Below are 120,953 nucleotides of genomic sequence, written 5' to 3'. Positions count from 1 at the left end.
GTTTGCTTCAGTTCCATCATTGGTGGAGTTCAGAACGCTCTTTGATCATAGGTGAACTATAAATCCTAGCAACTACAACTTCCAAATGACAACATCAATAAATCAGGCATGGGCAAACATCTGGGTATTTTGGACTTCAACTCCCACAAATTCCTAACAGCTGTTAGGTAAAGGTAAAGGTAGTCCCCTGACATTAAGTCCAGTCGTGTCTGACTCTGGGGTGTGGTGCTCATCTCCATTTCTAAGCCGAAGAGCCAGCGTTGTCCGTAGACACCTCCAAGGTCATGTGGCCAGCATGACTGCATGGAGCGCCGTTACCTTCCCACCAGAGCGGTACTTATTGATCTACTCACATTTGCATGTTTTCGAACTGCTAGGTTGGCAGAAGCTGTTAGGACACGATAAATAAATAATTTTGGAGGGGAACAGAAAACATTGGAGACTTGTATTGTCAAAGGCTTTCATGGCCGGAATCACTGGTTTGTTGTGAGTTTTCCGAGCTGTCTGGCCATGTTCCAGAAGCATTTTCTCCTGACGTTTCGCCGATAATCTATGGCAGGCGTCCTTAGAAGTTTTGAGGCCTGTTGGAAACTATAAACCCCTTTTGCCTAGTTTCCAAGAGGCCTCACAACCTCTGAGGATGCCTGCCATAGATGCAGGCGAAACATCAGGAGAGAATGCTTCTGGAACATGGCCAGACAGCACGGAAAACTCACAACAAACCACTGGAGACGTGGCTGACCCTGCTGCCCTCGAGTGACACTTGCGGCCATGGGGAGGGTCTTGGTTGCATGAGAGAGAGAAAGAGAGAGAGGCCTCTGCCGCTGAACTTCCATGGGGCTTGGCGGGGCGGAGGCGAGTCACGGGGCGCTTAATCCCAGATCAAGGCCCAGATTAGCCGGCTCATCGGATGGATGGACGGAAGGAGGGACAGACTAGGCAGGACACTCTCTCCCCGGGACAGGGGGCAGATATGGGAGGGGGGCTCCAATCGGAAAGGGGGGAACTCCTTCCCCAGACCCTTCCTCTTGGCTCTGACTCAAGGCCAGTGTTGCTGGAGTGCATCTGATGATGATGATGATGATGATGATGATGATGATGGTGTAAGCATTGGAAAAGCTGACACGGTATAAGGATGTAAAGATCAAACTGCAAAGACTCTGGCACAAGCCAGACAAGAGGGTCCCAGTGGTGTTCGGCACACTGGGTGCAGTGCCTCAAGACCTTGGCCTGCACTTAAACACAATTGGCACTGTCAAGATTGCTATCTGTCAGCTGCAAAAAGCCACCTTGCTTTTTAATACTGGTTCATTTGTGTTCCTCCTTTCTATTGAAATTGTCCACAAAAAAACCCTCTAAAATCCGGACAGTAAATAAAGAGCAATACTCTGAAAACAGGGGAATTCCAGACTTGAAATAATCAGGGCCAGCTAACACCTTCCAACAAAGGATTTCCCCAGACAGGAAGCAGTTAGACTCTGAAGGTGCAAAAAGCCATCTTGCTTTTTAATGCTGGTTCATTTGTGTTCATTTTCCTCCTTTCTATTGAAATTGTTTAATCTATGCTGACAATCATGCCATCACCGCTCAAGCAGGGAACTTTGAGATGGTTGAACAGAAACTCTCATAAACTCTAGATCAGGGGTCCTCAAACTAAGGTCTGGGGGCCGGATATGGCCCTCCAAGGTCATTTACCAGGGTCAATCTAAGTCTATAACGACTTGAAAGCACAGAACAACAACAACAACAACAACAATCCTATCTCATCAGCCAAAAGCAGGTCCACATTTCCCATACAAGTACTAATAAGTTTATATTTTTTAAAAATGTTCTTCATTTTAATTATTGTATTGTTTTTAAGTGGTTTTTGCACTACAAATAAGATATGTGCAGTGTGCATAGGAATTCAATCATGTTTTTTTCAAATGATAATCTGGGCCTCCAACAGTTTGAAGAACTGAGACCTGGCCCTCTGTTTAAAAAGCTTGAGGACCCTTGCACTAGATGCTTTTACTGCCTATTACAGGGGAAACCAGCTGATCCCGAATCCATCTAAAACACAGACATGTGCTTTTCATCTTAAGAACAGACAAGCATCCCGAGCTCTGAGGATTACCTGGGAAGGAATCCCACTGGAGCATTGCAGCACAACCAAATACCTGGGAATCACCCTGGACCGTGCTCTGACCTACAAAAAGCACTGCCTGAATATCAAGCAAAAATTGGGCGCTAGAAATAATATCATACGAAAACTGATTAGTACAACCTGGGGATCACAACCAGACACAGTGAAGACACCTGCCCTTGGGCTTTGCTACTCTGCTGCTGAGTATGCATGCCCAGTTTGAAGACATCTCACCATGCTAAAACAGTGGATGTGGCTCTTAATGAGACATGCTGCATTATCACGAAATGTCTGCGCCCTACACCACTGGAGAAATTATACTGTTTAGCCGGCATTGCACCACCTGAAGTAGCAGCCAATAGCGAAAGAACCGCCAGGATTTTGATTTGGGGGGGGGGGGGGGGCTGGGGATCTACCCTAGCAAACCTTTTGTATCATTATCCCAATACGCCCATGCATATGGGATATATTGAGCACTAGCTGTTCCCTGCCACGCGTATTGTGGCCCAATCTGGTGATCTGGAAAATGAAGTATTGAGAAAGTGTTGGTTTCTAATATATGTAATGTCTTATGCTTGTGGGTAAATGATATTTCTTGCTGTTTCTTTGTCAGTGTTGATGTGGAGAGTGTTTGGTTTGCCTACTCTGGAACATGCAACATCTAATTGTCCTTCTTTAGGGGTCCCTTTCAAGTCTATGATACTATATCTGTGTGCGTGTGAATCATATATATCTATATCTATGGATGGATGGCTCTTTGTCAGGAGGGCTTTGATTATGTTTTGTTGCCCTGCTGAAAGGAGTTGGACTGGGTCGCCTTAAGTATCTTCTGTTGGTCATGGGGTTCTGTGTGGGAAGTGTGCCCCAATTCTGTCATTGGTGGGGTTCAGCATGCTCTTTAAATCCCAGTAACTACAACTCCCAAATGTCAAGGTCTGTTTCCCCCAAACTCAATTTCTCTGCATATTTGGGCATATGAAATATATGTGCCAAGTGTGGTCCAGATCCATCACTGTTTGAGTCCACAACGCTCTCTGGATGTAAGTGAACTACAACTCGCAAACTCAAGGTCAATGCCCATGTTGGTCATGGGAGTCCTGTGTGCCATGTTTCATTCAATTCCAGCATTGGTGGAATTCGGAATGCTCTGATTGTAGGTGAACTATAAGTCCCAGCAACTACAACTCCCAAATGACAAAATCAATTTTTTTGAGTAAAGGACATACATTGGGTTGTTAGGTGTCTTGTGTCCAAATTTGGTGCCAATTCATCCGGTGGTTTTTGAGTTCTGTTAATCCCACAAACGAACATTACATTTTTATTTATATAGATTATATTTATATTCACTAATTATTACTGTTGATTAGGTCACTCCTTGGGTTAGTAGGTATCTAGTGTCCAAATTTGGTGCCAATTCATCCAGTAGTTTTTGAGTTATCTTAATCCCACAAACGAACATTACATTTTTTATTTATATAGATGGTGATCACATCATGATATGGATAAACATAACAGTTTGAAAAATGTACCAGTATAGCCTTCTCGTGGACCACCCGGAGAATTGGAGGGGGGGGGGGGCTTGAGGGGCTTCAGCCCCCCACCCTCCAAATTCTCATGCCAGGACCAAGGCAGTGACATCTCCGGCCCATCCCCTGTTTGGATATCAGCCAGCACGCCAACGACTTAAATCAGGAAATAGTTTTCTAAGATCTACACTCGCTCAGCAAGCGAGAGTCCAAAAGTGGCAGGCTCAAACCCAGAACCTCAATCAATGGCTGATACCAAATGAGAGACCCCCCCCCCCCCCCCCCCCCGGGCACACAGAAAACTGGGCGACTTGGAAGGCGCTGAACAGACTGCGCTCTGGCACCACGAGATGCAGAGCCAACCTTAAGAAATAGGGCCACAAAGGGGAATCCACGACATGCGAGTGTGGAGAAGAGCAAACCACTGACCACCTGCTGCAACGCAACCTGAGCCCTGCCACATGCACAATGGAGGACCTTCTTGCGGCAACACCAGAGACACTCCAAGTGGCCAGATACTGGTCAAAGGACATTAATAGAATGCCAAGTTTGCAAACTTTGTGTTTCTTTTTTTGTTTTAATGCAATACAACTGTTTGGTTTGCTCCTGACACAATAAATTAATGATTATCCTGACTTCTCCTCCTTCCCTGAGGTTTTTCCAGGCAGAGGAAGGCGTAAGAGGAGCCTCCCTCTGCAGCCAGAAGAGCCTCTTGCTCTTGATTCCAGGCCCAACTGGCACTGCCTTATCAGCCCTGTCTCTGGGCTCTTCTGCGAGGCTGGGAAAGGGCAGACCTCCTGCCTCGCGCCGGGTCCCTGCCCAGACTCCAACCCGACAGACCTAAAAGGCGGCACCTGGATGCACTTGCGGCCATGGCTCCCTGTGATGGAGCCCTCCGGGGAATTATAGTTTCTCAAAGTGCATACCCCTCTCTTGGTGCATTCACACTATGGAACAAATGCCTTTGGACCCCACTTGAAATGCAATGTCTCTGTGAGATGGAGTCCTCCTGGGAGCTATAGTTTCCCAAGGTCCATATCTATGGAAAGAATGCAGCCGGACCTTATTTTACATGCCATGTCTCCATGAGATGGAGTCCTCCTGGGAGTTATAGTTTCCCAAGGTCCATACTCAGTGCATCTATGGAAAGAAAGCAGCTGGACCTTATTTCAAATGCCATGTCTCCATGAGATGTAGTCCACCTGGGAGTTATAGTTTCCCAAGATCCATGACCCTTCTCTGGTTGCATCTGCACCAGGCGTGGTCCAACTTTGGCCCTCCCTCCAGGGGTTTTGGACTTCAACTCCCACAATTGCTTGTTAGGAATCTACACTGTTAGGAATCTAAACCGTTAGGAATCTACACAGAGGAAGGCTTGTTAGGAATCTACACTATGGAATGAATGCAGCTGGATTTTACTTTAAACGCCATGGCTCCATACAATGCAGTCTTGGGAGTTGAAGTTTCCCAAGGTCCATATCCTTCTCTGGATGCATCTACGCTATGGAATAAATGCAGATAGACCTAGTTCTAAATGCAATATAATAATAATAATAATAATAATAATAATATATCCATATGATGAAGCCTTCTTGGGAGCTATAGTTTCCCAAGGTCCATATTCTTCTCTGGTGCATCTACGCTATGGAATAAATGCAGCTAGACCTTGCTCTAAATGCAATATAATAATAATAATAATAATAATAATAATAATAACAATAATAATAATAAATATGTTCATGTGATGAAGCCTTCTTGGGAGCTATAGTTTCCCAAGGTCTATATCCTTCTCTGGGTGCATCTATGTTATGGAATAAATGCAGCTAGACCTTGTTCTAAATGAAATATAATAATAATAATAATATGTCCATGTGATGAAGCCTTCTTGGGAGCTATAGTTTCCCAAGGTCCATATCCTTCTCTGGGTGCATCTACGCTATGGAATAAATGCAGCTGGACCTTGCTCTAAATACAGTATGTCCATGCGATGAAGTGTTCATGGAAGCTATAGTTTCCCAAGGTCTATATCCTCCTCTGGGTGCATTTACGCTATGGAATAAATGCAGCTGGACCTTGCTCTAAATGCAATATGTGCATGTGATGAAGCCTTCTTGGGTGGTATAGTTTCCCAAGGTCCATATTCTTCTCTGGGTGCATCTACACTATGGAATGAATGCAGCAGGGACCTACTTTAAATGTCATGTCTCCATACAGTGGAGTCCTCCTGGGAGCTATAGTTCCCCAAAGGTCCATCCTCAGTGCAGCTAAGGAACGAATGCAGCTAGACCTTATTATTAATGCTGTGGCTCTGTGTGATGGAGTTCTCCTGGGAGTTATAGTTTCTCAAGGTCCATCCCCTTCTCTTGGTGCGTTTACAGTATGGAATGAATGCAGCTGGACCCCACTTTAAATGCCATGTCTCTGTGAGATGGAAGCCTCTTGGAAGTTATAGTTCTCTAAGGTCTATACCCCTCTCTGGGTGCATTCACACTATGGAATGAATGCAGCTGGACCCCACTTTAAATGCCATGGCTCCATGAGATGGTGTCCTGGAAGTTATAGTTTCCTAAGAACCCCACTTTAAATGCCATGTCTCTGTGAGATGGAGTCCTCCTGGAAGTTATAGTTTCCAAAGGACCCCACTATAAATGTCATGTCTGTGTGAGATGGGAGTCCTCCTGGGAGTTATAGTTTCTCAAGGTTCATCCCCTTCTCTCGATGCGTTTACAGTATGGAATGAATGCAGCTGGACCCCACTTTAAATGCCATGGCTCCATGAGATGGTGTCCTGGAAGTTATAGTTTCCTAAGGACCCCACTTTAAATGCCATGTCTCTGTGAGATGGAGTCCTCCTGGGAGTTATAGTTTCCAAAGGACCCCACTATAAATGCCATGTCTCTGCGAGATGGAGTCCTCCTGGAAGTTATAGTTTCTCAAGGTCCATCCCCTTCTCTTGGTGCGTTTACAGTATGGAATGAATGCTCTTGGACCCCACTTTAAATGCCATGATTTTGTGAGATGGGAGTTGTAGTTCTCCCAAGGCCTACATCCTTCTCTGGGTGCAACTACACTATGGAATGAATACAGCAGGGACCTACTTTAAATGTCATGTCTCTATACAATTGAGTCCTCCTGGGAGCTATAGTTCCCCAAGGTCCATCCTCAGTGCATCTATGGAAAGAATGCAGCTGGACCTTATTTTAAATGCCATAGCTCTGTGCCACTGAGTCCTCCTGGGAGCTATAGTTCCCCAAAGTCCATCCCCTATTCTGGGTGTATTTACACTATTGCGTGAATGCAGCTGGACCTTATTTTAAATGCCATGGCTCTGTGTGATGGAGTCCTCCTGGGAGTTATAGTTCCCCAAAGTCCATTCCCTTCTCCGGGTGCATTTACACTATGGAATGAATGCAGCTGGACCCCACTTTAAATGCCATGTCTCTGTGAGATGGAATCCTCCTGGAAGTTATAGTTCCCTAAGGTCTATACCCCTCTCTGGGTGCATTTACACTATGGAATGAATGCAGCTGGACCCCACTTTAAATGCCATGGCTCCATGAGATGGTGTCCTGGAAGTTATAGTTTCCTAAGGACCCCACTTTAAATGCCATGTCTCTGTGAGATGGAGTCCTCCTGGGAGTTATAGTTTCTCAAGGTCCATCCCCTTCTCTTGGTGGGTTTACAGTATGGAATGAATGCTCTTGGACCCCACTTTAAATGCCATGGCTCCATGAAATGGTGTCCTCCTGGAAGTTATAGTTTCCAAAGGACCCCACTTTAAATGCCATGTCTCTGCGAGATGGAGTCCTCCTGGAAGTTATAGTTTCCTAAGGACCCCACTTTAAATGCCATGTCTCTGTGAGATGGAGTCCTCCTGGAAGTTATAGTTTCCAAAGGACCCCACTTAAAATGCCATGTCTCTGCGAGATGGAGTCCTCCTGGGAGTTATAGTTTCTCAAGGTTCATCCCCTTCTCTTGGTGCGTTTACAGTATGGAATGAATACTCTTGGACCCCACTTTAAATGCCATGGCTTCGTAAGATGGGAGTTGTAGTTCTCCCAAGGTCCACATCCTTCTCTGGGTGCATCTATGGAATGGATGCAGCAGGGACCTACTTTAAATGCCATGTCTCCATACAATGGAGCTATAGTTCCCCAAAGGTCCATCCTCAGTGCAGCTGTGGAACGAATGCAGCTGGCCCTTACTTCAAATGGGTCCTCCTGGGAGCTATAGTTTCCCCAAGGCCCATGCACCTTCTCTCTGGGCACCTGGGGAAGGAATGCGGGGCTCTAGCTGGCCCTTCTTCCTTCCCATGGGAGGCCCTTCTTTCCCCTTTCCCCTTCCTGGCCTACCTTCAAGGGTTCCAAGGAGGGGCCCCACCCGCCCCGGCAGGTGCTTCAGTCCAGCCGGCGAAGAAGGGAAAGGACGCCGACACAGGCGCCGACGCCCTCCTCCTCCTCCTCCTCCTCCTCTGCATCCCGGCCCCTCCCTCCCTGTGTCTCCTAGGCAACCGCGGAGGGGGGCGCTGTTCCAGGCAGGCTCTTCCCTTTGGCGCAGCCCCCTCCCTCCCACCCTGACTGGCCCCTCCCTTTCAAAAAGGAGGAGGATGAAGAGGAGGAAGCACAAAAGATAAAATTATATAAATATTTTACATAATTATCAATATCATAATTATATATCATGAAAAAAATTCTAATCAATATATAGAATACATAATATCAAATTATATAAATATATATTACATAATAAATATCTAATAAACTAGACACAACATATATAATTATATCAATATATTTATGAATCTTCTATATATAAATAAAAATATAATGTTCGTTTGTGGGATTCACAGAACTCAAAAACCACTGGAAGAATTGACACCAAATTTGGACACAAGACACCTAAAAAAAACATGATTTTGACATTTGGGAGTTGTAGTTGCTGGGATTTATAGTTCACCTACAATCAAAGAACATTCTGAACCCCACCAACGATGGAACTGAACCAAACTTGGCACACAATTCTCCCATGACCAACAAAAAATACTGGAAGTGTTTGGTGGGCAGTGTCCTTTGGTTTTGGAGTTGTAGTTCACCAACATCCAGAGAACCCTGTGGACTCAAACAAGGATGGATCTGGACCAAACTCTACACAAATACTCAAACTCTACACAAATACTTGCATCTCCGTTGGAGAGATGGTGGCGGGGTATAAATAAAGATTATTTTTTATTATTATTGACACAAAAGCACAGTATGTCACAGCAAACAAGATCTATATGCTGGATTTCGTATCACAAAATCACAAGTCGAACACTTCCCAAGCGTCTAGGACTGTGTGATGTATTATCGAATGATGCGCGCAGATCCAAGTCAGGTGGCCTTTTGCAGTTGACAGATCGTGATTTTGTCGATGTTTATTGTTTCCAAATGTCGGCTGAGATCTTTTGGCATGGCACCCAGTGTGCCAATGACCACTGGGATCACCTGGACTGGTTGATGCCAGAGCCTTTGCAGTTCGATTTTCAGGTCTTAATAATGGCTGAGTTTTTCCTGTTGTTTTTCCTCAATGCTACTGTCACCTGGTATGGCGACATCAATAATCCATGCTTTTTTCTTTTCCACAATCGTGATGTCTGGCGTGTTGTCTTCCAAAACTTTGTTAGTCTGGATTCTGGATTTTTTAATTATTATTATTATTATTATTATTATTATTATTATTATTTTCTGGTGGACTTTGGGGACGCTTCTGACACACTCTTGCGATTCCCCCAGGGCTCCCTACCCTTAAGTTGAGAAATGCTGCCTTAAGGCCATCCAGTCCAATTCCCTTCACCAGGGCAAGAAAACATAAAGCCCTCCTGACAAAGAGCCATCCAGCCATCTATATAAATAAAAATGTAATGTTAGTTTGTGCTACCATCAGAACTCAAAAACCACTGGGGGAATTGACACCAAATATGGACACAAGACACCCAACAGTCCAATGTATGTCCTCCACTCAAAAAAATTGATTTTGTCATTTGGGAATTGTCGTTGCTGGGATTTATAGTTTACCTACAATCAAAGAGCATTCTGAACTCCAGCAATGATGGAATTGGGCCAAACTTAGCACACAGGACTCCCATGACCAACAGAAAAAACTGGAAAGGTTTGGTGGACATTGACCTTGAGTTTGGGAATTATAGTTCACCCACATTCAGAGAGCACTGTGGACTCAAACAATGATTGATCTGGACCAAACTTGGCACGAATATTCCATATGCCCAAATATGAACACAGATGGAGTTTAAGGGTAATAGACCTTGACATTTGGGATTTGTACTTGCTGGGATTTATAGTTCATCTACGATCAAAGAGCATTCTGAACTCCACCACTGATGGAACTGAACCAAACATGGCATACAGGACTTCCATGACCAACAGAACACACTGGAAGGGTTTGGTGGGCATTGACTTTGAGTTTGGGAGTTGTAGTTCACCCACATCCAGAGAGCACTGTGGACTCAAACAATGATGGATCTAGACCAAACTTGACACAAAAATTCCATATACCTAAATATGAACACAGATGGAGTTTGGAGAAAATAGACCTTGACATTTGGGATTTGTAGTTACTGGGATTTATAGTTCACCTACAATCAAAGAGCATTCTGAAGTCCACCAATTATGGAATTGAACCAAACATGGCATACAGGACTTCCATGACGAACAGAACACACTGGAAGGGTTTGGTGGGCATTGACCTTGAGTTTGGGAGTTGTAGTTCACCTAATCCAGAGAGCACTTTGGACTCAAACAATGATGGATCTGGACCAAACTTGGCACAAATATTTCATATGCCCAAATATGAACATGGAGTTTGGGGAAAATAGACGTTTACATTTGGGAGTTGTAGTTACTGGGATTTATAGTTCACCTACAATCAAAGAGCATTCTGAACCCCACCAACGACAGAATGGGGCCAAACTTCCCACACAGAACCCCCATGACCAATCCAACTCCCTTCACCAGGGCAAGAAAGCGTAATCAAAGCCCTCCTGACAAAGAGCCATTCAGCCATAGATATAGATAGATAGATAGACAGATAGATATGATTCACACACACACATAGTATCATAGATTTGAAAGAGACCCTTCAAGAAGGACAATTATATGTTGCATGTTCCAGAGTAGGCAAACCAGACACTCTCCACATCAACACTGACAAAGAAACAGCAAGAAATACTGTTTACTCACAAGCAGAAAGGAATTACATATATTAGAAACCAACACTTTCTCATTACTTTATTTTCCAGATCACCAGACTGGGCCACAGCAACGCGTGGCAGGGGACGGCTAGTACACACACATATTTGAAAGGGCCTAGTGGGCGGGGCCTTGCCAAGGAGACGTGCCTACGGGGAGGGAAGGAGGGGAAGGGCGGGGCCTCCTGCCCCACCGCCTTCTCCTGATTGGCAGTCTGAGTTTAGTGGGCGGGGCCTTGTTGATATCGCTGCAATGACGCATGCGCGCTCAGGGAAATATGGCGGCTCTCGCAGGAGGGAGCTTGGTGGAGGCGCTGGTGAGCGAAGCCGGGTTCGGGGAGTGGGACTCCGCTTTCTCCCGCTGCCTCTTCCCTTCTCATTTCCCCTCTTTCTTCTTCTCATCTTCCAGGGCCCCAGGGAAGCTTCGGCCGCCGCCCACGCGCTCTCCCTGCCGCCTGAGGCCTACGGCAACGACGTGAGTCTGGCTCTGCTTCCGGGGGGAAGTTGGGGACCGGAAGTGCTGTGGGGTTTTGCTTTTTTTGGCTCTTCCTGTTCTGAAGCTGTGTTGTTAAGCCAGCCTTTATATATTGAGCATCCTTCGCCTTTAATGATTGCATTTCCATCTCAAGTCCATACAGAGTTTAGGCCATAAAGAGCAACACTCCAAAACAGGGAGATTCCAGACAAAAAACAATCAGGGCCAGCTAATCACCTCCCAACAAAGAATTCCCCCAGTCAGAAAACAGCCAGGCTTTGAAGCTGCAAGGCCATTCAATGCTAATCTAAGGTGGTCCACGCCTAAGTCACTTCCATATTGGATTACTGTAATGCACTCTACGTGGGGCTGCCCTTGAAAACGGCCCAGAAATTTCAATTGGTCCAACGGGCTGCGGCCAGGTTGTAAATTGGTGCTCCTTACAAGGGAGAGGCTTACTTCTTGGGAGGAGAGCAATGTCCAGTCTCGATAAAATAGTAAAGAGTAGAGACATCACACTGGCAACAAAGATCCATTGCCTAGTCAAAGCCATGGCATTCCCTGTAGTAACCTACGGATGTGAGAGCTGGACCTTAGGGAAGGCTGAGTGAAGGAAGAGAGATGCTTTTGAGCTGTGGTGTTGGAGGAAAGTGCTGAGAGTGCCTTGGACTGCGAGAAGATCCAACCAGTCCATCCTCCAGGAAATAAAGCCCGGCTGCTCATTGGAGGGAAGGATACTAGAGACAAAGTTGAAGTACTTTGGCCATATCATGAGGAGACAGCAAAGCCTAGAGAAAACAATGATGCTGGGGAAAGTGGAAGGCAAAAGGAAGAGGGGCCAACCAAGGGCAAGACGGATGGATGGCATCCTTGAAGTGACTGGACTGACCTTGAAGGAGCTGGGGGTGGTGACGGCTGACAGGGAGCTCTGGCGTGGGCTGGTCCATGAGGTCACGAAGAGTCGGAGACGACTGAACGAATGAACAACAACAAACAAGGGAGAGGTCAACCCTCCTGTTTAAGTAGCTCCACTGGCTGCCGTTCATTTTCCGGTCCCAATTCAAGGTGCAGGTGCTTACCTACAAAGCCCTAAACGGTTTGGGACCCGCCTACCTGCGTGACCGCATTTCTGTGTATGAACCCACACAATCTCTTCGTTCATCTAGAGAGGCCCTGCTCACAATCCCACCTGCATCGCAAGCGCGATTGGTGGGGACGAGGGATAGGGCTTTCTCTGTGGTGGCCCCTCGACTCTGGAACCCTCTCCCCAAGGACATCAGGCAGGCCCCGTTGCTAGCAATCTTTAGGAAGAGCTTGAAAACGTGGTTTTTCTCAGAATAGGAAACTCCTAGCATTATGTCCCAACACACTTTATCAGAGATCTAGGATATCTGCATGCCCATCCCCCTCCAAAACACTCCACCTGGTCATGCCCAGCACTTTTAATTTTAATGATTACATTTGGCCCTGCCATTGTTTTTAATTGTGTTATTGTGTTGTCAATATCATTGCTTTGTTTTCTGAGTTATTTTGCTGTCGTTATTGTTTTTACTATTGTATTTGGGCTCGGCCTCTTGTAAGCCGCACCAAGTCCCTCGGGAGATGGTAGTGGGGTACAAATAAAGGTTTATTATTATTATTATTATAATCTAGGACCTTAAGATCATCTGGGGAGGCCCTGCTCTCGTTACCACCTTCGTCACAAATACGTTTGGCGGAGATGAGAGACAGAGCTTTCTCGGTGGTGGCCCCTCGGCTGTGGAAAAGGCAGTATACAAATGCAGCAAATAAATAAATAATCAAGGTGGCCAATTGCAGTATTCACACCTACCTCAAGCAGACAAGAGTTCTTTCTCCCACCCTGGACATTCTACAGATATATAAACCCCACTCGCATGGTTGCCAACAGACCTCACAACCTCTGAGGGTGCCACTGCCTACCATAGATGCAGGCAAAATGTCAGGAGAGAATGCTTCTGGAACATGGCCAGACAGCCCGGAAAAAGTACAGCAACCCAATAATTCCGGCCATGAAAGCATTCAAGAATACATTTGGGTTGTTGTAGGTTTTTTTCGGGCTGTATGGCCATGGTCTAGAGGCATTCTCTCCTGACGTTTCGCCTGCATGTATGGCAAGCATCCTCAGAGGTAGTGAGGTCTGTTGGAACTAGGAAAAAGGGTTTATATATCTGTGGAATGACCAGGGTGAGACAAAGGACTCTTTTCTGCTGGAGCTAGGTGTGAATACTGGAGGGCCATGGATTCACTGAGAGTCTACTGTATTTTTTTCCATCATAGTTCTGTGTGCATTTTAATAGGCTTTTTTAAATCCATGTATTGTAATTACGTTGTATCCTACCTCAAGCCATAATAATAATAATAATAATAATAATAATAATAATAATAATAATATTCTAGCATCAACCAATCCTATAGGGGCGATGGATTAATTAAGTCTACTATATTGGTTTTTTCCTTTGTTTTCTGTTCTTGTCTTAAAGGTCTTATGCTCTTATGCATTTCAACTATGTTGTATCCTGCCTTGAATAGGGGCAGTTAAGAAATAAACAGTATTATTATTAGGTTGCTGTGAGTTTTCCAGGCTGAATGGCTGTTCCAGAAGCATTCTCTCCTGATGTTTCACCCACATTTATGGCAGGCATTCTCTGAGGAGAGGATGCTTCTGGAACATAGCTGTACAGCCCGGAAACCCACAGCAACCCAGTGATTCCGGCCATGAAAGCCTTCAACAACATTGTATTATTATCATTTCCAGCCCCGTGTGGAGGCAGCATGGGCTGCGAAGGCCTTCCAGCATGCTCAAGTCTACTACAATGTGAGTCTTTGCCCTCTGACTTTTCCCAGATGGGAGGAGTTTTGGGAGGGCAGGCACCCTTTTTGGCCCCTACATTTGGCTCCTAGTGACTCCCCGTTGGTCTTCCTCCCTCCCAGCCCAAGAGAAAGGGAGCCTGTAGGTAGGTGGGAAGCCCTTTGCCTGGCCTGCCTTTGGGGTAGTAGCAGCACCTCACCTTCCCATGGCCCACCTCAGGGGCTCCTTGGACCCTCAGCTTTCCTTCCAGCATTAGTCTCTTCTTCCAAAGTTAGGTGCCTTTCCTTGATCTCTCTACTCTTTCATTTAAGGCAGTGGTTCCCAACCTGTGGTCCATGGACCACCAGTGGCCTCCAAGAATGAAAATATGATCCGCAGGCTCACATTTACTACACTGTTGCCTCGAAACCACACAGCAATGAGAACTGGCCTCATAAATCCCTCTTATAGTGCTGAGGCAACCGGGATGTCAGGAGGGGAGAGGCTGACTACCCACAATAGATTATTCCTACCACATCAGCTCTAGATTATTAAATATAGTTTCCTGTGGGTGGGCAGATGACATCTACTTGGTGGCATATGTTCTGTATCAGAAACTAGAGCTGATGTGGTCTTTCTGAATCAGTGCCCCAAAATAACCAAATTGAATCTAAAGTTTACCAAAAACTGATTTGTAACCCTTTTGGTACTAATGCTGGAGAGTAGTCTCTGGTCCAAGTGGTCCCTGGTTAATTGGTCTCTGGTCAAAAAAAGGTTGGGAGACACTGATTTAAGATGTATTATTACTTGGAACAACAAAAGGAAACTTGCTTTTTTTAACCGGCATATTTTCTCATTTCCTACCGTATCATATAGAACAGCAGCCAGGTTGCTAACAGGAGTGGCGCTCAGGGAGCATACAACCCCCTTGTTGCACCAGCTCCACTGGCTGCCGGTTTGCTACCGGGCCCAATTCAAAGTGCTGGCTTTGGCCTATAAGGCCCTAAATGGTTCTGGCCCAACTTACCTGTCTGAACGTGTCTCCCCTTACGAACCATCGAGGATTGGGGAGGTCCTGCTCTCGGTCCCGCTTTCATCTCAAGTATGTTTGGCGAGGACGAGAGACAAGGCCTTCTCAGTGGTGGCCCCTCAGCTATGGAACACCCTCCCTAGGGAGATTAGATCTGCTCCCTCCCTCTTAACGTTTCGGAGGCAAGTTAAAACATGGCTGTTCGAGCAAGCGTTTACAAATGCAGAGTCGCTAATATAGGAAATCAAACGATTTGACAATGGAACTGGACAATGCTTGATAGTTACGAGACGCTAATGATGCTGTTTTATTGCTTTTGTGGTGTTTTATATTGTTTAATGCTTTAATCTGTATTATGTTTTTATATGTACTGGTTTGTTGGAAACCGCCTTGAGTCGCCAATTGGCTGAGAAAGGCGGTATACAAATACAGTAAATAAATAAATAAATAAACAAAACACTGGTTCCTGTTATAGATACCAAGTGTTCCTCCAATCCTGATGCATGTCTTTCCGTGTGTGTCTCTTCACCTGTTTCCACTCCTCTGTATATTTTCTCCTGCAGCTCATTTCTTCAGTGGATCCAAGGTTCCTGAATCTGACCAAAACCGATGACCTGATCTACAGTGAGTTCCGGAAGGCCTTTCCGGACCTTAAAATCGACCTGCTAGATGAAGAGGACCTAAAGTCTGAACCTGCCAAAGAGGTCGGTGCTTGGCAGATGCTATATGGTGTGGACATGGCGGGAAATGCCCTGCTCCTTCTCAAAGCAGAAAGTAATGGCTTCCTCTTCCCTGTAGAAATGGCGCCCATTCTGCATGCAGTTTGATGGGGTGGTGGAGGACTTCAACTACGGCACCCTCCTCAGGCTGGACTGCAGCAAGGAATACACTGAGGAGAACACGATATTTGGTAAGAGGCCCGAATATGTTGCAGGTTGCCTGCCTTGGCTTTGCTGCTCAAGGGCAAGACCTGTTCAATTCCAAAGAAATAGCCATTTGGGGCTTTATCGGTCTTACAAGCCCTGCAATGCATTTGGACAATCATAGAATCATAGAGTTGGAAGAGACCTCATGGGCCATCCAGTCCAACCCCCTGCCAAGAAGCAGGAAAATTGCATTCAAAGCACCCCTGACAGATGGCCATCCAGCCTCTGTTTAAAAGCTTCCAAAGAAGGAGCCACACTCTGGGGCAGAGAATTCCACTGCTGAACGGCTCTCAGTCAGGAAGTTCTTCCTAATGTTCAGATGGAATCTTCTTTCTTGTAGTTTGAAGCCAATGTTCTGTGTCCTAGTCTCCAGGGAAGCAGAAAACAAGCTTGTATCCTCCTCCCTGTGGCTTCCTCTTACATATTTATACATGGCTCTCATCATGTCTCCTCTCAGCCTTCTCTTCTTCAGGCTAAACATGCCCAGCTCCTTAAGCCACTCCTCATAGGGCTTGTTCTCCAGACCATTGATCATTTTAGTCACCCTCCTCTGGACACATTCCAGCTTGTCAATATCTCTCCTCAATTGTGGTGTCCAGGACTGGACACAATATTCCAGGTGTGGTCTAACCAAGGCGGAATAGAGGGGTAGCATTACTTCCCTAGATCTAGACACTATTGATGCAGGCCAAACTCCCATTAGCTTTTTTTGCCACCACATCACGTTGGTTCATGTTTAACTTGTTGTCCACGAGGACTCCAAGATCTTTTTCACACGTACTGCTCTCGAGCCAGGCATTATCCCCCATTCTGTATCTTTGCATTTCATTTTTCCTGCCAAAGTGGAGTATCTTGCATTTGTCCCTGTTGAACTTCATTTTGTTAGTTTTGGCCCATCTCTCTAATCTGTCAAGATCGTTTTGAATCCTGCTCCTGTCCTCTGGAGTATTGGCTATCCCTCCCAATTTGGTGTCATCTGCAAACTTGATGATTATGCCTTCTAACCCTTCATCTAAGTCATTAATAAAGATGTTGAACAGGACCGGGCCCATTAACAAGAATGATAATAGGGAACCCTCTTGGAGAAGCCCATTAGCCAAGAACCTTCTCTCTTCCTTTGGGATTCTTTTCTCAGTGTGTTTTGTTGCGATGTTGACCAGAGCGCCTTGTTCTCTTCGCAGCCACAAGGATCCAGTTCTTTGCCATTGAAATCGCCCGCAACCGAGAGGGATACAACTGCGCTGTTTATACCCGCAGCAGGAAAGCAGACGCCGGCTCAAAAGAAGCCAACTCCACATGAGACAAAACAGTGTGTTCAAGAGGAAAAGGGACCCTAATTGTGCTCCAGCCTCTACTCCAGCTGAGTCACAGACTGTCCTTGAGGCTTGGCCAAGTACAGAACGCAGAGGCCAAAAGGACCTTCGTTATGGATAGAACGGGGGTGTTCGAGGGCTCACCGCTAGCAGGGGGCTCTAATAACTTCTGCTGCCTGAATACTCTGCCAGAGAACATTAAATGGTAATAAGCAAGACCCTTAATGTCTGTGCCCCTTTTCACTGATACAACTGAAAAGCCCCCCCGTTTGCAGCTTTTCCCACTGAAAATGGCCATGCTCCAAGGGGATGCCGTTAGGTGCCCTCCCTTCCCCAAAAGCCATAGTGGTATTGGACACCCCCCCCCCCAGCTGCTATGTGAAGACAGAATCTGGCACACATCTTTGTTTCCCTGGGGTGCCTTATGTCCCAAGATGAAATTCGACATTCCTCAGTATTGCCTGTAACTGTTTCTCAACCTGGGGGTCAAAAGGTGTCACATAGGTGGATGGGCTGCAACACTGGCGTCCAGACTATTTTGGGTGACCCTTCTCTGGACACCTTCCGTCTTGACCACATCTATACTTTGAATTGTTTTGTGTCCAGAAATGTATACGGCATTAATCCAGGTGAGGTCTGACCAAAGCAGTAGAGTGGGACTAGGGACCTTGTCACACTGGGATATCATCTGTTTATATCAGTATCCGTTTATATCCGTATCCCATTTTTTTTAGGACTGGATGGGATGGGATGCATACTCTCCTCATCATGCCTTATTATGATTCTTATGATTTGAAAATACTGTGCTTTGACTCATCACACCACAGAAGGCTGCTCTTCCCAATCCATTCAAAACACACACTATTACTTTTTAAAACAGCATTTCTCAACCTAGGGAACAGGACCCCTGGGGGGAGGGTCGCGAGGGGGATGTCAGAGGGGTCGCCAAAGACCTTCAGAAAACACAGTATTTTCTGTTTCTCATGGGGGTTCTGTGCGGGAAGTTGGGCCCAATTCTCTCCTTGATGGGGTTCAGAATGCTCTTTGATTGTAAGTGAACTATAAATCCTACTAACTACAACTCTCAAATGTCAAGGTCTATTTTCCCCAAATTCCACCAGTACTCACATTTGGGCACATTGAGTACTTGTGCTAAGTGTGGTCCAGATCCATCGTTGTTTGAGTCCACAGGGTTCTCTGGATGTAGGTGAACTACAACTCCGAAACCGAAGGTCAATGCCCACCTTCCGGTATTTTCTGCTGGACATGGTTGTTCTGTGTGCCAAGTCTGGTTCAATCCCACTGTTGTTGGAGTTAATTTACCGTTTATTTGTTTACTGTATTTGTATACCGCCCCTCTCAGCCCTCAGGCGACTCAGGGCAGTTCAGAATGCTCTTTGATTGTAGGTGAACTATAAATCCCAGGCCTCCGCCGCGAGCAGAGCTGCATTTTTCCATCTGCGTCAGGCTAGGCATCTGGCTCCCTATCTGTCCAGGGACGACCTGGCCACGGTGATGCAGGCTACGGTCATCTCAAGGTTGGACTACTGTAACGCCCTCTACATAGGCCTGTTTTTATCCGTGATCCGGAAACTAGTGCAAAATGCTGCTTCTCGCAGGGGTCCCAGCGAGGTGTCATATCGCTCCAATCTTGCAGCAACTGTACTGGTTGCCGATCGAGCACCGGATTACCTTCAAAGTGCTGATTCTTACCTTTAAGGCCTTATCTGGCCTGGGGCCGGAGTACCTGAGGGACCGGCTCACCCCCTGTTAACCCCGAGATCACTCTGTTCAGACGATCAGAATCTCCTTGAAGTTCCCAATTTTAGGACCTTTCACCTGACGTCTACTAGGCGTAGAGCATTCATGGTGGTGGCTCCTTACCTGTGGAATGCCTTGCCAGCGGACACACGAGCTCTCCGAGACTTACTATCTTTTCGTAGAGCTCGTAAAACTTATTTATTTAGGCTGGGATTTGAATCTTGCTGATTGAATTTTTTCTTTGATTTTAAATGTAATGTATCACATATGTATATTGTAAACCGCTGCAAGCCTTCGGGGAGTGGCGGTACATAAAATTAATAAATAAATATAAAATAAATAATAAATAAAAACCTGCCCCACGCAGGGTCCCAAGCTCCAGGTTGAGAAATGCTGCCTTAAGTCCTATTCTTGGCTTAGCCCAGGGATCCTCAAACTTTTTAAACAGAAGGCCAGGTTATTTATTTATCGTGTCAGGAGCAAACCAGACAGTTGTATTGCATTTTTTAACATACAAACAAATAAAACACAAAGTTTGCAAGCTTGGTAGTTGATTAAATGTCCTTTGACCAGTATCTGGCCACTTGGACTGTCTGGTGTTGCTGCAAGGAGGTCCTCCATTGTGCATGTGGCAGGGCTCAGGTTGCATCGCAGCAGATGGTCAGTGCTCTTCTCCACACTCGCATGTCGTGGATTCCACTTTGTAGCCCCATTTCCTAAGGTTGGCTCTGCATCTCGTGGTGCCAGAATGCAGTCTGTTCAGCGCCTTCCAAGTCGCCCAGTTTTCTGTGTGCCCAGGAGGGAGTCTCTCATTTGGTATCAGCCGTTGGTTGAGGTTCTAGGTTTGAGCCTGCCACTTTTGGACTCTTGCTTGCTGGGGTGTTCCAGTGAGTGTCTCTGTAGATCTTAGAAAACTATTTCTTGATTTAAGTCGTTGATGTGCTGTCCGATAGCCAAACGGGATGAGCTGGAGATGTCACTGCCTTGGTCCTTTCACTATTGGCTGCTAGTTCCTGGCGGATGTCAGGTGGTATAATACCGGCTAGACAGTGTAGTTTCTCCAGTGGTGTTGGGCACAGACACCCCGTGATAAGGCAGCATGTCTCATTAAGAGCCACATCCACTGTTTTAGTGTGGTGAGATGTGTTCCACACTGGGCATGCGTACTAAGCAGCAGAGTAGCATAGCACAAGGGTAGATGTCTTCACTGTGTCTGGTTGTGATCCCCAGGTTGTGCCAGTCAGCTTTCATATGATATTGTTTCTAGCGCCCACTTTTTGCTTGATATTCAGGCAGTGCTTCTTGTAGGTCAGAGCACGGTCCAGAGTGACTCCCAGGTATTTGGGTGCGCTGCAATGCTCCAGTGGGATTCCTTCTTTCCCAGGTAATCCTCAGAGCTCGAGATGCTTGTCTGTTCTTAAGGTGAAAGGCACATGTCTGTGTTTTAAATGGATTAGGGATCAGCTGGTTTTCCCTGTAGTAGGCGGTAAGGCCAGGTTACAGACCCTCAAACTGTTGGAGGGCCAGATTATAATTTGAAAAAAAAATGAATGAATTCCTATGCACACTGCACATATCTTATTTGTAGTGCAAAAAAACCACTTAAAAACAATGCAATAATTAAAATGAAGAACAATTTGAACAAATATAAACTTATTAGTATTTCAATAGAAAGTGTGGGCCTACTTTTGGCTGATAAGATATGATTGTTGTTGTATGCTTTCAAGTCATTACAGACCCTGAGTGAGGGCCGGGTAAATGACCTTGGAGGGCTGTATCTGCCCCCCGGGCCTTAGTTTGAGGACCCCTGGCTTAGCCTTAAGGCATGGCTCCTGAGTTGCCTTGCTATGTGGAAGTGGAAAGAATCCCACTGTGGAATGAGTGCCCTCCATTTCCCTGCCTGTCCTAATGAAATGTGTTGCGGGGAAAGGAGGGAAGCAGAGCAATGGAGGTGGGACCTTTTAGCGTGTCCGAGGAGCCCAACCCCATCATTATCTTCTCCCTCCTTGTTGACATCCGCTCTTGTTTCAACAAGCAAACCTCCCCAACATCACAGCTTCTATCGACACAAGAGGAAGACTCTGGGCCTGGTTCCACACAGCTCAGTAGAAACCACTGAAGTTTATTTGCAGCCACAATGCTTACACTGTATGCAGCAAACGCCCTTACAAGTCGTCATCCAGCAATCTGCTCACGCAAAAAAAAGAAAAAAAAAGGACCCAACACACAATCAATCGCCAACGGAAAAGGGGGGAAGGAAGAAAATAAACAACTGGGGAGGTGCTCTCTGGGAAGTGGAGCCAAGACAATGGGGGGAAAGGGGGTGCACAGAACTAGCAGCAAGGAGGACGGGGAAGGTGCAAGGCAAACGTCTCCCTCCCCCTCATCACTGACTCCCAAGGAAGCTTCAATGCCCAAAGTGGGGCTCCCACTGGGTCAAGCCCCTGCCCTGGCAGACAGCCACCCCAAACCCAGTCCGCACTGCAGACGGCCACCTGGGAACGCTTGTCTTTGCAGATAGGCAGGCAACGCAAAATACCCCATTGGTTTTTTTGGGAGGGAGATGCTAATGTGGCCCCTCGAGCAGCAGGTTCTCTACTAATTCAGAAATAAGGAGGATCCATACAGACAGGAAATGAGGGGTGCAATGTGTGAAAAGGAGAGCAGGACAGACACCATCACCAGCACAGGTTTTCTATGGCCGGCCCTTGGAAGCCAGCCTGAGAAAGCGTGCACGGCGAGCCAGACAGGAGACATACACAGGCAGGGAACAGCATGGATGGAGCATGGCTTTGAGTTCCTAACAAGCGGGAAGGCTGGGGCGGGGGGAGGAGTCAGGAGGGGATGTATAAGAAAAATATACATTTGGAACTTTACATGGGTCTTGTGCCCCTCCCTCCCCCATCCCTCCCCCCTTTGCGCTCCTTACTAAATATAGCTCTGCACCCCGTCCCTCCCTACCGTCCCCCCTCCCCTCGGCTTCCTCACTCACACACAACCCTCACATTGTCAGCATTGGTGCACTAAACTCTGTAAAAATTTCAGTCACACTTCTGTTGTTTTTTTTTTAAACTTGAGTCAATATAAACCTTGTTCAAAATGTTATGAAAAAATGTACATGTTTATACAAGGCAGGCTGCGGCAGGACGCAGGGTCCCTCTCTATGACATTCGCCCGGGGAGGGGCCGGCCTCCTCCGCTGGCTGCCGCGCTCCCCCCAAGGGATGAAAAAGCCCCCGCCCCACCACAGAGGAGGCCCCACTCACCCCTTCCTCCTCCTCCTCCTCCTGCAGCCCAGCCCCAGGGACCAGCAGGGATCACAAATGCCCTTTTGTCTTTCCATCGGAAAAGTCAACCTCCCCGGCCCGCGGCGGCCAGAGAAAGGCTTCGCGCAAAATGTCAGCTCATCATGTCGTTGCTGTTTACCCCGTAAGTGGAGTTCTTCATGGAGTCGTTCACCTCCCGCCGAAAGGCAGACAGGTTCTGCGTAAACCTGTCAGGGATGCAAAGTAAGGAGAGTTACGGAAACTTTACCTGAGAAACTGCAAGTCGCTTCTGGTGTGAGAAGATTGGGTTTAAGGAGTTCCATTGGCTGCCGTTTATCTACCGAACCCAATTTAAGGTGCAGGTGCTTACCTACAAAGCCCTGAACGGTTTGGGACCTGCCTACCTGCATGACCGCATCTCCGTTTATGAACCCACGCGCTCCCTTCGTTCATCTGGAGAGGCCCTGCTCGCAATCCCAGCTGCGTCGCAGGCGTGTTTGGTGGGGACGAGGAACAGGGCCTTCTCTGTGGTTGCCCCCCGACTCTGGAACACCCTCCCCAAAGACATTAGACTAGCACCCACGTTGGCAGTCTTTAGGAAGAACTTGAAGACCTGGCTATTCAGATGTGCCTTTCCAGAATAGGATAATCCCCAGCACCATGTCCCAGAAGCACTTTATTAGAGTTAAGACTCTCTGCACATTGCACTTGCCCAGAATTCCAACATACCACCGTCACATCCAGCACTTTTTAACCTGTTTTTAATGTGTAATAGTGTAATGTTTTTGTCATTGCCTATGTTTTAATTTTTGCTTTGTATTGTATTGTTATTGTTTGCTGTTGTTGTTTTGAGGCCTTGGCCTTTGTAAGCCCCATCGAGTCCTTCGGGAGATGCTAAAGGTAAAGGTAAAGGTAGTCCCCTGACATTAAGTCCAGTCATGTCTGACTCTGGGGTGTGGTGCTCATCTCCATTTCTAAGCCGAAGAGCCAGCGTTGTCCATAGACACCTGCAAGGTCATGTGGCCGGCATGACTGCATGGAGCGCCGTTACCTTCCCGCCGGAGCGGTACCTATTGATCTACTCACATTTGCATGTTTTCGAACTGCTTGTTGTTGTTCATTCGTTCAGTCGTCTCCGACTCTTCGTGACCTCATGGACCAGCCTACGCCAGAGCTCCCTGTCGGCCGTTACCACCCCCAGCTCCTTCAAGGTCAGTCCAGTCACTTCAAGGATGCCATCCATCCATCTTGCCCTTGGTCGGCCCCTCTTCCTTTTGCCTTCCACTTTCCCCAGCATAATTGTCTTCTCTAGGCTTTGCTGTCTCCTCATGATGTGGCCAAAGTACTTCAACTTTGTCTCTAGTATCTTTCCCTCCAGTGAGCAGTTAGCAGGATACAAATAAAGTTTAATAATAATAATAATAATAATAATAATAATAATAATAATAATAATAATTGGCCATGTGCAAGGACGTTGCCCAGGGGACATTAATAGTAATAATAATAATAACACTTTATTTGTACCCCGCTACCATCTCCCCAAGGGACTCGGTGCGGCTTACATGAGGCCGAGCCCGAATAAAACAATACAAGCAAAACAACAGTACAAGCAATTAAAATAAAACATAGACAATAAAATATACAACATTATCAATAAGACAACATGCAATTAAAAACAGTGGGAAGGCCAAATGTAAAGTTAAAATGGAGATAATGCTGGGACACGGACGAAAGGTGATAGTGGCGTTTGTGGAAGGGCATACGAGCAGATCTAAAAAGTGTAAAGTGCTTTGGAGGACAAAGTGCTATGGGATCATTATTCCAGGAAGGCATACTGGAACAACCACGTCTTCAAGCTCCTCCTGAAGACTGCCAGAGTTGGGGCCTGTCTGATGCTTTTAGGGAGTGAGTTCCAGAGTCGAGGGGCCACCACCGATAAGGCCCTCTCTCTCGTCCCCACCAACCGCGCCTGCGATGCTGGTGGGATCGAGAGCAGGATCTCCCCGGATTGCCCAGATATTTTGAGACGCACATGCGATGGCACAGGCTGCGATCTGCCCTTTGGCCCCAACAGAGCAAGATGGAGAGGCCACATTGTACAGAGCAACCCTATAAATCAGTGGTTCTCAATCTGTGAGTCCCCAGCTGTTTTGGCCTTCAACTCCCAGAAATCCTAACAGCTGGTAAACTGCCTGGGATTTCTAGGAGTTGTAGGCTAAAACAACTGGGGACCCACACAGGTTTAGAACCAATGCCATAAACAGAAAGACCACAGATAGGCAGGCACACCCTTAGGGACAAAGACAAGGATGTGCTGTCGAAGGCTTTCATGGCCAGAATCATTGGGTTGTTGTGTGTTTTCTGGGCTGTCTGGCCATGTTCCAGAAGATACTTGTTAAAAAAAATACAATGATCATCTACTCCAAGACAATGGAGACTCTTCTAGTCACCATCAGCACTAGTAAAAGACCTGTTCTTGTTCATGCAAAAACATATATTCTGCCAATAAACTCCTAAAATTGTGTTGGACATCGCTATGGTTCTGGAATGAGTTGGGGAGAAGGCAAGAGAAGCCAGGACTAGGCTTGAAAAAGAGTAAGAGCGATTGTCATTGCCTTGCTCCCTTCCTCAGCAGTGCTAGGGAAGGAGTCTCCCCCTGCTCTGAGTAGACCCCCGCCCTCCTCTGTCCCAAACAGGCTGCCATTTGCTGCGCCTGGGAGGAACTCACCTGTCCCGATTCTTGGTCAACAAATTGCGCTCAATGCCCTCCATGAGGTTCTCAAAGCAGAGATGCATTGCTTGCTGCTTCTCTGGCGGCTGGCTGTTCACAATGCTGTTCCGGAGGTCTGAGAAATACTAAAAAGGGGGCAGGAGGTCAGCCCACAGCCCCATCCCTTCTGGAAAGAGCCAGAGCCCCATTCTTAGAAGACCTGGACCCAGCCCAAGGGGTGTCATACCTTTTCGTTGAGCAGGATCAGGCCGAGCAACGGCCGGGACATGGACCACTGATTCCGGCAGTCTTCAAAGATGATGATATTCAGCACAGTTGAGAGCATCTGTGGGGAGGGAATGAGACCAGGCTGCACAAGACCCATCTCACCTGCAAGCAGGCACTGAAAGGTGTGCAAGTGGTGTGTACGTACGCGCGCATGCAAGACTGGAGAAGGAAGGGGTCCATTGCCGTTTTACCCAGACCCCCCCCCCCCCAATACTCCACCTCCTTGCAGCCTAAACGGCCTCCTCAGCTCCACCCCCAACCCTTTACCTGCTGGATCATCTCTGGGTGCTGCTGCATGATGTGCAAGAAGCGGTCACTCTCCTGGGTCAGTGGGGCAGCCCTCTTCTTGGTGCTGCGGGAGAGCTGCTTGAAGAGATAGGTGACAATGTGGTCCAGGCAGGAGCAGCAACCTGTGCAGACCATGGTGTCTAAAAGGACAGGAAAGAGGGGCTAACACAGGGCAAGGAACTCACACAGAGGGTGGGTGCTCACCGCCCCCAGCCACGTACGCCCTCCCTGAATCAAAGCACAGACCAGGCTTCTTATATGAATCATAGAATCCTAGAGTTGGAAGAGACCTTGTGGGCCATCCAGTCCAACTCCATTCTGCCAAGAAGCAGGAAAATCACTTTCAAAGCCACCCTGACAGATGGCCACCCAATCCCTTCTTAAAAGCCTCCAAAGAAGGAGCCTCCACCACACGCCGGGGCAGAGAGAGAGAGTTCCACTGCAGAACAGCTCTCTCAGGCAGTCAGGAAGTTCTTCCTCATGTCCAGGTGGAATCTCTTTTTTTCTTGTCATTTGAAGCCATTGTTTCATTGAGTCCTATTATTATTATTATTATTATTATTATTATTATTATTATTAAACTTTATTTGTACCCCGCTAGCATCTCCCGAAGGACTCGATGCGGCTTACAAAGGCCAAGGCCTCAACACAACAGCAATAACAACACAAAACAATACAAAACAAAGCAAATTAAAAACATAAGCAATAGCAGAACATTACACTATTAGACAATAAAAACCATGGCCGGGCCAATGAGTCTCCAGGGCAGCAGAAAAAAAGCCTGCTCCCTCCTCCCCCTCACATATGTATACATGGCCCCCATCCTGTCTCCTCTCCGTCTTCTCTTCTGCAGGCTAAACATGCCCAGCTCTTTCAGCTGCTCCTTGATCCTTTGAGTTGCCCTCTTTCTCTGGACACAGTATTCCAGCTTAGAGTCAACATCATCCTTCAACTGCGGTGCCCAGAATTGGACACAGTGAGATTCCAGGTAAAATGGTCTGACCAAGGCAGAATAGAAGAGAGGAGCAGCATGACTTCCCTGGATTTATACCAGGAATGGGTAAACCCAGGACTGGGGGCCGGATGCGGATCCTTGGACTCCGTTTTTACAGGCCCTCCTCTCTCTCACCATCCTATTCTTCCGTCTCTCCTGCCCTTTCATCCTTCCTTCCTCTTTCTTCTTCCCTCCTTTCATTTCATCCTTCCCTCCCCCCTTCATCCTTCCTTCCCTTTTGTCTTTATTTCCTTCTCTTTCCTACCTCCCCCCTTCTCCTTACATCCTTCCCTTCCACTCTTTCATACTCCCCTCCCTTTTTGTCTTTACTTACTTCTCTCTTTCCTTTATCCTTCCCTTTCTTCCATCCTTCTCTTTATCCCTTCCTTCTCTTTTTTTCCTTCCCTCTTTCCTTCCTTCCTTCCTTCCACTGTTTCATCATTCTTTCCCTCCTTCCCTCTTCTCTCTCTCCCCTTCCATCCTTCCCCTTCTCCCTTTCATCCTTCCTTCCTTCTCTCTTTCCTTCCTTCCTTCCATCACCAGGCAGCCAGTCCTCCTAGCAGGGAATGCTAGCATGTGACCCCCAAGTTAGAAAGGCCTCATCTAGACACTAAACCAGGGGTCCGCGAACTTTTTAAACAGAGAGCCAGGTCACAATCCCTCATACGGTTGGAGGGCCAGATTATATTTTGAAAAAAATATGAATTCCTATGCACACTGCACATATCTTATTTGTAGTGCAAAAAAACCTTAAAAACAATACAATAATTAAACTAAAGAACAATTTTAACAAATATAAACTTATTTTAATGGGAAGTGTTGGCCTGCTTTTGGCTGATGAGATAGGATTGTTGTTGTTGTGTGCTTTTAAGTCATTTCAGACTTAAGTTGACCCTGAGCGAGGGCCGGGTAAATGACCTCGGAGGGCCATATCCAGCCCCTGAGCCTTAGTTTGAGGACCCCTGCACTAAACTATTGATGCAGGCCAAAATCCCATTGCCTTTTTTTGCCGCTGCGTGACATTCCTGGCTCGTGTTCCCCTTTCTCCCTACGAGGACTCCAAGATCTTTTCCACAAATCCTGCTGTTGAGACAGGCATCTTCCCCTATTCTGTCTCTTTGCATTTCTGCCTAAGTGGAGTGCTTTGCATTTGAAAGCAAAGGGGACATTGCAAAACTGCAAGGAGTGTGTTGAAGCAACTATGGCTTGGATTAAACCATACTTTGATGAACAGCATGCAGGAAAAGCACAAAACACACCACGTCTCTGCAACTCTGGGAGCGCAACCTCCCAGAGCAGGCTTGATGTCTTTCCTTGCGCCAACCCACTGCTGGCCTCACTCACCGCCAAGCAAGGCACCCCAAGGGCCAGGGAGAAAGGAGAAACTTACCAAGTGCCGTGAGACCTTCCGAAATGGAAGAGAGAATATACATGATGACATGGGGCTCCAGGCTAGCAATAAAGTTCATGTGGTCTTGGGTGAGGACTTCCAGCAACGAATAATAGGACTGGCTGAGTTTAGGGTAGTCCTGCAACCAAGGAAAAAGGAGGACGTGGGGGTTTCTGTGTGAGATCGCAAGGCAGCTGGACGCTCAGCACAAACGCAAGCGGCTCTGCTCCGAATACTGGTGGAACCCCGTCTGCCTCGGAGAGGGGCACCTGTGGGGTTGCTGCGGGCAAGGCTTACCAGGAGGTCACTGTGGGGGATGGAGAGTAGCAGCTTGATGAAGGTCTGCAAGGCGTTGTCCAGTGCATCGTCTCCATAAAGGCGGAATACCCCAAAGTTGACGTAGCTGCCGCTCAGCGCAGCCTTCAACATGGAGAAGCAGATGGAGATCCCTTTCAGCTTCAAGGCGTATACTTGATCCTTTGGGACCTCCCCCAGGGTCAGGATGCGGTTCCCTGCAAAAGCGGTTGGTCTTTCAATTTCTCAATGGCTCCACAGAGCAGTGTTTCTTAACCCTGTGGGGGTCGTGAGGGAGTTTCAGAGGGGTCGCCAAAGACCATCAGAAAACATATATTTCTGATGGGCTTAGGGACCGCTTTGGCAGAGAAGGCTGAAGATCTCTCCACATGTCCTTCCTTTTTGGAAACAGAAGGTGAATCCTCCCACCAAAAGCCCTCCTCCACTGTGATTGGCCAGCCTTTCAGCCAAGGGGAGGACTGTTTCTGAGATTCCGAGTGGGGGAGTGGAGAGCAGGAGTGCTCGGCGCATGGCAGCGTGGTGCGCATGTGCAGGTGAGGGAGAATGAGAATGAGGCTGGAGAGAGGCTCGCACCAAGTCCCTTCAAGGCATGAGGGTTCTGTGTGAAGTGTGGCCCAGTTCTATCAATGATGGGGTTCAGAATGCTCTTGGATTGTAGGTGAACTACAAATCCCAGAAACGACAACTCTTAAATGTCAAGGTCGATTTCCCCCAAACTCCACCAGTATTCACATTTGGGAATATTGAGTATTTGTGCCAAATGTGGTCCAGATCCATCAATGTTTGAGTCTACACTACTCTCTGGATGTAGGTGAACTACAACTCCAAAACTGAAGGTCAATGCCCACCAAACCATTCCAGTATGTTCTGTAGGTCACAGGGGTTCTGTGCGCCAAGTTTGATTCAATTCCATTGTCGGTGGAGTTCAGAATGCTCTTTGATTGTAGGTTAACTCTAAATCCCAACAACGAAAACTCCCAAATGACAAAATCAATCCCCCCAAACCCCACAGTATTCAAATTTGGGCATATTGGGTATTTGTGCCAAATTTGGTCCAGTGAATGAAAATACATCCCATGATTCATAACAGTAGCAGGGGTGCCTGTTGCTTACTAACGCCTCAGTCTGAGAGAGCTCTCAGTGTGAGAGAAGCCTTTCTGTATCAGAACCTCTCAGTGGGAGAATAGGTCTCAGTGGTAGTAGGCCTCACTGTGGGAGAAAGGCCTCATTATGAGAAGGCCTCGTGTGTGAAGCTCCAGTGTGAAGGTTGAACTTTATTTGTGTTAATGAAACCTTGTTTTTGTAAATAGTTTAACCATATTATTTTACTACAAAGAAAAACCTCTTAAGGAAGGGATAACATTGATCTGTGTGTTCTTGTCCTTTTTATCCCTTTTGGCTACTGGTGCTGGGTCATGCTGCTGCTGCTAAGTTTCTCTGTTGTGCATTTATGGGGAGGTTCTTGTGTTAATAAGCCCACTCACCCAACATACACTACAACCCCAAATGAAAGTGAGGTGGCCCTATACTGTGACACTCCCGGCTTTTTTCTCCCTGACCCTTCTCAACAGTGGTAGATACCCACCGTAAGTCGTGATCATTTTGCTGGTTTCCCGAAAGAGCAGGATGCCGTTGGGGGAGGAGACGTCAAACTGCAGCCTCTGGGACCTGAAAACAACAAGGGGTTGGTGAGGCCGAAACTCTGGGGTTTGGGGACTCAGCGGGAGCCCGACATGGCAGCCAGGCTGGGAATCCTATGGCTACATGGAGATGGCACTCCTCCTGCAGGACTTCTTCCAGGAAGCCAGGCTGGCCGTGCTCTTTTTGAGGCACCATGCCTTTCAATACAAGTATTCTTACTTTAGCACTGCCTTGTATGCCACACAGCAGGTCATCAAGAAAATGTGTTTTCAAAGGCTTTCATGGCCAGAATCACTGGGTTGCTGTGAATTTTCTGGGCTGCCTGGCCATGTTCCAGAAGCATTCTCTCCTGACATTTTGCCCACATCTGTAGCAGGCATCCTCAGAGGTTGTCAGGCATATTGGAAACTAGGCAAGTGGAAACTAGGCAACAGACAAGAACTCTTGTCTGTTGGAGGCAAATGTGAATACTGCAACTGACAATCTTGATTAGCATTGAATAGCTTTGCAGCTTCAAAGCCTGGCTACTTCCTGCCTGGTGGAATCCTTTGTTGGGAGGTGTTAGCTCAGTGGTGCTCAACCTGTGGGTCCCCAGATGTTTTGGCCTTCAACTTCCATAAATCCTAACAGCTGGTAAACTGGCTGGGATTTCTGGGAGTTGTAGGCCAAAACACCTGGGGACCCACAGGTTAGCCGGCCCTGATTATTTCATGCCTGGAATTTCAGAGTGTTGTGCTTTATTTACTGTCTTGATTTTAGAGGTTTTTTTAATACTGGTAAAAAACATAAAAATGAACAAAATCTAGTCAGCAGTGTTAAAAAAAACTTCAAAAATCAGGACAGTAAATAAAGAGAACTCTCAAAACAGGGGAATTCCAGACATGAAACTATCAGGGCCAGCTAATACCACCCAACAAAGAATTGCCCCAGGCAGGAAGCAGCCAGGCTTTGAGGCTGCAAGGTTATTCAATGGTAATCAAGGTGATAAATTACAACATTCGCATTTGCCTCCAACAGACAAGAGCTCCATCTCCCACCCTGGACCTTCCACAGATATATAAACATCACTTGTCTAATTTCCAATATACCTCAAAACTTCTGTGGATGCCTGCCATAGATGTTAGGAGAGAATGCTTCTCGAACATGATCAGATAGCCTGGAAAACTCACAGCAACCTATCAATAAAATGTTTTAGGAAAACATCTAGTGACGGTGACAAACAAGAGCAAAAATTGCACTAATAAATTACATCACCACCATAATTCTGTTGAAGATAATAATAGAGACAGCAACAATAACACCGTTTTGCTTGGCCTGGCCATTTGCTTCCTCCTCCTCCTCTTCTTTCTTTTCTGTTAGCCACTTGAATCAATTGAATTGTATTATATAACTAGCTGTACCCGCCACACGTTGCTGTGGCCAACCTTCCCTCCCTCTTTCTCTCCTTCCTTCCCTCTTTCCCTTTCCCTATCTCTCATGTTTCTTCCATCTCTGCCTGTTTCTTTCCTCCCCTCTTTGCTCTTTGGTTACATCCTTCCTTCCCTATCTTTTGTTGACGAAGAAAAGAGGGAGGGAAGGAAATGAAGGGGAAGGAAATGAAGAAAGGGAAAGGAGGAGGAAAGGGAGGGAGGGAGGAAGGAAACGAAGGAAAAGAAGAAGGAAGGAGGGACAGGAAGGAAGGAAAATGGAAGGGAGGGAAAGAAGGGAAGGAAGGGAAAAAAAGGAGGGACAGGGAGGGAGGGAGGGAGGAAGGAAAAGGAAGGAAGGAGGAAGGAAGGAAGGAGGGGTGAAGAAAGGAGGGAGGGAAGGAAATGAAGCAAGGGAAAGAAGGAGGAAAGGGAGGGAGGAAAAGAAGCAAAGGAAGAAGGAAGGAGGGACAGGAAGAAAGGGAAGGAGGGAAAGAAGGAAAGGAAGGAGAAGGAAGGAAGAAAAGGAAAGGAAGGAAAGGGAGGAAAGAAGGGAAGGAGAGAAGGAAGGTCCTTCATTTAAGCACCGTGGACCTTCCTCGACTCCTCCCCCCCCCCCTCTCCTTCTTCCTTGCGTGGATGCTCCGTTGTTGCTGCTTTCCCAACAGTGAAAGGAGGAGGAGGAGACTGCTCTCCTGACATAGGAGGGAAAGAGAAGGGGCTGCATGCGGCACGCCTCTCCCTCCACTCCACTCGCTTGTGTGTGTGTGTGTGGCCGTGCACGTGCGCCTGGCTTTAACGGACAGTTGTTTCCCCGCGAGGGGGAAGAGGGTGCGTGGCCATGGGTCTCTGTAGACATGCAGTTTCCCCTTTGTGGACATGCAGTTTAGAAGTCCTTTCTGTTTTTTGTTTTTGTTGTTTTTTTGAGTGGAGAACATACATTGGATTGTTAGGGACATAGTGTCCAAATTTGGTGTCAATTCCCCCAGTGGTTTTTGAGTTCTGATGGTATCACAAACGAACATTACATTTTATTTATATAGCTATCGCAGGGTTTGGTATAGCTACACTCCTTAATGATATAAGATTGTAATAAATCTGCTATAAATTTTACAAGTATAGTCTACAATGGCTCACATTTTTCTGTGTGTACTGGTAATGAGTGAAAGGGAAGAAAGTGGCTTTTACTATAGTGAGCCTATCTAATCTGGGGAGGGGGGAAGAAAGAAACACAGACCATTTCCTTTTGGCTATTATTTCTGAAAACTTCTTTATAATTTCTATATGATAGAAATTATATCATATATAATAATGGGCCGGGCTTTAGCACAGCTGGTAAATCACCAGCAGAGGTAAGATCTACCAAGCAAAAGGTTGACAGTTCGAAGCCCCGCGTTGGCATGAGCACTCGACTGTCAGCCCAGCTCACTGTTTACCTAAGCAGTTTGAAAACAGCTTAGAGCTGTAGGTAGACCGCTAAAAAAGCGGAGGAGGTATTTTACGACACCATAAAAAGAAAAAGATCAGAAAATGCCCAGAGACCAAAAGGAAGGAGGAAGTCTTGATGGCTCTTCATCATAGAGGATGGACAGCACCCCCCTGTGGATGGATTTGAGCACAACCTCCAAGGCGCCAAAAAGCTGGACGTTGACACAACACACCTCCTTTCTTTCTGTCTGTCTGTCCAAATGGCACTGAATGCTTGCCGTGCATGTGTACTGTGATCTGCCCTGAGTTCCCTTTGGAGGACAGGGCGGAATATCCATTATTATTATTATTATTATTATTATTATTATTATAATTATATAACAATCGTGGTACAGCGGATTAAACCGCTGAGCTGCTGAACTTCCTGACTGAAAGGTTAGCAGTTTGAATCTGGGGACTGAAAGGTTAGCGGTTTGAATCTGAATTAGGCCCCGCTCCTGCTAACCTAGCAGGAGATCAATAGGTACCTCTTTTGCGGGAAGGTAACAGTACTCCATGTAGTCATGCCAATGGCCACATGACCTTGGAGGCATCTATGGACAACACCTACTCTTCGGCTTAGAAATGGAGATGAGCACCAACCCCAGAGTTGGACACCACTAGACTTAATGTCAGGAGAAACCTTTCCCTTTACATTATGTGATAGCTATGATAGACTCATTATGAGAAAACCTAAATATCAGAAACCATAGAAACTAAAAGGTGATATCTGTAGCTTATATAGATCTTTGTGTTACATTAAGAATTAAAATTTTCCCCTTTTCATGGTTTATTTTAAGTCTAGTAAACACTAGAGTTCTGTATTCTCATGACACCTTTTCTATCAATCCTGATATAAACTACTGGTTTAATGCGAATGTCTCTGAAGGAAACGTCTTTTAGTAGCTGCTGTCAGTATAATATTGGGTGTGGCAACACTTTGCATTTGGAGCTACGTGTCTGCTTTAGATAAAGGAGCGGATGCTTCCCCCTGCCCACAAACCAGCCCTCCACAATCCCTCCTTCCTACCGGTTGTGTACCAGTTCGGCCATCAGCTTGAGCACTGGGGTGGTGCAGGCCGGGTCGTGGTACCAGAGCTCCACCGCTCGTTGCAGGATGGGCATGTAGGAAGGGTAGCTGCGGGGCAGAGGCTAAGGAGCCACACATTGATGCCAAGGTCCTGCTAAACACCCCCCTCTGTCCATCAGGGCTGCGTCCTTCTGCCAGCTCTGCTCAAGGCAGGAATGGCAAAGAATGGTCACCCAAAACTACTTCCTGGCGCCTACTATCTGCAGCTCAAGTTGCAGACCATTAGCATGAATAATAGAATCCTAGGGATGGAAGAGACCCCAGAGGTCATCCAATGCAACCCCATTCTGCTAGGCAGGAAAAAGCACAATCAAAGCACTCCTGGCAGATGTCACCCAGATGAGGACATGGGTTCTACTGGCTCTATTCAAGAAGCTTTCTAGTGGGGCTCCCAATCTCCTTGGGACAGCAAATCCATTTTGGGTTCTATTCTGAACTTTGAAGGAACTGTATTAAAATTAACTACCGTATATTCCGGGTACTAGACGACTTTTTAAGCATGTAAAACCTTTTAAAATTTTGGGGGCCAGGCCCCTGGGCTACTTCTCGCGCTGCTTTCCTTTGTTGGCGGCCAGGCCCCTGGGCTACTTCCCGCGCTGCTCACACCGCCCTCCTTCTTCCTGGCCAGGCCTCGTGCAAAGCGCCTCTTCTCCTGTGAGACAACATTGTTTCGCGGGAGAAGAGGCGCTTTGCGCGAGGCCTGGCCAGGAAGAAAGAGATCAGCCTGAGCAGCGCTGGAGGCCCTTCTGATCAGGCCGTTCTCCTTCAATGTTGTCTCGCCGGAGAAGAGGCGCTTTGCAAGAGGCCTGGCCAGGAAGAAGGGGAGTGGCTTGAGCAGCATCGGAGGTCCTTCCGATCAGGCCGATCTCCTTCTTCCTGGCTAGGCCTCGTGAGAAGTGCCTCTTCTCCCGCGAGACAACATTGTCTCGTGGGAGAAGAGGCGCTTTGCACGAGGCCTGGTCAGGAAGAAGGAGATCAGCCTGAGCAGCGCCGGAGGCCCTTCTGGAGGCGGTGTAGGAAGCAGCCCAGAGGCCCGAGGACAGAAACCACCTGGCTGGTTTGGGGAGTCGTCTTAAACGGCGAGTATATCCTCAACTCTCTATTTTGCATGCAAAAGTTGGGGGGTCGTCTTATAGCCCCAGCTGTTTAATACCACGGAATATACAGTCGGTATTTTTGTTTAAACAGTTCCACTGGCTGCCGATAAGTTTCCAGTCCCAATACAAGGCTCAGGTTATCACTTATAAAGCTCTAAACGGTTCAAGACCTGCCTATCTGCGCTACCCATGATGTCAGAAATAGTAACTCAAATATTGTTAAATGCAATATAATGAAATTTCAGCTTCCAAAATAACAATTTCTATGTTGTAGAAGGTTCTTCATCAATATATGATGTCAGGAACAATAACACAACAAAGTCTCCTGGGTTATTTCCCTTGTTTTGTAATAGCTTCTTCAGGTGTTATTCTTATCTATAATGCTTGAATTCACTAAATAAGAAATAAAGCAACATACAGACAATATACTAAAATTCCCATCATGTACTTATTAAGAATCTCCTGGTATATAATAATTGTTATTTTGGAAGCTTAAGTTTCATTGTGTTGACAAAATATTGATAAACAATCTTTCATTTATAAACAGTTACTAATTAATCATGTTAATGTTCCCACGTTATATTTAATGAAGAATTTCCTGTAATATAGAAATTGTGATTTGCAATCTGCAGTTTTTATATTTGTTTTGTTAATAAACCCACTCGCCCAACACTGTCAAAGGTGTAAATGAGTCCTATCCTCAAAGCAGGCTCACTAGCTGCTCTGGAGTTTAGAGTCAGTTTTCTGTCCCACTGTTGTGAGAGCCAATGGCTATTCTGATTCTAAACAACACTGTGTTTAAGCAGGGGCTTCTTCCTCATCCTGCCCTGGAGGACTGAATCAGGGAAGGGACTATGGTGGCAGGGTGAATTGCTTCTTCGCACAGCCCATGTTTTCTGGGAAGACACTCAAGAGAAAGGAGACCCACTGCTTTGAGTAAGGTGGCACATCCACACAGGGTTAAGGATACATCCATTCGAAGAGCATCATGAAGCTGGTCTTGGCGTTGAAGGCAAAGGCGATGCCCCTTAGGTCCCTCACGAGGCCCACCAAGGTTCTCTGTGGAAAAGAGAGACGCAGGAGAATCAGAGGACGGGGGCAAACCACGCCACTTCCCCCTGAGATGAAGCAACCCAGTCTTTGGGGTATGTATGTGTGTGTGTTGGAATTTAAACCCACACTCCACACTGCCTAAGGGTTTCCCTTCTCCCATGTCTCCTGAATGACAGTTGGAACATATTTATTTTTTTCTCTTCTCTCTGTTCCTATTCTCATTCTGACTGGTTGTTTAGAACGTATACTTTTCTACTGCAAGCCTTTTTTAAATCTGACTTCTGCCTACCTAAACTTTAGTATGGAGTGTATGTGCTGTGTGCTTTGAGATCTCTCTCTGCTTGTGTGTCAGGAGAGATGGAGTGACTGAGTTTTCCTCTTTTAAACCTTAGAAGAGATGGGTGTTAGAGTAGCTCAGACCCAGTTCTTGATTAAGAAATGCAGTTATTTCTTATTATTGCAAATAAACATTTTGTGATTTTTTTAGAGATTGGGCTCTGCATATTTGCCTCCTAAGTTCTGAATTCTTTGCAGCCACATCACACAATACTTCATGCTCTGCTCACTAATGAGCTGATGTTCAACTTTTGTATTCTGTTTGTTTTTGGATGCTCTGCTTTATTTTAGGCGAGTTTTCCTGAAAAAAAAGCGTTATGGGTCCAGTCTAAGTGCCAAGTCTCAATGTCCAGACTGTGAGTGCTGAAAGAAAGAGCTTGAAAGAAAAATTTGAAGGCTGAAGGGAAGACAGTATTACTACTACTACTACTACTACTACTATTACTACTACTATTATTATTAGAAACACAACAAGATGAGTCCACAGCGGACACTCTGCTGGCTGTTGTATTGGATCACACGTCAGACACTTCCCAATTGTCTAGGACTGTGTGATGTATTGGCATATAATGTGTGCAGATGCCAGTAAGGTGCAGCTGGCAGGTGGTAATCTTGTCAACGCCAATTGTGTTTAAGTGCAGGCCAACATCTTTAGGCACTGCACCCAGTGTGCCAATCACCACCGGGACCACCTTGACTGGTTTGTGTCAGAGTCTTTGCAGTTTGATCTTTAAATTCTCATATCATGTCATCTTTTCCAGTTGTTTCTCTTCAATCCTGCTGTCGCCTGGGATTGCAACATGAATTATCCATACTTTGTTTTTTAACACGATTGTGAGGTTAGGAATATTGTGTTTATTATTATTATTATTATTATTATTATTTGACACAAAAGCACAGTATGTAACAGCAAATGAGATCTATATGCTGGATTTCGTATCACAAAATCACAAGTCGAACACTTCCCAAGCGTCTAGGACTGTGTGATGTATTTTCGAATGATGCGCGCAGATCCAAGTCGGGTGGCCTTTTGCAGTTGACAGATCGTGATTTTGTCCATGTTTATTGTTTCTAAATGCCGACTGAGATCTTTTGGCACGGCACCCAGTGCGGCAATGACCACTGGGACCACCTGCACTGGTTTATGCCAGAGCCTTTGCAGTTCGATTTTGAGGTCTTGATAGCGGCTGAGTTTTTCCTGTTGTTTTTCCTCAATGCAACTGTCACCTGGAATGGCGACATCAATAATCCAGACTTTTTTCTTTTCCACAATCGTGATGTCTGGTGTAGTGTTCCAAAACTTTGTCAGTCTGGATTCAAAAGTACCACAGTATTTATTATTATTATTATTATTATTATTATTATTATTATTAAACACAACAAGATGAGTCCACAGCAGACAAGATCACTCTGCTGGCTGTTGTATTGGATCACACGTCGGACACTTCCCAAGTGTCTAGGACTGTGTGATGTATCAGCGAATAATGCGTGCAGATCCCAGTAAGGTGGCCTTTTGCAGCTGGTAATCTTGTCAGCGCCGATTGTGTTTAAGTGCAGGCCAAGGTCTTTAGGCACTGCACCCAGTGTGCCAATCACCACACATTATGATAATAATTATAATTATAATAATTATAATAGAATCATAGAATTATAGAGTTGGAAGAAACCTCGTGGGCCATCCAGTCTAACCCCATTCTGCCAAGAAGCAGGAATATTGCATTCAAATCACCCCTGACAGATGGCCATCCAGCCTCTGCTTAAAAGCTTCCAAAGAAGGAGCCTCCACCACACTCCAGGGCAGAGAGTTCCACTGCTGAACGGCTCTCACAGTCAGAAAGTTCTTCCTCATGTTCAGAGTCAGTGTTATGAGTCAGTCTTAACATCTCTCATTCAGATGCTGAAGGACCCACTCTCCCAATTGACCCACTACCCTAGCCAAGAGGGAGGGAAGGTGCTTCTAAGAGGGAAGGATGGATGCTCAAGTCCACAGAGTCTATGCTATTAATGCCTGGTCTTTAGGTTGAGGGAAATGAACCCCACAAAGACTACAAACTGCAAAAGTGTGTGTGGGGGGGTCCTCTAAAACTATGCCCTCAAGGAGATGGACTGAAGACATATGAATGCGTGTGAGGGAAAGAGGTATCACTCCTTACTTTGGCCTCCTGCTCATTGAAAGTGTTGGTGCTGAACATCTGGGCCACGGTCTCAAAGGCGGCTGTCAGGGGCAGCATGAACTGCTCGTACTGGTCCTCATCCTCCCCTGGAAGAGAGGTGGAAAGACGTTATCTTCTCCAGTGCTTTTCAAACACACACAAGGCCTCTGGCTCATAGCCACAGACTCACCTGACAGGGCCTTTGATTACAATGATGACAAGGACACAAGGCCACATGGACAGATCTTACACTAACAGACTTCCCTCTTTTACAGGAAGTGTAATAATGATTTCCCCACCCAGCTTGACCATAAAGGGCCCAGCTCATGGGGCAATCAAAATAGGGTGTAGTACCAAGGTCAACCATGAGGAGGCGCCCAAGAGATGTGTAGAAGGTTGTCCGGCATCTCATGTCGCTCAGGTTGGACTGATTGTTGATGCCCAAGAAAGAAAAGTGCTCACTCTGCAAAGGAGCAAAAGAAATATAACTATGGTCCATTATTACTATTAGTAGTAGTATCCTGCTTTTTTCTCTCTAAACAAGAGACTCAACGTGACTTACAATAAAACCAATACAATATAATGGAAAACCTAAAAATATACACATGTTAATATTGAGTTAAACATGAACAGTATTAAAAACAAAGTGTTTAAACCTTTAAAACCAATTAAAAACCCATTCATAGCCTATCCATGCCTTCTTTGTCAGAATATACAAATTATCTAGGTATTATCTAGCACTGGGATTGTAGCACAGCTGGCTGAGTGTCAGCTGCATTAAGATCACTTTTGACCAAAAGGTCATGAGTTCGAAGCCAGCTCGGGTCGGAGTGAGTTTCCGACCAATTGTGTAGCTTGTTGCCAACCTTTGCAACCCGAAAGACAGTTGCATCTGTCAAGTAGGAAAATTAGGTACCACCTATGTGTGGAGAGGCTAATTTAACTAATTTACGAGGCCATAAAAAAGACTCCAGCAAAGCATGGGGAATGCAGAAGTACTTCATCAGTGTCGCAGATGGACGGTGAAAGCGACAGCTCCCCTGGCGGCCAGAAAAGTTAAATAGCCTCTGACTGTCTGTCTACATCTGTTGTGTGTCTTTGGCACTGAATGTTTGCCATATATGTGTACATTGTAATCCGCCCTGAGTCCCTGCGGGGTGAGAAGGGCGGAATATAAATACTGTAAATAAATAAATACATTTTTAATTACAAATATGAGTCAAGCACTGAAAGGGTTAAGTGGACACAATAACTCAGCAAAAGCTGCAGTTCAATATAAGCAGGTGTGCCTGTACGTTAGGAGGCCTCAGTGTTAGTTCACCTCAGAGGGAGAAAGGTGTCAATCTGAGAGAGCCCTAAGAAGGAAAAAGGCCTCAGTGTGAGAAGGCCTGGTATGAGAAGCTTTGGTAAGAGGAAGCCCCAGGTTGAAGGTCATGTGTGAAGCTTCAATGTGAAAGCAGCTGTGTGTAAAAAAAAAACTACTGTGTGAAGCTCCTGTGTAACTTTGGTGTGAGAGGAGGCACTGTGAGAGCCAAGCTGTTTATCTGCATGAGAAAGAAGCCCAGCGTGGAAATAAAGACGGAAGTATAAAATAATATTTGTGTTATGGAAATCTTGTTCTTGTAAATAGTGCAACTATATTATTTTACTGCAAAGAAAAGCCTCCTATGGAAGAGACAGAATCATAGAATCAAAGAGTTGGAAGAGACCTCATGAGCCATCTAGTCCAACCCCCTGCCTAGAAGCAGGAATATTGCATTCAAAGCACCCCTGACAGATGGCCATCCAGCCTCTGTTTAAAAGCTTCCAAAGAAGGAGCCTCCACCACACTCCGGGGCAGAGAGTTCCACTGCTGAACGGCTCTCACAGTCAGAAAGTTCTTCCAAATGTTCAGATAACATTGGTCTGTGTGTTGTTGTTCTTTTTGTCACTTTTGGGTCATGCTGCTGCTAATAAGTTGCTCTGCTGTGCATTTATGAGGAGGGTCTTTTGTTAATAAGCCCACTCGCCCAACATTCCTCACTCTTGCCACAGCCCCAAGCACGGAAACTTCTCATTCCTTCAGCAGGCAACCTGCCTAGGATCTGGTCCTTGGTGCAGAACCCTGAGTGCCTCAGCGGCCAAGTCCCTTTGTCTCTTCAGTTTCTTTAATATGCAGCAGAATACTAACTCAACCCACCAGAAGGTCTGTTTGCCTCTTATTTTTTGACACAGTCTTGTAATTACTAAAACAGAGGTATCCCTACAGTGACGTCTGTCCTCAGCTCCTTCACAGCCAGCCAGGCCACATAGAAGTCGCCCCACATGCGCTAATGCAAATGCGCCATGACCAATCCCTGGGAGAATCACAGGAGGAGGTTTGCAACTTACGGTGTGATTGTTCAGCATGAACTGCACAGCGCTCAGTTTCACCAGTTTCCTCACGCTGCTGTAGGTAGAAGCCATGTTAAGGAAAGCACAAGGCAACCCCAACAGTCCCCAGTCTAGTAAGAAAACCAAAGCGGTACAAAGTGGCAATGGGACAAACAATGGGCTCTTTACAAAGAAATCCCCATGCCATTTGGAAGAGCTGAGGGCCCACATCCAGGACACTGGCCTGTCCAGTGTGGATCCCCTCCTCCATATCTCTTGACAGAAGATGGGATTCAGCGCAACTCTCCATCCACACACTAGTTGCAGCATCTGCTGTTATGCCATCACTGACAGCGCAATCAATGAGTGGGTTATCCTAAGCAATTTTTGGTGCTTTTTGAGCAAGATTGTAGCAAGGAGTCTTTGCTGGCAATACTTTCCAGTTACCTGGCCCAGGGTTGGTATGGTTAGCCCTTTCCCCTGGTCAAAGTCTGTATTTACTGCTAAACAGCTTGCTTTATCTTTAAAAAAAAATAAAGGTGTTTTACCCTACTTCCACCATCCACTCCTTCCCCTGGACATACAATAAACTACAGAAATTATATTTCTATAGTATCAGTCTTAATCCCAATTTTTCCACTCCACATTTTAATACATTCTCTAAATAATTCCTAACTGGAGGCCACATAATTATTGTAACATTTTGTATTTTGTCTATATTGTTCAGGTTTCAATTTGTTATTTTCACATTTAACATATTTACTAAACAATTATACCAATTTGTCAGATTCCACTTTGTTTTATCTTTCCATCCCCTCACTGAAACCATTTGCGCACCCACTATTAATTTGACATAACAATTTATAACAGTAGCAAAATGACAGTTATGAAGTAGCAACAAAAGTAATGTTATGGTTGGAGGTCCCCACAATGAGGAACTGTATTCAGGGGTCGCGGCATTAGGAAGGTTGAGAAACAGTGCTCTACCCCCTGCGGAGGTCGCCAGGGAATGTCAGAGGGGTCACGAAAGACCATCAGAAAACACAGTATTTTCTGTTGGCCATGGGGGTTCTATGTGGGAAGTTGGCCCAAATCGATTGTTGGTGGGGTTCAGAATGCTCTTTGATTGTAGGTGAACTATAAATCCCAGCAACTACAACTCTCAAATGTCAAGATCTATTTTCCTTAAACTCCACCAATGTTCCCATTTGGGCATATTGCGTATTTGTGCCAAGTTTGGTCCAGATCCATCATTGTTTGAGTCCATAGTGCTGTCTGGATGTAGGTGAACTACAACTCCAAACTCAAGGTCAGTGCCCACTAACCCCTTCCTGTGTTTTCTGTTGGCTTCTTTATGTGCCAAGTTTGGTTCAAAAGCAATCAATCCCACCCCCCACCCCCCACCCAACTGCACCACTATTCAAATTTGGGCATATCGGGTATTTGTGCCAAATTTGGTCCTGTGAATGAAAATGCATCCTGCTTATCAGGTAATTACATTATGATAACTAACAGGAGCAAAATTACAGTTATGAAGTAGCAAAATAATGTTATGGTTGGGGGGTCACCACAACATGAGGAACTGTATTAAGGGGTCGCGGCATTAGGAAGGTTGAGAAACAGTGCTCTACAGGATTTCCATCTTCTATGTACAAATCCTCAACTAATTTTATCCTCCTACTTTTGATTCATCTCAATGTTCTGCCTACATTTTCATCATTGTGATTAACAGCTTGCTTTATCACCCTCTTTGCACTTTTGCCCACTGAAGCTTTCCACTATCTCATTTGTCTGAGGTATATAGAGCCAATTACAACAATACAAAGTTATCAAGGCTTCATAGGGCAATGGATGCTGAAGGACACTTGATGGACCCATGAGAGAATAAGGAGGGCTTGGTGCTGCCCTGTTGTGACTGCCCAAACCCAGGAAAGCTCTGCCGAAAAGGATATCCAATGGAGAGGTCATTGAGAAGCTGTAGTGTCTTGGAGGTGATTGGCTCACACCGCCCCCAGTATTTCAAGTTGGTGATGCTACAAAAAGAGAAAGAGAAGGACAATGCAAGGAAGTAAGGAAATGGAACACACATAAAATACGAGCAAATGTCTCTTCTCCTCACCCATCTTTGCTTTTCCCCAGGTTAGAAAATATCAGCATGAAGCTGCTGATGATACAATTCTGTCCATGAGACAAATCTCCACTATTTGGCTCCCCAAACAATTCCAGTCCAAAGCCTCCTGCAGCAGGACCAGGGGATCCTGTGACTTTGGACCAAGACATCTGCTGAGGAATGGAGACACAGAGTTGGGCACGTCTCCAAAGCCCAATGGACTTGCAAGATGAGGCCCAGGACCTATATCCTCCAACTGGGGAGCCCTGACCTGCTGCCTCTTTGGAAGCCCCTTTCAAGCGCCCCACAGAAAGCAAGAGCACTTACATTTTCCCAATGAAGACACTCAGGACCATGGTCTCATCGTTCAGCCCAAGAACCTCTGAGAGCCGGCGGTAGAGCTGGAAGGGAAACAAAAGCCAAGCTCAGCCCTAGACATTGTTGAATATGACCTTATTTTTCCTACCAATTAACCAGTCACTTCCTCTAATAGGCCCCAGCCATAGACCCATGCGTATTATTGTTGTTGCCTGTTATAGCATTGCACTTAATTCCTGCCCCCCCTAGAATGTTTGAGCTTGCACTAATCTCAGCCCGGCCTTTTAATTGCCTTGAACATGCAGGATTACTTTTAATATATACTAGCTTGGGGACCCGGCGCTGCCCGGGTTATTTGGAATAGGCATTGTTTGTCTGTTCTGTAGTTTTAGTCTAGATCCAATGTCTATAGGTCTATGTACCAAGTTTGGTCTTGATCAGTCATTGGATGAAGGTCACAGCAGTGAGTGATGGTACTGCAAGTCCCATCATCCATGGTCCATCCTCCTCCAAACTGCAGTAGGATGTAGAATGGGTCATGGGGGCTGTGTGTGCCAAGTTTGGTCTGTATTGGTAATTGGAATAGTGTTGCTGTGGTCTCAGGAAGTGAGTGAAGGTACTGTAAGTCCCATCATCCATGGTCTGTCCTCCTCCAAACAGCACCAGGATGTAGAGTGGGTCATGGGGGCTCTGTGTGCCAAGTTTGGTCTTGATCAGTCATTGGATGAGGGTCACAGCGGTCTTAGAAAATGAGTGATGGTACTGCAAGTCCCATCATCCATGGTCCATCCTCCTCCAAACTGCAGTAGGATGTAGAGTAGGTCTTGTGGGCTCTGTGTGCCAAGTTTGGTCTGTATTGGTAATTTTCTGACACAGCCTCAGGCCTTTTCCTCTCCTCTCTGCCACCTCAGAATGTTGGAGTTTCGAGGCTGGCCAAACAGAACATATGCAAATTCTACCACAGTGGCAGCCAATCAGAATGCTGCCACATACACCTCCCTCCTGTCCTCCTTCCACATACAAACACTGACTTTTATTATATACACTAGCTTGGGGACCCGGCGCTGCCCGGGTTATTAGAGAAAGTGGGTAATGGCGGTTCTGTATGCCAAGTTTGGTCTTGGTTGGTCATTAGAAGAGGGTTGTAGCAATCTTCGGAAGGGAGTGGAGGTACTTGAAGTCCCATCATTCATAGTCTGTTCTCCCCCAACCCTCACCAGAATGTTGAGTTGGCCATGGGGGTTCTGTGTGCCAAGTTTGGTCTTTATCAGTCATTGGATGAGGGTCTCAGTAGTTTCACTAAGTGAGTGAAGGAACTGCAAGTCCCATCATCCATGGTGCATCATCCTCCAAACCGCACCAGGATGTAGAGTGCATCATGCAGACCCGGTGTGCCAAGTTTGCTCCTTATTGGAAATTGGATGATGGTTGCAGTGGTCTCAGGAACTGAGCGAAGATACTGCAAGTCCCATAATCCATGCTCGATCCACAGTCAAACCACACCATGGCGTAAAGTGGGTCATGAGAGGTCTATGTGCCAAGTTTGGTGTTGTTCAGTCATTGTTGAGGGTCGCAGCAGTCTCGGAAAGCGAGTAGGGGTACTTCAAGTCCCATCATCCATGGTATGCCCTACTCCAAACTGCAGTAGGATGTAGAGTGGGTCATGGGGGCTCTGTGTGCCAAGTTTGGTTTTGTTCGGACATTAGATGAGGGTTGCAGCAGTCTTGGGAAGAGAGTGGAGGTACTTGAAGTCCTATCATCCATTGTCTGTCCTCCTCGAAAGTACACCAGGATGTAGAGAGGGTCATGGGGACTCTCTGTGCCAAGTTTGATCTTCATCAGTCATTGGCAAGGGTCTCAGTGGTCTCAGGAAGTGAGTGAAGTGACTGCAAGTCCCATCATCCATTGTCAAATTCTTCCAAACTGCACCAGGATGTAGAGTGGGTTATGCGGGCTCTCTGTGTAAATTGTGGTCCTGATCCATCATTGTTGGCAGTTATAATGGTTTTAGGAAGGGAGTGCAGGTATTGCAAGTCCCATCGTCCATGGTGCATCCTCCTCCAAGCCGCACCAGGATGTAGAGTGGGTCATGGAGACTCAGTGTGCCAAGTTTGGTCTTTATCGGTAATTGGATGAGGGTTGCAGTGGTCTCAAGAATTGAGCAAAGGTACTGCAAGTCCCATAATCCATGGTCCATCCCCGGCCAAACCACACCAGGACGTAAAGTGGGTCATGAGAGGTCTATGTGCCAAGTTTGGTCCTGATCAGTCATTGGATGAGGTTAACAGCGGTCTCAGAATGTGAGTGGTAGTACTGCAAGTCCCATCATCCATGGTTCATCCTCCTCCAAACTGCAGTAGGATGTCGAGTGGGTCATGGGGGCTTTGTGTGCCAAATCTGGTCTGTATTGGTAATTGTCTGACCCAGCCCCCTCTGGCCTTTTCCTTTCCTCTCTTTGCCATCTCGGAATCTTGGAATTGAGGCTGGCCAATCAGAGACCATATGCAAATTTCCTTCTCATGTCCTTGTTTCTGCCATGAACTCTTTTCTCCACCAGGGGCTCCTATTGAAGCTGGCCAATCAGAGACCATATGCAAATAGCACCACTGCGGCAGCCAATCAGAATGTTGGAACTTTCAGGCTGGCCAATCAAAACGCTGGCACATACTCCTCCCGTCGCACCGCCACACTTTTGCCCTCCACATACAAACTTTCACCTTTATTATATGTATAGATAGATAGATATGTTATGGCAACAATTTTTATGCTTATATTGTTTTGTTAATCTTATGGTTATATCGTTTAATCTGTATGTATTGATGATGTTACTTGGAAACCGCTCTGAGCCCCCCCCCCCCCCCCCCGGAGATAGAGCAGTATATAAATAAAGGTTTATTATTATTATTATTATTATTATTATTATTATTATTCCACAGAGCTTGCAGTTCTTCCTGCAAGATGGCCGATGAAAGGAAGAAAGGGAAGCCTTGTGTTGTCTTTCCTGCTCCGAAAAACAGGGCCTCAATGCTCAGTCAAACTCTTGGAGGGGACCTCTTGGCTCTACTGTTGTTGATGCCGTTTGCTTGTGGAAGCCAAAAGGGCCAGGCCTCCCCTTCTGGTTTATAGGGGTCATTCAAAGCAGAAACACCTTCCTAGAGGAAGTTGCTTCATTTCTTTTCAGGGGATGTAAGGTTTTGCTGCTCACATCTATAGCAGGCATCATCACAGGTTGTGAGGTAAATTGGGAACTGAAGGAGCCCCCGGTGGTGCAATGTGCCCGCAGAACGGAAGACCAACAGAGTGGAGGTTCAAATCCAAGGAGGGCATGGATGAGCTCCCTCTGTCAGCTCCAGCTCCCCGTGCAGGGACATGAGAGAAGCCTCTCACAAGGACAGTAAAACATCAAAAACCTCTGGGAGTCCCCTGGGCAACATCCTTACACATGGCCAATTCTCTCACACCAGAAGCTGGAGATGGAAACTTTTATGGCAGGGGAGCAACTGGGGTCAATTGCAAGAGGCACACTTAAAATTACTAGTATTTTCAAAAAACGAGCCCCAGTGCTTACCTTAGAGGACTTCTGCACCTGATCGCCGATGTAGATTTTCCGGAACTGCTCAAAGAAGCTCAGCATGGCTAGCTCCAGCTTCTCATTGCCCGCCTGGGCCAGGCGTGAGTCTGTCAGGTTCATGAGCTGAAGGACCCTGGGGAGGAAGCAAGGCATTGGGGGAGTGAAGGGGGTTGGGTTCAGAACCAGGCTGCACAAAAACTAAGAGGAACCTGCAGAGTTATATTGGTTACTTACTGTATATACTCGAGTATAAGCCGAGTTTTTCAGCCCCTTTTTTAGGCTGAAACAGCTCCCCTCGACTTATACTTGAGTTAAGGTTATTTATTATTTTACTCTATTATTAGTATTATTTTATTACATGTATTAGTTTACTCCATTTATTATTATTTTACTGACACAAAAACACAGTATGTCACAGCAAATGAGATATATATGCTGGATTTCATATCACAAAATCGCACGTCGAACACTATTATTATCATTACATTTACATTATTTTTCTCTATTATTATTTTTATTACATCTATTAGTTTACTCTATTTATTATTGTTATTATTACATTTATTATTTTACTCTTTATTATTTTTAGTACATGTATTATTTTACTCTATTATTATTATATTTATTATTTTACTCTATTATTATTGGAGGGATACATAAGCATATTTACATTGAATAAGGTGAGAATAATGGTTTAATCAGAGTTGGACAGTCTTATCTTAAATTACAGTTTTTCGTGAAGAATCAAAAGTATTGAACCTATGGATGCCTTCTCACAACCTTTTGTTCAGCAGACTAAACATGTAGGTGTTTGTCTTGCTTTTGAACTGCATGTGTAGTTCCTGGCTTCTCCAGGGCTCCCTTCTGTGCCAGACATAGCTCCCAAGACAGTTTCTGCATTACCTATTTTTAAATCATGCGATCGGACAGAAACCTGCTTCTGTCCATCTTCGGAAAAAAATCTGCCGTGAATTTTCTACCTACTTTTAAGCGTCAATTTAACCACCACAAAGTTGATTAATCAGTTTTGCTTTAAATATGAAGGCGGGATTGTTTCAGGATAATGGAGCCTATGCCCAGAACTGCCTGGAGTCTGTCACAAAAGCACTAAGATTCTCTCCCTCTGCCTCCCAAGAAAAGCGTTCCTCAAGGTATTTCCAGAGCAGATATTTCAGATCCCTTCCGCAAAATGATTTTGAGAAGAAAAGGGCAGGTCTTACCGGCAAACCAGTTCACCATCCATGGCATCCTGCTCGTCTGTACTGGCAAACGACACCCGTCCCCCGATCACCGCCCCGATGATGTAGACCAGCCACGTCAGGCGCCCTGGAAGCGAGACAGACACAGGACTCAGCCTGCAGAAACGTCTTTATGAAAAGCTAAGGGTAAAAGACCTGAAGGATTCATTGCATTTGTGCAAGAAAGGAGTTCAAAGATGGAATGACTCTGCAGACATCTTGCTGCAAACCTGACACTAAAAGACCTTTTTTTTCAGCTCCCCTTCTAGACCTTCTCAAGGTTCATGATGCTAAAAAGCTTCCAGCTAGATGCATGCAAATGGGAACTGGAGAAAATAAGAGTATTTGTCAGAACTGGGTTGCTGTGAGTTTTCCGGGCTGTATGGCCATGTTTCAGAAGCATTATCTTCTGATGTTTCGCCCACATGTATGGCAGGAATACTCAGAGGTTGAGGGTTCTGTTAGAAACTAGGCAAGTGGGGTGTATATACCTGCGCAATAATGTCTAGGGTGGGAGAAAGAAAGAACTCTTGTCTGCTTGAGGCAGAATGTTGCAACTAGCCACCTTGATTAGCATTTAATGGTCTTGCAGCTTCAAAGCCTGGCTGGTTGCTTCCTGCCTTCCTCTGTTTGGAGGTATTAGCTGGCCCTGGTTGATTCCTGTCTGGAATTCCTCTGTTTTTAGTGTTGCTCTTTATATGCTGTCCTGATTTTAGAACAAAATCTGTCTTTTTTAATATTCTAATTTTAGAGTATTAAATTAAATTTTTTAATATTCTAATTTTAGAGTATTAAAAAACTCTAAAATTATGACAGTATATAAAGAGCAGCACTAAAAAAAAAGAGGAATTCCAGACAGGAATCAACCAAGGCCAGCTAACACCTCCAAACAAAGGATTCCCCCAGGCAGGAAGCAACCAGCCAGGCTTTGAAGTAGCACTCAAAAAACAGGAGAATTCCAGACAAGAATCAAACAGGTTCTGCCAACACCTCGAAACAAAGGATAACCCTAGGCAGCAACTAGTCAGGTTTTGAAGCTGAAAGGCCATTAAATGCTTATCAAGGTGGCCAATTGAAACATTTACACCTATCTCAAACAGAAATGAGTTCTTTCTCCCACCCTGGATATTATTCCATAGATATATAAACACCCCTAGCCTGGTTTTCAACAGACCCCTCAACCTCTGGGGATGCCTGTCATAGATGTGGGCGAAACATCAAGAGACAATGCTTTTGGAACATGGCCATACAGTCCAGAAAACACACAGCAACCCAGTGATTCCAGCCTTAAAAGTTTTCAACAACACATTCGTCAGAACTGTTGCAAACTGATTTATCATATATGGCCATCAATACTGACAGCCACTGATATTTCTGAATCAACAAACCCTCTGGAGATTCACACCAGATGTCTATGAAGATGAATAAATAAAGCTGTGTGAAGGAAGAGTATAGCGTCAGAGCAGACTGGGTTACAGGAGAAAGGAAGAGGAACCCGCTCACATTCTGCCTGGTAAGTGGGGCCAAAACTGCCTCCTTTGCTATAAGAGGGGAGCTGCTCCTGGTTTCCTCCTCCTCTTCAGGACTGACTCACCTTCCTGCACAGCGACATCCACAGGGATGGCAGTGGCGCTCTGCAGCAGCTCCTGGTAGGACTGGGCCGACTGGTCAAACAGCTGCACAAGGAGGGCACAAGTCTTCTCGTACTCACATCGCCCGATGGTGGAGAGCTGGTCAAGCTGTTGCTGCACCAAACCCGTGTCGTCCAGAGGGTCCTCCAAGCCGTCTCTGCACAAAGAGGAAGTAGCAAAGCAGGAACTTCATAAAAAACTTCTCTAGGAGTTCATAGCACAGAACCACCCACAGGGAGCCCGCAAAGCAGGCTTCGGATTTCTGTGGATTTACACCAGTGGTTCCCAACCCATGGGCCACTGCCCACGGGTGGACCGTGAGACCTAAAGTAAGGTCCGCGTGTGAGGGTGCACACCACCGTTGGAGGAGAGCAAGAGAGAGAGAGAGAAAGGGAGAGAAGGAAGGAGGCCAGCGCTATAGCCCTCACCCACTTGCAGCTTCGCCAGTGCCATTGGAGGAGAGCGAGGGACAGAATAATAATAATAATAATAATAATAATAATAATAATAATAATCTCCCATTGCCACACATCAGTTGTAAAAGCAGCCCTTTGTAAGAACCTGTTTAGTCCTGCAAAGTAACGATTATTATCATTACTACTACTACTACTACTACTACTACTATTATTTACTCCCATTGTTGAAGTGACTGACTTGACTTTGAAGGAACTGGGGGTGGCCACAGCCGATAGGGAGCTCTGGTGTGGGCTGATCAATGAGGTCATGAAGAGTCAGAAGCAACTAAACGAATAAACAACTCCAATTGTCACACATCAGTTGTAATGGGAAAGCAGCCCTTTGTAAGACCCTGTTTAGTCCCGCAAAGTAGTAGTAGTAGTAGTAATAATAATAATAATAATAATAATAAATAACCCCAGGAACAGGCCTAAAAATGAAGAGACCAATATTACTCATGGATTTTGTTAAAGCTCATGTAAAAAAAAGAAGGGGAGCGAGCCGAAAATGAAAAAACTATAAAAAGTAGAGCGCGAGACCCAAGAAACTGTCTCTAATGGCTGTAATAATAATAATAATAATAATAATAAGCTAATCAAGGTGGCCAATCGCAACACTCACATTTACCTCCAACAGACAAAAATTCTTTCTCTCTCCCTGGACATCATTCCACAGGTATATTAACCCCACTTGCCTAATTTTCCCACAGACTTCACAACCTCTGAGGATGCCTGCTATAGATGCAGGCGAAACATCAGGAAAGAAGGCTTCTGGAACATGGTCAGACAACCCGGAAAACACACAACAAACCAGTGATTCTGGCCATGAAAGCCTTCGACAACAGATTTTGCAACTGTTATGCAAGGAACACAGTAAAACCAATTTTCCCACCCCAAAATGGAGGTGCAACAATTAGGCGATAAAATACATTAGGACAGATCAATAAAAGGTCCTTCGCCAGAGCTGCTGAGATCCAGGAGTCTTTCAAAATGGCCAGGAACTCCTGATGGAGTCCCTTTCTACGCCACCTTGTTCCTGGTCCAAAGAGAGGGATAAGGGTCTGGATTCCCCCTCCATGGCTGCTCCAGAGCCTTTGTTACCTTAGTATGATGTGCACAGACTCCAGCCTGGAGGTGATGTATGCTTTGGTGACTTCGGGCGTGTAGGTCTCCAGCATGTGGGGCTCCGTGGCTTTGACGTAGGGAACTGAGGCTGCCAGCCGCTGCCACAGGCTGAGCAGGTAGTGGACGCTGTTGGGGGCAAATTCCCAGTGCTGCAGGGAGAGAGAGAGAGAGGGAAGGAAGCCGATTTAAAACATCACCTTCATAACCACAGCGGCCAGCAATGAGTAGGAAACAAAGCCAGGATACTGTGGATATATCTGGTTGCCAGTACACCCTTGAAAACTTAACCCAAACCTGGCAGTTAAGGACCTGGACCTTCTTACTTCTCTCCCAGCCTCTGAATTAAAAGAAAAAAGCTCCCTCATTTTTCCAGTTAAGTGTCCTTGTTCTTAAATGAGACTCATGTCAGGAAAAGCAATATGGGCCAAGGTCTACTTTTGTGACACATTAAGTGTTGGAATTCAACCCCACAGTGCCCAAGTCTCAAGTCCTCAACGAGGAGCAGTTACTGTATATACTCGAGTATAAGCCTAGTTTTTAGACTGGATGGCCCATGAGGTCTCTTCAAACTCTAGGATTCTATGATTCTATGAACCTGGGATAACCGCAACTCCTGAGAACTTTAAGCTGTGTTTGAAAGCAGTGATGAGTTGGCTGCGAGCGAGCAGACTAAAAGTAAATCCTGCAAAAACTGAGATACTCTGGCCTGGCCAGCCACCAGAATTAATCCAGTCTCTGACTGATTTCGATGGGGAAGCTCTGGTTCCGTCTGCCACTGTTAAAAGCCTCGGGGTTGTGTTGGACTCAATGCTGACGATGGAGGCCCAGATCACTGCCATAAGTAAGCAGGCCTTTTTTCATCTTCGCCAGGCAAGGAAATTGACATCCTACCTTTTGGTAGAAGCATTGGCAACGGTAATTCATGCAACAGTCACCACTAGGTTGGACTATTGCAACGCCTTATATGCCGGCCTTCTGAAGTCAACAACCCAGAAGATCCGGATGGTCCAAAATGCGGCGGCCAGGCTGCAAGCAGGATCATCTATAACAGTGGTTCTCAGCCTGGGGGTCGGGACCCCTAGGGGGGTCACGAGGGGGTGTCAGAGGGGTCACCAAAGACCATCAGAAAACACAGTATTTTCTGTTGATCATGGGGGTTCTGCATGGGAAGTTTGGGCCAATTCTATCATTGGTGGGGTTCAGAAGGCTCTTTGATTGTAGGTGAACTATAAATCCTAGCAACTATAACTCCCAACTGTCAATGTTGATTTTCCCCAAATGCCACCAGTGTTTACATTTGGTCATACTGAGTATTCTTGCCAAGTTTGGCCCAGTTCCATCATTGTTTGAGTTTCCAGTGCTCTCTAGATGTAGGTGAACTACAACTCCAAAACTCAAGGTCAATGCCCATCAAACCCTTCCAATATTTTTTGTTGATAATGGGAGTTCTGTGTGACAAGTTTGGTTCAATTGTATCATTGGTGAAGTTCAGAATGCTCTTTGATTGTAGGTGAACTATAAATAAAATCAACTACAACTCCCAAATGACATTATTATTATTATTATTATTATTATTATTATTATTACTATTATTATTATTATTATTAATCTTTATTTATACCCCGCATATTCAATCCCTCACCCAATCCCAGTAGTATTCAAATTTTAGTGTTTTGGGTATTTGTGCCAAATGAATGAAAATACATCCTGCATATTGGATATTTACATTCCAGTTCATAACAGTAGCAAAATTACAGTTATGAAGCAGCAACGAAAATAATGTTATGTTTGGGGGGTCTCCACAACATGAGAAATTGTATTAAGGGGTCGCGGCATTAGGAAGGTTGAGAAGCACTGATCTATAAGATCCCATATTACACCGATTCTGCAACAACTGCATTGGCTACCAATAGAACATCGGATCTCTTACAAGATACTGATCCTGACATTCAGAGCTCAAAATGGCCAAGGACCTTTATATCTTAGGGACCGTCTCACTCCTTTTTTCCATCTGTGGCTACTTCGATCCATCCAGAAAAATATCCTATACATATTGGGCCCTAGGGAGGTACACCTGGAAGCTACAAGGCGTAGAGCTTTTTTGACCTACGCTCCAATTCTGTGGAACTCACTGTCTCCATACATTAGAGCAATGTTGGAGTTGCGACCTTTTGTAAAAGCGCTCAAGACTTGGCTGTTTGGTCGTGCATTTAAGTAATCAGATCTAATTTGCCAAATATTCACTGTTGAATGTTTTTATGTTGAATGTTTTTATATTGTGAAATGCTACTTTAAATTGTAAGTCGCTCAGAGCACCTTGGTGGAGAGCGACTAATTAAGAAATAAAGTGAAGTGAAATGAAGTATCCTGTTTGTTTTTGGATGCTCTGCTATATTTTAGGGCAGTTTTCTCTAACATTAAAAACTATTTAAGAGTGTAGGTCACCCCATCTTAAATTATAGGATTTTTAAGTTTTGCAGGTGCCACAAGACTGTTTTGCTGCATCATCTGCCTTGAGATTTTGTGGCTCTGACAGAAGTGAGGTTGTGTCTTGCTCCTGTCTATATGCAACCTCATGTTCTCCCCTTGTAGCAAACTAAAATATTCTATAGGAGGGAATGCTCCAAAATAATTCCATGTAATGCAAGTGTTGGTTAATTTAATTCAAAACCTCATTTTACTTCTCCCACTTGGTTTCAGCGTGACTCCCGTTTCACTCCGCTGCAGCCATACTGATTCCTACCTGCAAACTGGTCACTGTGAAGTTGGCGATGAGTCGGATGACTTCTGGGTAGTTTTCCACTTTCACCAGCTCCCCCAGCTGGTAGTTGCTCTTCAGCCGTGCAAGCAGCCGACAGAACTCATGGTAGTTGTTGGGGTCTGACAAGCTCTGAGAACAAAAAGAAATGTGGAGTCAAGGTAAATGTCCAGCTCCCGAAAGCAGCAGCCAAACACTTACATTCAGTGTTTTCCTCCTTAGGGAACAGCAGACCCTGCTCTGCCAGGACCCAGAGTTTTCCAGAATTCCACAGAAGACAGAAACAAAAAGGGCCTCAAAACATAAAGAAAAACAGCAGGCAACTGCTCTTCCTATTGGCAATGCATGTTAGAAATATTAAAAATTAACTAGGTATTTTGATTACAAAAGTGTGAGTCAAGAACTGAAAGAGTGAGTAGGCTGAAGCCTGTTAAGAGTCAGTGGGCCAAAGCTAGTGTCGTTCTGAGGAGAGTGAGTAGGCCAAAGCCCGTTAAGAGTAATTGAGCCAAAGCTAGTGTCGTTCTGAGGAGAGTGAGTAGGCCAAAGCCTGTTAAGAGTCAGTGAGCCAAAGCTAGTGTCGTCATGAGGAGTGAGTAGGTCGAAGACTGTTAGAATCAGTGGGCCAAAGCTACTGTCGTCCTGAGGAGAGTGAGTAGGCCAAAGCCTGTTAGAGTCAGTGTGCCAAAGCTAGCGTCGTCCTGAGGAGAGAGAGTAGGCCAAAGCCTGTTAGAATCAGTGGGCCAAAACTAGTGTCACCCTGAGGAGAGTAAGTAGGCCGAAACCTGTTGGAGTCAGTGAGCCAAAGCTAGTGTCACCATGACGGGAGTGAGTAGGCCGAAGCCTGTTAAGAGTCAGTGGGCCAAAGCCAATGTCATCCTGAGTAGTGTGAGCTAAAACTCTGTGTGAGAGAAGCCTTGTGTAAGAAAGCTCCTGTCGTACACAAGCAGAAACACCTCTGACTTGAAACACCACACTAGCTTGGTAAAATCAGGAAGCACTTTATTATAGAAAGCAGTAAAAACAGTGAAACAGTAAAAATCCAAAATCCAAGATAATGAACTTTAAAAGTAAACCAGATCCATTAGTACACAGAAATCCAGGAAGCCAAGAACTTGAAACAATGAATCAAAACAGCAGGGACTCTCAATCAAAACTTAAAACTTGGCAACAACATGATACATGAAACAGAACACTTGAAAACGAATGGCATGAATTAACAACATTGACTCGACTGAGACACTGGTCTCTCATGAATCATTATAAACCCTTTCCAAAGGCCGAGACTGGCAGGAAATAATTTTCCCATTTTCCCACTAGATAATCTTTCATTTGTTGTAAACAAGCAGAGTGCTTGAGATTCTGAAAGTTCTGCCTCTGTTTGCTAAAACTTTGCTTTCTGTTCCAAGGTTTCACTATCCTCTCCTTCTGTACCTGGCACAGCAATCTCAGCATCATTTCCAGGCTGCTGCTCTGAGAAAAGCGGCAAAAGGTCTTTCCCAGGAATGTGGCCTTACTTCTGAACTTAACTCCAGCCTGGGCAAAACCTGCATCCCCAAACCCATCATCAGGAACATCATCCCCATTCCCATTATGAAAATCAACATGAACATCAGTTCCAACATGAACATCATCATGAGTATCATTCCAATCATGAACATCAGACACAATCATAGGCTGAACAGGCTGACATACAACGGCTTCAGTGTGAAGGCTGCTGCGAATAAAGCTGCTATGTATTTGTTTATTTGTGTTATAATAACAATACATAATAAAACTTTATTTATACCCCGCTCCATCTCCCCCAGGGGGACTCGGTGCAGCTTACATGAGACCACGCCCATCAATACAGTGCACACAATATAACACAAAAACACAGTAAAACCAAAATAAAAATACATAAAATGCAAACCAATATAATAAGCGACACAAGAATATAAAATCAAATATTAAAAACACAGAAGATTTCACAAGTTTATGGAAAATTTGTTCTTGTAAATAGTGCAACTATATTATTTTATTACAAAGATCACATTGGCCTGTGTTTTTCTGTTCTGTTTATCACTTTGGGCTACTGGTGCTGGGTCACGCTGCTGCTGCTAAGTTACTTTGCTATATGTTTATGAGGACAGCCTTTTGCCCACTCGCCCAACAATGTATACAACCAGGGCATTTAGCAATGGCTTACCTGGGGGTTTTCCAGTATTCGTTTGACGCCATCAACGAGATGAGACAAAAATTTTGCTCTTTCTGCATTGTTAAATAGGGACCTACGGACAGAAGCGATTTGCACTAGACACGATAAGACCTAAAGAAAGCAAGAGGAATAAAACAAAGAAGCATGAGTTGGTGGTGAATCGTGACCGGGCCCGGGGGGGGGGGGGGGGGGGGGCATACAAAGAGTTGTACTGGCAGTAACGGACAGACCAGAAAGCAAGCAAACTGGTCTTCTCATTTAGGAAGGGGGTGTTCAGGGGAGAAGCTTATCTCCTTGAGCTCCAATATGGCCATAAAACCAATCCCCAGAACCTTTTCTTTTTTTTTAAATTTTTTATTGATTTATCACAATTATTACATACTGTTGCATTTTATACATCAACCTCTTTAACATGTTGTTTTGTTGTTTTGCTTTGACATTTCCTCCCCTTTTTTCTTTTTTTCTTTTTCCCCCTTTTTTCACCTCAGTGCTCCCCTCCACCCGTCTCAAGCCACATTTCTTACATTTCATCTGTCCAAAATTTCATTTCTTCTTGTGACGGTAATTTTCCTTCCTTATTTTTTAATCCATTTACCACAAATTTTCCCCATATAGCATCAAAATCACTTTGTTTCCATATACCTTTTTTAACCTTTAATATACATGTCAGTTTATCATTTAATGCTATTTTCCATGCTTCCTTATACCACTCCTCTATTCGTATATTCATTTCTTTTTTCCAATTCCTTGCTATGAGCAGTCTTGCTATAGTTAGTAAGTTTGTTATTGCTTCTTTATCCTCCTTTTTCAGTTGCTTATTGGTATATAATGATAATAAGGCTATACTAGGACTTTTGTCTATTTTCATATTCATTATACTTTCTATTTCTCTAAATACTTTCTCCCAAAAATTATTTACATATTTACATTGCCACCACATATGTATATATGTTCCTGGTTCTTTACACCCTCTCCAACAATTTGTTGAATTGTTTTTATTCATATATGCTATTCTTACCGGTGTTAAGTACCACTTCCATATTAACTTGTAATAATTTTCTTTAACACGTATCGATAGGTTTTTTAAATGTCTTTGTCCCCATAACTGTTGCCACTCTATTTCACTTATTTTTATCTCTAAATCCTCTTCCCAAATCTCCTTAAGGGTACTCTTTTTTATTTTCCCATCCTTCATTTCAATTAGTATCTTATAGATTTTGCTAATTATACCTCTCAAGTTTTCATGTTCTTCTACTGCCCTTCCCTTCTGTATTATTTGTTCGAATTGATTGAGTTGGCTTCCGTTTCTATTATTTTTTTTCCAGTTTATTAACCATTGTTCTAGTTGTATACAATGAAACCATGATAATTTTATTTCTTTAAACTCTTCCAACATCCTTTCCCTCTTCATTTCCACCTTCATCCAATCCCCTATTCTATCTAAATTTATTTCCCCCCCAGAACCTTTTCAAGGGGAATTTTAACTGTAGTAATGCCCTTGTCATAGCCAGACTAGAATGTGGCACTCACCAGAGGTGAAAACGTGGGAGGGATGGAATGGTACAGGTCAAAAAACAGCTGTAAGGTTGAGGAATCTAGAAATGCTGAAAGAGAAACAAACATAATGTCAGCATGGTTGCCTTAAAAAAAAGTACCTTGGCAGGATGGCTGGCCCCACCAGACTGAACTCAGGCCCTGAAGTCCATCAGTCTCTGAGTCAAGGGAAAATCATAGAATCATAGTTGGAAGAGGTCTGGTGGGCCATCCAGTCCAACCTCATTCTGCCAAGAAGCAGGAAAATCACATTCAAAGCACCCTGATAGATGGTCATCCAGCCTCTGATTAAAAGCCTCCAAAGAAGGAGCATCCACCACACTCCGGGACAGAAAGTTCCGCTGCTGAACAGCTCTCTCTCCCACACAGTCAGGAAGTTCTTCCTAACGTTCAGGTGGAATTTCCTTTCCTGTAGTATGAAGCCATTGTTCCACTGCATCCTAGTCTCCAGGGCAGCAGAAAACAACCTTGCTCCCTCCTACCTATGACTACCCCTCACATCTTGATCTGTAGCCCTCATCACCTCTCCTCTCAGCATTCTCTTCTGCAGGCTAAACATGCCCAGCTCTTGAAGTCACTCTGTTCTCACAGGGCTTGTTCTTCAGACCCTTGATCCTTTGAGTCACCCTCTTCCTCTGGAGACATTCCAGCTTAGAGTCAACATCTCCCTTAAATTGCAGTGCCCAGAATGGGGCACAGTATGATTCCAGGTAAAGTGGTCTGACCAAAGAAAAATAGAATAGAGGGGGAGCATGACTTCCCTGGATCTGGGTACTAGACTCCTCTTGATGCAGGCCAAAATCCCATTGGCTAACAAGAGCTAAGGATGTCACTGACCAAGGGCACCCACACTGAGAGAATCATAAAACTGGAATAGACTCTGAGGGCCACCCAGCCCAACCCAATTCAGGTGACATCAAAGTGGAGAGCAGTATTGTTTCTTGTTACCTGATCTCCAGCTGGTGGGGATCTGCACGGTGCAGAGGTCGTCCGAGGACTCATCTGTCGACGTACCAATGAAGTCAAAGTTCAGGCAGTTGTGTGTAAGCTTAAGGAGCTGCATGAGGAGGCCGTGCTGGCTTTCGTCATTCAAGTTCAGGTTTTTACCCGACGCCTAGACAAAGAAAACAACGTCACAAAGCTTAACTGATGGACAGACTCTTAATGGATAAAAAAGATAAAGGTTTCCCCTGACATTAATTCTAGTCGTGTCTGACTCTGGGGTGGTGGTGCTCATCTCCATTTCTAAGCTGAAGAGCTGGCATTGTCCGTAGACTCTTCAAAGGTCATGTGGCCGGTATGACTGCATGGAGCACCATTACCTTCCCACTGGAGCGGTACCTACCCATAGTGATAATTTTTGGCCCTGCCCATAGTGATAATTTTTAGTGTCTTAATGTTTTGATTTCATATTGTTGTGTTGTTTATTTACATTGGTTTTGTATTTTAGGTTATTTTATTTTTTGATTTTCTGTTGTGTTTTTGTGTTATATTGTGTTTACTGTATTGATGGGCGTGGCCTCATGTAAGCCGCTCCAAGTCCCCTTGGACTGACCAAAAGGTTTAATGGTTCAAATCCACGGAGCGGGGTGAGCTCTCACTGTTAGCCCCAGCTTCTGTCAACCTAGCAGTTTGAAAAAATTCAAATGTGAGTAAATCAGTAGGTATAAATAAAGTTTTATTATTATCATTATTATTACCTACTGATTTACTCACATTTGAATTTTTTCAAACTGCTAGGTTGACAGAAGCTGGGGCTAACAGTGAGAGCTCACCCCGCTCCGTGGATTTGAACCATTAAACCTTTTGGTCAGCAAGCTCAGCAATTCAGCGGTATAACCTGCTGCACCATCAGGGAGCCCTTTTTTTCTTAATGGATATAATAATATATTATTATGTATTAAGGCAAGATACAAATAAAGTTTTATTATTATTTTACTGACACAAAAACACAGTATGACACAGCCATTATTATTAGTTATTATTATTATTATTATTATTATTATCACCTTCATGGATAATAACAATAAAAACTTTATTTGTATTTCGCCACCATCTCCCCAGAGGGACTCAGGTCGGCTCACAAAAAGCACACAACAGTGCAGCAACACACAAAATACAAATCAATAACAAAGTAAATTTACATGACAATATTTGCATTAAACAACATACAAATCCTACTGATTTAAAATCCAATGAATGAAGCAAAGGCTGAAGATATAAACAGGCTGTTTATTGTATCAGAGTATTTTATTTCCAGAGTAGGAAAGGACAATGACAATGCTAAATGGCTTACGGACTTGGACTTGGTGAACACTGACCACAAGATGTATTTTTAATTGCTGCTAGTTTATTGTCTGATTATTTTAATCAGTTATAACTGTGATATTATGTGTTAAATTTGTGTGTTGTAATTTGCACTGTATGTTGTAATTGTTAGGCATCGAATTGTGCCTTTTGTAAGCTGCCCTGAGTCCCCCCTAGGGGGTTGAGAAGGGCGGGGTAGAAGCACCTCAAATAAATAAATAAATAAATATCAGTCCACAAAGTGCTAACAGGAATCACTTTTATTTATTTATTTTATATCCCATCCTTCTCACTCCCCTGAGGGGGAGGACTCAGGGTGCCTCACAACTGGCAATAATTAGATGCCAAAAGCAACAATTATAATAACAATTACAATTAAAACAATTAGTTAAAATATCAATGATAAAATATCCATTTAAAATTACACAAATCCAATGTCACAATCCGAGGTCTGTCCATTGTCAGTCACATAAATCATTTAAATTATCATCACTGTGTCTGCTGCTCGAATGCTTGGCCCCACAACCATGTTTTCTAAAGGACAGGAGGGGTGTGGTGGTGACCTAATTTCATTAAGGAGGAAGTTTCACAGATGGGGGTCACCACTGAGAAGGCCCTGTCTCTCGTCCCTGCCAATCGCGCTTGCAAGGGTGGTGGAACCCAGAGCGGGGGGTCCCCCAACGATCTTAACCTCTGAGATGGATCATAGAGGGAGACACATTCGGACAAGTAAGCTGGGCAGGAACTGTTCAGGACTTTATAGGCCAAAGCCAGCACTTTGAATTATGCTCGGTAGCAGACTGGCAGCCAGTGGAGCTGGCACAACAGGGGGGGTTGGTATGCTCCCTGTACACCGCTCCAGTGAGCAATCTGGCTGCCACCCATTGGACTAATTGAAGCTTCCAAACAGTCTTCAAAGGCAACCCCATGTAGAGTGTGTTGCAGTAATCTATTCGGGATGTGACAAGAACATGGACCACCGTGGCCAAGGCAATCACTAAGTCCTTGGGTTTAGTGATTAAGGTAATAATCATGGATGAACCAAAGGCAAAATGACTGGAGCACAAGAGATGGCACACAATCACGGCTCCTAAAAAGGAGGATTTTATCTGATGCTAGGAGCCACTTTCCCAAGTCCTTCCCAGGCCCTTCTTACCTGTTTTAACAAATTGCAGGAGAGCGTGAAGATATCAAATAATGAAGAATCCCGGAATGAAGAGGCTATTTTCCTGTGCTTGGTCAAAGGGTGCGTAGTGTCTGCCTGGAGAGGGAATTTGGGAGAGGAGAGCAGGAAAAGAGAAGAAGGAGAGAGGTCACCGTGACAACTCCATCACAGATTGGGAGAGCCACTACAATGGAGGCGATGGCAGGCCAGCAGGGCACCCCATAAGCTGCTTCCAAACAGGCACAAGGCTCCTAGGCCTGTAACTCCAGTTTGAGCGTCTCTACACGGATGTTAACTTTTTACCAAACTGTCAATAACTGCCTAAAGCACTAATAACGGATGTTTAAAAAGTTACAGTCTGTCCATACTGTTGAGCAGCCATTTGGGCAAAGCTCAAGCACTCCCTACTTGGCAGGTGCAGCTCTACTTCCAGCTGATGGACTTTGCGGAGACCCACCAGCTGGAATGAAGGGCACAGAAATCCCAGTCCTCAACCTAGAACCTGGCTATCAATAGGGACCTGTTGTTAGACGAGCCCATCTGGACCATTCCTACTTCTGAATGGAATGACCAGTGGCAATTTATTTGTTTACAGCATTTTTATTCCACCCTTCTCACCCCGAAGGGGACTCAAGGCGGATCACAGACATTCAATGCCGTTACACAGGACAGACAACAGACAGAGGTATTTTCCCCCCAACTTCGGCGTCCTGGAGGTTGTGCACAATTCTGGCCACAGGGGGTGCTGTGACTCCATCCTCTATGACAAAGAGTCCTTGATCACAGACCTACTCCTTTCTTTGAACGCCGGCATTTTCTGGTACTTCCTTTTTATGGTGCCATAAAATATCTCCCTGCTTAAGCGGTGCCTAATTTCTCTACTCACAGCGGTTTTCCAACTGCTTAGGTGGACACTAAGCTAGGCTAAAGGTCGGGTGCTCACCCCAACCCAGGCTTCTAACTGCCAACTTTTCGACTGGTGTGATCTTATTGCTGCTGGTGATTAACCAGCTGTGCTAAAGCCCGGCCCTAGGGATGGCTATGTAACTTTAAGAACAGCAACACAAAATAACCACTTAGTATTTGTGGTAAAGAAACAAGTATCAAGTAGTCATGAGCACGAAATTTGTCCCATTCGTTTTATTTGTGTTTTCATTTCTTTCTGTCCATTCGGATGGCACAAAATGGAAAGGCCCCTCCTGAAATTAAAATGCAATTGATACAAAAGGCAGGCGGACCTGCTTAACGGATGGATTGTGTGGGGCCTGGCAGGGCCTGGAACCAAGCGCCGAGTAAGGAGTGCTCCTTACCCGATGCTTGGCTGCAGGCCCTGACAGGTCTAGATGCATAGGCCGGGATGCCTGCACCCATAAGCTCAAAGCACCTAGGCCTACGGGTGCAGGCTTTGGGCGTACGCACCCGGGCTTGGCAGGGCCTACAGCTGATTGCTGAGTAAGGAGCTGCAGGCTCTGCGAGGTGCTTTGGGCCTATGGGTGTCCATAAATGGATATTTTGGCCCTGGGCCTACGGGTGCAGGCTTTGGGCGTACGCACCAGGGCTTGGCAGGGCCTACAGCAGAGTGCTGAGTAAGGAGTGGCAGGCCCTGCGAGGTGCTTTGGGCCTATGAGTGAAGTCCATAAATGGATATTTTGGCCCTGGGCATACGGGTGCAGGCTTTGGGCGTACGCACCCTGGCTTGGCAGGGCCTACAGCTGAGCGCTGAGTAAGGAGCTGCAGGCCCTGCGAGGTGCTTTGGGCCTATGGGTGAAGTCCATAAATTGGTATTTTGGCCCTGGGCCTACGGGTGCAGGCTTTGGGCGTACGCACCCGGGCTTGGCAGGGCCTACAGCTGAGCGCTGAGTAAGGAGCTGCAGGCCCTGCGAGGCACTTTGGGCCTATGGGTTAAGTCCATAAATGGGTATTTTAGCCCCAAAAACAAACTATCTGACCTCCCAATTTTGGGAAGCTCAGATGAAAACGGATCCGGGGGGCTACCAAAAGTTGGGAAACAAAACGGATCAAGGTAAGTCCCGAATGCAGGTAACTAGTATCAAGCAAAAACAATTAATGGTGTTAGAACATAAAGCAAAAGGAAAGGTAGCTTTTAAGGCCACTCTGGTTTGCAGTTATATACAAACATGGTTGTGTCTACATCAAATGCTGGCCCTGACAAAAATGAAAGTTGTGGTGAGCATGATTGCTCTTTGAAGCAGGAAGGAAAATAAAATGCTAAACAGGACAGTGTTTTCAGACTGTCTTAAATAAACAGCACTTTTTTAAAGCCCCTCTTTTCAGCCCAAACTCACAGTCCCACTGAATGCTTGCAGGGGGCACTGCAGGGCAAACAATGGAGGCAAAGACTCAGAGCATGACTCCACCCCTCCCCCACCCCAATTCTGTATCACTCCTGTGGGCAGCCAGGCCACTTTGGGCTTCCCAAAGGAAACCGGACACATCAATGAGGTGATGAAGGATGCAAAATGGAGAGGTAGGAGTGGAACATGTCAGCCTTCACTACGCTAGTGCCATATTTGACAGGAAGGGAGATCATACAAGCAGAAAGCAGTAAAATGAGATCTTATATGAATATACAGTCTTTTGAGTTGGAGCAACACTCTTTGTAAACTCTAAGCAAGAAGAAAGGGTGCTGCTGTTATGAAGGATTTTCTCAAAGGATCAGATACTGGAAGAACGTAATGGCTCTCTGACATTCAGAAAAGGGAATCCCACCTCCCACCTCATCAAAAGTGTGTGTGTGGGGAGGGGGAGGTCTAGATTGTGAAATTTTCCTTAGGGAGAGGTGACCAAGACTCAATTCCCAAGGTCCCGTTGCTTACCACCAAAAGCACACGACTGTACAGACACAAACCAGCGCACAGAGACACACAATGAGCGTCACACAGCAAAATGAATGAGAAAAGTTGACACTTACTTCGCTGAGGAATGCTGTAGCACTTACTTGGTTAATTTCATTCGTCAGTTGAGAGAGAATGGTCACTCCTATGATGCAGTGCTCTACACTGTCCTGAGGAAGGAACGGGGAGTGTCAGAGAGAGAAAGAGAAAACGGGTGCAGAGTGCAGGCAGCAGGGACAAAGCAACAACAAAGTCTCATTGCACAACAGGAACGAGGAAGAGCCACAGCCACTACCACAGATTGACCACTTCTGGGGGTCATCTTTTAAGTAAAGGCTATTTCTATGCTTCCTGGTTTCATTTCTTCGCAAGAGCACATCGTTAACTGTGGAATTCACTGCCCTGAGACATGATGTCAGCGAGGAAGTCAGATAATTATCTTTAAGGGGTCACAAGACGGTTGGTGGTTTTCACACGAGGTCAAACAAATTCAAAGGGAAGTCTAAGATGAGATTAAGAGTGGCCTTCAAATATGTAGAAAATGGAGTAGGAGGCAGGGTTGCCCTGCTGTTCTAAAGGGCAGGATGAAAGCCAATGGGTGGATTTTGCAGAGATACACAGATCGGGGCCAAAATGTAGGAACAGCAGGACTGGGAAGGGATGCTGTGTGTGTTCACTTATCTGCAACAAAATATGATTAGCAAGGAAGCTGCCTTGGTTTGGAATTCAACTCCACACTGCCCAAGTTTCAAGTCCTCAATGAGGAACAGTTTAGTTAGCTTAGTATAGATTAAGGCAGGGGTCCACAAACTTTTTAAACAGAGGGCCAGGTCACAGTCCCTCTAACTGTTGGAGGGCCAGATTATAATTTGAAAAAGCCATGAATGAATTCCTATGCACACTGCACATATCTTATTTGTAGTGCAAAAACGCTTAAAACAATACAATAATTGAACAATTTTAACAAATATAAACTTATTAGTATTTCAACGGAAAGTGTGGGCCTGCTTTTGGCTGATGAGATAGGATTGTTGCTTTATTGTGAGCTTTCAAGTCTTAGGTTCAGACTTAGGTTGACCCTGAGCGAGGCCTGGGTAAATGACCTTGGAGGGCCAGATATGGCCTCTGGGCCTTAGTTTGAGGACCCCTGGATTAAGGGTTTCATTTCCCCCATGTCTCCTGAATAACAGTTGGGAATATATATATTTCTTCTCTTTTTCTGCTCTCATTCTGATTGGTTATTTATAATGGATCCATTTCTACTGCAAGCCTTATTGAATCTGCTTTCTGCCTTCTTACACTTTAGTATGGAGAGTATGTCCTGTGTGCTTTGCGCTCTCTCTCTGCTTGTGTGTCAGGAGAGATTTACTGCTTGATTTGCCCTCTCTTTGAAACCTTAGAAGAGATGGGTGTCAGAGTAGCTCAAGACCCAGTTCTTTACCACGAAGAAATGTAGTTAGTTCCTTATTATTGTAAATAAAACTTTTGTGATTTTTAAAGATTGGACTCTGCATGTTTGCCTCCTAAGCTCTTAATTCTTTACAGCCATATCACACGGCACTTCATGCTCTGCTCGCTAATGAGCTGATGTTCAACTTTTGTATCCTGTTTGTTTTTGGAAGCTCCACTGTTTATTTTAGGGTAGTTTTCCCTAACACCTTGTCATTTAGGTTGGGACAAAATGAAAGAAACACATTGAACAGAGTTATGCCCCACAAGTACTGTTGGAACTACATTGCTTTTAATTTCTAGTTACTTTGAAAACTTTTTAAAGGGGCATTTGGACAGGACCTCTCATGCCATCCTCTTATCAACCCTGAGGTGTTTTTTTTTTTAAAGGAGTAACAAGTAACTTAACAAGCAATGCACCAAGCAGCGAGCTACATATAGCAATACACTACTTATGAAGGGCAACAGGAATTTCGTACTTCAAGAAAGGAACTTTCTAAGCTCTGGCAGATATTGGGCCCTCCTTTACTGGAAGTTATTAAGGATAACTAGACAAGAGTGGACAGTGGTTCCCAAACTTTTTTGACCAGGAGCCATTCTCCAACATTAGTACCAAAAGGATTTTGGTCAACTTTGGATTCAGTTTGGTTATTTGGTGAGCTAATTCAGAAAACTGCATTAGATAGACCACATCAGCTCTAGTTTCTGATACAGAACATATGCCATCCAGTAGTCGCCATCTGCTTGCCCACAGAAAACTATATTTAATAAGACTCGGTACTATAAGAAAATTTCGCAAGACCAGTCACTCTTGTTGCAACCAGTGGCCTGCAAGAACTAAAATATGGTTCGTGGCCTCGCCGCTAATACAAACTGTAAGGTTGCGGCCCATATTTTAGTTCTTGCAGACCACTGATGGTCCATGGACTGGGAACCACTGTGCCACACTGAGAGAGATGCCCCCACAGCCCCTTCCAACACTGCAAATAAGGGGGACAAAGGCTATCTGTGGGCAGCAAAGGATTATCCAGTGGTTCAGCCCCCTCCCCCCAGTCCCCAATTCCTTGCAGTATAGTATTCCTCCCAGTGTGTAGAAGATCATGACAGCAATCTTCATGTTAAAACCATGATATACTCAGAAAGGGAAGGCGCTGGAAGAGAAAGCTAACCTGTAAAAACCTTGTGACGTCCGTGATGACGTTTCTGAAAACATATTCGTCCTTCTGGCAGTCAAACCAGCCCAGCTTTGTGATCCTGGCATAGAGCTGGATTAGGGCTTGGGTCACAAAGGTTGCCAGCTTGGGCCTGGTGGCCAGGTAGTTGAGCACATAGTTTCCTGGAAGGGAAAGAAGAGGAGGAACCAGGTGAAGGACAAGGGGAGGTGAGCTCCAAACCACCCAGGCAACTGCACTGACTGAAAAGGAATGGGTTTTCCTCATCAGGTTTTATGTTGGGTCACGCTTCAGTATAGGGCTAACAAATTCTGTCAAAAAGTAACATGCATTTCATTTAAAAATACTTTGATAACAATTGATACAAATTATTGCTGTTGCATGCCTTCAGAATCATTTCTGACTCTAAAGCATATCTGTGGAGGAGCTGTCATACCTTTTGACAAATTGCCTGGTTTGGAAATGATAAGAGTCTATAAAAGCTGACATAGTGCTCTAAGTTTGGTCCCAAAATGACCAGGAAACTATTGCAGTTTCTCACACTACTGTTCTTATATACTTTTGTGCATCTCAAAGAAATTATCTGGATCCCTTGGCAGGGTTTTGGCTTTTTTTACTTACGGATGTCTATCCGCTGTTCCAAGGGCAAAGGGTTGTTTGTGCGCGACACCAGTTTCGTAAGGCATGTAGCTGCCAATAGCTGGGAGTAAGATGACTGTAGAAACAAAGGAGAACACAGAACAAAAGGGAGTAAATTGGAGGCAAACAGTAGCAAAGGAGAGGCTTCCAAATTAACAATTAGCAGTTAAGGGTGCATCTTCATTCCCAACTCTAATTAGGCTAAACATGGAGCATGAGTGAACAGGAACTCTCTCCTTGCAGAATTAGGGGCCATAAATATCAGCGGGAGGTTGTCTGCAAAATTGCTCTTAAGGTGCTATGTTTTGTGGAGGTGCAGAGGTCCAACATGGCCTCTCGACCCTTGGAAACTATTCACCTCAGATTACAATACTCTCCGACTATGCAAAGCAATGGATTTGTATTATGTCTTAAGTGGAAAGACTTGACAGAAATTTCTCGGTTATTCTAATCCAGGTATCTCATCTCAGCACGAGGATTTTGGCAAACCCCCCACTTTAAAACACTCCTGAAATATTGCAAGGGAAAACTATCCAGGTCACAGACCCTCAAACTGTTGGAGGGCCTGATTATAATGTGAAAAAAGCATGAATGAATTCCTATGCACACTGCACATATTTTATTTGTAGTGCAAAAAACACTTATGTGAAATGTTAATTTTGGGGGATCTTGGCTCCACACTGGTCTATGTCCCTGCACCAGGTCATGAAGGCAGAGCCCTCAAATGCCCAGTGCTTGCTTCAGTGTTTTGAGAACAGAACAGTGGGTCAAAAAGCCTACATACACTCCCTCTTTCGAGAAGAAGCTGGCACTTGTTCAAGCAGTCTGGGCTATTGGTGAACTCCACCAAGGCCTTCTCCGCCTGCAGCCGCGTCGTCGTGTCTGTCGTCTCGTACAGCTGCTTGCACAGGTTCTCTAGCTGGGCTAGACTCTGAAAAAGAACAGATAAGAACATTCAGTTAAGAAATGAACAATCAAGAGGACCAAAGATCTAAACATGACAAGTCATCTTCCCAAGTATCTGAGGAGATGTCATGCAAATCTTAGAATGAACTTGTTTTCTGCTGCTGAATGGATTTAACTAAAATAGTTAATAATAATAATAATAATAATAATAATAATAAGATAAGAAGCAACTGGAAAAGCTTACACGAAATGAGGATTTAAAGATCAAACTGAAAAGATTCTGGCACAAGCCAGTCAAAGGGGTCCCAGTGGTGACTGGCACACTGGTGCAGTGCCTCAAGACCTTGGCCTGCACTTAAAAACAAAATTACTATCAGTCAGCTGCAAAAGGCCACCCTATTTCGATCTGCACACATTATTCGCTGATGCATCTCACAGTCCTAGGCACATAGGAAGTGTTCAATGTGTGACCCAATACAAAAGCCAGCATAGTGATCTTGTTGGCTTTTTGTTGTTGTGTATCTAATAACAATAACAATAACAATTTTATTTATATACCACCCTCTCTCCCTGAGGGGACTCAGAGCAGTTTACACATAAGGCAGACATTCAATGCCTAAGTGAGTACAAAACATATTAAATATACACAATAGAGCACAATAATAACAGTGTGTTTACCACGAAGGATTAAGCATTGAAATAAAATATAACAGAATAGTCAGTAAGACATAATTAACTAAAATAAATAAACATTACAACAAATACCCTCAAAACAGTTTAAAATACAGTTACATTAAAAATGGCTGGTGCCGGTGTTCCTTTAAGATGTATTATGGCAGCCATATAGCGCAAGTGGAGTTGGCTAGCATTCCGAATAGGTAACGTGTTTTAGTTCTCCTCTCCATATGATAAAGTGCATAAGTGAGTTTTTAGAAGTCTCTTAAAGGAGAGGGAGGTAGGGGCCGTTTTTACTTCTTTAGGAAGGGAGTTCCAGAGATGGGGAGCGGTCATGGAGAAGGCCTCCTCCCACCAACTGAGCTTGTGACAGGGTGGGACCGACAGGAGGGCCGCCTCCATTGATCACAGTGCCCGAGATGGTCTGTATGGGGAGAAGCGTTTCAAATTAATTGAAAAGGGATGCATCAGAAGGTGATCAGGTTTTTCTTTGGGGAGGGAGGTTAAGCAGAAGTTGGGTGAGCTTTTTTCCTGCATGGCAGGAGGCTGGACTAGATGATCCATGTGATCTCTTCCAACTCTATGATTCTGTGAATACTTTAGTTGTGTCTTTAGTTGTATATTACTGCAGGGCAAAGGAATGGACCACATGGCCCTTGGGGTACCTTCCAACTCTATGATTCTATGATATTTATAGATTGTTCACAATTGCCAGTGAACAGAGGCTTGTGGTTAGAACAGCAAAAGGGTGGAGATTGTTCTCTACCAAGACTGGAGGATATCACCCTCTTGAACCTTGATAACAGTAGTAGTGAGTATAGCAACTATGCAGCAAGAGAGAACTGTACATATTAGATAAGGATGAGGCAGCTAGCAAGAAAAGCAGTAAAGTACTTGCTAAAGTTTTTCAACGCAAGAATATCCCCAAAGAAAATGCACAACGGCTCCTGCCCACTTATGTTTTATAGGATCTGTTTCATTCAATGCCTGTTGGGCACCTGTGGAATTTTCATAGTCTAATGTATGCGGTACTCGTCTCTTGGGAAGCCATTGCCAGGATAGTCCCCTTTAGCAGAAAAAAACCTTAAGTGACCAGAATTGAAAAATCCATTATTCCTGCAGAGACTGTAGCTTTGGTATGCCAGTTTCTGGAGCATGACTCAAATTCCTTCATAAAGAGTAAACATATATTCACAATAACAGATGAACTGTAATAAAAGGATAACACAAGGTATTTTGTCAGCACTGCTTCAATCACCCGGCTACTCAGACTGACAGAACATAAAATACAGTTATACAATTCCTGAAGAAGACATCTTCCCTAAATTCCTATGAACGTTAATATAAGCAACAAACTAGGGATTTAACAAATATAGGAAGGCAATATGTCTACCAAATATTGCTATAACTTTGTAAGTTTATTTTGAGGCCACCCAAAATCTCTTCGAACTCCACAGCACTGAGAAAGGTATACAATTTCCTAACTATTGTGAAGCAGATTTACAAGAAAAGATCTAAGAAGGAGTTTGCAAATAAAGTGCCAAGACTGTAAACTACATAGTTAGTTATAAATAAAACAGGAAAACAGAATTCAAGCCATTGTCTATGAACATTTGATCTAATTCAGGGTTTTTGCAGTTGTGACCCGTTTTCCCGAAAGCCCTTCTCCAGAGAGAGATCCGACTGTAAGAAACCTGGTATGATGCCCTATTTGTGCGAATTTTAAAAGATTTAGCAGCAATGTACACATCTGTCTATTTTAAGGAATTATTAACCATGCTACAATAATGATGCATTTTTGCTCTCGCTCTCTCTCTATGCATGTATGTATGTGTGTATAATTGGCCAGTTTATGGATATATTTTTAAAGGAGACACGTTGTTTTCATTGTCTGAAAGCCAAAACAAGTACTTTTAATGTCAGAAGTATTTAATAGGAAAACAATGACATGTAAAGATCAAGCCTAGATGAGAAACAGACGAAGGCTAAATTGCCTGTCAAGGTTGCTGAGGTTTTCTAGATCATTTCCATGTATATGTTATATACACACATATGGCAGCCAACTGGTCTATAATCTGTTCTGTGTTATCCTAAAACTGGGAACAAACCTCACATATGAAACTATCTGGCAATTAGCCATAGAAAAAAGTTTGAGTAAGGAGAGCAAATTGACAAATCAAAGAGAAGAATATATGGGGACATCTGAAAGCAAAGCATCACAACTATACCTTCACCTTAGCTGCATTAACTGACGGAATAGCCATGCATTGACTACTTCCTTACATTTATAGTAAGATCAAACTATAACTACATTAGGAAACGCATGAAAACACAGCTTCCCCGTCTCCAGACATTTTAAATCTGTAGGCTCACTTTTTCCATTGTAAATTGAACAAGCAGATTGTGACATCTAACAAGAAAGAATTCATTTAAGCAAGGATTTACTATGCAGGTGCTAGGACCGAACAAGTCTCTCAATTCACATTAATACAAAGCAAACATTTTATGTTCTGTCAATGTAGCAGAGCCAGTTAAAAAACTTGGGAGCCTCTCTAATTTTCAAGCATCATCCACCTGAGTCAATTGCAGCGGTTTACTGCCCCAAAGGCCAAAAGCACCTGCCTGTATGAACCGCTGGCAAAGCAGTTTTTCCAGGGTGCGAAAATGCAAGGTGAGTAAATCACAATATGACAAGAGTCCATGTCTTCACACAAACAGTGTTCCCTGCCAGAGGGAAAGATACAGAGCAGGAAAAAGCCAGAGAAGCTCCACAAAAAGGACTGAAAAGATGCAGCCACCAAGTGAATGGAAAATGCCTACCAATCACACATGGGACTCACAAAAGGATGTGTCCTGCACGGCCTGGTTCACAGAACAGATCTTTGCTTGCAATATGGGAAAATTCCAGCCTTCTAAAACTGAAGCATAAGCTGGGTTTTTGGGCTTCTGGAAAAATACCTGAAATTAAACCCAATAGAAGTAGCATACCTGCAACTGCCACCTATCCCCTCCCTCCTGCCCACAACCTGAATTCTAATCCTAAGGCTACTGAAGCCAATTTCAATCAAAAAGTTCCTGCAACTTCATTCTCAACCACATTTGGAGGAAGACACTTTGGCATGTTTTACCACAAGTACTGTGAGCATGTGGCATTCATTGTATGTTCCCAAAAACACAACAACAACAACAACAGAGAAAACAGTATTTCAAAAGTTTATATGGAGGTGGTGAGACTTTTCTACCACGGTTGTTTGGATGAGGAGATGAGATTGCCATCTTTCAAAGGAGGAACTGATTTTCCAGATTTGGCTAAGTCATAAAACACGACTTAAGGCCTGCAAGTAGCAAGCACACATGATCAAAGATCAGGTTGTCATCAGCTACCTTCCCACAATTATTTTTTATCACATTCTCGAGGCAGGAGAATGTGCCCAGAAAAGGAGACTGTCTGTCTCACACCTGAGTTCTACTGATTGTGTCCCACCAAAGAATCCTGGACTCAATTCAACCCTGAGGACAGTTCTCATCTTCTTTAGTATACTCACCATCACTTAACACAGATTAAAACCAATGTCTCTTAGTAGCATCATCCACCACAAGACTGAGATCAAGTCAAGCCAGTCAAGACCTCAATGATATTCCACAAAGCTTACAAGCATGTGCTCATCAAAACCACACGCTACAAAGGATGGGAAAATGCTTCAACATCACTACTCACTACACACACGAGAATGAACATCAACATCTGGGGATCCACAGGTTGAGAACCTCTGGCATAGAGAAAGGCTAACACCCCTGTGGAATTTGTTTTGCTGTGTCCCTGTTCAGAAAATTTTGCCTCACTTTCTGTCCCTGTGATCACTGGATTTTGAAAAAAAATTGCTTGTTGTGGAAACAAGTATTGGTGAGAAAGCTTCAGTGGAGACACCTTTACCCTATAATAATGCTTTCAGGAGTAAATTTCCCTTCCAAGGGACAGATTTCCTTCACTTCCTGTTGTCTCATTCCCAGTTCTTAACCATGAGTTGGGTGTAAGTTGGATGTTTGTAACTCAGGGACCGCCTATACAAATGGCAGAAGTCCCTGCTTGGTGGTAGAGCCTTTGATATCTGTAACAAGAAGGATCCACGAAGTTGTGGTGGGACAGACCACCCTATTTGTGCCCTTGATGAAGGTCTTCTGCAGGTTAGGCTAGACAGAAATGGGCAAATTGTCTGGCATAATGCAGTGTGCTAAACAAACCTACAGAAAAACAGATGCCTGGTTGCTATTAAGCTTATGAGTATCTGAGAAAGAACAGATTTTATGCATTGCCTAGTAAGATATTTATATTGTGACAAAAGACCCCCAAAGACTCAGAAATAATTATCTTCAGCCAAAATTTCAGTCCAACCAAGCCAGAATTTAGATTAACAGTAAACTAAAGCACAGATTCACCACCACCTCATTTCACTTGCTTAGTATCTGGAAAAAAAGTGTTGGCCACTATGTGTATGATAAGAGCCAAGTTGTTTTTTTCTATGTGTGTCAGCTACATCTATTCTGCCTCTTGTTAATGACCATTTACAATTCTGGCAGAGCTAGATAGTACCCATATAAGAAGGTTTGGCAGTTTCTGGTTCCTCGGGAGGGCTTGCAAAACGGTTTCAAAACATCCCTCGATCACCCGATCACCATAGAAAAGACAATTCTGAGGGAGACTTCCCCTCCCCATATTAAGTGAGGGGGCACTTCAGCTCCCATCGGAACTTGCAAGACCACTCTCTATAGTTGTGTTAGCCTGTAAACAAACAGCTCACCCTTGCGGCTCAAAGAGGAAGTACCAGAAACTATGGCTGGGAAAATAATAACAAAAATAAGGCCGGCAAAGCAATGTTTAAGGTTCGCCAGGCACTCAATTCTTTGCTACCACCCAAACCCTAAGGAGACTGAGGAAAGAGAGACAGCCCAGTTGGAAAGAGGAGCTCACAGCAGCAGAGAGAAACAGAGGGAAGTGAGCAATGTAGCCCATTCCTCCTAAAGCCACCAGTGGATCCAGCAGGCAGCTTCTTGAGCAGAGCCTCCTTCCTTCGTCTAGCCACTTGACATTGCTACCCACTACTTATGTAACAGAGGGAGGGGAGGAGAGATGGGGTGTATCTGCGCATGGGAACAATTCTTATACTTGAAAAATAAAGCAGTATTTGATAATTAACAAGAGGAGGAAGATGGAGGAACATTGTCCCAGACTACAACAATAACAAAACTTTATATACTACTCATCTCTCCAAGTGCATTCACTTGGAGACCGAGGAAGAAATGAGGGTCTATGTGCAGGAGAAAGACAATACTCTCGCGTCTGATGTAAGAAGCATTATTTGACAATTAACAAGAAGGTGGAGCGAAGAAGAGCACTGCCAGAGACCTCAAAGTCCACTCTCATTATTAATATGGGAGGCAGAGGAAGAAGGCGGTGTATCTGCAAAGTGGAGTGGGGGGGGGGGGGGGCAGCACGATGTTACACCTTGAACAAGAAGCATTATTTAGTAATTCACAAGAAGATAGAGTTGGAGAGCACTACTTCAGACCTCAAAGTCTACTTTTACTATTAATGTAAAAGACAGAGGAAGAAGCGGGTTGTGTCTGCACAAAGCTTTACGCTTGTTAAAGGAAGGGTTGTTTGACAATTGACAAAAGTGGAAAGAGCACGGCCACAGAGGACCAAATCCATTCACTTTTACACTGGAGAAAGCAAGCCTTATTTTGACAACAAGCGATCACTGAGGGTGCACCTACACTGTGGAATTAATGTGGTTTAACATCACTTAACTGCCCTAGCTCCATGCTATAGAACCCTGGAATTTGAAGTTTGCTGAGGCAACAAGCACTCTTTGTCAGCAAAGGCTCAAGATGACTTCTTCTTCTATCACAACCCTAACTGCACTAGGCCCTGGCAGTTAAGAGTAGTGTCAAATTGCATTTAATTCTATAGTGTAGATCAGATCTGGGCCGACTTGGACCATGCCTCGTGTAGATGCATCCAAAGAAGGGTAAATATCTCACCAAACTGCAACTCCAAGGCATTGAGCCTTGGCTGTTAAAAGTGGGGTTAAACTACACTCATTCCAAAGGGAAGGTGCTCCCCTGGACTTGTGTAAGGAAGCATTGTTTCAGATCTTGGATTGTCATATTCACTCTGTTCCTGGACGGTTTGGTGATTGCACAGTGACAGAGAGGAAGGTGGTTAAAAGGCTAACTTTATATTCTGAGATATAGGGCTGTGTGGAAGGGCCCTCAGATAACCTAGGACCCTTCCACACAGCCCTCTATCTCAGAATATCAAGACAGGATATCCCACAGTATCTGCTTTGAACTGGGGCCCTTCCACACACCCCTATATCACAGAATATCAAGGAAGAAAATCCCACAATATCTGCTTTGAACTAGGTCAGCCGAATCCACGCTGCCATATATCCCAATTCAAAGCAGATAATGTGGGATTTTATTCAGCTATGTGGAAGGGGCCTCAGTTCAAAGCAGATATTGTGGGATTTTCTGCCTCGATATTCTGGGTTATAGGGCTGTGTAAAAGGGCCCCGAGAGAGATTTTATCCTAGAGCTGTGGCTACGTTGACCTGCATGGCCTGGCATTGAGGGCTGTGCGGTGGTTGTGGGAGTGTGGAGGAATGGGTGTGTTGTTTTTGTGACGTGTGCTGGGGAAGGCATTTACTTCTATGGTATCTGTAGTTTAGTGAGGAAACAAACACTCTTTGTCAGTGAAGGCTCAAGACTCATGAAACCTCTTAATTTATAGGAGAGCCACATTTTATATTTTTTTACTTATATTTTATACAGATTTTAACTGCTGAATGCGTTAGTGGAAGCTGCCCTGAGTCCCATGAAGGAGAGAGGGCAGGTTAAAAATAAAAATATTATTATTGTTATTACTCCCACAATTCCTAACATCTGGTAGGCTGTTAGGAATTGTGGGATTTGGAGTCCAAAATCCCTGGAGGGAGGGCCCTAATTGGCACAGGCCTAGTGTAGATCATAATAATAAAAAACGTTATTTATATCCCGCCCTATCTCCGTGAGGGGACTCAGGGCGGCTTACAACAGATATCAGCAAACATTAAATGCTATGAGAAGCTGAACATAAAACTGTTTCTCTTCCTGAAGGAAGCATAGAATTAAAGGTACATTCTGGCTTCATCCAACAACCATGGGATCAAAGGTAATTGGAAAACAGTAGTAGTAGTAATAACAGTAGCAGCAGTAGTATCCAGCTTTATCTTTCTAAAAATGAGACACAAAGGGGCTAACTAAAAGCAATACTCCTTGCCTGCTCATAAATCAGGTAGTGATGCCACAGGTTGCTTCCCTCTTCCTCAAATGCACCCAAGGAAGGTTAAATATCTCACCAACTTTCAGCACTGTCATAACACTGAGCCTTGACAGTTAAAGTGGGGTCAAACTACACTTATTCCAAAGGGAAGACGCTCTTTTACACTTAGGAAAGGAAGCACTGTGAGTTTTCCAGGCTGTATGGCCATGTTCCAGAAGGATTCTTTCCTGATGTTTCGCCCAAATCTATGGCAGGCATACTCAGAGGTTGTGAGCTCTGTTGGAAACTAGGCAAGTGGGATATCTATCTATCTGTCTGTCTGTGGAATGTCCAGATAGATAGATAGACAGCATTGAATAGCCTTGCAGCTGCAAAGTCAATAGTGAGAGGATCTGAAAAGAGGTCTTTTGGAAACGAAGCAAGCAGACTGTACATATACCTGTGGAATGATGTCCAGGGTGGGAAAAATTTGCCACCTTGATTACCATTTTATGGCCTGCAGTTTTAAGGTCTGGCTTGTTGCTGCCTGGGGAAATCCTTTGCTGGGATGTTAGCTGGCCCTCATTGATTCTTGTCTGGAATTCTCCTGCTTTTTGAGCCTTACTCTTTATTTACTATTCTTATTTTAGCATTTTTCTTAATATTGGTAGCCAGATTTTGTTCACTTTCATGGTTTTCTCCTTTCTGTGGAAATTGTGCACTGTTTTGACAAGAAACAGGAAACACTGTTTTGACAAGAAGAGGCCATGGAGTCCCCTTGTAAACACGGGAGATGGGTGCGTTTAGGATTCTTCCACACAGCCATATAACCCAGAATATTGAGGTAGAAAGTCCCACAATATTTGCTTTGAATTGGGTTATCCGAGCCCACGCTGGCATATATTCCAGTTCGAAGCAGAAAATGTGGGGTTTTATTTAGCTGTGTGGTAGTAGCCTGGGTTATATGGCTGTGTGGAAGAGCCCTGTATCTACATTGCCATACAATCCAGTTCCAAGCCGATACTGTGGGATACACTTTACTACTGATTTACTACTGGTTTAGGAGTGACTGCGTTCCGCTCATCTCTCTTTGAAAACCCTATATCAGTTATATCCTACCTTGTTCATGCCCAGTGTTTATTTTTTAATTTTAAACTTTTACATTTGGCCCAGCCATAGGTTTTTAAATCTTTTTTTTGTTACTGTTTATTGGTTATTGTTTATATGTGATTTATTTTAAATGTATTGTATTTACTGATTTTGTTTATTGATGTACTGTTGGACATGGCGTCAATTATGCTGCTCCGAGTCCCTTGGAGAGATGGTGGCTGGGTATAAATAAAGGTTTATTATTACTAGCGGTCCCCTGCCACGCGTTGCTGTGGCCCAGCCTGATGATCTAATGAGAAAGTGTTGGTTTCTAATATATGTCATGTCTTTATGCTTGTGGATCAACTGTATTTCTTGCTGTTTCTTTGCCAGTGTTGATGTGGAGATTGTCTGGTTTGCCTACTCTGGAACATGCAACATATCATTGTTCTTCTTTCAAATCTTTGATACTGCATCTGTCATATACATGTGTGTGTGTATGTGAATGGCTGGATGGCTCTTTGTCAGGAGGGCTTTGATTAGGTTTTCTTGTCTTGTTGAAGGGAGTTGGACTGGATGGCCTGAAGGCAGCATTTCTCAACCTGGGAAGTCAAGACCTGAGGGGGGGGGGGTCACAAGGGGGGTGTCAGAAGGGTCACCAAAGACCACCAGAAAACATGGACATGAGAGTTCTGTGTGGGATGTTTGCCCCAATTCTGTCATTAGTGGGATTCAGAATGCTCCTTGATTGTAGGTGAACTATAAATCCCAGTAACTACAACTCCCAAATGTCAAGATCTATTTCCCCCAAACTCCATCTGTGTTTATATTTGGGCTATATTGAGTATTTATGCCAAGTTTGGTCCAGATCCTTCACTGTTTGAGCCCACAGTGCTCTCTAGATGTAGGTGAACTACAGCTCCAAAACTCTAGTTCAGTGGTTCTCAACCTGGGGTCCCCAGATGTTTTTGGCCTTCAACTCCCAGAAGTCCTAACAGGTGGTAAACTGGCTGGGATTTCTGAGAGTTGTAGGCCAAAACATCTGGGGACCCACAGGTTGAGAACCACTGCTTTAGTTCAATGCCCACCAAACGCTTCTAGTGTTTTCTGTTGGTCAGAAGAGTCCTGTGTGCCAAGTTTGGTTCAATTCCATCGTTGGTGGAGTTCATAAGCTCTTTAATTTAGGTGAACTATAAATCCCAGCAACTACAACTCTCAAATGACAAAATCATAATGTTTTGAGTGATGGTCACTCCTTGTGTTGTGAGATGTTTTGCTGCCAAATTTGGTGTGATTTCATTCATTGGTTCTTTTGTTTTTAAGGTACTCATTACGCACAGAGCATTTACATATATATAGATTATTATATATATTATTTTCTGCCTTGTTATTCTGGGTTATATGGCTGTGGGTTATATATTCTGGGTTCTATGTCCCCAAGAGGGAGTTTTAGCAATTTGTTACACAACCAGGTTCAAAAGCAATGCCTCCTGAAACACGTGAAGTAGCAGAGCGGGACCTCCACGGGCCCCAAGGCCTGGGGAATTTCCTGCCGCTTCGGCCCGAGCTCCAGGACAGCCAGGCGCCCCTTTACCTCGGCCTGGCGCTCTTCCTAGAGGCGGCAGGCCCAGTCCTCCAGGCCGCCTTTCCTGGGCGAGGCCTCCCCGCCAGCGCCGGGCTCCGGCCTGGGCCTTCCCCGCGAGGCGGCCCCTTTCCCGCCTCTCCCGCTTCGCCTCGCCCGCCTCCCTCGCCGCCTCACCTGCACATGATCCGCCATTTTGCTCCATTCATGTTCTGCTCTCGCTCGCTCGCTCTCGCCGCCGTTGCGGCCTGCCCCCAAGCCGAGGCTGCCGCGCCTGCGCAGTGGCGCCCGCCTCCCCACGCAATTGGCGTAAGCGGCGCTGATAGGGCGAGGGAGGAAGGCCGGCGCCGCCGCATGGGCTTTTAGTGAATGGCGGAGGGAGAGGCCGGCGCTCGGAGGTGACGTCACACACGTGCGCGCTCGTGGGCGCCCGAGGAGGGAGGGAGAGGAGCGGGGCTTTGTTTACATGGTTCTTAAAGGGGACGCGCCACGGTTTCGTGCGAGAAAGGGGTGGGAGGAGGTCTCTCCAGTTGGACCTCCTTTGGAAAGGGCTGGAGCTTTTAAGGCCCTCCCTGGGACTGTTGAGCCAGGAGCAAACCCTTTCTACGCTGCCATATAATTCACATTATCTGCTTAGAACTGGATTATATGAGGCCCCTTCGAAGGGTCCTTCCACGCAGCAATATAACCAAGAATGTCAAGGCAGATAATCCACAACATCTGCTTTGAACTGGGTTATCTGAGTCCACACTGCCATATAATCCACATTATCTGTTTTGAACTGGATTATATGAGGCCCCTTCGAAGGGCCCTTCCACACAGCAATAAAACCCAGAATGTCAAGGCAGATAATCCACAACATCTGCTTTGAACTGGGTTATCTGAGTCCACACTGCCATATAATCCACATTATCTGTTTTGAACTGGGTTATCTGAGTCCACACTGCCATATAATCCACATTATCTGCTTTGAACTGGATTATATGAGGCCCCTTCGAAGGGCCCTTCCACACAGCAATATAACCAAGAATGTCAAGGCAGATAATCCACAACACCTGCTTTGAACTGGGTTATCTGAGTCCACACTGCCATATAATCCACATTATCTGTTTTGAACTGGATTATATGAGGCCCCTTTGAAGGGCCCTGCCATGCAGCAATATAACCAAGAATGTCAAGGCAGATAATCCACAACATCTGCTTTGAACTGGGTTATCTGAGTCCACACTGCCATATAATCCACATTATCTGCTTTGAACTGGATTATATGAGGCCCCTTCGAAGGGCCCTTCCACGCAGCAATATAACCAAGAATGTCAAGGCAGATAATCCACAACATCTGCTTTGAACTGGGTTATCTGAGTCCACACTGCCATATAATCCACATTATCTGCTTTGAACTGGATTATATGAGGCCCCTTCGAAGGGCCCTTCCACGCAGCAATATAACCAAGAATGTCAAGTCAGATAATCCACAACATCTGTTTTGAACTGGGTTATCTGAGTCCACACTGCCATATAATCCACATTATCTGTTTTGAACTGGGTTATCTGAGTCTACACTGCCATATAATCCACATTATCTGCTTTGAACTGGATTATATGAGGCCCCTTCGAAGGGCCCTTCCACGCAGCAATAAAACCCAGAATGTCAAGGCAGATAATCCACAACATCTGCTTTGAACTGGGTTATCTGAGTCCACACTGCCATATAATCCACTTCAGTGCGCATTATATATATATATATATATATATATATATATAGGTTTCTTCTACCCCGCCCTTCTCACCCCGAGGGGACTCAGAGCGGCTTACAAAGGCACAATTCGATGCCAGCATCACATAACAGTAGTAAAATAAAATAACATCAATTAAACAGTTAAAACAGTTGAACAGTTAAACAACAATTCCTGCATTACAATCCTAAAACCAATAAAACAATACAATCCCAATTACTCCTCATAGACGGTCAGCATTCGCTATCTCATAGTCCAATTTCCAATTCCACATTGTCAGTCCTGTCAGTCCTAGTCGTTTGATTGTCCTTATCTAGTTGTCAGATTGCCCAAAGGCCTGGCCCCACAACCACGTCTTTACTTTCCTCCTGAAGGAGAGGAGGGATGTTGACGCCCTAATTTCTCCCAGGAGTGAGTTCCACAGGTGAGAGGCCACCACCGAGAAGGCCCTGCTCCTCAAAGAGGATGTGGATTTTTATTGCAGTTTAGGCCCCCCTGTGTGGAAGGGGCCTAAACTGCAATAAAAATCCACATCCCCTTTGAACTGGATTATATGAGGCCCCTTCCACTGTCATATAAAATCTACATTATCTGCTCTGAACTGGATTATATGAGGGTCCTTCCACACAGCCATTTAACCCAGAATGTCAAGGCAGCTAATCCACAACATCTGCTTTGAACTGGGTGATCTGAGTCCACACTGCCCTATAATCCACTTCAGTGCGAATTTTATATAGCTGAATTTTATAAGGGGCCTAAACTGCAATAAAAATCCACATCCTCTTTGAACTGGATTATATGAGGCTCCTTCGAAGGGCCCTTCCATGCAGCAATATAACCCAGAATATCAAGGCTGATAATCCACAACATCTGCTTTGAACTGAGTCCACACTGCCATATAATCCATTTCAGTGCTGATTTTATATAACTGTGTGGAAAGGGCCTAAACTGCAATAAAAATCCACATCCTCTTTGAACTGGATTATATGAGGCCCCTTCGAAGGGCCCTTCCACTATCATATAAAATCCACATTATCTGCTCTGAGCTGGATTATATGAGGGTCCTTCCATACAGCCATTTAACCCAGAATGTCAAGGCAGATAATCCATAATATCTATTTTGAGCTGGATTATCTGAGTCCACACTGCCATATAATCCAGTTCAATGTGGATTTTATACAGCTGTGTGGAAGGGGATCTTCCACACAGCTCTCTCTCTCTCTCTCTCTCTCTCTATATATATATATATATCTGTCCTGTCAGCAGTGACTTGAGAAACTGCAAGTTGCTTCTGGTGTAAGAGAATTGGCTGTCTGCAATGACGTTGCCCAGGGGACGCCTAGATGATTTGATGTTTTTATCATCCTTGTGGGAGGCTTTTCTCATGTCCCCGCATGAGGAGCTGGAGTTGATAGAGGGAGCTCATCCGCCACTCCCCGGATTCGAACCTGCAACCTGTCGGTCTTCAGTCCTGCCGGCACAAGGGTTTAACCCACAGCCATATGAAAACCATGTTATTTGCTTTGAACTGGATTAGATGAAACCCCTTCCACATTGCCATGTAAAACTGACATTATCTGCTTTGAACTGAATTATCTGCTATAATCTGGTTTGTATGGCAGCGAGGAAGGGACCTCAGTTGCACTCAGATTTCTGGGGATGGGGTGTGGGGGGATTCTGCACAATGCAGTATCCACTTTTATTCTATTTCACCAAAAACTACAAAAAAATCCAGAGATACTTGGATTTGGCATGACATTGTTAATTGTAAGATGAAGTTTTTTCCTCATATTTATGGAGTTTTTATTTCAATTGGCATATTCTGAGAACTTTAATGCAAAAACATAACTTTCTCAGACTCCTTATTAGATCATCTAACCACTGTCCTGGATCATTTTATCATTGCATAACATACTTCATCAAGAAAAGCAAGCATTCCTTCAAAGTCAATAAAACCAGAGTAAAATATATAGAAGTTGTTTTAAAATGCAGGTGAATGATAGAATAAATTGTTTAAATTCCTTTAAAAACAAAAGACAGAAATCCAGATGTGGGAGGAACAGACCTAATCGTTTCTGAATTTCAGGCCAGTTTGAAACAGATTGGCTCCAAATCAGTCCCAGCAGAAAATGAACCATTCTTCAGAGCACTTGAAGTCTGTGTGCATCCCTCACATGCTTACATTTTCTTCAGTGTTTTACTGCAGCATTTACCACTTCATCACATTTACTAAATTCCACTGAGTGCTACACTTAAAATGTGGAAAACGACTGTGTTCATCACATTAGGTTGGTTTCACGTGTAGGATAGAGCATTCTTTACGTATTTTAAGTGTGGGAGCCAGCATTCTTTTCAAATGGTTCAGGAGGTGGTAGAGAAGTAGATTTTTGGTAACGTTCTGGATGTTTGGCCAGTTCTGTAATGTGATGGCATTCATTGCTCTCAGGTTTAAAATGAAATGTTTCCCCAATTTGTGGGAGGGGTAAATTGTGGAGCCAAAAGTTCCCTTGTTAGGGAAAGTTCTGCCAATTGTTTTTGCTTACCGAGTTTTTACTTTGCCAGAAGAATTTCTTTTTTTAAAATAGCCTGTGAAGTCTTGGGAATCATAGTTTTCCAAGATCCATACCTGTCTCTTGGTGCATTTACAATATGGAATGAATGCCCTTGCACTCCACTTTAAATGACAGAAGAGAAGGCTGAGAGGAGATATGATAGCCATGTATAAATATGTGAGAGGAAGCCACAGGGAGGAGGGAGCAAGCTTGTTTTCTGCTTCCCTGGAGACTAGGACGCGGAACAATGGCTTCAAACTACAAGAGAAGAGATTCCATCTGAACATGAGGAAGAACTTCCTGACTGTGAGAGCCATTCAACAGTGGAACTCTCTGCCCTGGAGTGTGGTGGAGGCTCCTTCTTTGGAAGCTTTTAAACAAAGGCTGGATGGCCATCTGTCAGGGGTGATTTGAATGCAATATTCCTGCTTCTTGGCAGGGGGTTGGACTGGATGGCCCATGAGTTCTCTTCCAACTCTTTGATTCTATGATTCTATTACATGGCTCCATGTGATGGCGTCCTCCTGGGAGTTACAGTTTTCCAAGGTCCCAAGGTCCATACCCTTCTCGGTGCATCTACACTGTGGAATGAATGCAGTTGGACCTTACTTTAAATGCCATGACTCCATGAGATGGTCTTGGGAATTGCAGTTTCCCAAGGTCCATGAACCTTTTCTGGGTGCATGTACACTGTGAAATGAATGCAGTTGGACCCCACTTTAAATGCTATGTCTCTGTGAGATGGAGTCCTCCTGGAAGTTATTGTTTCCTGAGGTCTATACCATTCTTTTGGTGCATTTACACTATGGAATGAATGCTCTTGGACCTCAATTTAAATGCCATTGCTCAGTGTGATTGAGTCCTCCTGGGAGTTGCGGTTTCCTGAGGTCCATCCCTTCTCTGGGTGCATCTACACTATTGAATGAATGCAGTTGGTGCCCATACCATAGCTCCATACTATATAGTCCTGGGATATATAGTTTCCAAAGATCCACACCTTTCTCTGTGGAACTTTATGCTTGTGTTTCTGCAGGGACCAGTTTATGCTGTTTTTGTCCTTTTGGGTGAGGTTACAACCACAGGAAGCTGACTTAGCATGCTTTCTTGAAAGGGTAGAAAAGTGAGCGAGAGATGTTTTTGAGCACCATTGAGCACACAATTGGCAAAAGCAAAGAGCGGGAGAGAAAACTCCTGAGAAGAACTGGAGAAAGAGGCTCTGGACAAGTGGACCTCTTGCCTTGTGCTCAATGATGGAAGAAGCCGTGGTGAAGAAGGGCTTCCTCTACATGTACCAGCAGCAGACCTTTGGGAAGGTAAGGCCCAAAGTTGAGGGTTAAGGCTTTTGTTGGGAGTTTCTTAAAGAGATGATGCATTGGGCTCCATCATCCTTTGCTAAGATAGTCACAAAGTTGTGTTGGCTCAAATTCCATGCCTCATGCTGGAATTCATTTTCTTGTAATTGGAATCCATTGGTGATGTTCTAGGGTTCATCTACACAGTAGAATTAATGCAATGGACACCATTTTGATTGCATGGCTCAAGTTTATGGTATCCTAGAAGCCACTCCTACTTGCCACTTTTTGACAGAGAAAGCTAGAAAAACTTGCAAAACCACAACTCCCAGGATTCCATGTTGTCCTCATTGTCTGAGTATGATGGCCTTCTAAATGTAGTGTCTTGGTATTGGATACGTAGGTGACGGTGGAGCCCTATTCTTGATCTGTATGTTCTTCCATATTGAAGGCATCGGTTTCCAGGTGGAAGGCTGTCCCAGTCAGGGTTGGCTTGATGTGCCTTCTGTGGTGGTATGAAAATCATGTATAATTTACGTTTTACCTGTCCGCACACTGTCTTGCCAGAGAAAGAAAAATATGCCACGCAGATGAAGAACAAGAATTTTACTCTTTGTAATGCAGAGCAATATATATACAATCGTGTGAACAGTTGCATTGACTCACACAATGTCATTTGAGAGAGATTCAAATGGCATTTAGGTGTCCATGTAGGAGATCTTTCAGCAGCTCATGAAGCAAGAATTGAAACTGTCTCCTTGCTAGATCCTGCACAGCTGAAGCCTAAAATGTAACTGTTGCCAAAATTCCCAGGCTCAGCTAGTATTTTGGGCATAGCCCACCCAATTGGCTTTGTGCTCTGCATTTTAAGTTAACACACTGATCAACTGATTTTTTACATGCCCCAATACCTTCTTTCTCTTAGCACATTTCTCCCTTTCACCCTCCATTCATGCCTCTTCAAATTCCACAGCACTGCTGGTCACAGCTGACCTCCAGTTAGAGCATTCAAGGGCCAGGGCTTCCCACTTCCCAATGTCTATGCCACGGTTTTTGAGGTTAGCTTTAAGCCCATCTTTAAATCTCTTTTTCTGCCCACCAACATTCCATTTTCCATTCTTGAGTTGGAAGTATAGTAACTGCTTTGGGGGACAGTAATTGGGCATTCAGACAACATGCCAGTCCAGCGGAGTTGATGGCATAAGAGCATCACTTCAATGCTAGTGGTCTTTGCGCCTTCCAGCACGCTGACATTTGTCTGCCTGTCTTCTCGAGAGATTTGCAGTATTTTTCGTAGGCAATGATGATGGAATCGTTCCAGGAGTTGAGTGACATCTGTAGACAGTTCACATTTCACAGATGTATAGCAGGGTTCGGAGGACAATAGCTTTATATTCCATAGCTCTGAGTCATGGTAAAGTGATGTCAAACTGCATTCATTTTACAGTGTAGATGTATTGCGAGTCTTCGGAGTAATAGAAAACAAGCTCACGCCTCTTCAGATATTTAAAGATAACTTGCATGCCATGTCTTCAGTCTCCTCTCCTCCAGTCTGTGAGATGCTGTGTGAACCAAGGGGCATTTCCATGTAGAAACTTGGTTGACTTTTTTGTCTCCCCAGAAATGGCGGAAGTTCTGGGGCGTCTTGTACCGGGGGAGCAGCTGTGCCTCGTCCCGCCTGGAGCTCCTCGGATGCACGCTGCCTCCATCTGCAGGGAAAACCAAGAAGAAGGAGACCAGTAGCCGGCGCCTGATCCACCTGAGAGACTGTGTCTATGTGGCCGAGACAACCAAAGATGACGGCTGCCTTAAGGAGACCACCCCCTTCCTCCTGGAGACCACTGAGAAGTGCTATCTTCTGGCAGCTGAGAGCACCGAGGCAGCAGCCTGGATCCTGGCACTATGTGAACATGCCTTTAAGGTAAGGTGGCAGCTAAGGGGTCGCTTGGCCCACAGAGAATGGAGGGGTGCAAAAAGGAGAAGGGGCATTCTCTCATAGCCTGGAACCACTGAAGACTGACCTCCAAGTAAAAGTGGGTGAAGCTTTGAAAACAGCAAATGAGATTCACAAGCCACTCAAGTCTACCTGTCCAACCCAGAAGGGCTGCTATTCTCTTATGGGCAGTTCCTCAAAGGTAGCCTCTAAAGAGGTGTTGACAATACAGAGAATGCAGCTGGGCTCTCAGGTCAACTAGCCAGGCCCTGGGCAGCTGTCGACTAATAGGAGACCTTCTTCTTCCCCTTGGTTTCCAGAGGAATAGCGAGTTGGAGAAGGACGGACTGGAAGGCAAGCCTCCCTCTTCCCCTTCCCCTTCTTCCCTTTCCATGGTGGAGAATCCTCTGTACAGCCCAACCTGCAAAGGTAGGAGAGGAGGGGCACCAGCGATTGGGGGTTGGAGGGGAGGGTCATAGAGAGGGAAGGGATGTGGGCCATCTCTCTTCAATATCAGGGGTCACGTATTTGATGTCCTGGACCATTGAGCCTCCACCCCAGTGTTCCAAGACAAGGTGCCACCATTTTGGTCAGTTGCTGAGGTCAAAGACCTGACCGATGAGAGACCTCCAAAAACACCCTGGCATCACCATCCATGGCATCCTTACTGGAGTCCTTCCACCTGGAATGGGGTCTCCATCTTTCCCTACTGCTGTCCCTTTTACCAGCCATTGTTGTCTTTCCCATGGGTATCTCATGATATGTAGGAAGTATTATTCTTGTTATTGTTGTGTGCCTTTGAGTAATTTCAAAATCTCTCCCCTCCCTGCCCCTCTCAAAAGTGTGGTTGCAAAGGCCAGGCGTGAGGTGCTGGCCCTCTTTCCTGCCTGAGCCAAGCAATGCTCTTTGGCCAAAGCAGCCCAGAGACCCATCTTTTGCAGCCGACTTCACTTGACCGCTTCCTGCCTTGTGGCTTTACAAGACGAAGCCTCCTCCTGCAGATAAGTGGTGGCCTCTGCGCCTCATGCTCAGCCAGTGCTTATCACCCCTTACCCTTCTTCCGCTCCTTTTTTGCTTGCACCCACCTCCCCTGGCCCCCTTTGATCCAGCCCCACAACTTGGTAAGCAAGGTTCTGGAGCGGGTGGTGGCTTCTCGGCTCCAGGGGTTCTTGGATGACACTGATTATCTTAATCCGTCACAGCCTGGTTTTAGGTCTTGTCATGGAACTGAGATATTGGTCACCTTGGTGGATGACCTCCATAGAGGACTAGATAGCAGGAGTGTATCTTTGTTAGTTCTCTTGGACATCTCAGCAGCTTTTGATACCATGGTATCCTTCTGAGTTGGCTCTCTGGAATAGGTTTTGGGGGCACCTTCCTGGAGGATCGTACCCAGATGGTGATGCTGGAGGATACCTGCTCAGAACCCTGGCCATTGACCTGTGGGGTCCCCCAAAGTTCCACCCCCCCCATGCTTTTTAATATCTCCATGGAACTGCTCAGCAAAGTCATCCAGAGTTTTAGAGTTGGGTGCCATTTCTACGCAGATGACACACAACTCTTCTACTCTTTTCCACCTAATTCCAGGAAGCTCCTCGCATCCTAAACCAGTGCCTGGCAGCTGTGACAGATTGGATGAGGGTCAACAAGATGAGGCTGAATCCAGACAAGACAGAGGTCCTCCTGGTCAGAAAAGAGGCAGGACCGGAAGCGGAAGCTTCCTCCCCCCTTCCCTCTGTGATTTCCATGCTCCTCTTCCGCATCCGGACACTTCCTGCTGGGTCACTCTATCCCCGAGGAATTGTCTTTCCTTAATCCTTTGAGTCTCTGTTGGTAGTATTCTAGGTGTCTAGCGCCACGTTGGGTGGCTAACAGGAGACTCCCTATTATCCGACATTTTCATTTATCCGACATTCTGCTGGCCCGTTTATGTCTGATAAGTGAGACTCCTACTGTATTATTAAGCAAAGCCTGACCCCAGGAGGAGTGTCCCCTCCTTTTTGGAGACCCTGTACAGACACCAGGAAGAGACTTGGACATACCTGTGTGCCAGAATGTGCAGAGATTTCCCTCCCAATCTGTTTCCCAACAGGAGAGAGGAAGACCTTTCCCGTGACAGTCAGGGCTACGCCAGCCTCTGAAAGCATTCAGCTGTGGGGCAGGTTCCTTCTCTCTGCTCAAGCAGAGGCCCTGGACCTGTGTGGCATCCAGGGGGGAAACGTCCTCCAAACCTGGCCTTACAGGTTCCTGCGCAGATTTGGCCATGATAAGGTATGACTTGGGGAGGGGTGTGGGCAGCTGGGTGTGTTGGCCCTGGAGGTCTCTGCAGAAGTCAAGGGAGATGCCACTGTCTAAAGGGATTCATCCCTGCTTTGACCTTTGGTGCTTTCCAGCTGGCTCTGAGGACACTTGGCAGGTGGCTCCCAATAGGCCTGCTCCATCTCCGTATCACTAGTCTCTCCTTCCCCAAACTGGTATTCCTTCTTTCTATCTTGCTTCCAGTGTCATCAGCTGAGCCCTTCCGGCACCAGCCGCTGCTCTGAGATCAAAGTGAAGACACGGGCCAGGAAGGCGGTTCCATCTTGTCTCCTGAACTGTGCTTATAATATAATATAAACCGCTTTGAGTCCCCCCAAGGGTGAGAAAGGCGGTATATAAATACTGTAAAATAAAAATATAATATAAAATAATATAATGTATATATAGATAATATTATATTACAATGTAATGTAAAATACTACTACTAAAATATAATTGTATATTTTATATTAAATGTAATATTACTAATAATATTACAGTATAATGTTCTAGTACAATGTAATATATAATATTAATATTGTGCTATGATAATAATATAATATATTGTCTTTACTTTTTACTTGTAAACCGCTCTGAGTCCCCTTCGGGGTGAGAAGGGTGGCATATAAATGTCGTAAATAAATAAATAATAAATAATCTCCAATACTGTTTCTGCCTCCTCCCCCCATTACCTGCTTGTGGTTCTGCTCACCTGTCTGCCCAGGTGAGACCGCATCATAAGAGGGAGACTGCAGGACATGCGCAGGGACCGTGCAGACCTAGAACTGTTCCCTCTTCCGTCTTGCTAAACCAGCTTTGTTTGTGCAGAAATGAGAGAAATTGGGGTACCTTCTATGGAAAGGTAACGGCCCTCCATGCAGTCATGCCAGCCTCATGACCCTGGAGGTGTCTACGGACAACACCGGCTCTTTGGCTTGGAAATGGAGATGACCACCAACCCCCAGAGGTGGACACGACTTGACTTAATGTCAGGGGAAACATTTAGCTTTTCTAGGATACCTGCATTTTTCAGAATGCATTCCTATCTACCTATGTGCTTCTTCCAGTGTTGCAGACATGTGAAAGGGAGGAGGCAGGCCTGAGAGACAACATGCATCTGCATGTACATTTGTGTACATAGAAGTGCACACGTGTGATATTTTGTTCAGTATCCTAGCCCTGGGGAGGCCTAACAATGTCTCCAATGCTGTTCTCTCCATGACCCTGCCCACCGTTGCTGGAATTTCCCCAAAGAAACTCAATATGTTTTGCAGCGTCCGACTGGGCTCCTGTCACTGTGCATGACTCCACGTCCCCCTGTTTCTCTTTCCAGACCATCTTCTCCTTTGAGGCTGGACGGAGGTGCTCTTCTGGTGAGGGAAACTTTGAGTTTGTCACTCCACAGGGCAAGGAGATTGTCCAGCTCATTGAAGGTGCCATCGAAAAGCAAAAGAGTTCCATGTTGAATGACCCAACTTGGGAGGCCTCTGCTGGGCCCCCCAGAAGCGTCACCCTTCCTTCCAGGGCCTTCAACCAGCCCAGTTCTGATGGAGGAAACAGGAAGACTGGAGTCGTAGCACAGGACAAAGGGGCACCACTGACCTCTCAAGTCACTGGCATCGGCATGATCCGTACCTTGGAGTCCATCTTGAAAGGGAAGCCAGGAAAGGGCAGCCCGGTCTCACCTGTTGGCGGTTGTCTTCTGCCCACCTGCTCCAAAAAGGTCCCACCCAGACCTGGTTCATGCTCCAAGCAGGATCCCCAGAGTGGATCAAGTGCATTGGAAGGGCCAGAAAAGATGACAGCAGATGACTCAGAGGAGCCTTTTGATGCCACTTGTAAGCCACCGGGAAACAGTAGCGCCAGTCGGACCCTGCAGGCACCCAAGCCCTCTCTTTTGCTTGGCAGGATGGAAAGGCTAGGTTTGGCTCCTGCCAGCCTTGCATCAGTTCAGGTATACGACGACCCAGAGGTCCCACCCCCCGTGGTTTACGACGAGCCCCAGGAGATCACAGGAGAGGCCTGGAAGCTGCGGGCCACCGCTGAGGATCCCGTGGGCCACGAATACCCCTATAGTCCGGGCCTGGATGACTATGCCGTGCCCAGGTTGCCCGGGCAAGGCATGCAAGGGATTGCCCAAGCGGCGTGTGAGCACAGACTCCTGTGGTTCAAGGCTGGAAAGAACACAATGTGAGGAAGGAGGAGGTGTCATGAATAACTTTTCAATCACTTTAAAAATAGGTTCTTTTTGTCGCAATTTGAGAGGGTAGATCAAAACTTTTACAGAACTTTTACACTTTTACATAAAGAATGACATTAGACATACAGACATATGGATTCTATGCAACTATATCGGATCCACAATTATATGGTTAACAAACAAACAAAGGAGAATTACATTTTCAATAACCATTCATATACATGTACATGCATCCATCACCATGCATCGAAATATTACCATATCCTTTTCTCCTTCCTTGGAGAAGCACCTGCTTAGCCAGACTCTGCTTTCCTGCAGCCTGACAACACATAGTTCCAAAACCCTGACTCCCTGAACAAAATCCAAGATTCCAAAAGCGCTCCATATGTACACTATCTCTCACCTTCCCATGGAGCAGAGCATAGCAGGTGGAACAGACTCCTGCGTTCTGCCACACTTGATAATTATTAGATTGAGTCTTTTATAGGAATATTCTCCTGATGTAGTCCCAAAGTTGTAAATTAATGATACTATGTCTTTCATCCTGGATTATGTTGACTCCAACTCAGTTTCCTGGCCAGATGTTGACTCTTCTTGATTGGTGTTAGCCTTGTGTTGACTTCCTTCTTTATACTGTAAACATTTCTGTTATCACTGTCACAGTTTTTATCACAGTTTACTTTGTCAGGTCTCATTAGCAACTTTGAACTACAGTCCAGCAAGCAGGCAGTTAATCGTTGCAGGCCTTGGTCTTTTAGAATTGTGTCTTCAGCCAAATTAGGTCCATTTCATTCAGTTCCATTCATGTCCACACATCATTATCAAATCCACATTTATCAAATCTATATATCACTAGGTGTCCCCTGCCACGCGTTGCTGTGGGCCAGTCTGGTGATCTGGAAAATAAAGTAATGAGAAAGTGTTGGTTTCTAATATATGTAATTTCTTTCTGCTTGTGGGTAAACAGTATTTGATTACACTTTCTTGCCCTGGTGAAGGGAGTTGGACTGGATGGCCTTAAGTATTTTCTATTGGTCATAGAGGTTCTGTGTGGGAAGTTTGCCCCAATTCTATCGTTCAGGGCTTCAGAATGTTCTTTGATTGTAGGTGAACTATAAATCCCAGTAAGTACAACTCCCAAATGTCAAGGTCTATTTCCCCCAAGCTCCATCTGTGCTCCTAGTTGGGCATATGGAATATTCATGCCAAGTTTGGTCCAGATCCATCATTGTTTGAGTCCACAGTGCTCTCTGGATGTAGGTGTACTACAACTCCAAAAGTCATGGTCAATGCCCACCAAACCTTTTTTTTTCTGTTGGTCATGGGAGTTCTGTTTGTCACCTTTGGTTCAATTCCATCATTGGTGGAGTTCAGAATGCTCTTTGATTCTTGATAAATCCCAAGAACTACAACTCCCAAATGACAAAATAAAAAAAATGTGTGAAGGACATACATTGGGTTGTTAGGTGTATGCTATCCAAATTTGGTGTCAATTTGCCCACTGGTTTTTGAGTTCTGTTAATCCCACAAACGAACATTACATTTTTATTTATATATAGATATTTTCGTGATAGAGGAGGAAAAGAAAGAAGAAGAGGAGGGGACTCTGGCTGGAGAAGAGGCACAGAGCAACGTTGGGTTGAGATGAGTGCTGGGTTCCCACCATCCCCTTCTCTCTTTGCTCATCATTCCTTTGCAGATGGGCATGGTCAATTGGGAGTCTCCTTAAACACAGAATATATTTGGGGCATAATGTAAAATAAACCGCATGTAGTTCACGTTTGCAGCCCACACTCTGTCTTGCCAGAGAAAGAAAATATACTATGCAGGTGAACAATCAAGAACAAGTAGTTTACTCTTCTTAAATCCAGAACAACATATGTACAAGGTGATCAGTTGCATCAACTCACATAATGTCCTTTTATGAAAGATTTAAAATAGTCTTTCTTTGTCCATGTGGATAATCTTCCTCCAGCAGCTCTTAAAGCAAGAGAACACTCCAAACTCTGTCACTATCTGCTTCTCTCTTCTTTCTCTGTAAATGCATAGCTCAAGCCTGAACAAAAATGTAATAGTAACCAAAAGTCCCAGGCTCAGCCTGCTCCCCAGGCATTGCCCGACGAATCAGCTTCATGCATCTTATTTTGCGGTTGACACACACACACACACACTCCTTGCATGCTCCAACAGACCATGTATCAAAATACAACAGTATTTCAAACCCTCAAACTGACTTACCGTATTTACCGGAGTATAAGCTGACCCAAATATAAGCCAAGGCACATAATTTTACCACCAAAACAAACAAACAAAAAAACCCTGGGAAAACATACTGACTCATATAAACTGAGAACTGGTCAATTTCAAAATAAAAATAGATCCCAATAAAATTACATGAATTGAGGCTTCAGTAGGTTAAATGTTTTTGTGAATATTTACATAAAACTGTAATTTAAGATGAGACTGTCCACCTCTGATTAAATTATTAGGTTGTGACCTCAGAGGTCACAACCTCTGAGGATGCTTGCCATAGATGCAGGCGAAACATCAGGAGAAAATGCTTCTAGAACAAGGCCATATAGCCCGAAAAACCTATAACAACCCAGTGATTCCAGCCATGAAAACTTTTGACAATACAATGCAAATTCTGTCACTGCCTCCACGTTTTCTCCCTCTATTTTGCCAGTTCTCAGTCAGTCTGATTGCCATCATCTTGGGGTTTTTTTTTGTTTCTCTGCAACCCAGCTTTTGTCGTTTCTTCTTTCACCTCAGCTCCTCCTCGTTTACACCCATCAAAGTGGTATCATCTGCATATCTAAGGTTGTTAATGTTTCTTCCAGCAATTTAAACTCCAGCCTTGGATTTGTCAAGTCTCGGACATCACATGATGTGTTGTTCTGCAGACAAGTTGAATAGGGAGGGGGAGAGTAGATAGCTCTGCCATACTCCTTTCCCGTCTTGAACCAGTTGTTCCATGGTCTGTTCTTACTGCTACTTGGTCCTTATACAAAATCCTCAGGAGACAGACAAGGTGACTTGGTCTCCCCCAGACCACCAAGAACTTGCCACAGTTTATTATGATCCACACAGTCAAAGGCTTTAGAATCTATATAAATAAAAATGTAATATTAGTTTGTGGGATTAACATAACTCAAAAACTACTGGGCGAATTGACACCAAATTTGGACACAAGACACCTATCAGGCCAAGGAGTGACCATCACTCATAAAAACACTGGAAAACACAGCAGAAGGGACTTTGTTCTGTCGCACGCTGGGCCTGTACCAGCTATCTTTTCTATAGGATATATACCTTAAGCCCAGCGGGAAGCCAGGGGGCCTCAAAGAGAGATTCTCAGGGATTTTTCTGAAGTGATGGCCTTTAGAGTCTTTAATGATACAACAAAGTCTTTATTATGGAACAAACAACAAATCTTCAATGGTTCAAACAACACTTCAAGGCTTTCTTAGTCTAGTCCTCAATGGACTGGTACCTGACTTTGATTAACTGTACTTTCTCTGTAAGAAAAAAACCCTATTTAACCTCTCCCAGGCTGTTTAGTATCTATGCCTCGTCGGTGTGGGTCCTACTACAGATTCCAAATGTGTCTGGGTATCGAGTAGACCTACCAGCTGAGGTTTGTAGATATTTCAGCTGGAGTTCAGTGGATCTGTAATGCTGTCCTCCCTCCGAGAATTCTTTGAAAACTTGAGGGCTGTTTTCCCTCTGATTGCTGTGAGGCTGAGAGGCTGTGAGCTCTCAGCCAGAGCCTTGGGACCTTTCCCCTGGAATTTCTGTTTCTGTTTCCCCGGATGTTCTTGAGAAAAGAAGCTTTTCTACGGGATGAGCTGGTCTACGTCCTATAGTTTAGCTTCCTCCAAAAATGGCTCCTTTCCCTCCCAGAGCCCTGAACAAGGGGTGGAACCAAAGCTTAATTATGATGGACAGGAGGCCTGCCCTATGACTGCAAAACAGATAACAGAAAGAAAATAAAGTTGGATGACTCCCCTGGGGAAAAAAAAAAAACAAAAGAAAAAACCCACACACACAATAGTATATCTATACTCTCTTCCGGACTACAGTTCCCAGCATCCTCTAGACCAGGCTCTTTAGGAGAGGAGGAGGATCCAAATGCACTGCTTTCAAGATGCAAGCTTTCTTCTCCTTTGATTTCTTTGAGAGCATCCCAATCCCTGCATAGTTCCCATTTCCTATTCCTGGACTGCAATTCCCAGCAATCCTCCAGACAGAGAAGATAGATTAGATAGACATAGATAGGTAGGTAGATTGATCAGGAGGACTGCTGGGAGTTGCAGTCCAGGAATAGGTTGAGAAGGAAGAAAGGGGAGAGAGGGGAAGGAAATAAAAGTGAGGGGAGGAAGGAAGAGGAGGTGAATAATAGAATCATAGAATCAGAGTTGGAAGAGACCTCATGGGCCATCCAGTCCAACCCCCTGCCAAGAAGCAGGAATATTGCATCCAAATCACTCCTGACAGATGGCCATCCAGCCTCTGTTTAAAAGCTTCCAAAGAAGGAGCCTCCACCACACTCCGGGGCAGAGAGTTCCACTGCTGAACGGCTCTCACAGTCAGGAAGTTCTTCCTCATGTTCAGATGGAATCTCCTTTCTTGTAGTTTGAAGGAAGGAAGGAGAGGAGGAAAGAAAAAAAGGAAGGAGAGTGACGGAAGGTTGGCCACAGCAATGCACGGCGGACATAGCTAGTAGTCTCACCGGAGCTCCCGGTGGCGCAGTGGGTTAAACCCCTGTCCCGGCAGAACTAAAGACTGACAGGTCACAGATTCGAATCCAGGCAGAGCGTGGATGAGCTGCCTCTATCAGCTCCAGCTCCGCATGCAAGGACATGAGAGAAGCTTCCCACAAGGATGGTAAAAACATCAAAACATCTGGGCGTCCCCTGAGCAACGTCCTTGCAGACGGCCAATTCTCTCACACCAGAGGCGACTTGCAGTTTCTCAAGTCAATAAAAAATAAAAATAAAACAGAAATAGATGTTTTTCTGAAACTCCCTGCCTTCCTCCATTATCCAGCAAATGTTACCTGGGGATCTCATAAAACTGACAAGAAGGAGGAGAGGTAAGACGGGGCATACAGACAAACCATTTAGACTGCATGCATTGATTGTCAGCTCCCCAACATGAAATATATTATGCAGACTAAAGCTTCACCAGCTTCTACTGGTGTGGCTTGGAAAGCTTGTCCAGGAGACCTCTGAGCCCAAGATGCCAAGGAGGCAGAGCCAGCACTCTCTTGGCCACCACTAGAGGGCAGCATCTGCCCACTGTCCACTTGCAAGGTGCTTCTGGCCATCAAGTGACCCAATGGACAGGAATTCCCAGCCTGAGAGAAAGGGAAGGAGGAGGAGGGATCTGGGAACATGCAGGAGACATGAACCCATCATCCCCTCACTCTTTAAACAATGGGATTGGGGAATCTTCTTGTCCAAATGGGAGAAAGTAAAGAAGAATTGGGTTGGGGCATTGTTTCTCAAGCTTCCTGATGCCGTGACCCCTTAATACAGTTCCTCATGTTGTGGTGACCCCCAACCTTAACATTATTTACATTGCAAATCATAACTGTAATTTTGCTACTGTTATGAATCGTAATGTAAATATCTGATATGAAGGATGTAAGTTCATTCACTGGACCAAATTTGGCACAAATACCCGATATGCCCAAATTTGAATACTGGTGGGGTTGAGGAGGACTTGATTTTGTAATTAGGGAGTTGTAGTTGCTGGAATGTATAGTTCACCTGCAATCAAAGAGCATTCTGAACTCCACCAATGATGGAATTGAACCAAACTTGGCACACAGAACTCCTATGACCAACTGAAAATGCTGGAAGGGTCTGGTGGGCATTGACCTTGAGTTTTGGAGTTGTAGTTCACCTGCCTCCAGAGAGCACTGCGGACTCAAACAATGATGGATCTGGACCAAATTTGGCACTAATACTCAATATGCCCAGATGTGAATAGTGGTGGAGTTTGGGGAATATAGATCTTGACATTTGGGAGTTGTAGTTGCTGGGATTTATAGTTCACCTATAATCAAAGAGTATTCTGAACCCCACCAATGATAAAATTGGGCCAAACTTCCCACACAGAACCGCCATGCCTTGAAGTTTACTCGTTGGCATGAGTCTCCCTCCAGGCTCCCACGCTCTCCCTCGCTAGCACATGTGCACCACGCTGCCATGCACTGAGCATGCCCCGCGTTGAGTTTCAGAAACAGCCTTCCCCTTGTCTTAGAGAAGTGTTTCTCAACCTGGGGGTCGGGGCCCCTGGGGGGGGGGTCACGAGGGGATGTCAAAGGGGTCACTGAAGACCATCAGGAAACACAGTATTTTCTGTTGGTTATGGGAGTTCTGTGTGGGAAGTTTGGCCCAATTCTCTCATTGGTGGGACTCAGAATGCTATTTGATTGTAATATTTGAACTGTAAATCACAGCAAGTACAACTCCCAAATATCAAGGTCTATTTTCCCCAAATACTGCCAGTGTTCACATTAAGGCATATTGAGTTATTGTGTCAAGTTTGGTCCAGATCCATCATGGTTTGAGTCCACAGTGCTCTCTGGATGTAGGTGAACTACAACTCCCAAACTCAAGGTCAATGCCCACCAAACCCTTCCAGTATTTTCTGTTAGTCATGACAGTTCTGTGTGCCAAGTTTGGTTCAATTCCATTGTTGGTGGAGTTCAGAGTTCTCTTCAATTGTAGGTGAACTATATATCCCAGCAACTACAACTTCCAAACGACAAAATCAACCCCCCCAACCCCACCAGTTTAGACATATCAGATATTTGTACCAAATTTGGTCCACTGGATGAAAATACATCATGTAGATCAGATATTTACATTACGATTCATAACAGTCGCAAAATGAGAGTAAGGAAGTAGCAACGGAAATAATGTTCTGGTTGGAGGTCACCACAACATGAGGAACTGTATTAAGGGGTTGCGGCACTAGGAAGATTGAGAACCACTGTCTTAGAGGGTGGCCAAATCACAGCAGAGGAGGGCTTTTGGTGGGAGGATTCACTGTCTGTTTCCAAAAAGGAAGAGAAAGACAGGCGGAAGGAGTTCCTAAGACCATCAGAAATATATGTTTTCTCATGGTCTTGGGCAACCCCTCTGAACCTCCCTTGAGACCCCTACTGGGGTCCCGACCACAGGCTGAGAAATGCTGAACTAGTTCCATCAGAGCTCTGTGCCGCACCCAACTGGGAAAGAATAGTACGTCGCCTTGAAAAACTTTGATAAGAATCTTTGGTTTTGCTTAGTAAAGCATGATCCTCAGTTGCCTTCCAAGGGATGGGCTTTCCATAGTTGGGGTGCGCCATCTGAGAAGACCCTGCATGTGTTTTTGGGTCGTCGCCCTGTTTGCTTCTCGTGTTCTTTGACTGGCCCGTTCCAGGGGTTAAGAGCTTTGGAAAGGCATGAGAAAGTCAGAGGCCAGAAAGTGATGCCCTTGAAACCCCCTCCACCGTTTTCCCCAAAGCCCCTCCTGCGGCTGCCTCTGAATTATAAATCCAACCTGCTGCTTTGTTGTCCTTTTCTTTCCAGTGGCTTCCTTCACCAAACATGGTCCCAGGAGAGAGGCTGCGTCCTGGGCCTCATTCAAAACCAGGCGGCTCAGCATCAAGGGCTTTAACCAATCTCTCCCCCTTCTCTCTGCTTTTAAGTGGAGGATATTGTGTTTTGAGAGGGTTTCTGTGTGTGGGGGGGTGGTCTTTGTTTTAAGCCATTACCACAGCAATATCGGAGCGGGGGCTCCTGTCACGCCGAGAGCTTGAATTTCCTTCCTGGATGCTGCTGGAGCCAAAAGCTTTCACCATAAAATGCAACAACCCTGTGGGGAATTTGGGCTTTTGCTGTGGCTGGGAAAGCGGCAAGTATCATCTGTCCTCCCCTCTCTCATGTTTGTGGACTCAAGAAAGCACTGTCGGCAGCTGGGGCCAGATCCTGCGCTCCTAGGAAAGCACACAGCAGGTGCATCCAAGCTGCAGGACGAATGCAGCCTAACACTATTCGGCTCAGTGCTATGGGATCATAGGGTGGCGCAGCGGGTTAATAATATATATATTTTTTGTCGTGTCATTAGCGACTTGAGAAACTGCAAGTCGCTTCTGGTGTGAGAGAATTGGCCGTCTGCAAGGACGTTGCCCAGGGGACGCCTGGATGATTTGATGTTTTTATCATTTTATTTATTTATTTATTTATTATTTAAACTTATATGCCGCCACTCCCCTGGGGCTCGGAGCGGCTTACAAGAATAGCTAAAATCTAACAAAGTTTAAAAGCAATTTAAAACAATTTAAAAACAACAGTATCAAACATTAAAAGCCTGTCGGAACAGGTATGTCTTACATGCCCTGCGGAAAGCTGGTAAGTCCCGCAGGGAACGAACTTCAGGTGGCAGAGCATTCCAGACTGATGGCGCCACTGCTGTGAAGGCTCTGCATCTGGTTGCCATTAGACGCAAGGTCTTGACACTGGGGACTTCCAATAGATCTTGGTCCTCAGAGCGGAGGGATCTCTGGGGTTGGTAGGGGGTGAGACGATCCCTCAGATACATTGGCCCCAGACCATGCAAGGCCTTAAAGGTGAGTACCATCACTTTGAAAGTGATCCGGTGCTCAATTGGTAACCAATGCAGCTGTAGTAGGATTGGTGTTATGTGGCATCTCATCGGAATTCCCGCAAGAAGCCAAGCAGCTGCGTTTTGTACCAACTTGAGCTTCCGGATCACCGGCAGAGGGAGGCCAATGTAGAGGGCGTTACAGTAGTCCAGCCTTGAGATGACCGTGGCCTGGATCACCGTAGCTAGGTCGTCCCTGGACAGGGAGGGGGCCAGCCGTCTAGCCTGCCGCAGGTGAAAGAAGGCGGTTTTGCTCACGGCGGAGACCTGGGCCTCCATTGTCAGCAGAGGGTCCAAAAGGACTCCCAGACTCTTTACCAATGATGACGGGCGTAACGCCTCGCCATCCAGGGTGGGCAGATGGATGTCCCCACTGCCCGGTCCACCCAGCCATAGGATCTCCGTCTTTGCTGGATTCACCCTCAACCTGCTGGCACGCAGCCATCCAGTAACGGCCTCGAGGCACTGATGGAAACAATCGGGTACAGAGTCCGGTCGGCCTTCCATCTTCAGCACCAGCTGAGTGTCATTGGCATACTGATAACACTCAAGCCCAAAACCTCGAACCAGCTGAGCAAGTGGTTGCATATAGATGTTAAACAACAGAGGGGAGAGAATGGCCCCCTGAGGAACCCCACAAGATAGAGGGTACCTCTCAGACACCAGGCCTCCCCTCTCCACTCGCTGTCCACGGTTGTGAAGAAAGGAGGACAGCCAGTTTAAAGCTGTCCCCCTGATTCCAGCAACAGCAAGGCGGTGGGTCAAGAGATTGTGGTTGACTGTGTCAAATGCTGCTGTGAGATCCAATAGCACGAGCAGCGCTGACCCGCCCTGGTCAAGCTGGCATCGAAGGTGATCCGTGATGGAGACCAGCACAGTCTCTGTCCCGTGCCCTGCACGGAAGCCAGATTGGAAGGGATCTAGTCTGGCTGTGTTGTCTAGGAATTGCTGCAACTGCTCCGCTGCTGCCCTCTCAATCATCCTTGTGGGAGGCTTCTCTCATGTCACCGCATGAGGAGCTGGAGCTGATAGAGCAAGCTCATCCGCCTCTCCCCGGATTCGAACCTGTGAACCTGCCGGCACAGGGGTTCAACCCACTGCGCCACTGGGGGCTCCTGGTTAATAATAATAATAATAATAATAATAATAATAATAATAATCTTTATTTGTACCTCACCACCATCTCCCCTAACGGGGACTCGGAGTGGCTCACATGAGGCCAAGCTCAAACAACAAATTACAATAAAATAAACAACGTTGCAGTAAAATACAAAACATATAAATACAATAAGCAATATACATAAAACATAAAAAAGCAGTAACCAAACATAATGACAGTGAGCGGGCCGCATGTACATAAAATGATTTAAAAACTCAGGGTGAGAGAAAGGAGCAGAATTATTTCTAAGGAAGAACTCGTAGAGAGACAGGGTGATAGACAGACCTTCGTACAAGGGGGTGTGTGTGTGTGTGTGTACTCCTAGGACAAGGGGAGCAATAGCTTAATATTATGTGGCTACTCTCCAAAAGCACAATGGGAGAGCCAGGTCTTGAGATTCTTTTTAAAGGTTTCTAAGGTAGGGGCTTTCCTAATCTCTCCGGGCAATGAGTTCCAGAGTCAGGGGGCCACAGAGGAGAAGGCTCTCTCCCTTGTACTTACAAGGCGAGTCTGAGAAACTGGCAAGGGCGAAAGGAAGGCCTCCACCGAAGATCGAAGAGTTTGGGCTGGTTCATGGAGAGAGATACGATCACGAAGGTAGGCGGGTCCCAATCCGTTTAGAGCTTTATAGGTAAGAACCTGTACCTTGAATTGGGACCGGAAAATGAATGGAAGCCAATGAAGCTCCTTAAACAGGGGGGTTGACCGCTCCCTGTAAGTCACCCCAGTTATTAATCTGGCTGCTGACAGTTGGGCAAGTTGTAATTTCCGGGCCGTCTTCAAGTTAAACCCCTGTGCTGGCAGGATTGAAGACCAACAGGTCGCAGATTTGAATGCAGGAAGAGCGCGGATGAGCTCCCTCTAACAGCTCCCGCTCCTTATGTGGGGACATGGAGACTAGGACACGAAACAATGGCTTCAAACCACAAGAAAGGAGATTCCATCTGAACATGAGGAAGAACTTCCTGACTGTGAGAGCCATTCAGCAGTGGAACTCTCTGCCCCGGAGTGTGGTGGAGGCTCCTTCTTTGGAAGCTTTTAAACAGAGGCTGGATGGCCATCTTTCAGGGGTGATTTGAATGCAATATTCCTGCTTCTTGGGAGGGGGTTGGACTGGATGGCACAGGAGGTCTCTTCCAACTCTTTGATTCTATGATTCTATGAAGCCTTCCACAAGGATGGTAACACATCAAAACATCCGGACGTCCTCTGGGCAACGTCCTTGCAGACAGCCAATTCTCTCACACCAGAAGCGACTTGCAGTTTCTCAAGTCGCTCCTGACACAACAAAAAAAGGGAGTTGTAGTTTGGTGAGGCCCCAACACTCTTGGGAAGAGAACGCCAAAGACCATAGCATCAAGCCACAGCTATTAAATGTCTCCAGCACTATTTGGAAGAATATTTATCTTATTTCTTGTATCAGAAGCAAACCAAGTCTACTTTGCAAAACACAAAGTTTAAAAAACTTGGCATGATGCTAAATGTCCTTTGACCAGTGGCTGGCCACTTGGAGTGTCTCTGGTGTTGTTATAAGAAAGTCCTCACCAACGACAGAATTGGGCCAAACTTCTCACATAGAACCCCCATGACTAACAAGAATGCGCTCTATGTGGGGTTGCCCTTGAAGACTGTTCGGAAACTTCAACTAGTCCAGCGAGCGGCAGCCAGATTGCTCACCGGAGCGACATACAGGGAGCATACCACCCCACTGCTGTGCCAGCTCCACTGGCTGCCGATTCAGTTCCGAGCACAATTCAAGGTGCTGGTTTTGACCTACAAAACCCTGTACGGTTCCGGTCCAGTGTATCTGTCCGAACGTATCTCCCTCTACGTCCCACCTCGGAGTCTGAGATCATCTGGGGAGGCCCTGCTATCGACCCCACCACTGTCACAAGTGAGGCTGGTGGGGACGAGGAGCAGGGCTTTCTCAGTGGTGGCCCCTCACCTGTGGAACTCACTCCCGGGGGAAATCAGGACATCATCATCCCTCCTCGCCTTTAGGAGAAGGGTGAAGACTTGGTTATGGGACCAGGCCTTTGGGCACTCCGGCAATTAAGTCAGACAACCAGGCGAGTAAGACCAGCAGGATTGATGAAGTGGAACGTAAAACTAGATCTATGAGTAGCGAACGCTGACCATGTAAGAGGAGAAACTGGGTTTGTAATTGATTTTATTGATTTTATGGTTATAATGTATATTTGGTGTTAACTGTGTATTGATGTAATTTTGTGTTTGATTGTTTTTATTATGCAGGTATCAAATTGTGCCTTGCTTTTGTAAGCCGCCCTGAGTCCCCTTCGGGGTGAGAAGGGCGGGGTAAAAGAACCCCAAATAAATAAATAAATAAATAAATAAATAAATACTGTGTTTTCTGATGGTCTTTGGCAACCCCTCTGACACCCCCCCCCCTTTGCAACCCTCCCAGGGGTCTTGGCCCCCAGGTTGAGAACTCTTGGTATAAAGGCATCAGGTAAGGCTGAAGAGGGAAAAAGGAAGAGGGGCGACCAAGGGCAAGATGCATGGATGGGATCCTTGAAGTGACTGGATTGACCTTGAAGGAGCTGGGGGTGGTGACAGCCGACAGGGAGCTCTGGCGTAGGTCCATGAGGTCATGAAGAGTTGGAAACGACTGAACGAATTAACAACAACAAAGGCTGAAGACTTTGTAAAACTACTGCTTTCAAGGTTAATTGGCATTGAGCCATGGGAGTTCAAATGGAATCAAACTGGATTGGTTCCACAATAAAGATGCACCGGGGATGACTTCTGACATCCTTATCATCCATTTGGGAAGGCCAAACTCATTTGGTGGCCCGGGACAGCTCTGTGTTTAGCTTCTTACAGGCCTAAGCTTCCCCAAATGGTGCCTATTGCAGCTCTCCTTAATGAAAATTCCACTGATAATAATTAATTCTGGCCAGCCACCCAAACCAGTGGCGATCACAGTGCTCTTTTTAACAGGTGACATGGTTAACATGCATCGTGTAATAAGCCTCTGCGACGCAGCATGAATTAAAATTAAACAGGCCTCTGAATTAAATGTCACGGCTGAGATCCCACCTCAGGGTTTCATGGCGAAACTCTCTGGTGTCAAATTATGCATGGATTGCACTGCTCAGATATGCGACAATGCACAAGCCAAGGTACATGCACATCCGGGTGTCATGTGCACCGATGCGCAAGGGCACCACATCTGTTGTGCTTCCACAACCTTTAACTGAACATTTGGTATCCGAAAACCCTTTCTATGGGGATGCCTGCCTCTGTGCCATTTTCCCAGCAGTGAAAATAGATCGCCAGAATGGAGCCCCAAATCCTCTGTTCCCGGAAGGCAAATCCAAAACCACTGACTTCTCTGGGTAAAGACACAGATTTCTTCTACACCTGAAAGCAAAATGAGGAAAATAATGAAATATAGCTGAAGGCGATGTAGAAATGCTTCCAAAACACCAAGAAGAGTATTGCTTTCCCTGCAAGGAATCGCAGGGCTGCACATCGCATCTGATGGGGACAATTATGCAGAGTTGATTGACGCCAACGAAAAAGGAACAATGCTCCCGGGAAAGGATGTGGAGAAGGAAGTGCACTTGTTGAATCGAAGTCACATTTTTGAAAAGTAAATGCAAATAATAAGAAAGGGAGGCGCAGCTGCACACCTGGCTAGAGATCCTCGGTCTGGTGGAGACGCTGCTCCTAGCCTTTCCCCTTCTTCGGCTTGAAGGACAAGGTTTGCCAAGAGAAGGGCTTGGATGGATTCCTGTCTTTTCCTGAAAGAGGATCCAAGGAAGTTGGCCATTTCCCACAAACCATTCCGACCCTCTCCTCCTGGAAAGGGACTTTAAAGCTGATGTTGGAGAGTTAATTTTTCCTTATGCTCAATTTTTCCATCTGATGAGGTTGGACTAGATGGCCCCTGGATTACCTTTCAAGCATTATGATTGGGCATGCCAAGCAGGGACTCTGATTCATTGGGTTGGAAGAGACCCCAGGGGTCATCCAGTCCAACCCCTTTCTGTAAGGCAGGAAGACATACTCTGATTCCTCCCGACAGATGACCATCCAGCCTCTGCTTCAAAATTTTCAGAGAAGGAGACTCCATTATCATGATCATCTATTATTATTATTATTATTATTATTATTATTATTATTATTGAATCCTAGTGTATGTATAGAGACCAAGGGCCATCCAGTTCAACCCCTTTCTGTTAGGCAGGAAGTCACAATCTGATCCCTCCTGACAGATGGCCATCCAGCCTCTGCTTCCACAGAAGGAGACTCCATCATCATCATCATCATCATCATCATCATCACCATCACCAATTATATTATTATTATTATTATTATTATTATTATTATTATTATTGAATCCTAGTGCTTGAGGAGACCCCAAGGGTCATCTAGTCCAACCCCTTTCTGCCAGGCAGGAAGACGCAATCTGATCCCTTCTGACAGATGGCCATCCAGCCTCTGCTTCAAAACTTCCAGAGAAGGGGACTCCATCATCATAATCACCATAATCATCATCGTCAATTTTATTATTATTATTATTATTATTATTATTATTATTATTATTGAATCCTTGCATTTGTAGAGACCACAAGGGCCATCCAGTCCAAGCCCTTTCTTCCAGGCAGGAAGACACAATCAAAGCCCTCCCTACAGATGACCATCCAGCCTCTACTTCAAAACATCCAAAGGAGACTCCTTCGTCATCGTCATTATCGTCTATTATTGTTGTTGTTGTTGTTGTTGTTGTTGTTGTTGTTGAATCCTAGTACTTGTAGAGACCCCAAGGGCCATCCAGTTCAGCCCCTTTCTGCCAGGCAGGAAGACACAATCAAAGCCCTCCCAACAGATGGCTACCCAGGCTTTGCTTCAAAACATCAAGAATATATTCCACTGTCAAACAGCTCTTACTCTCTGGATGTTTTCCTTAATGCTTAGGTGAGATCCTTTTCTCTGCCATTTGAATTCATCGCTCCTTTGTGTCCCAGTCTCTGGAGCAGCAGTGGCAAATCCTTCCAAATGTTTAAACATGGCTAACATGTCCCCTTCTCTTAGTCTTCCCTTTTCCAAGCTAAACATAGTTCCCTAAGCTGCTCTTCAGAAGGATTCATAGTTTCCAGAACTTGAACCATTTTGTTCACCTTTCTTGGGACACCTTCCATCATGAATTGCTTTGCCCAGAACTGAACACAGGATTGTTATTCCAAGTGAGAAGGTCTGATCAAAACAGATCAGAGTGAGATTTAACTTCCCTCGATCTGAACATGAGACTCTTTTTGAAACAGTTTAGAATCACATTGGCTTTTTAAGTTGCCGCATCACACTGATGCCTCATGTTCAACTTGTGCTCCTTGAAGTCTCCGAGATCCCTTTCCTATGGACTGTTTTCAAGCCAGGTGTCCTCCATCCTATGTCTATGCATTTCATTTTTATTGCTAAAGTCTAGCACAATCCATTGCTCCCTGTTGAAATGCATTGTTTTGGCCCAGGTCAGCATCCATGGAGGGCACCCAGCTGTGTCATCCCAGTGATCCCTTGGCTATGTTCCTGGCAATTGGGTTGTCTTCAAAGCGAAGTGGGTCACTCCTCAAGAGTTTGAGGGGTTTCAAAGCCTGGTTTCATTTTTTCCAGCTGTGCCTTTGGAATGATGCAAGCCAACCAAGGACATTCTGGCCATCAATTAATTAATCAACTACCTATCCTCCCCCCTCCCTTTTCCTGGTGCATTTGCTCAGTGCAGATTACAGTAATTAAAAGCCCAAACAACCCCATAAAAGACATCATTCAAGAGCACAACGCCTGAGACAAGGCTCGGCACATAACAACATTAGAGAACCGCGCAGTTCATCAATAGTTAATTGCTTGAACAATGTGCTGTTGTTGTTATTCGGTTCGGGCCTTTCGTGGTTCTCCTTCACACGTCCTCCTGTCTTTCCACCTCCAAGATGGAAAAGGGGTCTGGCTTCCCTTCCCCAAGGAGATGTGCCCACATCTGTCTCCATTAGCAAAAGAAATAGGAAGACTGTCCAGAATAAAGGAGGCCGTCGATCAGGGACTGGACAGCGAAACTGCTCTGGGCATGGCATGCATGCAACAAGAAAGCCCAAGCCCTTTGCATTGGCAAACTAGGAGGGCAATGCCAGCTGTTGGTGGGGGATTCCAACATCCAGCAGTGTTTGGTAGCTTCCGTTTATGAGCCGTCCAAGGTTTAAACACTGGGCTCTAAATAGGCCCAGCATCTTGGGAGAGCTTCTTTAGAGCTGCCAGCAAACACGGAGGGGATTCATGCGCCCCATACTTGGAAGGCAGAGAGGAGGGTTGTGGACCAACAAACAGGCTCACGTGGCCCATCTAAGAGCAAACCAACAACGGGAGATCCTAAAGCCCTAGACCAGTGTTTTTTAACCTGGGGGTTGGGACCCCTTGGGGGGTTGCAAGGGGGTTTTAGAGGGGTCACCAAAGACCATCAGAAAACATCTATTTCTGATGGTCTTAGGAATCCCTTTGGCAGAGAAGGCTGAAGATCTCTCCACCTGTCCTTCCTGTTTGGAAACAGACTGCAAATCCTCCCACCAAAAGCCCTCCTCTGCTATGATTGGCCGGCCTCTCAGCCAAGAGGAAGGCTGTTTCTGAGACTCCAGGTAGGGAGGGGAGAGTAGGTGTGCTCAGCACATGGCAGCATGGTGCGCATGTGAAGGCCAGGGAGAGCGTGTGAGGATGAAGGGAGGCTCACGTCAGCTAGTTCCATTAAGGCAAGGGGATTCTGTGTGGGAAGTTTGGCCCAATTCTATTGTAGGCTGAGTTCAGAATGCTTTTTGATTGTAGGTGAACTATAAATCCCAGCAACAACTCCCAAAAGCCAAGGTCTATTTCCCCCAAACTCCACCAGTATTCACATCGGGGCATATTGAGTATTTGTGTCAATTTTGGTCCTATCCATCATTATTTGAGTCCTCAGTGCTCTCTGGATGGAGGTGAACTATAACTCTAAAACTCAAGGCCAATGCCTACCAAACCCTTCCATGGTCATGAGAGCTCTGTTCGCCAAGTTTAGTTCAATTCCATTGTTGGTGGAGTTCAGAATGCTCTTTGACTGTAGATGAACTATAAATCCCAGCAGCAACAACTCCCAAATGCCAAGGTCTGTTTCCCCCAAACTCCACCAGTATTCACATTTGGGCATATTGAGTATTTGTGCCAAGTTTGATCCAATCCATCATTATTTGAGTCCACAGTGCTCTCTGGATGTCGGTGAACTATAACTCTAAAACTCAAGGCCAACACCCACCAAACCCTTCACTGTTTTCTGTTGGTCATGGGAGTTCTGTTTGCCAAGTTTAATTCAATTCCATTGTTGGTGGAGTTCAGAATGCTCTTTGATTGTAAGTGAACTATAACTCCCAAATGACAAAACCAATCCCGTCCCCAACCCCACAAGTATCCAAATTTGGGCGTATCAGGTGAATGAAAATATACACTGCATATCAGATATTTACATGACAATTCATAACAGTAGCAAAATGACAGTTATGAAGTAGCAACCGAAATAATGTTATGATTGTGGGTCACCACAACATGAGGAACTGGATTAAGGGGTCGTGGTATTAGGAAGGTTGAGAACCACTGCCCTAGACTCTTAAGGCATGGGACCAACAACATTTCTGGGGCCTTGTTACAGGTGGCATGGGGGCCAAGGCAAAATTGTTGTAGTGGAAGGAGAAGCCAAACCTTTTCTGGAACACAAACAGAGGAGATGGAAGCTTTTAGTGCCGGCTGGTGGCTCAGATGTCACTGGATTTAGTCAGGACTGCAACACAATCTAGAGCACTGGATCTACTTGCACTCAGCATTTTAACTGGAGAGCTTTTAACTTCAGGGTAAGACCTGGATTTTGGGCCAATCTGCCAAGGCCAAATTGCTCTGTTGAACCCAGACACTCGCCCCACAGACGTCAAAGCCAAGGTGCACAAAGACAAGGTGGACTCTTGCCCCTCCAAGGAAGCTTCTGGCCATTGTGGCTGCTCTGCTGGAGAGGTGCTCCTGGGGTTCCTGGGCCCTTTTGGGAATGCTGCCCAAAAGCCAGGAAAGACACGACAAGGTCTGGCTGCGGTCCCAGGAAAGGCGCCACCTGATCGGAGCCTTCCCACCAGGATCGGATTACAAGTCTCTGGCTGAGTCAAGCAGGGAGAACAGAGGGAGCCAAGGAAGGGGCAAGGGCTTCTCCCTTCTTTGCCAGGGTTGCCCTTTTACAGGAGAGGCAGAAAAAGAGGGGTGCAGTGGCGGGCTCTCTGCTCTGGCTTCCAGTCTGAAACTTAAAGACAAGACTCAAGGGAGGAGAATAGAGTCAGTTCAGTTCAGCTGTGATCATCCACCAGACTGATTCTGCCCATAAGACCCTCTTCAGCCTCTCCAGGCAAGAGGCATCCCTCTCCATGAATGTGTCCCTATTTATTTTCAGTGCCAGACCCTGCAACAAAAGGGGCAGGAGCTGATTTGCCTTTGGGAAGGTCAAAGGGGGCTTGCTTACTTAGGCTATCCCTTGTAGCCCAAGGATTATGGTCCTCCAAGTGGGTCGGTGTATGGCTGTGGAGCCCTACTCTTGATCTACGTGTTCTCCGACAGTGAGGACATTGGTGTCCAGGTGGAAGGTGTTCCCGGTCTGGGTTGGCTTGACACGCCTTCCTCTTGGCACATTTCTCCCTCCATTTGTGCCTCTTCAAATTCGATAGCACTGCTGATCACAGCTGACCTCGAGCTAGAGTGTTCAAGAGCCAGGTCTTCCCAATTCTCTCTGAGTGTCCCTGCCACAGTTTTTAAGATTGGCTTGAAGCCCATTTTTAAATCTCTTTTCCTGTCCACCAACATTACATTTCCCATTCTTGAGTTAAGAGTACAGTATTCCCTCACTTATCGTGGGTGTTCCGGTCCAGGACCACCCGTAATAAGTGAAAATTCATGAAGTAGGGATGCTCTGCCCACTCGGTGGCCTCCTCCTCCTTGCTGCCTCCTCGTCCTCAGGCTGGGCTGGCCTGAGGTCTGAGGCCTCAGCCCAGCCTGGCAGTGCTATCAATGGAGCACAAGGAGCCTCCAAGGCAGGGAGCAGCCCAAGTGGGTGGAGCGTCCCCACTTTGTGGTGGCTTCCTCCTCCTTGCCACCTCTGCTGCTCCCCACCTCAGAGGCCCCTTGGACGCCATTGATGGGTTGAGGCCTCAGACCTCAGGCCACTCTGGCAGTGCCATCAATGGAGTCCAAGGGGCCTCCGATGAAGGCCTGCCCCCCCCTCCCCACCTCCTCTTCTTCCTCCTCCCCCCATGACTCTCGGGGGGGGGGGGCACCCGCAAAACAGAGAGTCTGCAATAAGCGAACTGTGAAGTAGTGGGGGAACACTGTATAGTAACTGCTTTTGGAGACAGTGATCTTTGGGTATTTGGACAATGTGGCCAGTCCAGTGCAGTTGATGGTGTAGGAGCATCGCTTCAATGCTGGTGGTCTTTGCTTCTTCTTCCAGCACACTGATCTTGGTCTGCCTGTCTTCCCAAGAGATTTGCAGGAATTTTCAGAGGCAACACTGATTGAATCATTCCAGGAGTTTAGTGTGATGTCTGTAGACAGTCCACATTTCACAGGCATAGAAAAGGGTTGGGAGGATGATAGATTTATAAACAAGTCCCTTGGTCTCCCTACGGATGTCCCAACCCTCAAACACTCTCTGCTTCATTTGGAAGAATGCTGCACTTGCAGAGCTCTGGCGGTATTTTATTTCAGTAACAATGTTGACTTCTGTGGAGAGGTGAATGCCAAGGAAGCGGAAATGATCAACATTTTCTAATGTTAAACCATTAAGCTGTATTTGTGGCATTGCAGAGGGATTGGCTGGTGCCTTTTGCTGGAAGAGCACTTTGGTTTTCTCAATGTTCAATGAAAGGCCAAGCTTCTCATATGCTTTTGCAAAGGGGTTTGAAGTGCCTTGTAGGTCTTCTTCTCAATGCACACAGACTATGTTATCATCGGCATATTGGAGTTCTATAACAGATGTTGTTGTGACCTTGGTTTTGGCATTCAGTCTGCTGAGGTTAAATAGCTTGCCATCTGTCCTGTAGATGATTTTCACTCTGGTGGAAAGCTTCCCATCAACAAGATGAAGTGTCATAACTATGAAGATGGAAAATAAGGTTGGGGCAAGAACCCATCCCTTTTTGATGCCTGATTCCACCTTAAATGGGTCACTTTGGGAACCATTGCTGTCCCAGACCGTTGCCATCATGTCACTGTAGGGGAGCTGCATGATGTTCACAAATTTGTCAGGGCATCTGATTTTTTGGAGGATGGTCCAGAGAGCATTGCGATTCACCGTGTCCGTGGTGCTGAAGAGACACCTCCACTGGCTGGGTTTCTCCCTGAGAACAGGTGTATGGCATATTTGATGCATTCCCAGGTGAGCCAGAAGCAAAGGGGGCACCGGAGGGCAAAACAGGTTTCCAAGTGTGTCTTTGTCCTTTGTCCTCCTGTACCCTTCCCCTTCCTTCCTCCTTCCCCTTTTCACTATCTGTCTTCTCCAATTATCCTCCTTAAAAATAACTCTCCTTGCACCTCCTTAGCCCTGAAGCTGGGCGCCGCCAGAGCGCAGTCCCAAACCGCATTAGCGTCTCCATGCAGAGGCCCTAATGGCATTAGCCAGGAAGCAGAGAGGGGCCCAATGATCCCCCTCCTGGCCTGGGATTGATGCCAGCCAAGTGGAGGTGAGGCAGGGGGGGCTCCTAGAGGGGCTTAACTGGTGGTTTGCTGTTGGCTTATCAGAGAATGCGCCAAATGTGCCATTCACCTGTTCTCAGGAAGGAGCTCAGCCAGTGGAGGTGTCTCTTCAGCACCACGGACAGCCACCCATCCCTCGCTTTGAGTGGGTGTAGGGTTTATGAAGAAGTTTCCAAATACCATACAAACTGCAAGCATTTTGAGAAAAGGAAGAGCAAGGAATACCTGAAAGTAAACATATGGGATGTGGAAAAGTAATGCATAGAAACCAAAAAGTGGCTTGTGACTTCATTTTTGGTGGTGACACACACATGCAACCATATAATACTGGCATGAGCAATCCTTCTAACTTGGGGGCTGCATGCTAGCATTCCCTGCAAGGAGGACTGGCTGGCTGATGATGGAAAGATGGAAGGGAAAGAGGAAGGAAAGAGAGAAGGAAGGAAGGAAGGATTGAAGGGAAGGATAGAAGGAGAAAGAGAAGGGGAGGGATGGAGGGAGGGAGGGAGGAAAGGAAGGAAAGACAAAAGGGAAGGAAGGAAAGACAAAAGGGAAGGAAGGAAGGATGAAAGGAGGGAAGGGAAGGAGGAATGAAGAAAAAGAGAAGGAAGAAAGGGATAAAGAGAAGGAAGGAAAAAAAAGGAAGGAATAAAGGAAGGTAAGGATAAAGGAAAGAGACAAGGAAGGAAAGACAAAAGGAAGGAAGATGAAAGAAGGAGAGAGGAAGAAAAGAGTGAAGGAAGGATGAAAGGGTGGAAAGGAAGGACGGAAGGAGAAAGGGAGGGAGGGAAGGAGGAAGGAAAGGAAGAAGGAAAGAAAGACAAAAGGGAGGGAAGGATGAAAAAGTGGGGAGGGATGGGAGGAAGGAAAGGAAGGAAGGGAAGGAGGAAGGGAAGGGAAGGGAAGGGAGGAAGGAAAGAAAGAGAGAGAGAAGTCAGTAAGGGAGGGAGGACGGAAGGGAGGGAGGAAGGATGGAAGGAGAAAGAGGGAGAAAAGAAGGGAGGGAGGAAAGAGGGAAGGAAGGAAAGACAAAAGGGAAGGAAGGAAGGAAGAAAGAAAGGGATAAAGAGAAGGATGGAAGGAAGGAAGGAAGGAAGGAAAGAAGGAAGGAAGGAAGGAAGGAAGGAAGGAAGGAAGGAAGGGAAGGATAAAGGAGAGAAGGAAAGAAAGACAAAAGGGAAGGAAGGAAGGAAGGAAGGAAGGAAGGAAGGAAGGAGAAAGAAGGAGAGAGGGAGAAAAGGGGGAAGGAAGGACGAAAGGATGGAAGGGAAGGATGGAAGAAGAAAGAGGGAGGGAAGGAAGGAAGGGAGGGAAGGAGAAAGGAAAGAGAGAGGAAAGAAAGACAAATGAGAGGGAAGGATGAAAGGGTGGAAGGCAAGGAAGGAAGGAATGGAAGGAGGAAGAAAAGAGAGAAGGAAGGAAGGGTGAAAGAGTGGAAGGGAAGGAGAAAGAGGGAGGGAAGGAGGAAGGAAAGAGAAGGAAGGAAGAATAGGTTGGTGAGAGAGGGGAGGGCCTGAGAAAAGAGCCCAGGGGGCCGCATCCAGCCCCTAGGCTGGGTTTACCCATACCTGATATAATATCATCGGATCTGTCTCTCACACATTCCAAGTCCTCCTCTTTCTCAGGACGCCTTTTATCTTGTATGTTCCCCCCAATCCCATAGGGAACCATGTGGTTGGGGCCTCCTTCCTTCCCAGGCCTTTGCCGGAAGCAACCCTGTCCCTCCCTGCCTGGGGAATTGCTCCAGGGAAATTAATTGGCAATTATCGAAGGTCCATCAACACCCGGTCTGGGTTTCCTGTGGCCTCCTCCTCCTGCTCATTGATCCCTGGCCTCCTCTTTGCTCCTCTGACACCTTTTAGCTCATTAGCTGCCTCCTCTGGTGCCTTCCCTTCCCACAATTGCCTCCAGCAGCTTGGAAAGGAGAGTGGCCTCTTTGCAGGGGATGATGGGACATGTTGCCCTCCTCTGCACTGGAAGCATGGCCCATAGTAGCTCCTCAAAAAGCACCTCGGTCCAAAACTCTGGCTCTGGAGAGTCTGTTTTCTGTGGTCATTTGACAATCAGCAAAATCTCAGCTGTTTTAAAAATGCCGCTGCATTAGTCTCTTGCAGCATAAAAACGGAGCGAAGAAGGGAAAGGGGGAAGGAATGCAGTGACACCTTTAAGACTTGGTTTGGATTTCAGCACCAGCTTTTCTGGATATCAATCCTCTTCTTCAGATGCAATCCAGAGGGATTGCAGTTATACAATCCTAGAAACTTTCTGTTGAGAGAGACCCCAGGACCCTCCAGTCTAAGCCTCTTTACCAGGCAGGAAGGCACCATCCAAGCCCTCCTGACAGATGCCCATCCCAACTTGGCCACCCAGCCTCTGTTTCAAGGCCTCCAAACAAGGAGCCTCCTGCACACTTCAGGGCAGAGAGAGTGAGTTCAATTGCTGATCAGCTCTCCTGCCTTCTAACCCTTCACCTAAGGTATTAATCAAGATCCCTAACGGAATGGGGTCCAGATGTGCCCTGCTTCTGGCACTCCACTCATCACTTCTTTCCAGGATGAAGAAGAAGAGGCATTGGGGAGAATCACCCTCTGGGTTCGTTCCCTTAACCAATCACAAATCCACATAACCGTAATTTTGCCTAACCCACATTGGGCTGGTTTCCTTGCCAGAAGGTCATGGAGGACCTTGCTGAAGGAAGGCCTTCCTGAAATTCAGATACGCTCCATCCACGGCCTTCCCTGCATCTACCCAACTAAAGAAATAATGGAAAAATAATGCAACAAGTCATGTAATAAGTTCTTTCCCATGGGGGATGCATGACTAAAGAGCAGTACATGTGAAAAAGATCTTGGGGTGGTCGTGGACAACAAGTTAAACATGAGCCAACAATGTGATGCGGGGGCAAAAAAGCCAATGGGATTTTGGCCTGCATCAATAGGAGTCTAGTGTCGAGATGCAGGGAAGTGATGCTACCCTTCTATTCTGCCTTGGTTAGATCACATCTGGAATATTGTGTCCAATTTTGGGCACCACAATTGAAGAGATATATTGACAAGCTGGAATGCGTCCAGAGGAGGGCGACTAAAATGATCAAGGGGCTGGAGAACAAGCCCTATGAGGAGCGGCTTAAAGAACTGGGCATGTTTAGCCTGAAGAAGAGAAGGCTGAGAGGAGACATAATAGCCTTGTATAAATATGTGAGAGGAAATCATAGGGAGGATGGAGCAAGCTTGTTTTCTGCTGCCCTGGAGACTAGGACACGGAACAATGGCTTCAAATGACACAAAAGGAGATTCCATCTGAACATTAGGAAGAATTTCCTGACTGTGAGAGCCGTTCAGCAGTGGAACTCTCTGCCCCAAAGTGTAGTGAGGGCTCCTTCTTTGGAAGCTTTGAAATAGAGGCTGGATGGCCATCTGTCGGGGGTGCTTTGAATGCAATATTCCTGCTTCTTGGCAGGGGGTTGGACTGGATGGCCCATGAGGTCTCTTCCAACTCTATGATTCTATGGAACTCTCTGCCCCAGAGTGTGGTGGTGGCTCCTTCTTTGGAAGCTGGATGGCTATCTGTCGGGGGTGCTTTGAATGCAATATTCCTGCTTCTTGGCAGGGATTGGACTGGATGGCCCATGAGTTCTTTTCCAACTCTTTGATTCTATGGAACTCTCTGCCCCAGAGTGTGGTGGTGGCTCCTTCTTTGGAAGCTGGATGACCATCTGTCGGGGGTGCTTTGAATGCAATTTTCCTGCTTCTTGGCAGGGGGTTGGACTGGATGGCCCATGAGGTCTCTTCCAACTCTTTGATTCTATGGAACTCTCTGCCCCAGAGTTTGGTGGTGTCTCCTTCTTTGGAAGTTGGATGACCATCTGTCGGGGGTGCTTTGAATGCAATTTTCCTGCTTCTTGGCGGGGGGGGGGGGGGAATCATGGATGGCCCATGAGGTCTCTTCCAACTCTTTGATTCTATGGAACTCTCTGCCCCAGAGTTTGGTGGTGGCTCCTTCTTTGGAAGTTGGATGACCATCTGTCGGGGGTGCTTTGAATGCAATTTTCCGGCTTCTTGGCAGGGGGTTGGACTGGATGGCTCATGAGGTCTCCTCCAACTCTAGGATTCTATGGAACTCTCTGTCCCAGAGTGTGGTGGTGGCTCCTTCTTTGGAAGTTGGATGACCATCTGTCGGGAGTGCTTCGAATGCAATTTTCCTGCTTCTTGGCAGGGGGTTGGACTGGATGGCTCGTCAGGTCTCTTCCAACTCTATGATTCTATGATCCTTTTGCAATTGGTAAAAGCCTACTTTACTAAATGCTGCAAGTAACAATTGCTTTTAAAAAATGTAACTTCCCAAGCTCTGGAAAAGGCTTTGCATGAATGTCAGCCACTTGCAGAGTTCCTCAGTTCAGCCAGAGGGTGGTGAGGTCTACGTATTTTCTTTTAACATAGAGCTAGTTGTTTTCTTCCATTTAATCTTGCTGTTTAATCCTTCTGCGTTCAACATTTAAGGTCTTAATTTATTCCTCGTGCCTTTGTAATGTTCATCGCATCGTGCCGCTCTGGAATTGTGTTGCCACTTCGCTCTGCCTGAGCCTTTTGTGACCCACAGAGATCAGATCTCTTCCTTCTCAAATTCAAGCAAGAACCGCTACATCAGTGCAAGGAAGACCCCAACTGTTTGTCAACATCTTTGCCTTTCTTAGTCCCCATTAAGGGCTCTGGCTCTTGCCATCTTCCTCCAGGACAAAGGCAGCTCAGGGCCCCTTCCCAAGAGCCTCTTGCCATCCAGCCTAATTACCAAAGATCTGGAATTGCAATACCAACCCCCATTACAATCGGAGGACTCCCGTAATAAGTCTTTCGCTGAAAAGGTTGCTCTGATTCAACCGTGTTGCGTGCTGTTTTTGTTATTCATTCTGGAGAGGTTTAATAGAGGATTTGCTTTTGGACTCACTGTGTGTCTGTGTTATGAGTTGCAAATGAGGGCCAGCTGCAGCATTTTGATGGGGTTTTGCAGCAATGTGGGTGAAAGGAGAATTTCCACTCATAGAATTGTAGAGTTGGAAGAGAACCCCAAAGGCTATCTAGTCCAACCTTGAAGGCTTTCATGGCCGGAATCACTGGGTTGTTGTTGGTTTTTTCAGGCTGTATGGCCATGGTCTAGAGGCATTCTCTCCTGACGTTTCGCCTGCATCTATGACAAGCATCCTCAGAGGTAGTGAGGTTTATTGGAAGTAGGAAAAAGGGTTTATATATCTGTGGAATGACCAGGGTGAGGCAAAGGACTCTTATCTGCTGGAGCTAGGTGTGAATGTTTCAACTGATCACCTTGATTAGCATTTGATTGCCTGGCAGTGCCTGGAGCAATCCTTTGTTGAGAGGTGATTAGATGTCCTTGTTTGTTTCCTCTCTGTTGTGCTGTTGCAATTTTAGAGTTTTTTAATACTGGTAGCCAGATTTTGTTCATTTTCATGGTTTCCTCCTTTCTATTGAAATTGTCCACATGCTTGTGGATTTCAATGGCTTCTCTGTGTAGTCTGACATGGTGGTTGTGAGAGTGGCCCAGCGTTTCTGTGTTCTCAAATAAAAACCCCCTTTCCTACTTCCAACAGACCTCACTACCTCTGAGGATGCTTGCCATAGATGCAGGCGAAACGTCAGGAGAGAATGCCTCTAGACCATGGCCATACAGCCCGAAAAAACCTACAACAACCTAGTCCAACCTCCTTTCATCTATATAAATAAAAATGTAATGTTCGTTTGTGGGATTAGCATAACTCAAAAACTACTGAATGAATTAACACGAAATTTGGACACTACATCCCTAACAGACCAACGAGTGACCATCACTCATAAACCACCCTCCCAAACAGTGGAAAGGACTTAACCCCCCCCCCCCCCCAAGCTAAATGACAGAAAGCTAAATGACAATACATTCCAGGCAATTTACCTGGAATCACACTGTGTCCATTTCTGGGTGCCGCAATTGAAGGGAGATGTGAATGCTAAGCTGGAATGTGTCCAAAGGAAGAGGGTGACTCAAAGGAACAAGGGTCTGGAGAACAAGCCCTATGAGGAGTGGCTGAAAGAGCTGGGCATGTTTAGCCTGCAGAAGAGAAGGTGGAGAGGAGACATGATGAGGGCTAGAGATCAAGAGGTGAGGGGAAGTCATAGGGAGGAAGGAGCAAGCTTGTTTTCAGCTGCCCTGGAGACCAAGACACAATTGAATAATGGTTTTGAACAACAGGAAAGAAAGGACTTCCTAACTTCCTAACTGTAACAGAGGGCTGTTCAGCAGTGGAACTCTCTGTCCTGGAGTGTTGTGGAGGCTCCTTTCTTCTTTGGAGGCTTTTAAACAGAGGTTGGATGGCCATCCGTCAGGGGTGCTTTGAAGGCGATTTTCCTGCTTCTTGGCAGAATGGGGTTGGACTGGATGGCCCATGAAGTCTCTTCCAACTCAATGATTCAATGATATTAAGACAGCAATGGAGCAGGATTTCAGCACCTCAAACAGCTCCAAATGCAGAATTCACAAATCTCCAGCAAAACTGGTTGCAAAGCTTGCCTTTTCCGGTTGAGATCAAAAAACCGGATGCCTCTCCAAGGCTCAAACCCAAATCTAGTTGGCCTTGAATGGCAACCAAGCCTCAGATTGATGCGTCAGTTGAGTTTATGGGATCACATTCCCAGCAGAATAGCCCAAGACTGGCACAGATCTCTAGTCCAGTAGGCAGGGAATGGGTTGCAAGTGGGAATACTGAGCAAGTCCGAAATGCCTGACTGTCAAAAAGGAGCAAAGAGTTCTGTGTGTTTCTTATATATGTATGTGTCCGGCATGGCCTGGTGAGTTACAAAGGGACTTTCTACCAGAACGGTGGGGCTACTGGGCCTTGCAACCCATCCTCACAAAGGACCCTGGGGCTTGCAACTTGCTTATTTCCCTCTGGCCATTCACTTGTCCTGAGCACAACAAGAGTCCTGGGGCTGATCCTTTCTATGTTTTGCTCCCTCTTCGCCTAGAATTCCCCCTCCCTCCCTCCTCCTCTTCTCAGCTAGTGCTGAATATTTGACGAAGGCTAAAATAACAATAAACTGCATTAAAGCTGAGCTGATGGAGCCCTGGAGAGTATTTCAGCTCTGGAGATATTGCACAGCCATCCTCCTGCCTCAATTATGGAAATACCATTAACGGTATCAGCCTGACCCTAATGATGACTAAGAGGGAAATAGAAGGACTGCTGGAAAATGTTGAGCGAGGGAGGGAAACCGAGTTGGGGGGGGGGGGGAGACCAAGATGATGGAGGAGGGAAAGAAGGAAGGGTCTCTCCACTTGCCCTTCTTTCCATGGCCTGCTTTAATGGTGGGAATAGGGAAGGTAACAGATCTGAATTGGGTGCTTAGAGGCTCCTTTCCTCCTCTACCTATTCTACTCTCCATGCCCCCTCCCTTGCTTCCTTCCTCTGCTCCTCATCTTCTTCTACAGAGTTTGGTGCCTATGGTTCTGGATCTGTGTGTATGTGTGCAGTCATACAGTCATACAAGCATACAGTCATACAACCATGCAGTCATACAACCATGCAGTCATACAATCATGCAGCCATACAATCATACAAGCATAAAGGTAAAGGTAAAGGTAGTCCCCTGACATTAAGTCCAGTCATGTCTGACTCTGGGGTGTGGTGCTCATCTCCATTTCTAAGCCGAAGAGCCAGCGTTGTCCGTAGACACCTCCAAGTGGCCGGCATGACTGCATGGAGCGTCGTTACCTTCCTGCCGAAGCGGTTCCTATTGATCTACTCACATTTGCATGTTTTCGAACTGCTAGGTTTTATATTGATGTTGAATTTTGCTGTGTTTTGTGCCTTGTGAACCGCTGTGAGTCGCCTTCGGGCTGAGAACAGCGGTATAGAAGTAAAGTAAATAAATAAATAAATAAATACTTCACAGGTGCAACTGTCTTTCGGGTTGCAAAGGTTGACAACAGGCTACACACAATTGGTTGGAAACCCAAACCAGGCTGGCTTCGAACTCATGACCTTTTTGGTCAGAGTGATCTTAATGCAGCTGACACTCAGCCAGCTGCGCCACAATCCCGGTACAAGCATGAAGTCATACAATCATACAAGCATATAGTCATACAATCATACAAGCATAAAGTCATACAATCATACAAGCATAAAGTCATACAATCATACAAGCATACGGTCATACAATTGTACAAGCATGAAGTCATACAATCATACAGTTAAACAAGCATACAGTCATACAATCATACAGTCATACAAGCATGCAATCATACAGTCATACAAGCATATAGTCATAGCCATACAAGCATACAGTGATACAATCCTACAATTTACTTATTTAATTTATTTAAAACTTTTAAATCCCAATCTTCTCAACCACCGTAGAGGGACTCAGACCGGCTTGCAGCAAGGATTCGATGCTAATAGTACAATCTAAAAACATCATATAATAACGAGTTAAAATACATATTGATTAAAATTACAAATAAGCCAAATCGCCAAGATAAATTCATGTCCAACTCAGTCCGTATGTGTGGTTGATAACTTTGTTCTGTAGCCGGTTTCAACCATTACTCTGGGAATGCTTCGTTCCATAGCCAGGATTTCACCATCCTCCTGAAGGACAGGAGGGAGGGGGCAGATCTGATCTCAGTTGGGAGAGTTCCATAGCCAAGGGGCCACCACAGAAAAGGCACTGTCTCTCGTTCCTACCAGACGCGATTGCAAAAGTGGCGGGACTGAGAGTAGGGCCCCATCAGAAGATCTTAATTGTCTTGGTGGTTCATAGGGGAGAATACATTCGGACAGGTAAACCGGGCCGGAACCATATAGGGTTTTGTAGGTTAAAATCAGCACTTTGAATTGTACTCGGAAGCTAATTGGCAGCCAGTGGAGCTGACACAACAAAGGAGTTGTGCGCTCCCTGTCCCACGCTCCCGTTAGTAATCTGGCTGCCGAACGTTGGACTAATTGCAGTTTCCGGGCAGTATGACTGTATCCTACAAGCATACAGTCATACAATCATTCAGTCATACAATCACACACACAATCATAGAATTGTAGAATCATAGAACCCCAGAGTTAGAAGATATTTCCAAAGGCCATCCAGTCTATTATTATTATTATTATTATTATTATTATTATTATTATTTGATATAAAAACACAGAATGTCACAGCAAATGAGATCTATATGCTGGA

The 120,953-nt window shown here is 45.5% G+C and overlaps 3 protein-coding genes across 4 annotated transcripts; 2 read left to right on the top strand and 1 right to left on the bottom strand.

Annotated features, from left to right (window-relative positions):
• Positions 1 to 11,119: 11,119 nt before the first annotated feature.
• Positions 11,120 to 17,665, top strand: PBDC1 (polysaccharide biosynthesis domain containing 1). Its single transcript, XM_060787450.2, has 6 exons — positions 11,120 to 11,211; positions 11,304 to 11,369; positions 14,146 to 14,205; positions 15,772 to 15,912; positions 16,007 to 16,118; positions 17,316 to 17,665. Exons 1-6 carry the CDS (start codon positions 11,155 to 11,157, stop codon positions 17,432 to 17,434), a joined length of 555 nt encoding a protein of 184 aa, XP_060643433.2. The 5' UTR covers positions 11,120 to 11,154; the 3' UTR covers positions 17,435 to 17,665.
• A 3,630-nt stretch (positions 17,666 to 21,295) lies between these two features.
• On the bottom strand, positions 21,296 to 79,449 carry XPO7 (exportin 7). 2 transcript variants are annotated; one of them, XM_060786991.2, is made up of 28 exons: positions 79,327 to 79,449; positions 68,379 to 68,525; positions 67,577 to 67,670; positions 66,953 to 67,119; positions 64,412 to 64,504; positions 61,471 to 61,575; positions 58,956 to 59,121; positions 57,984 to 58,057; positions 56,445 to 56,564; positions 54,245 to 54,391; positions 51,478 to 51,650; positions 49,885 to 50,078; positions 48,273 to 48,378; positions 47,050 to 47,185; positions 43,491 to 43,564; positions 43,006 to 43,086; positions 41,072 to 41,135; positions 39,056 to 39,164; positions 38,702 to 38,808; positions 36,130 to 36,218; positions 34,003 to 34,110; positions 30,044 to 30,126; positions 28,441 to 28,655; positions 28,144 to 28,282; positions 25,739 to 25,899; positions 25,431 to 25,529; positions 25,202 to 25,329; positions 21,296 to 22,700 (listed from the first exon to the last, which is right to left on the bottom strand). In XM_060786991.2, exons 1-28 carry the CDS (start codon positions 79,342 to 79,344, stop codon positions 22,607 to 22,609), a joined length of 3,291 nt encoding a protein of 1,096 aa, XP_060642974.2. In that variant the 5' UTR covers positions 79,345 to 79,449; the 3' UTR covers positions 21,296 to 22,606. The 2 variants fall into 2 exon arrangements, with proteins under 2 accessions (XP_060642974.2, XP_060642975.2); XM_060786992.2 differs by having other exon boundaries at positions 64,439 to 64,504.
• A 5,157-nt stretch (positions 79,450 to 84,606) lies between these two features.
• On the top strand, positions 84,607 to 91,407 carry DOK2 (docking protein 2). The gene is made up of 5 exons (XM_060787365.2): positions 84,607 to 84,750; positions 86,351 to 86,650; positions 86,983 to 87,091; positions 88,755 to 88,933; positions 90,294 to 91,407. Exons 1-5 carry the CDS (start codon positions 84,685 to 84,687, stop codon positions 91,152 to 91,154), a joined length of 1,515 nt encoding a protein of 504 aa, XP_060643348.2. The 5' UTR covers positions 84,607 to 84,684; the 3' UTR covers positions 91,155 to 91,407.
• The last annotated feature ends 29,546 nt before the right edge of the window (positions 91,408 to 120,953 follow it).

Source organism: Anolis sagrei, chromosome 7 (assembly GCF_037176765.1).
Source record: "Anolis sagrei isolate rAnoSag1 chromosome 7, rAnoSag1.mat, whole genome shotgun sequence".
Lineage (NCBI taxonomy): Eukaryota > Metazoa > Chordata > Lepidosauria > Squamata > Dactyloidae > Anolis > Anolis sagrei.
This window is presented reverse-complemented; position numbering and strand designations above follow the sequence as displayed.

Excerpts from the sequence above, each read along its gene's own strand:
- PBDC1 (XM_060787450.2), top strand. The coding sequence starts at position 11,155 with ATGCGCGCTCAGGGAAATATGGCGGCTCTCGCAGGAGGGAGCTTGGTG. Across the intron at positions 14,206-15,771 it reads ATGCTCAAGTCTACTACAAT|CTCATTTCTTCAGTGGATCC; the intron begins GTGAGTCTTTGC and ends TTTCTCCTGCAG. Across the intron at positions 16,119-17,315 it reads TGAGGAGAACACGATATTTG|CCACAAGGATCCAGTTCTTT; the intron begins GTAAGAGGCCCG and ends TTCTCTTCGCAG.
- XPO7 (XM_060786991.2), bottom strand. Across the intron at positions 50,079-51,477 it reads TCTGTGCACATCATACTAAG|AGACGGCTTGGAGGACCCTC; the intron begins GTAACAAAGGCT and ends CTCTTTGTGCAG. Across the intron at positions 25,900-28,143 it reads GGAAGGTCTCACGGCACTTG|ACACCATGGTCTGCACAGGT; the intron begins GTAAGTTTCTCC and ends CTGTCCTTTTAG.
- DOK2 (XM_060787365.2), top strand. The coding sequence starts at position 84,685 with ATGATGGAAGAAGCCGTGGTGAAGAAGGGCTTCCTCTACATGTACCAG. Across the intron at positions 86,651-86,982 it reads TATGTGAACATGCCTTTAAG|AGGAATAGCGAGTTGGAGAA; the intron begins GTAAGGTGGCAG and ends CTTGGTTTCCAG. Across the intron at positions 87,092-88,754 it reads GTACAGCCCAACCTGCAAAG|GAGAGAGGAAGACCTTTCCC; the intron begins GTAGGAGAGGAG and ends GTTTCCCAACAG.